The sequence below is a fragment of the Diabrotica undecimpunctata genome, chromosome 2, assembly GCF_040954645.1.
Source record: "Diabrotica undecimpunctata isolate CICGRU chromosome 2, icDiaUnde3, whole genome shotgun sequence".
NCBI classification, from domain to species: Eukaryota; Metazoa; Arthropoda; class Insecta; order Coleoptera; family Chrysomelidae; genus Diabrotica; species Diabrotica undecimpunctata.
In genome coordinates this window covers 22,396,465-22,540,643 of record NC_092804.1, presented here as the reverse complement: position 1 = coordinate 22,540,643, position 144,179 = coordinate 22,396,465, and the positions used below count along the sequence as shown (strand labels likewise).

Sequence of the window (144,179 nt, the reverse complement as noted above, 5' to 3'; positions counted from 1 at the left end):
TACTTTTGTGACTTTAAGTACCTGAATTTAGATCAGATCTTTCAAAACCTAGACTTCTCTATTCACCTTGACTAATCAGGTCTTTTCCACATATACAAAGGTAAATTGTATATTTAAATACAGCAAATACTGCAGAATAAGGATGTACCTATAAATTTTGAATACATTTTCCTTGTATAACTGTATAACTGTATAACTTAATCATTATTTTTAACAACTTTTTTTTTATAAATAATTTATCATTATTTTTAACTTTTACATTCTCATCAAAGGAAAATACCTCAATATCGGTTAGGAATTCACCTGTCAGTCGTTAATAAAAATAACAAATAATAAAGGTAAACACCAAATTAAATAGCATGTGTATCTGATATAATTGTTATACATAATCTTCATTTGAAATATTTCACACATATTTTGCAGTAATTTAAAATGCCTTCTCAACAAACGGTTTTCTATTCTACACAGAGTCCATAATAATATACCAAGTGCCTTTAAAAGATTTACCCCTTCAGATCTGCCATTTTCCAAGGGTATTAATGTATTTGTAACCTATAAATAAGGTTTTGTTGTGAAGTCAGTCTCCTGTAGTTTCTTATTATAATTTGATATACTTGCTCTTTCCTCCTACAAGCTGGCTTTACTTTCACAGCACCATATGACATACCTTCCACTCTGTCATATTTTTAAAGCTAGAGTAAAAATAAAATGGAGTTTTCAAGAATTGGAAGGTAAAGGACATAAAAAATGAGTAAGACACATACATTTATGTTGATTTCAGCAAACTGAATGATGAATATTGAAATAATTAATTGCAAAAATTAGCAAATTGTGACCAGCAGAAGATTTACCAAAAATGACACAAGAAAATTACGAAAATCACAAAAGAAACACTGGTATGATATAATAATAAATGAAACAACATATAAGTTAGGTCAGGGCGGAGAGCATTTAGGTATTTAACAGTTAATAACATTGTTTTCTGCCAGTAAAGAGGACTGAAACTTTTCTTCAGTAGTTAGAACTACCATTTGATCTATCATATAAAAAATATGCAGTTTGCAATATATACATTAAAAAATACTTACTAATATACTATAAAAATTTTTCACACCAGCTTTCAGAACAAACAACAAGAGCCAACATATAAAGCACTTACACAGTGGTGTATACAAACTTAAATGTGGCGACTGCCCAAAAACTTACATCAGTCAAACTGGTAGAAATTTTAATAAACGAATAGCAGAACATAAAAGGGTTTTCAATAATAGAAAAACAGATTCTACATACGCACTTCACCTTCTAGATCATAATCATTCTTTTAATGACGAATTTCAAATTCTTCACGTTCAAAATAAAGGCCTTAAGCTATCTTTGTTAGAATCTATGGAAATCAACAAATTAAAAAACACAGATATAATTCTGAATTACCAACTTGAGACAAACAGTTCTCCCCTACTCAACTTATTTCATTAAAGACTATAAAGTATAAACGCATGCCAAAAATAGAGCACTTGAGAAAGGCACTCTGCCGAAACAGCTGTAGTGATAAGATTTTACAATAAATTTTGTGAAAGTTTTGAAAACAAAGTTTTCAGTGTTTTATTGTTACATAAAATGAATTTCCATCATGTAACGGTCAAATCCATCAATTACGATAAAAATTACTTTACAAGTACAATTATATGTAATTGTTATGTGATCATATAAAAATTAGCAGTAAAAAATTAATTTTTAATGATATTAACTTAGTGAAAAGTTCTTTGAACAATAATATCTAGCTGGTTATATAAATATATCTTAAGCACATTGATATATCAATAACATTTTTCTTTATAAATCGTCTGATGATCTCTATTTGATCATTTTTCAATCAGTGCTTCAGGTTTTCACCCTTTAATATGCTCAAATCAACATTATTTCTGTTTTGTGTGTGTTAGTCATTTCTTTATATCTCTTATCTTCCAATTCTTTAAAATTCTATTGGTCCTTATTTCAGCATTAAAAATATGAACTAGTGAAATGTAAGTTGTTGTATAGTAACAAATAAGAGAGTGTAAAAGGAAGGAGCAACTATATCTTTTAATAAAAAACTATGAGAATAAAACTACAATAAAACCCTGACTTACAATAGATATATCAATAGAATATATCAATACTGTTGGAAAATATATGATACCATTGAAAATTTTGTGCTTTTTTAGAAAAGATAATAAAGAATTAAGACTCTTTAAAATACTTGACAGAATAAATGGCTTTATAGTTATCTAACACATGCTTTTTTTATTCTTTATATAGGTCTATTTCAGTTGGCAGTTTTAGTTATTCTGGGAAAGAGGAAGAAATGATGAATTAAAAGGATTTTCAGAAATTTTGGAGGGATAATGTCAAAATAACGAGACTGTCTGTCAGAAAAAGTCTCAAATAGTAATGAAAGTGATTAAAATTGAAGTTTCTTAGTACTAACTTTAGTACAAAAAGAGTTAATTGATTTCATGTGACTGGTTGAAAATAAAAGTCAAATATTTGGTCTACAGTTAAACATATTGAAGTCAAGAATCCTGATATTGGACAGGCAACACAATAATCCTTTACATACAACAAAGTAAAAACTCACATGTGTATCCGGGATCATTACAACCACAGGGACACTGCAGGAGGAGATAAAATGTAGATGTAATCTAATATAGGGAAATAATTTCAATAACTGTAAAAATGAGATTGGTTAACTGTTAATGTCTGTTTGCTCAGCTCAGGTATATTTTAACAAATTCATTGTTGGAAACAACCCTCATTAGCAAACTGAGTATAAATAATCTCAATGCTGACAGATATATTTGAATCTTGAAGTTTGAAATAATTGTAAAGTATACAATACTAAAATGTTCTGTTGGAGAAGAATGTTACTAATTCCTTAAACCAATAATACAATAATTAGTTTTTAAGAGAACTAAAGATCAGTAAAAGGCTCTCAAAGTCCAAGCCAAAGTCCAACAACAATTAAAATTCTTTTGACATGTTTGACACAGAAAATATGAATAAGAAATGCATGAATTAAGACAAATAACCAGACAGATATCTACAAAAATACATGACATCACAACGACCACTACACGAGTTATGTTGGCATTTGTCAACATTTGATGTTATTTTTTTAGAATTTATATTACCATAGAAAAGAATATTCATTACACCAAAATCAAACCATTTAACCTTATCAAGGATATATCAACCCAGCTAATTTTGAAATTCTCTCGATCTTCTTCATTTCAAAAGGTATTATCACTTGTGCTTTCTAAATTTTGTAGTTAAATGAAAAAAAACTTAAAGTTACTGTCAATGACACTGTGCTACACTTTTACTTCAATATTTCTGATGTTGTTCCTATAAATGTATCACCACAGACAAATCTTCACTAGACATTGCATACATAATTCTTAATAAAATACTTTTAAATTCCTTACCATTCGCCCATAAATTAAGATAGGTTTCAAACATTTATCACAGCAATGAATTAGTGGATTGAGCACTTTTTCTCCAATCAAATTCACTTTATGTGACCAGTCCAGGCGCAGCATAGGTTCTGGTGGACCTCTGTTGATGGTTGTAAATGTCGGAGCTTCCAACTGTGAAATATCAGCCTCAAGATCAACTGAAACACAATTTACGTTAACTTAAACCAAGACAACTGTTTAGGAAACATACTAGGTGGAGGAATATTTTCAGGAGCATCTTCTTGGGCTTGTATATCTTCGGCTACTTCTACTGGTGGGGCCTCGACTTCTTCATCACTTTCGATTACTTTAATGGCTTTCTTGCCTCGACCTCGGCCCCTTCCTCGTCCTCTGCCACGACCACGACCGCCCCGACCTCGTCCACGGCCCCTTTTGGGAGGTTCATCCATTTTCGATTTCATAAAATATTACTAGCCTAACACGTGAGCACAATAAAGAAAATGGCCGCGGCCAAGTTAAATTACAATTACTGTTTTAAATTATCCAAAATTATTATTACAATATTTTGAATAATAAAATAGTTTGATAGGTTAGGGATTTTCACCTATAACCTTTGACGTTGACAGTTTACGTTTACTTCAAATTTATGTTTTCAAACATAGGAGCTTTTTCGCGGTCTTCCAAAAGCTCAACGAATGATCGTTGATGTTTCATATCCGGTTTCTAGGGGAATTCTAGGGAATTACATTTCATTAACGGTTTTTGACGTTTATTGACAGTTAAAATTTCGCGCAAAAGTTACGAAACGGTCAGATTTGTTTTGAATTTGTGGTGGGATAGTCCGTCAAATGATCAACGGTTGGTTTAGTTCGTTGAGAAATTGAGAATATATGTCTCATTTTTTTTATAATAAAAAACATTTGTTTTTAATATTGTGATAAAATAATGTGTTATTAGATTTAGATAATCTATTAAATTTCTTATACTAAAAGATTTAAAACTAGGGTTGAATATATTTATTTACATATACCTAATTAGGTTGATATGGAATTTAAGTACATTAATGATAGAAATAAAACTCCTAACTCAAAATCTCGCGTGTTTTCAAGTACTAATAATAGCAACGATACTAGCTTTAAATTTTTGCCTAGTTATTCGACTCCACCCTCTAGGTATACGAAAATTGTAAATCCGTTTGAAAAACGGCTGATAGACAGGCTGCACCTTCCAACGTTTAGGTAAGTCATATATCTTCTGTTTAACATATAAATGTATCTACAATACATCTAAATTTATTTTTCCTATTTTGACCTAATCGCAACGTTTTAAAAAACTATTAAAATAATAAATAAAATATGCAGATACATAAAATTTAACTGTAAATATGTGAAATACTGTGGGTAACTGTGAAAGCTATCATAATGTAATAAAATTAAATATTTAATAATTGAGGATACTTAATTGACTTGCGGTACATTTTAAAATACTTTTTGCAGCAATACTGAGACATTTTAAAATAAATTTGAAAATATTATCTATAATTTGAGTCTTTATTCTGGTATTGCTATTACATATATCTGTAGAAGAAAGCAATGTTGAGGAATATAACAATTTAGGTAAAATCACAGTAGATATGACTAAAGTTAGCCACATGGACATTGCCTAAATATTGCACATTATCCCTTCTCTTTGATGCTATTTGTAGGGAGGTAGGATATCGTCACTTAAAAGGTGGCAAAAGTATAGTTATATTATATTTATAATATATATAATTATAAATATTCCACAATGTTACATAATATAAACTATGATACAAATTTACTAGAAGTCTAAAATTATGTAAGTACACTTATTTTTTGAGAAGTTCCCTTGTATAGAATAATGCAAAGTCAGTACCTATTCCCAGGAAAATCCCAAATACTCGGAACTGATGATAATTGAAAAATCAGCCTAAGAAAGACTGAACTGCAAAGACTTGGTAGAGAAATTATGTAAAATGTTACATTATACTTTGTCTTAGATCCCTTTTGTTATATTTCTCCAAGAAGCATTTAAGCCTGTTTTATGATTTTTTAATTAGAGTTCCAATTATTTCTTTCAGTGTCATATGAAACTAATTCAGTAATATATTTTTTAATTAATTGTGACTTGTATAGATCTGGCATCAACCTTTAAAAGTAGTAAATTCTAATACTATTTTGAGAAACTAAGTTAGAAATTTAAATTGACTACTCAAGTAAAAAGTATATTTCGTGTGACCTTCTGGTAAAGTCTGGTGTTTCAGTCATGCAGGCGCCTCTAACATGACTTAATGAGCACTTACATAGCTGGGACTGGCAGCTTTATATGACCTCTGAAGTGTGGTTGTGATAATTTTTAGAAATTAAAATTTCTTGTTGGTGCTGTGAATTGAACTCATGCGTTCTGGCTAAATATGCCAGTATCTTAGCTGCTGAGCTATGGCCACCATACATACTTCTCAAGGAAAGGGTAATTATATAGATATATGGGTTGAGTTTACCGAAAGTACAAGCTGAATATAGCCACAAATGTCAAAAATATTTAGGTTTGGCAGTGTTGGCATGTTTTTATAAGGCATATGTTGTATGCTTCAAATATAAAGAGATAAAGCTTTTAAAAGTACATTTTGATTATACTGTTTTATGAATTCTGCAATTTTTAATTTATATGAAGCAATAAAGAGTCAATACTTGTCTCTTTGGAGATTAATTGCAAACATCTGTTGTAATCTGGCAACTGCTGATTTGACGATTGCTAAATCTATCCCCTAATCTATCAAAGGATAATTGCTAAAAAAATTTCTAATAACTAACTGCAATTAATCTCCAAAGAAACAAATAGTTACTCATTGTTGTTTTATATAAATCAAAAATTGCAGAATTCATAACATAATATAAACAAAATGTAAGCTTCTAAAGCTTTATCTTTTTATATTTGAAGCATACAGCATCTACATTATAAAAACATGAGAACACTGCTGTGCCGAAATTTTTTGTTCCATGTTTGACATTTGACGCTATAATCAGCTTGTACTTTCGGTAAACTCAACTGATATATGCAGTAAAATTTTATATATGCAAGGAAAAGTCACAAAAGTGGCTAATAAGATCTATTTTTTTTTTTTTCATGTTTAGAATGTTTTATGGTCTGTTCTTTAATTGAGAAGTTCCTGTTTAATAATTTTATGTAAGATTCCTTAAAATATTTCTGTTCTATAAGTTTGTGGTGCTTTTGTCTGCGCTATTGCTAGTGGTCTCAATTCATTATGATCCTTGCTTATCAGTGCCTTTTTTGGGATTCTATTGTTAACCACACTTTCTATAATTTTCCAAGGGATATGAAGGATAGTATATAGAGTGATTTTTATGTATCAATCACCTTAATTTTTTCGAAAATTCTTGCACAATTTATATAAATGTTTGAAGTTGAAATTGTTTTATTGAAGGTTTTGTATTGCTTTAAATATTTAAAAATATTTCTTTCGGCAAACCACTTCAACAGTGTATCTTTCTTTCAGGAAAAATTTGGAATGGGTTGTATGAGTCCATTATAGACATATTTCACCATTAAAACTTTTCTATCATTTAAAAACATTTTTATTATTAAAGTAAACAAAATACCATAAATCAAATTTTAATTTACTAAAAATGCAATAAAATAAATACATACCTTACTTTCCAATAAATTATTTTACTGCATAAAATGTTTTCAAAAATTATTGTATATAAAAGTCACTAAACTAACAATTAAAACTAAAATCTACAATAATTAATTAAAAAAGAAACACATTTTACTGCATCATTAAAAGATTTGGGGAAGAAACAACCTGAACGAAGAACTGCCAAAGAATGAAATTGGACAGCTGAAACTTTTAGGATGATTAGTAAAACTAGAAAATCCATTACCTATAAGTAGGCTACCAGCGATGAAACTATTTTGATTTTTCCTAAACCTATAATCTTTTTGATAATAGATTTAAATAAAACTGCTAATAAAATTCTTTCAAATTATAGCCCATCTGTATTTGCCACTGTATCAACCCCCAAGACTGAAGAAAAGTTTGTGTGGACTATAGAGGACATCTCAAGTTTAAAACCCGCTGATATAGATGAAGCAACTATTAGCCAACATGTGTTCGAAGAAGACCCCCAAATAGAATCTATGGCACAGCAAAAAATCGATGAATTCTTTAATGATAAGGTGATAGTTCCTAGCCCAATGGTCGAAGTTGTTAGAGTGCCACTAGTGACTGATAGTGCAGAAAACTTATTTAAGTTGACTGAATCTAAGGAATATTGTGATGGTTTGTTTTTTTATTCTTTTTATTATTACTATGTTTAAATTGTTGTTAATTACAAATGTGCCGAGTCTTTAATAACTTTCACCAATTCTAAATGATACTGTTGCGGTATATGATGAGCAGTTAATTTATTTTCGTAGGTTCAACACAGACTGTTCTCTCCCTACCTCCAGTGTTGCCACCACATGTAGAAGAAATACTTAAGCCATACTTTCTGCCCGCAGAAGCCCAACAAAAGACTGACGAAAACGATGTTCTTATTAAGAATCTTTTTAATTTCGACACAAAACCTGGATGTTGTACTGATCAAGAGGATAGCCACTCCATGTTATCCGGAAAGGGATTCTCTCCAGTAAATTCTCCCGTCCGCATGGATAGAAAACATTCGCTGCCTTTTGAGATGCCATATTTAGCAGACTGTAGCCTGTCGCCTATAGGTATTATAATCTTGCTTATCTAATGAACACACTTTGATATTTAATCCCTTACTAACAAACGCAACAAGCACAATCAATCTCAAGGCAAGATAAAAACAGCCGAAAAATCATTAAAAATTGTTAATGATTGTCAAAAATCTTTATAAAAGTGATAAAATGTGCTAAAACGTCGAAGAAGCATTGGAAAAGCGCCAAAATTACAAAAAATACTTTTAGAGAGGTCTTCAACACTGTCTAAAAAAACGCCCAAAACGTTATACGTGTTAAAATGTGTTAAAGTGTTGAAAAAGCATCAAAACCTACGAAAATCTATGATGAGCTTTGAATACTCTTATGAAAATTGTTTAAAAAAACGTCAATAGAGTTAGGAAGATGAGAAATGTGCTCGAATAAGTATTTGAAAAGCTTCAAAATGGTGAAAAAACGTAAAAAACTTCTAGAAATATCATAAAAATAAAAAATTATAATTTGTTAAAACATCGAATAAACGTCGTAAAAGCGTACAAAACGATCAAAGTGAAAAGCTTTGATAAGTCCCAAAAAGCGTTGAAATTATTTAAAAAAAAATAGTGTTAAAGCGTCGAAGAACCATATACTGTTGAAAGCCCAGAAAAAAACGTTGGGAAAAGCATCACAATTATCAAAGGAAACGTGGGGAAAAACATCAAAACTGTCTTAAAAGTTTTATAAGAGCCTTAAAAAGTGCTCAATCATCAAAACAAAATCGTCAAAAATGTTTTAAAAGCGTTAAGTGTAAAACTGTCGAATAAGCATTTTCCAAGCATTAAAAGTAAAACACACCTCGCTTCTTCGTCAATGTTGACGCTTTTGCAATGTTTTTCCAAAACTTTTACAACGCGTTTTCGATGATGTAACACTTTTAATGCGTTTTTAATATAACACTTTTTAATGTGTATTGTTAAACAGTATTGAAAAAAAGCGTTAAATACTTTTGAGCGTCAAAAAGAATGTATCGAGATTATCGAACAGGCAGAGATTATCGAAAAGAGTTAGAAATCTGTTAAAGAGTCAAATAGGCGTTATAAAGGCGATGAAAAATCCACAAAATCAACGAAAAATCATCTGGAGTTTTGAATCATCAAATAAAAATCAACGGCGCCGAACATTCGTTGCAAATCATCGAAAGTGGCGAAAAACGTCAAAATCATTATTAAAAACGTCATGTGTTTCGAGCCTTCTGACACTTAAATGATTTTGCGTCACCTTTACAACACATTTTCAATGCTTTAAAGCTTTCTGTTGGTGGAGAGTAAGATTCTCTAAGATTATTATGTTTCTTGTTAATGGTCAAAGTGTGCTGAAGTTGCTACCTATTTACTTGTAATTCACCATTTTCTGTTATTGTTTTATAGACACCAAGTCATCCCCTCGAGTACTAAGATCAGCGTGCCGACTGGACTTCTCCAGCAAGATGAGCCTGGACGCGAGCCTGATAGTACCAGACGTAAACAATATGACTAACAACAGTGTTGTGCTCGGTATGTATTTTTGTTATGTAGTATGCAAAGTTGTTGATATAAACATGTTCGTTTTGTCTGCAGAAGAATCAATATTAATAATTGTAAAAAATTATTGATCTTGTTCTCTTTTGGATGCGGCAATCAAGTGTACATCTAAAATTGTCTGCTTGATAGACAATAGAAAAAACGTGAGTTTTTGAATACTGTACTAAGTATTAGCTAGATGGTAGAAATGTTTGTGTGCCAAATTTGATAATTATCTATTTTATTGGTTTACTTTGTACATGTGGTACTTTCCACTTTGTTGGAAGTTCCAAGTTGAAATATATTTACCAGTATTTTTAACCGGTACTTTTAATAATACATATATACACTTTTGATGTTTAGAGGGATAAGAATTCTACTGATCTTTTCAGTGACACCTTTAATGAAAGGTAGGAAGATTTTGAGTTGTTCCGGCGGCAAGGTTTCTTTTTTGGATGGAATGGGGTTTAGATGTTTTTGAATGCTCCTATTGATTTGGGTTTTGTGGTAGCCGTTTTGTAAAAGTGTTTGCCTTATTGAATTGATTTCGGATGATCTGTGATTGTTGTCGCTAAGTCTTATGGAACGGGAAATAAGAGTGTTGATAACTGAATTGAGTTGGGCGGGGTGATGATGTGACTGGGCATTGGGATAACGGTTTGTATGAGTGGGTTTCCGGTACACGGAGTAGGAAAAACTGCGAGGTGGGTTTTTCTGAATAAGAACATCAAGGAATGGTAAAGACGCTTCAGACTCAACTTCCATCGTGAATTGAATACTGGGATATATTCCATTCAGGTGGGAGAGGAAGAGATCTAATGTGTCTTTACCATGGGGCCAAATGACAAAGGTGTCATCAAAGTACCATAACCAGCAGTGGGTTTGAGATTTAATGAGAACAGGGCTGCTGTTTCGAAATGTTCCATGTAGATATCAGCTATTATGGGAGAGAGGGGGATCCCATTGGGGCACCTTTGATTTGATGATAGAAATTATTTTGGAATGAAAAGTATGTATTAGACATGCAGTGTTTTATAAGAGATAATATGTCTTGGGGGATTTGATAGTCCAAGATGAAAATGGTTTCATCGATGGGAATGTTCGTGAATAAAGAAACAATCTCAAAACTAACTAGTATATCTGAGGATGAAATACAAATGTTTTTCAGAAGATCAATGAAATGAAAATAGTTTTTAACAAAGGACGAAGGGTTTTCGCCTAATGGTTGTAAGGATAAAGCGAGATGTTTTGCTAATTTCTGAGTGGGGCATTTGTCTGCACTGACGATGGGTCTTAGGGGAACATTGGGCTTATAGATTTTTGGAAGGCCGTATATCTTTGGAATTCGGGATAATATTTCTCTGGGTATGAAATTTTTTGAGTTCCGGAAGTAGAGTAGACTTATTTATGATGGATTTGGTCGTTTTTTCTAGATAGGTGGTGGGATCGTTTGGGACGCGTTTGTATTCTGTGAAATTGAGAAGTTTAAACATTTTGTCGAAATAATTAGAAAAGTTGAGAATAGCGGTGGCATTACCTTTGTCGGCCGGAAGGATGACAATGTCAGGGTTGTTATAAAGTTCTTTGAGTTGATAAACTTGTTTACCAGATGACAAAAAGAAATAGAGCAATCCCTACATCTCTTTCTAATGGACCGGGTTTGTCGACCACGTGACCTTCCCATTGATGATTTAAGTCAAGTGGTCGATAAACCTGGCCCATTAGAAAAAGATGGAGGGACTGCTTTGCGTCAGTTTTCTCTGTTGCACTGGGGGAACGAGTCTGTATTGCAGCGCTCAATCTATTAGTATTATATCTCTATATGGTAGGATGTATGGTTAACCTAACCTAACCTAACGTATCTCCCATCATGAAGGTTTCACTACGTTGAAAAAGCACAGATTTATATCCAACTGCAACATCTAACTTCTTCAGAACTTATAAGGAACGTTGCAGCAGCAAATTCATTTAAAATGAAACAAACGTTGGTAGGATTATGAATAAAATGATAGGATTGATATGGGTATGAAAATTGTGTATCATACGTGCCGGAAGTGGTTAAGAGTCGTAGTTGAAAGGAACGATGAAACACGGAGAGACACAGACTTTAACAGAAAATATTCCTATACATTACAAATCAGGTCATTTCACTTTTATTTTGTCATTATGTTGTTACAAAAAAATGGCGAAAGACTCAATTTATCGTTTTTCTCATTTTTAATGAGCCGATCAAGATAATTTCTATCCGAACCCCAAAACACAGTTGCCATAACCTGTTTTACGATTTCGAATTTTGAACGAGAGTATTTGGACAAAGTACGTGAGTTTCTGATTATAAATAATATTTAAATAGTAGATCCCTTAATGTAAAAAAATTATTAATAAAAAATTTATTCTTTTTAGAATCTTCGCAAAATGCCTACCAGATTCCCGAACAGTTAACCGAATCACCCGTGAACTGGGAAATGGAATACCGCCACATATCGTTCGTCTCACCCAGTAGCAGTCCGGATTCCGAAAAAATGGATCTGTCTAATTCCAACACGCCAAACACAGGGTTATTCACTAGTCAAAGAAAAAGACTCAGCGACAGCTTTAAGGAAGACGACGACGACTTTGAAAAAGAAATCGAAGTGGTCGCTACCAAGGAAAACAGCACCAGACTCGGCAGGAAGTTGTTCAAGAACGACTTGACCGATAATGGTTATCATACGGAAAGTATCAATTTTTACGACGAGTCTCGAACGAGTTCGCATATGTTCGCGTCCACGCCTACGAAAACACAAAAGATGTAGTTAAAAACGCTTTATGTAATTTCAATTTTGAGTTGCTATAGACAAATATATAGACTGTCAAATTCTTCGCCCTTCTGAACCGTAGTTTCGTATATGGTTGTGCTTTCGTCTGTTGTAGGCTTCCTCGCTTCCATACTATTCTCGTACTACTAGTTTCCGTTCTGCGTACTATGATCTTTAGCATTTCTCTATTCTGTAAGCCATGCCACACATTTTGGTGAACTAAATTTTTTTGTTTCTTATTTTTGACAATTTAAAATGTTCGTTTGAGTTATCTCAAACAAAAATGCTTGTTTAGTTCTCTTTTTGAAGTTATCTTCATTATGTTCTTGTGCCTTAGTTTTCCGTCTCTCCGATCCACATCATAAACACTACTTACTGTGTAGATTCTGTCGAAGCCACTGACTCGTTGAAGTTCATTGGTGATTAGTGTGGGAAGAGTTCGCAATGGCTGATTTGATGAAAGTAAATCAAACAGGTTGTGGTAATTGAAGAAGGGCCTTAATGTTGAAGGTAATCCGGTGCTGTCACTTTTCTCTCCAAGCCAGACGGCATTATCAACGTTGAAAGCTCTGATAACATAGCTAAATAGCATATATTTATTAAATAATTGAGGAAAACAGTGGTTTAGAGGTATAATGAATAAGGTTTATTAAAATAAAATTAGCAAAACTACGATTCTATATTTTCTAACTTATTCTATTACAACGTTCATAACGTCATTGATAGCGATAACCTGTCAGTGTACCAAAATAAAAGTTACTGATAATACCAAGTTTGCCAACTTGATTTTTGATTTACGCTACCAATATTTAACAGTCCATATGTAAAATAAATTGTTTAGTCATGGAGACTTCGTCAGTTTGGCTATGTTTACATTGTTTGCAGTTTTTTATTCGTCATTTATTTTATATTAGTTAACTGTGTTTTTTTTTTTGCAAAATTAGTAAGACTTTTATGTATCTACTTGATTTTCGTTGTTCCTTATTTACTATTTTTGGTGTGATATTTTTGCCCATGTATCTGAAGAATAAAAAGAAACTATTTTTTATTTTCATGTTTTCTTTCTCAGTTCTTTGTGAAAATTACTTTGCTATTTATCTGTAACATAAAGGACAAAAATATTCTAAAAACCGTATTTTGAGTTGATATACTGATTCATATTGGACATATTGAGGAGTTGACATATTGGTTCTGTTTCTAATTATCTTTTATTTGCAAATACATTGCGCATTTTTGTTTATTGCATTTGTTAATGTTTTCTACATATACATTTATTTAGATATCAACTTTTGGTAAAGATCAAAAACGTGGTGGGCATCTTCTTCACTCTTCCATTCTCATCAATCTTAACATAAATTCGTCCATTTGGGACCAGCTTGCTTCTATATGTCTCTATAATCAAAAAGGAGTTGTTCATTTTTGATCGTTCATCTCATGTCAACTTTCGAACACTGAGAACGGATTCATTTCTTCTGTTTCATGAAATTATTTATTTCTTTCGATTTTTCCTTTACCAAATTCTCTAAAGTTGCCACATTTGATGTTACATAATATCTCTTTTTCTCCTTTCAGTGATCATATCTGATAGTGATCTTGGTAATGTGTGATGAGAACTACGTTCCAAGTCAAGCCTTGAGCAAATAGGTTCATAAGAATGGTTATAATTATACGGCAAGGTTTCTAGTTGTCACCATGGTTATAAAAAGTTCTTTTACTCTACATAGTTTGAAATCTATACAAAAGGATTGTTGTTTCAAGAAAAATTTGGTTTATAGCAGTTAGTGCTGGTCACGTTGCCTTCTACGATATTTTTTTGTGTGTAAATTTATTTTCATTATATTTTTCAGTAAAATTTCCCTAAATTTGAGAAATCTAGCCATTTCTGTTTACCTCTATCCTTATCTAACACATGTGTTTTTAGGGACCCTCCAACCGACTGTAGACGTATTTTTCCTAGATCTGGGGAAACTGTTAACCGCTAACACCACTCCTCGCACCTTTACTGATATTAAGGCGACTCTTTAAAGAGCTGTTGATTTGTTATGAAGTACTTTGGGGTATGGTACTTTTAAGCCAAAATGATAAAAACTGAGCTCAAGATTTTGTTTTATTTGTGAGTCGCATTTGAGAAGTTTGTCGCGAAACTGTTGCAAATTTCAAAATATTTTGTTAGTAATTACGCTACTATAAATTTATGTGTGCAATCTTTATTTAATAATGACTTTTGATCTCTAGACCACGTCAACACGATTTTTCGATGCTTTCCCATCGCTTGTCTTCGCTTTTTGCTCACTTTTCGAACGCTTCTTGGAAATTCTCTCGACGCTTGACAGTTGACACATGTCAAATGTAGATAAGAAAAGCGGCGAAAAATCTTGTGGATGTAATTTAAGGATCAAAATTCTCTAAAACGGGTTGCTATATTGATTTTAAAAGTACGCCAAAATGTTCATAAATAATTATACCTTAGGTGCGGTATTTTGATATCTTTTTTTTTTCTATACACCTGGTCTTTTCTTACAAATTTTTATATTTAACATTTTCAAGAACTCACAATAATAATCCGAGTTTATTGTTGGAGGTAATTGACGAGAAAAATCAGTTTTGTATGCCAAAAAACTTACACTAACACGTTTCCGCCCTATTTTGGTACCCTAACTCGCATCAAGAAGGAAATATCGGTTTTGCACCACTCCTTATAATCTCGTTTTAATTTATGATCATCGCAAATCCCCAAATATCATCCATAGTGATGAGAAAATGCGTAAAATCCTTTGTATTTTATCCAAAAGGCTCTAAATATTATTTAGAAAGTCACATTCGAATGTTTTTTGAATTATTAGCGAATGTGTTACATATTCTGCTATGATTGCTAATGTGAATGCACTTTCATGTGTATTGACTTCAACATTTTCACGACTACCTTTAAATTCAGCATAAATTTGTTTTGATCTACACATTCCAAACCAATTATCACTGCACAATATACAATTTTTTTCATCGTAAAAACAAAGAAATGGTATGACAGATCTACATGAAATTTCAAACGAGTTCATCAAACAAGGTACCAAGCGCCATCTATTATCGAAGGGCAAAACTTATTGAATAACCCTCTTTTCATATATTTTGTCTAAATCTTTTAAAAAGCAATCAGAAACAGCTAAATGATTGTAATGAGTAGTATTAGTTCTCCTCGTAGCTTTTCGGTGATTGACTAGCGCGAGGGTTTCTTCTGTTCTAGATGTATGTAACGTTTTAGGCTTAAAATATCCTTCTGTACATATCAATGGACGCATCATACTAAACCTACTTTATTCAATTCCTTGTTATTTATTCAAATATTTAGTTCCATGTATTCATATATTTCCACTGGGGTGGTTTACGTTTTTTTTTTTTTGTTAGGTTGTCTACTGACTGAGGGTATGTAGGAGATTTTTCTTATTCATTTTACTCTGGCTTAATTCTGTAAAAGAAGGAAGTGTATACTATACTGCCTTTCTGTGATTTCTTGTAGTTAATTTTGTCTTTTATAAGCTCATAAATAAATTTAGTAGGTCCAATTGTATTTATGTAGCTTTTTCTGAAGAATAATGTCATATTTGTGGTTTTTCATCCTTCGTCCCCAGTTTATTATAAATGCGACTCAGTCTCTTTAAATTTTTTCTATTCTGACCAACTTTTAATAAGTTTTACTCCATTATTTTTATATCAAATTATTATCTTCGGTTATCTTTGGTTTTTTTTGTGGAATATGTATATAGATCTTCTAGTCTAAACCGGATATAAAAATTTAGAAATAAATTTGCTTAATAGACTTATTTTCTTGACTAATTTTTCTTTCGAATAGTTTTGGTCCAAAAATAACAGTTTGCTTAAAATCCCCAGACAACTAACAATCTCAAAACTTTAAACATGTATTTTCCTCTAACCTATATTTTTTAATTTGCATATTAAAAGTCAAATTTTACTCAGATATCGCTTCAATAAACTTAAAAAAGTTTTTATACATCCTGCAACTTCGACAGATTTGATGTTATTCTTATAAGTTGTCCAGGTACCTAGGTTTCGGTTTTCGTCTCGCCTGATTACATGCCATATCCATCTGAGGTATGTTTCCTTAATAAATTTCACCACATCAACCTCCCCTAGACTTATATGCAACTGAAGCTGTAATGTCTGCTTTACAATCAGTGCTCTTTTACTTTATATAGTATATTGGGTCATATGTGGCTTTAAAATCGACGAATATTTGGTGGGTATGGACGAAGAATTCGGAGGGTTTTAGCTTCAAAGCATTTTAACAGTTTGTTTAATAAGTCCGCTAAATCACTTTTTCCTCTATGAGAAGAGTAAAAAATCGAACGGCAATAAACCTGGAGAGTAGCGTTGTGGGAAAGTATTTTGTAGAGATAAATAGTCATATAAAAAAAATAATTAAACAAAGCACAACATGTTGGGTTGTGATTTATTAAATAATTCCAAACTTAACAGTAAAAATAGTTCATACAATCCTTCCTAGCATACTAACTGCGACAAAAAACTCAGTATTCTTATATGTATATATAAAAACTTCCATAAAAACCACCCTTACTTTAATTTTTACAGTCTGAAAAAATTGTTACGAAGTACTTTAAAATATCGCAAAATATTAAAAAAATGTATACAAAAAAAATGTGTGAAAACTATCCTAATATTGCTCACTTAGGAATTGCAGAAATGAATCGATGACGGGAAGATTAGTACCTTAAGTAGCTTTTGTCATCCAATTCATCTTAATAATGAGGTAAAAATTTGTTTCTTAACACGTTCACTGTCGGTATATTTTTAAACAATAAACATTTACGGTAACATATTTTTTTAGTGTAACGAGGCCGCTGAATACGCAGTCGGCACTGTAAACTACAAGTTAAAGTCACCATATTGGCGTACTATACCAAAATAAGAATCAGAAGGGCCATAGAGAGTATAGTTCAATTATACATTGGTAGTGAACGTGTTAGGTACGCAAACAAAAATAGAAGGCGGAATTACGAGCGACAGCCATGGGCTGTACTAACAATATTTGTTCTAAAGAGCATTCATCAGATCACTTGACACTACTCACTTTGCCATCGTACGTCTGAAGGTTACTGTAGTTGTTTTTTTTTTAGCTTGTATATATGCTTTACGAATTTATTTATCCAGACATGTGCATTCTCAAATTTTCGCTTTGCTATTTGGAATATTTTTATTGCCCTCAGAGAATAGTTATAACTTATATTCGGTTAAAGTTTCATGACAAATAATTCCAAAAACGTGCAATATCAACGTTCAAACTTAGTACAAACAATGGAAGTCATGAATAATCATTGAAATTACTTTGACTAAGCCTTCTTTGTTTTAATATTTAAAACTCATGATGCTCTTATAAACGAACATTTTTGTTTTATATCCAAAAAATGTGACGATCGCTTGATTTTTATTATTTGTTAATTGAATTTTGTGGTTGAGTTTACCGAAAGTACAAGCTGATTATAGCCGCAAATGTCAAACATGGAACAAAAAATTTCGGTTTAGCAATGTTGGCATGTTTTTATAATGTATATGCTGTATGCTTCAAATATAAAGAGATAGAAGGTTTAGAAAAGTACATTTTGATTATATTATGTTATGAATTCTGCAATTTTTTATTTATATAAAACAAGAATTAGTAAATATTTGTTTCTTTGGACATTAAATGCAGTTAATTATAAGAAATTTTTTTGACAATTGCCCTTTGATAGATTAGTGGATATATTTGGCAATCGCCAAATCAGCGTTGCCAGATTACAACAGATTTTTGCAATTAATCTCGAAAGAGACAAATATTTACTCTTTATTGTTTCGTATAAATTAAAAATTTCAGAATTCATAAAATAGTATAATCAAAATGTACTTTTTAACAGTTTTCTCTCTTCATATTTGAAGCATATAACATGCATTATCAAAACATCCCAACACTGCCAAACCGAAATATTTTATTTCATGGTTGACATTTGCGGCTATATTCAGCTTGTACTTTCGGTAAACTCAACCAATTTTTTATTGTGAACGCTTATAATTAATGTACATAGATAGTTAAAAATTAATATTTTGACCAGTGTCGAATCGAAATGGACGTTTCTTTGCGGTTTGTGACAGATGTCATATTGTTTGGCATATAAGTGTGAAATTTATAGTGAATATATTTTCGTTTTTTTTTCTTTGATGAGTATTCAGACAGGTGTCAAAATATTTGACACATAGACGTCAAATTTGAATTCCAGACATTTTCGTTTGTTTTTCTTTGATTACTATTGCGACAGGTCATAATATTTGTCATAAAATGTCAAATTTATATTATAGACATTTTAGTTTGATGTCTGTTGTGACAGGTGTCAAAATATATAACATAAACGCTAATTTCATATTAAAGATATTTCCTTTGATGATTACCGTGACAAGTGTCAAAATGTTTGACACATAAACGTCAAATTTGAATAAATTTAATATTTACGTTTGTTTTTTGATTATTTTTGACAGATGTCAAAATATTTGACATATAAATGTCAATTTTAAATTAAAGTGACATAATCGTTTTTGCAAATATTTTAAGACTGTTTTAAAGGCATGACATGTTTAGATAGTTTTTTTTTGTTTAAAATCATCTTAAAATTTAGTGTTAAATAGTAAAGGAGTCGTTTATAGCAAATTTTCACCATTTTATTTGTAGTTTGTAGTGAGATTTCTTTGATTAAAAATTTATTTTTGTTTACGAATGTTTGTCAACTTATATATTTCTTTTATTCGTTCTTTTCAGTTACTTTCATAAACATTTTCTCCAATTTTTTTACGACGCTGGTTATATCCATGCAAGTAATAATATTTCTTCCGATATATTATTTTTAGAACTTTTAGTATTTTAAAAAGTAATTTTGCTTTTTTTCTTCGTCCATTTTTATTCGAATCTTACGAACTTATATGTAGATAGTCAGAGGTAATTGTGACAAAAAAAAAGAGAAATAATATAAAAATGTAATTGCCTTAGATTTCCTTTTATATTTTACACTGAATTGTTAAAGAATTTTCATTCATTTATAACCATACATATTGTTTGTGTATAATCATGTACTATTTATGTATTATTTTTTTCCACTTCTTGTGGACATTTAATGTATCGTCGATTCCACACAAAAAGTACTTTTTTCTCAGAAAGTCTGATTTTGGCTTCTCTGGATACATTTTTTGCATTCATTTATGTGTTATAGCGATTCCACTGCCTCCCACCCTTCATTAGGCTTTTATCTGTTCCTCTCTCTTTGTCTCTCCTGCAACTGTCACTCCTATATTCTCCGATTACTGTAAATTTTCAAATTTGTGTTGTCTGCATGATTTCTCAGTGTTAATCATTTATTTTCTTCTATTGTTTACTTTCCCCTCTTCTTTATTTCTACTTTCCAGTGCTTAGGTCTGTCGCTTCGATCATGTTTGTTTGAAGATGCCTGCATCCCTCTTCTGAATCCGTTTAGGTATCCAATAACTGCATGAAAACTCATTAAAACGTTTTATTCTCACCATTTATGATTTTTCGTGTGAATTCGACGATGTGGTACTGATAAATTTCACTGCCGTAGATATTTCTAGTAATATCAAAATTGATATTTTTTTAAATTATATTTTTGTTATGCTCGTAATACAATATTTCGTTGATATAACATTTGTTTGTAACTTGACATCTATTGATGAACAACTTGAACTGATTTTTGTAAGGTTTTAGATATATTTATTATATATTGAATAATGTGCAATTTATAATAAAGTAATATAAGTTTTCTTTTTCTTTCTTTTTTTTTAAATTAATATACAGTGCGTAAATCTTTCAACTGGACATAGGTAATATATATTGAGGTAAGTGTGGCAACTGCGCTTTCTCGAATCTATGCTAATATCCCACGACACTAAGCGAAAGCCGACAATTACTCTGACAATAAGTTAAAAAATGTGACTAATAAATGTAATACGATATCGAATTGTGCGAGATGTAAATCAAATACGCCGTTTACTAATAAGAAAATCAAAATAATATCGATTCAGAACATTTTGATAGCTCTCTGTACATTTTAGTTCGTAATATGCGGCCTTTTCCAAAGCCAGCTGTAACAACAGATGAATTCGCCATACGTTTTAGTAAATTACAATTTGGTCAGAACAATTTGTGCGAATTATTATTTACTCTTTATCAGTGGCGTGTCAAAGGCATCTTAAAAGTCTTTCTGAGAAATTTTTATTTATTTTATCAAATGAAAATAGGTAGAACGTTTTTTTTTTAATAATTTTTTTAGATAATAATTGCCAAATAACAAATATAACGATTGTTAGTAAAAACGTTTTTATTTATAACGAATTATATTCATATTACTAGGAATTCAGTTCCTGTTCGCCTGTACAAGTCCACTGCTTTGGTTGTTCCTTTGTTTTGAGGGTATAGTAATATATCTATGTTTTATCAGCAGTAATAGTACAGTAAACGATTGCATTTATTCTCTACCTATGTCCATATTGTCGAGATTTTTACACCTATATTTTCTTGTAAAATTAAATAGACTGCATCTTGTAAAATCCCTATGACTTCAATTATCTCAGGAACCTTGATTCGTCGATTACTCAGTGGCGCACCCAGAATATGTCTTAGGGGGGGGGGTTTTGAAATTTTTTTATGCTACCTCCATGTTGAGTCCCTACAATTTGGGTTTTAGTTTAATTTAAAGTACTAAAGATAGCAGTTCCAAAGATTCAGGTATCTATTATCCTGCCTACCAACTAAAACCACCCTCTCTTACTTATGCGCAGTTGACTGTCGCACGTACCGTACTCCGAAAGTGGGATGGCCACTGTAAGGCTGACGACATTTTTGGAACACTCCCTTCTCTTATCTAGATCTTATCTATTGTTCTGAAGCTATTTTCTTGTGGCATTTTAAAGTAATTACTATTTTAATGGGAACAAGCCAAAATTGAAGGTTAAAATAAGGTTATTGACGTTTGACATTAATCGAACTTGTAAATACAATACATTTTGAAGACGACTATCGCCGTATTCCCGTTCTCCTCCGGGAATCCTCCCGGTGCAAGGCATGCTCCTCCTCCAAACCTGTCGATTCCATCGCTCTTCTAATTCCTTCATTTCAAGAGCTTCGAGGTCTACCTCTTTTTTTTCTTCCAGGGGGCTTCGATTTGTGAAGTTTTTGGGGCCAACGTTTGTCAGACATTCTCAATTGATGTCCAAACCATTTTGAACCTCTTCTTTCTATTCTGTCAATGACCGTTTCTGTAGCATTCATGTTATTTCTTATAGATTCGTTAGTCTTCCTTTCCTGCCTTGATATTCTAGCACTTCTTCTCAAATAATCCATTTCAACTGTCAACAATCTTCTCTTTAGGTCTGCATTAATTGTCCATACTTCAGAGCCATAGAACAAAGAACTGATTCAACCATGGTTTGCCCTATTCTTTTTTGTTCCTTTTGGAAATGTGATCCCACCATAAGGAGTTCAGACATCCTACAATTTTACGTCCCTGATTACTTCGTGTTTAATTTCGGTTTCTCCCAAGCCGTTCTTAGCAATGAGTGGATCTAAATATTTAAATTTGGTTACTTGTTTGATTTCCACGTCCTCGTCTATCAACATTTCAAACCTTGCATCTGAACTGATAATTAAGTCAATATTCTGTTTTCTTCATGCTGACTTGTAACCCCCATTTTACATATTCTCTGTATAGACGCTTTATCATAAATTCTAGATCATAAGAATCGTGAGCTAGGACGACTTGGTCATCCGCAAAGTTCAGGGAGACCAGTACGTCATTTCCTATGGGGATTCCCATTTCCTGGCAGTGTTTTTTCAATTTTTAAGGGCTGCCTCAATATATAAATTAAACAGTAAGGGTGACATACTGCATCCTTGTTTTAGTCCTTTAGTTTCTTTTATTGGCTCTGATAGTCTTTATCCGATTTTTAGGTACGTAATGTTATCCCTGTATACTTCTGTGATTATTCCTAAAAGGTATGGACTAATGTCGAGTTGTTGTTAAGCTTGCCACAATTTAAGTCTTGGAACTGTATTGTACGCCTTTTCTAGGTCGATGAAGGCTAGATGTACTTCTGTACCAACCGCTATTCTTTTTTATATTAATTGTTGGAATATAAACAAGTTATCAGTGCAAGATCAAAAATTCAAACGTCAATAAACTTATTTTAACCTTTAATTGCGACTTATTCCCATTAAAATAGTAATTAGATCTTATCTCTGTCATTAGCCCGGTTGGTATTTCTCTTCTTCTTCTTTCTTTTTAATGACTGCTTGGATGTAATTGTGAACACTATTCCATCCTTCCGTATTTCCCGTCATCTTTACGATCATTTCTTACAGTCACAGGGTTCATACCTATTTCTTTATACATTCTGTTTCTCTCCACTGTACATCTATTACACTCCAGCATTGTGTGAGTAACAGTGTCGGAATATTCGCAGTATAGGCATTTATCTGTATCTGTCTTTCTGAACCTATGAAGATACGCCCTAAAACAGACAATCTACCCAGTCCCTTAGGCTCGGGATCAGCATCTTTGTCCACTGAGCAACATCTTCCTTGTTATTCCACTCTTCTTGCCATTTTTCCATTGATCTTTCCCTTTCTTTTTTTTATAGCTGTTGTCAAATGCTTTCTTCTCCCATAGAGATGTCTCTTTTCTTTTCTACTGCTCTAACACATGCAGAGGAACACAACCCGTGATAGTCCACAAGGCCGCCGCAGATACAGTCCTGTAGGCGCATGCTACTCGCAACAGACTCGTTCTGTTAAATTTTTTATAAGCCTAATATTAGGTATCTATATCTAAATATAATGAAAAGTATTATTAATTATTGCGTATTTATACAATAATTATTGTGTTCTACATATTTAAAGTGGTAATTTAATTATTCAATCAGCGTTTTGGATTTTTTGTATTGTGTGTGAAAGACAAGTTACACTTTTCTACTATTCTTTATATATTGTTTACTTTATATGCCCTGGGGGGGGGGTTTAACCCCCAAACCCCCCCCTGGGTGCGCCACAGCGATTACTCAATATTATAACGTGGATTTTATCAGTAATTTCGGACTGGATACTTTCAGTGGACGTACAGAACAATGTTTATCCTTTGTGGATGACCGGCCAAGCTTATACTCATTTATCCAATAATTGTAAGTATTATGACCAAGAAAAAAAGAGTAAAATTGAGACCAGATTTCACAGAAGCTTCAAAAAAAGATATTAACAGTGCCTGGAACGAAATGAAGGCGGCAATACTTTACACTGGTGAAACGTTTGTGGGTAGAAAAGAAACAAGTACCAAAAAAAGACTGGATAACACCAGATATGATAAAGCTCATAGAAGAAAAACTAAAATACAAATAAAGAAAAATACAAGAAAATGAAGAAACGCAATCAAGGAAGCTAAAGAACACTGGATGGATGAGAATTTCAAAGAAATAGAAGAATTTAATATGAAACACGACACAGATAACCTACACAGGAAACTGAAAGAAATTATGAGTAATACACGGAAGAAAATACCACAAGTTATAATAAACTCCAATGAAGATCTCCAATTATCAGAAGAAAAACAACAAACTTAGAGAAAGACATCAAGCACTTGTTTACAGATAATCGAGAAGAAATAAATGAAACATTGCCAACTAATGAAAATATACATATTCTAATAATCATAGGTTAAACATTTAATCAAAAATTCAAAAAGTGGTAAAGCGCCAGGTCCTGATGAAATTCCAGTAGAAATATTAGAAATCCTGAATGACGAAAATGTAGAGTGTCTAACTAAATTATTTAATAAAATATATGGGAGACCGGGGTTAGTTGTTACACGGGGCAGATTGTTACATTTAATTTTCATCATTGTTTTCACAGCATGTTTTATTGACTGTTAGCTTTATTATTGTCTATACGTACAAGATTAAATATTTGGGATTGATGAGTAATTACAATTTATTTTTAATATGGCGTCCTGAGACAGGTATTTTCAACGGACAAGTAGTTACTATAGTTACTATACACAGCAGATCTGGAATGTAAAATTAAATCTGAGAACATTTCTATACTACAATTTGCCGATGATATTTGTATATATTCACCATGTCAATATATTGAAGAAGAGTGCAAAAAATTAAATATAGCTTATAAGAACCTCAATAAATGGTGTAATGAAAATGGTCTAAAAATTTCCAGGAAAAAAACAGAAGTTTGCATTTTCACGAGAAAAAGAAAAAACATTCCAACCGAATTAACATTGGATACAACAAAGTATAGCGTACGTGCATCAGTAAAATACCTAGGAATGCATCTAGATAAAAAAATGACATGGAAAAATCACATAGATTATCTAATCAAGAAAACAGAAAAAGGAATTAACATCTTACGGTCAGTATGTGGAACAAAATGGGGATCAGATCCAAATGTAGCAATCCTTCTGTACAAATCCTACATTAGGTCAATACTGGATTATGGTTGTTTCTTCTACGACCAAGCTTCAAAAAGTCAACTAGAAAAAATAGACCACGTAGTAAATAAGTGTCTAAGACTATGCCTAGGGGCTTTAAAAAGTACACCAATTGATTGTTTATTTGCAGAAGTAGCGGAAACTCCACTAAAATATCGCCGAAAGATTTTAGCTTCCAATTTTATAGCTAAATTAAGCTCCAAAAAAAGCGACTTAGTCGAAAAAATTAATATACTGTTGACATCGGATCTTACCCACAGTTATTGGAAGTCGAAAAAAAGTTTAACTATTACAGAGTCATATTATGTAATACATAACGTAATAGAAGAAATACACTCTTTAGATATAGATCCATTATATAGTATAAATATTTACAACATCCATCCAATTAACTGTGTTTTTCTCCAAGATTATTCAAAATTTCACCCAAGAATTAGACAATACATATTTAAGCAAGATTTAGAAAAGTATATCTTCCCAGATGTCGCTATATATTCACCGATGCATCAAAGAGTAACAATAAAGTAGGTTGCGCTATATTTGATTCACATAATAACATTAAAAAATCTTATAAATTAAATGAAAAACTAACAATATATACGGCAGAATTAATCGCCATATTAGAAGCTCTTCTATATATAAGTAATATGAAAGTTACAGAAGAATCATTTGCAATTTGTTCAGATAGTAAAAGTGCTGTTATCAAAATAAAAAATATCCACCAGGTCAATAGTAATTATATTTTTACCAAAATAATTACTAAACTTCATGAACTACAATCTCAAAAGATTAATGTATCACTTGTTTGGATTAAAGGGCATTGTGGAATAAAAGAAAATGAAGAAGCTAAAATAGGAAGTAGAACAGGAGAATATTTAAAGTATAAATGTCCTCACAATGAAATTGCTTGCCACGTAAAGCCCATATTACTAACAGAATGGAGAGAAATGTATAGAAGCAGTCCAAAAGGAAAATTTTATAAAAACATAGTTACCGAGCCTCCTAGCCAATCTTGGTTCTCAAGACTGTCGGGAAGTAAGCGGTTTTTCTCTGTATTGTGCAGATTAAGGTTCAACCATGTTTTAACTCCGCAGTATAAATATAAAATAAAATTAAGTGATTCTCCTAATTGTACATGCGGAGAAGAAGGTACAACAGAGCACATGATATTATGCTGTTCTAAAATAAGTAATGAAGTAAAAGTATTAAGTGAAGAAATAACCAAAATACCCAAAATCGCCAAACCATATAACCTAACCCAATTATTAAGTTCAGAAGATTGTACTATTTATCAAATTTTGTATAAACATATTTTATGTATTAGATTAAGTTTATAGCCTATGTTTTTTTCCCTTCGTGCAAAGCCCTAAGTCCATCCGAGGTCCACCTGTCTCGTCTAAATGCTCTGATCGACCCCTGAGCGTCAAATTGTATCCTAGTCTAATATCCCAAATTATATAAGATAAAAAGATAAGAAAAAAAAACAAATAAATAAATATATGTATATATATATATATATATATATATATATATATATATATATATATATATATGTATATATAAAAAAAAGGAACACAACAAAAGGAAATAATTCAAAACAAGCTGAATATGTTATAAGAGAAATAAAAATCTAAGGTATAATTGTAAAATTAGATATATAGGAAATATTTCTTTGTAAAATTAGAGCAGGACTATGATTGTATAGCAAACGAGAAGAAAGCAAGGGTCACTCCTTTAGAGCTTCCGAATAAAAAATACAAAATAATCCCATAAAGGTAAAATGGCGAATGGACAGAGACTCCGAAGCCAATAATGCACAAACACACACACAAGTAGTTACTGTAACAACCTGTCCAATTTCAAGAAATTTGTCTGAAGGTTTATTAGTAACCTAGATTTTGTTGTAAATAAAATTGTACATTTTTAATAGATCAAAATGAGAACCTACAAGAAAAAAACTAAGCGTGGTGAAACGCCACAGGAAATCATTATTGCTGCAGCAAAGGTTATAGAAAATGAAAGACCTCTTAGACCAGTAGCGGATGAATACGGGATTAAATTTATGACGCTTCAGAGATACGTCAAAAAGATCCAGAAAAGTGGGCTTGATAGTGGGTGTAGTAAAATCGTAATTTTTTTTTCTATGAAAACATGTATAGCACATGCCTCGTTAATTTTTTTTTCAGGTGTAATACCATGCCTACAGGATATTTAAAAAATCGGAAAATCTCTGATCTACAAGAAAATGAATTAGCTTCCTATCTTACTGAATATTCAAAGATGTGTCATGGTTTTCCTCAAAAGATCTTAAACAGCTTGCTTTTCAGTTTGCTTTAAAAAATAACGTAACTGTTCCTGATAACTGGACCAAATTTGAGACTGCATCTGCTGACTGGCTAACAAATTTTTTAAAACGCCACAATGAGTTATCCATCCGTACCCTTCAGGCGAGCCACAAGCTTTAATAGGCACAATGTAAATATATTCTTTGACAAGTATTAAATAGGCACAATCTTGGAGCAAACGATATTTACAACTTACATGAAACCGGGGTAACTACATTTCAAATACCTGCAAAAATAATAGTATCAAAAGGTGTGAAGGAAGTAGGGGCGGTCACTTCTGAGGAACGAGGAACATTGGTTACAGTGTGTCTAGCAGTGAATGCCAGTGGAAACTCAGTGCCGCCAATGTTTATTTTCCGCGAAAACATTTTGTTTCTAGTGGACCACCAAGATGTATAGGAACGAGTAATCCTTTTGGATGGATGACGAAAGTGAAATTCTTAGTTTATGTGAAACATTTTCATATGAACATTAAATGTTCTAAGGAAAGTCCAGTATTATTAACACTGGACAATCACGATTCCCATTTGTCGGTTGAGGTAATAGATTATTGCAAGGAAAATGGCATTGTTCTCTTGACCTTGCCTCCGCATTGCTCTTGTCGATTGCAGCCTTTGGACAGATCGGTGTTTGCACCATTAAAAAAAATATATATTAACAGTCAGATGGATGGCTGGATGAAAACTCATCCAGGAGTTACAATGACAATTTATAACATTCCATCAATTGTTATAAATGCTTTGCCGTTAGCTGTAACTCCATGTTATTGTTTTGATATTTTATTGCCATTACTGAATTATGTAATCAATGACAATTTTTAGAAAAGAACGTTTTTCATGTAAAAATAATGTTTAAAGACGGGATTCTTTTATTTTCTTCTCCAATGTATGTATGGTTGCATAAACTGACAGAACGGATGAACTTACCTCTTCTAGCCATACAAAAATCTGTTGATGTGTGTAAGAAATTAAAACAAACAACTTACGAACAATAAATACTTTATTTTCTTAATAAGACTTCACATATATTACAAAATAATGTAACAATTCTATACATACTTTAGGTTAAGACTTAAATGTTACTCATCTGATTTTTGGGTTATGTTCATCGGAGGACTGATGTCAGATTGTGCTTTGGGTACAATTTGGGGACTCTGGTGGATTTGTTTCGATGTTGACGGTGCGTGAAGTGGTAGTAACGTTTTTGGACTTTGTTTTGGTGGTAACAACGGTTGTTTATCGCTGTATGATTTCGATAATCTTTCGCTTAGAGCTTTTAGCGCGATTTGTCTAAAAAATACAACATAATAATATAAAAAAATAATGAAAATGTCAGAAGCCTTAATTTTTTTATGCATATAGAACGATGAAGTAATAAAAAAATTAGACATCTCATATTCATAGTGACATCTATTTTGTTTCAAATATCTTTACTTGGAATTATATTTTATCCCAACTCTATATGTATATAGATTTAAATTGAAATTTGAGTGATATTAAATTCTCTATCTTCTTCCTTCGACTCAGTATTCGCACTGTTCCAGTAGTATACAGTAGCAAATATTTTAGTATTATATTAAATAAATCTAAACATTTCATTCTCCTATACACCTGATTTTTGTGAAATATTAAAGTTTACATACGTTTTTACTTTAAATGTAATTATTTTAAATTCAATAGATAAGCAAATATTTGTTTTATCTAAAAATAGGGATATCTGAGAAGGAAAATATATGCAATGGCCTTCTTATTAAAATTTAGAACCATTTTTAAAACAAAATGACTTGATTTCAATTTATTTATGTCTCATTTGAATATTTTATGAGGTACAGGTATTAAACTTGACAATGTGTTTAAAAAACTGAAGAAGTTAACAAAGCAATTTGGGCTCTTAAGTAATATAGACAAAACAAACTGTTTTGGAAATTGGTACGCAGGAAATAGGAGAAAAAATCATAAAATTAAGGAATATATGCGATAATTAATATAGATTTGAAGTGAGTAATTTTCAGTTACCAATTAAACAAGGCAGAAAAAGATATGGAGATTTAAAAGATTAGGGCAAGAAGAAGTAACGTTATCGGAGCATTAAACCAAATGCTCAAATCCAAACTGATCTATAGAAAAACTAAACCAAGAATATATAAGACGGTTATACAACATCCTGTAATTTTTGGGCGTGAAACCTGCGTTTTTTTAAGCCATAGGGATATACTTAATTTAAAATGTTGGGAGAGGAAGGTGCTGCGTAAGATCTACTGAGGTTGAACACAGTAGAAAACAAACAATGAAGTATTGAAATGTACAACCAACCAAGTTTAGTCCAGAAAATACGAGCACGAAGAGCAAGATGGCTGAGGCAGGTTTACCATACTTGGACATATGCATGTGAAGCAAATGCTGTTAAGATGTAAGTGCGGAAAACGGAAAAGAACAAGCACGAAAAAGAAATGGTTGGAAGATATAAAAAATGGCATTTCAGAGCATCATTGGAGAAAGGACATCATGGAATAAGAGATCATACTGTTTGTCATGACAACATATGTTTCAGATCAATATTAAAGAGTTTCATTTATAAACTCATTATATTATAACAGTTATAAAGTAAATAAATAAAAAAGAGTACATGTTTAATATACCACTTACCTTCGTCTTTCCATATCATGCTGATCTGCAATAGGTACTGTAACTGTAACACCAGTTGGATTGGACATATCAAACTTTCTAACTACCTTTCTACATAATCCTATTTTAACCAAACCCGTGTGAATTACGTTACTTAAAACTGCAATTGGTGGTTGAATGACATTGGGGAAAAAGCTGAAACAAATCATATTCAAATACAAAGAAAAGGCAAGAGGAAGTAATTTTCTTAAGATTAGATACAAGGTCTGGCAAGTTTTGACACTGTTGGTATAACATTTTTATTTAGCAATTATACTCTTTTGCATTCCTACAATGCTACATAAGAACCTTCCCATAGGCTGTTCATTAGATGCGTCCATTTTTGTTTTGCATTCTCTCTAATGACTCATAGCTGATTCCTCTCAAGAACAATTAAATTTTAGGGAACAGCACGTTAACCTGGTGAGAATAAAGGAGTTCTCTTTCACATTTTGTGCTTCTTTTTGCAATTTTTTTTTTTTCGAGCAGTCATCATAAATCCTCTAAATAGTAATATTGATTACCTGTCTGAATTTGTGGTATCCACTCCATGTAAACTACACCCTGTATATCTAGCAGAAAGCTCTTAGGTGGAAATAATTACACATGACCCTGAAAGGACTTGAATTTGGAACCCTCAAATTTAAATATGAGAACAGGTTTATCAGCAAAGAACATATCTAAGCCTAAAAAATTGAAAGTCTACAAAACAAGACATTCGTGTAAACCTTGCATTTTGAAGAAGAGTTGAAAGAGGATTCTAATTTAAAAAAAAAATAAACTTTAAAATCGATCTCAAATTATAAATGATATGATCGCATCAATTGATTTTTTAAACTTTTCTGGCCATTGGAATTGGTTTAACTAATTTGCGAAGAGTCCTAAAAATATGTGAAGTATAAAACTGCTCCTGTAGAGTTCTATAAATTTTTGGATATTTTGTTGCTTTCTGGATCCGTGAAACTTTCAAATCGAAGAATGTATTGGGAAAAATCGACTGAAACCTACAACACAGCTGTGTCAAATGCTATTCCTCATGATTGGTTTCTGGTTATTTTTAAATACCTTAAATAAATGCAGAAAAGTAATACTCCCTTTAAAGCATATGTCATCAAAGTTTAAATTGTATGAAACTCAACTTTGAAAAATTGAAAGTTAAAAAAACAAGACATTTGTGTAAACCTTGACATTTTGAAGAAGGGTTAGAAGAGGCTTCTAATTTAAAAACAAAAAATAAACTTTAAAATCGAACTCAAATCATAAATAATATGATCAAATCAGGAGGTCGCCCAATTGATTTTTTGAAGCTTTTCTGGTCACTGGAATTTGTTCAACAAATTTGTGAAGAGTGAATACCAAATCCCAAAAATATGTGAAGTAGAAAAATGGAAATAGGTAGAAAAATGAAAAAAAAGGCAGTCTGGGTGATCTTGAGATTAAAAGCAGGAGAATCCTGTAGAGGCCTATTAAAATCACACAATATACTCACTTTCTCAGCTATCTATATATTTGAATGTTTTATGTTCCTCTTTAAAAATTTTACTTTGTTGTATCACCTGCTTCCAAATCATATATATGAACATAATATAATACAAGAAGCCTTAATTTGAATTTTCCACTTCACAGATTGTCCTAACAGAAAGAAGTCCTTTGTATGCATGTGTTAAATTTAACAATAGTTTACCATCTGACATTCAACAGGAAACACACTATAGAGCTTTTAAAAGAAAGGTTTTTCAACACCTAGTTAACATTGAGCCCTATACTGTGGCAGTGTGCCTGGCCTATCTTTCTCTCTGACTAGCATATTTAATTTGTAATGTTAATATATTTTAATCTGTGATCTTAATATATATATATATATATATATATATATATATATATATTTTTAATCTGTGATTAACAATGTGACATTATTTGCTCAATTATGTTAAAAAAATTATGCAAAAATAAAAATCTACTCTACTCTATGAGGGAAAAGGCCAAAGAGATCCTAATATGCCTTTAGGCAGTTCTGTTACTAAAAGGATGGCTTTAAGATGTGTTCCTAAAAGAAGTTAAATTTTTTTTAGATAATTATTTTAATTCTTTGCTATTACTCAAAGAAATGAAACAGTACAATATTTATAACTGTGACTGGAACAGTTCGCTCTGATCATATCAAACATGCGCCATTAAAAGATTTAAAACAAAGAACCCATGGATCTACTAATGGTCTTAGAGATGAGTCAAAAAATATATATTTGTTACGTTGGCATGATAATAACCAAGTTACATTGGCTATCAGTGGAAGCAATGATCATGTCACCGAAACAACAACTTGTAAATGTTACAGTCATATTCATAAACAAAGGGTAGCTGTTCTCCAGCCATCTTTAATTCAGGAATAAAATACTGGCATGGGAGGTGTGAATTTGTTTGGCCAGTGGCTTGCACATTATCAACATTAGAAGTCCAAAATGGTATTAGCCAATATTCTCCTCAATTTATCGATAGTGAACTCCTGGATATCATTTAGAAATATTGAGCCAAAAATTCAACAAATAGTAATTCCTATATTATCAACACCCATATTATATAGAATACCTGAGCACTACAACTGATCATTAAAGGCAAAATAGAAGGCAGTAGAGATGTAGAAAGAAAACAAGTTTCTTGGTTAAAAAAACATTGGTGAATGGACTCAGATATCAAATGCAGGACAATTATTCCATGTGGCAGAAGATCTAGAGGCCTTTGGAATGGTAATCACCAAAGTTGGATAATTCAGATATGGCACATGAAGAAAAAGATCAGCACCTAAACATCATACTCTTACACATGCCCTTGATGAAGTTCGATATGATAGATTTGATCATTGGCTGATTAAAAATCAAACACAGAGACATTGTGCAAGATGCCATTAATGAGTATCTGTTATTTGCAGCAAATATAATGTTGGTCTTCACACTAACTGCTTTAGATTTTACCACCTGACATAAATTTATTTTGTTTATAATTTTAAGTTTTCTTTGTAAACATTTGTTAGTTCATTAGTTTTGTTGCTATTATTGTATAATTTCTAATAATAAAAACATGGTTTGTGAAAGCCTAATGTACGAATATTTAGACAGCCATTTATGGCAAATTAGCTGCATTTGAAACAAAATTGCTTAAAGTATATTGTATCTTCACCCATTTTATATCTAAATTGAAAAGAAAAACATTTTTGAATAAGTTTTAAGTGAATTAGGTTTTGGGGAGTTAAATAGTTATATTGCACTAGAATGTACTAGAACTATTGACTTGTTTTTATATTAATTATTATATCTCTTTCAGTTCTATTCTTTTCTAAAAGTTTATGATGTGGTCAAACATCAACTCAGGAAACTCTTTTCTTCTATTATGTGTGTCACTAATTTAAACCCTAGATTTTTTATGAAAAAGTATAAACATTTGAAAGCAGGTGTAAATACTTCCTCAAAACTCTGTTAGTTTATAAAGAAATTTTAATGTTCACACAAACTTTCTGTTATTATCTATGTGAAGTCTTCTATAAGCTGTTTTTTATTTAGGTATTTATCATTTATGAAAACAAAAATATTTTCTCACATTACCTTGCAAATGTAAAATAATCTGCCATATCTCCTCTGGTGCCATTAGAATGTTTCTGATAAAACCTCAGATACACCCAACTAACAATCATCCCACTGAAAAACATTGTTGGATAAGTACCATCAACAAGTCCTATAAGCTTAACTATGACAGATAAGAAAAATACTGTTAATGGTACATTTCTATTGCTTATTTTTCCAAATGGTGTCTTCAATATAACTAGATCAGGCATGATCTGTTTCACTGTTACACAAACTCCAGCAATGTATCCAGCTAATCCATGTATGTGTACACTAAACAGAAACTCTGTGTTAAAGGTGCAACAATATAAAATAAAGTAAAACGCAGTGGTTAATACAGCTACACCCAAATTAACTATAGCAAAAAAAGTCATGATCTCCATTTGTCCCCATAAAGGTTCTATCAGCTTCCCACAAAGTCCCACAGTTACAATGTCCACTAACACTTCATAAAAATGTATTTCCATGAAACAGAACGTAAAAGTCGTCCATATCCAAAAGGATGGTGGCATTAAATAGCCAGGGGTAACAGATATCACTCTGACAGCTTCATCTGAGAAGGATAACCCATAACTTAAAAGTACTACTCCACATATAAATTTTACGGAAGTACTAGTATTGCCTAAGAGTGCTCCAAATTGTTCTTTTAAAAAAGGAATATTTCTTCCTAAAGCCCTAAACATAGCCATCGTCAAATCATTTAGGTTATGTTTTATGTTTTTACTGTCTAGACAACTTGTCAAGTGGAATAATAAGCTTGACAATTTTTTGACGTTTATTGTAAAAATGTTATGTACACATGTCAAATGTCATACCTTAATACTACCAACACACAAATTTAGTGTATTAATGCTACCTGGATTTCAAACTTTTACTATGGAATCTACTACTATGGAAGTTTACTATGGAATCACAAATTAAAACGACTAGAATTAAGACATATTTTTTCTCCTAATTGAAACCTATAACAAACTTTTTCAATACAGAATAATAAACATATTTAATCTCGGTTTAACTTTTTTGAAATAGCACGAATAATTGCCTAAGCAAGAAATAAAAATACCACATAAATAAGGTATCAAGGGTATTTTCGTGATTGTGAATCACGAATGAATGTAGGTTATGGTTTTTTATAAAACGTGAAATTTCAAAGAATTTTGCGCAAAACATATAAATAAACATTACACAAAAGATGTGTAGCGTTGGTGACGATGTTTATGACAATGAAGCAGATAAACTTATGCCGATCACAAAAACATCTAAAATGTAAGATGACAACTTGTAAATTTTAAAATATACAGGAACTTAAAAACGCGCAAATAGTATATTACTTAAATTTGTTTCAGTGCTGAGGTGTGTAATAAATGCAGAACTGAAAAGCCATGCATAGTTCTAAGAAGTAAAGATGCCTATTGTCAGAATTGTTTTTTAGTTGGAACAGTTCACAAATTCAAAGCTTCACTGGGAAAATCTCGTCTAATCCACCCAAAAGATAAGGTGTTGGTGTGGCATCAAATAGGGCACCCAAGTACTGCTTTGTTGCATTTTTTAAGAACTGGTTTAGATTTAAACACTCCAAAGAAGTTGAGATTTGAACCAATTATTTTATTTGTTGATGGTATGTATGTATGTGGTATTTGCCAATATGTCATTTAGGCTTTAAAATAATTCAGTGCATCTATAATTTCATAAAAAATACTTAAGAAAAATACATAGATTTTTTTGTACTTCATTATATTAATTATTTATCTTCTAGATCAGTATCATATTAGCCTTGATGAAAGAAGACATTTGTTGGAGAATGCTAAGAAAGAAGCCCAATCTTTTGGATTTACTTTAAATCTCATATCTTTTGCTGATTATGTTACACAGCCATATAGATTAAATGAACTTATGTGTACCGAAAATGTACAAATATCAGAAGATGATAAGAATAAATTGGAACAGATTATAGATGGAAAACCTTCAAAAAGCAATAAAAGTGATATTAAAGTTTTGTTGAGGTAAAGTCTAAGATGATAAAGAATCATCTGTGATTTTTTTGTTTTAAGTACCTACCCACAAATGTTTTTATCACATGTTCTGTTTTATACAGTTCTAAGAAAATGCAGATTTTTGTTCACAAGTGCTAACAATTTCTTATGAAACCTTTACACTTTTTGACCCAAAACTAACAAATAATAATATACATTTATTAATGTGTGTAAAAGTATGATAAACTTTTGTATAAAAGCTTCAAAATCATCTTTATTGTACAAAATTTATCATTAACATTTATAATTATAACAAAAAATTTAAAATAATGTTAGTTATTTATGTGTTAGATATTAGTTTGTTTAAAATACTTATAATATTCATCTAGAACTTTAGTAATATAATATAGTGACAGAGATAGAAAAAAGTGTTTCTTGGGTTTTTTTATTAAAACTTTTGTTTTTCAGGAGACAAATGTTGATAGATAGTGCAAAGCATTTTAAATGCAAATTTATATTTACTCCAGAAATATCTGTGGACATAGCTTCTAATTTACTTTCTAATATATCCCTCGGAAGGGGTCCTCACATATCCATTGATACGGTAATACCATCAATTTTGTCTGTAGTCTTTTATATCTACATAATGTGATATTATGTTGTAGGGTTTTTGTGATGATAGAGATGATGACGTTAAAATTCTCAGACCACTGAGGCTTTTTGACATGAAGGAACTAGCATTTTACAATAAAATAAATAACTTGGAACCACTGATTGTAAGACAATTAGATGTAAATCCATATTCTTCTATACAAGATTTAATGAAGAAGTTTGTCCAAGATCTGCAAGTCAGTTATCCAGCCACTGTAACAACTGTTTTAAAAACTGGTGATAAACTGAGTATTGACAAACATTGGATGAAAAATTGTAATGTGTGTAAGGTATATATGTCTTTTCATCAAAACATGTATTAAGTCCATTTATTAGGTATTCATATTGTTAAATAGCTTGAAAGGTTAAAAAAAGCAAGTTTGTAGTAATAGTTTAATTTCAAAAGAAATTCATTGTTCATATATCCCACAGGGCTCTCATTGTGTTCCTCTTTTTTTAAAATCTATTTATAAATGATATTGGTAAACAAAAATTCACTTAAATCCAAGTAAAGATTCAGCTTTCCAAAATTTCACTTTTGCTTATAACAGTGCAGGCTCATTTAAGCAGTACCCAAGTCAGCTTTTATTTGCCATTGCTTTTCCGTTTCAAGTGAAAATATTTAGCAACTGGAGGATATTTGCATTTTTCCATTAATTATTACAAAAAAATATTTATTTAAACATATTTTTTCAGGGACCACTGCCTGTAATTGAAAAACAAATTACCTCGCAGCAATCAACGAATTTTTCCCATTTAGTATCAACAGAAATATCAAATTATTCTTTGTCGCGACAAGAGAGCTATCAAAATATGGTTGATAAATTTGATCAGATGGCTGCAGAGAATGAAGATTTATGTTATGCATGTTCAAATATAACACAATATTTAAATAAAAAAGAATATTCATGATGATTTTGTTATCTTTTTGTTTAAAATAACTGTAAAGAATAAGAAGTTACACAACATGTCAAATTTAATGTTTTAAAATCCAAGTTGTGGTATGACCAGGGGCGTTAAGCAGAATCATACTACTGGAAGAAACAGTGGGAGGAATCCTATGAACATCTCTAAGGATATTTTAAAGAAACGCACATCGTTCTACCCATCAGGATGTTGTTCTGCCTGACTACTCAGCGCTGAGTTGGTTCCCTGCTTATTTTCCTCCCACAAAGGTCCATGAAATAAAAATGTGTAAAGTCTACACATGTTTATTTAATACATTCATTTAAAAATTATATTTTTAAAGGAAAAAAATTAATATCAAAGCAATGATCCAAAACTTGTGGTTAACTGGTATGAAATATATAAAGAGAATATTCAGCTTAGTACTCTTCGAGTGAATCACACAGTTTTCGAGGATTCTTGTTTCTCTGGAAAATAAGATGAGGCAGTAGTTTATTTATTTATTATATGAGAAAACCCCATTAATAGACTAATTCACAATAAATGCTTAGGTTTCGTACACAAATAAATATTATCCTAGTAATACTCTCATGTAAATAAAATATAACTGCTTCTTTTAAGTTTTGTTGAAATTATGTTAAAAATATCAATATTTAAATTATTTACCAAGACTGAATATCTATCATAAGGATTGTTAATACCATAAAAGGTTCTATGGAATGTAACATAAAATGTTAACTGGCGATGAAGCTCCGGGTAGGATAGTGCATTAATGTAGATATGACCCAACAGGGCAGCACAGTCAATGCCAATACTAAGTAACTTTTTCTATCGTATCTTTATATGTTTGATAGTATGGCGACCATGAGCATATACAAATGAGCCATGTTCCAACACCGATCTAATCAATCTCATAGCCTCAACAGAAAATAAATTGCAATTTCTGAATACAAAACTCAACATTATAAAACCTTTCAGAGAAGGTAACCTGAACAACTCTGTGGAAGATTGAGGGAAGCAGAGTCAGGGCAAACGAAAGCGGAAGGAATAACGATTTACGGATCTGCACATGGAACCTTTATGCCCCAGGTGCTCTTAAATTGCTAACACAAGAACTGGATAAACTGAAAGCCGATGTAATAGCGATTCAAGAGGTGAGATGGACTGGTTCAGGAATTATAGAGAGAAAAGGCTACAATATATACTATAGCACCCGACACGAGTTTGGCAGCGGTTTTCTGGTGACTAGAAAAGCAAAGCAATTAGTGCTTAACTTTCATTGATGTCCACGTCATGACGAGAAAACAATTGCCGGGGACCGTAATGCAAAAATTGGCAAGGAGCAATTTTTTCAGCCAACTATAGAATGTGAGAGCTTATTTATAGCAAAAATCAGATGAAGAATATCAAACCTAAAGAAGGATAAACATATGAAACAAGACATAATTAATGTTGATAATCTGCGCATTGAAACCGTTGCGAGATATAGAAGACAAATGGATGAGGAAATAAAGAGCTTGGAAGCGGGGGAAAATGTGGAGGAGTTGTGGACAAAATGTAGAAACATAATAACTGAGAAGGCATCGGAAATAGTGGTAGTAGTCAAATCAGTTAGGCAAAACTAATGGTTTAACGAGGAGTGCCAAAAAGCAACAGATAACAAAAATAAAGCATACCTACCTAAAGACAAATCAAGCTAGATGCACAAGAAGAGCAAAGGAGGAATACCGGACCCTAAGAAGGGAAGAAAAAGATTGTAGATATAGACGAAAAAAAGGCAATTTGAAGAAAAGCAGTTAGAAAATATAGAATGGCTAAGAAATCAAAACGAAACTCTCGAAGGAAAGATCCTAAGTCATACGGCCTTAATCTTAAACCGATGGGTTGAATTTTTCGTCGCAAAATTTAACGGCCATTATATCGAAGAAGCAGATAACACCGTAGCAGATCGAAATGATTGGAATCTATTCAACCCAAACTAAAGAACACCTACCAATGAAGAGGTTGCCCAAGTCATTAAAAAGCTTAAAAATAATAAACCACCAGGAACTGATCAGATTTGTAGTGAGCTCTACAAGAATGATGGTAACGCCCTGCTACAAGCACTGCATAAACTTTTACTTCTTGTCTGGCAAAATGAGACCATGCCCTGTGAATGGTCTGAAGGCGTGATATACCCGTTACATCAAAAAAGAGATCAGCTCCAGTGTGACAACTACAAAGGTATAACCCTGTGAACAACTGCTTACACAATATTAGCAAATATTCTCTACGAGAGGCTACAAGTTTACACAGTTGGTATAGTTGGAAAATACCAGGCCGAATTTACTCCAGAAAAATCAACAATTGACCAGATTCATTCAATAAGACAGATTCTTGAGAAAACATTAGAATTTAACATTGAAAGCCATCACCTATTTGTCGACTTTAAGGCCGCATACGACAGTGTCAAGAGAACAGTACTATGCCAATCAATGAGTGAGTTTGATATACCAGAAAAACTTATCCGATTAACGAGAATGACAATGTCTAACTTAAAAGCCAGCGCAGCGTTAGGATACAGGGAGAAAATTCTCGATCCTTTGAGATAAAGGATGGACTCAGACAAGGCTTGCCTCCTATTGAACGTTGCCTTAGAAAAGGCAGTCCTAGACACAAGAATTAGAGATAGCGGTACTATTTACAATTCTTCTTCTTCTCGTAGCACTACAACCCGGGGTGGGTTTTGGCTGACTGCACAAATTGCTTCCATCTTGAACGGTCGTCCATAATAGTTGGGTCAGTGGGTAGCCCCATTGTTCTTAGATCTGACCATATATTGTCTCTCCATCGTATTTGTGGACGTCCTTCTTCCTGTGGGGGCTTCCTCAAATATTAACTTGGCGAGGCCTATGTTTCATCAATTTTGGGGTCCTCTACCGGTAAGTCCACCCCAAAATATATATTTTGTTCCATGTTCTTCCTCTTGGTGTATGTTTAGTAAAGTCTTGAAATATTCTTGCCATGTTTGGAGCAGTTCTTTTTCATTTATTATTAATTCATCTTTTTTTCTGAGTACAGACACGCATCTAGGTCTGAAGCCTTTCTTTTCGTTTGACACTGATTTGTAAAATGCTCGACTATTTGACTGTTGCCTATTCCTTTCCATTTCTTCATATTTCTGTTGTTCGTACTTCCTTTTTTTCTCTCTAATTAATTTTCTTGTTTCTCGGCGTGAAGTTGCATATTTTTCTTTACTTTCTGCTGTTCCTTGTTGAAGCATAATGTTTTGCTTTATCTGTATGTCGTGTAGTTTTTCTTGACATTCTCTATCAAACCATTTCCTTGTTCTCTTCCTGCCTTTTCCTGTTATTAGTTCTGCTGACTCCGTAATTGATTTTTCCATTTGTTGCCACAGCCTTTCGACATCATTGGTCCACTGTATTTAGATGCTGTTTAATTTCTTGTTTGTAATTTTCTCGGATTTCCTCATTTTGCATTTTCTCGATGTTCCACTGTCTCAATTCTTCGTTGGCCTTAGGTTTCTCTAAAGATATTCTCAACCTGATTTTTGCGCTTACTAGGTGATGGTCTGTATCTCCATCTGCTCCCCTGAGGCTTCTTACATCCAGCACATTACTTCCACGTCTAGCATCGATAATTACATGGTCAATTTGGTTCCGCGTGGAGTGGTCATCAGAGACCCAAGTCTGTTTATGAATGTTTTTATGTTGGAACATAGTAGACTTTACAAGCATATTGTTAGCCTATGCTAGCTCTACGAGCCTTTGTCCATTGTCGTTTGAGATATCGTGGAGGCTGTTTTGTCCTATTGTCGGTCTTAGGTTATATTCTTTGCCAATTTTTGCGTTGAAGTCTCCACAGATTATCTGCATGTCTTGTTTGGGGATTTTCTCAAGCGTTCTTTCGAGTTGTTCATAGAAGTAATCTTTAATATGTTCGTCTTTATCTTCTGTCGGAGCATGTGCAGATATAATTGAGAAATTGTACTATTTTCCTAATATAACAAAGTCTTTCACTAATGGGCGTGAAACTTATAATACCGTTCAGGTATTCTTCTCGTACTACGAAACCTGTGCCAAATTCCTGTAGAAAATGACCGCCTTGTCTATTTTTATGTTTCCCGTGTCTAGCTACCTTAGTTCTTGTATTGCCGTAATGTCCATTCCTACTTTTTCTAACTGTGTTATTGCATGTATAGATGCTCCCGTCCGGTACCAACTTAGAACATGCCATGTTCCAACATTCAAAATCCTTTTCCATTGCGATTGTCGTTTGTTATTATGTATCTGTTCGATTCCGAGGCAAACTTGCAGTTTTCATAACAGACTGTTTTTTCTAAGGGCAGGTTGTTGGCCTTCCGCTTAACCCTCCTCCTTTATCCGGGCTTTGAACCGGCAAGAAAGACTGTTAAGCTACTCGATCCACCCAACAGTCGTTCCAGGCGGAGTTACTATTTACAATAGTTATATATTTACAATAGATCGATACAAATCTTAGCATACGCTGATGACATTGACATAATAGGGCCTAGCAAGCTAAATGTTGAGCAGTATGTCCTAGAATTGGAAACGGCGGCGAAACAGATCGGTCTAGTCATCAACGAAGACAAAATCAAGTAAATGTTGGTTACTAAGGATACAAATACGGAACGGGAAACAGCATTTGGAAGTCATATCTTTGAACGTGTTGACAGCTTCATATATCTTGGCTCGCTAGTGACTACTACCAATAAAACAAGCGAAAAAATTAAAAGACGAATAAAGCTTACAAATAGAGCATTCTATGGATTCCAAAAACAATTCCATTCAAGAAATATACAAAGAAAAACTAAAATTATTATATAAAAAACACTGCTGAGACCGGTGCTCACATACAGGGCGGAAACATGAACTCTAGAAGGATGCAGGACGCAGAAGGATGAAAGACTTCTTGGAATATTCTAGCTTAAGATACTCCGCAAAATATTTGAAGCTATAAAAGATCAAGGGCAGTGGCTCAAAAGATTTAATTTCGAATTATACCAACTCTTTAATGAACCAGATGTCGTAACGTTCACTAAAACACAGCGATATAGATGGTCCGGACACATAATACACGAATGCCTGACAACATGATTGCTAAAAAGCTAACGACAGGAACAACTATAGGAAGACGAAGCAGAGGCCAACCGCGAATTAGGTGGTTAGATGGAGTTGAGACCGACTTAGGGATACTAGAGATCAGAAGATGGCACCGAAACCGAACAGAATGACGACTAATCTTAGAGCATGCCAGAATCCACAGAGGATTGCCGAGCCAAATATGATGATGGTGAAAAAAAATATATAACGTCCTTACTGCTTCTTTTAAAGTACTTTAAAACACATTAATAAATTTTATAAGTAAAGTATGGTATAAAATGCTTTATATCAATATTTTTTCTGTATATTATAAATAGCGTAATAATTTATTAGAGCGAATTATTACCATGTGTCATTTTTGTTATCACTTTTCGATCATATAACAAATTAAGATAGGTTAAAATGATTAATACACCTAACATTATTTGCACGAAGATTAAAAATTCACAACATTCAAGAACAATTAATGAGAAACATTTTAAATAACATACAAATTATTTTTTCAATATTGCGAAGTTTGTTCAAGGTGTACATATTTTGTATTAAAAAAAAAGACATTAAAATTCTATTGTTAAATTAATCTATATAAATAACTGGCGATAAATGTTTTGGAATGTTTGCAGAACTATGTGGCTACGTCCTTCACCATATTTTAAGCAGCCAATGAGAAGTACATGGAACAAATCAGTTTTGAAAAGTGTATTAAAATATTACTGTTTGTGTATGAGCAGATTTTTAATTTATAGGATACGAAAAAACGAACAACTCCCCGTTCTTCTTTTGCTACTTAATTTTCAGCATATTTCTTAAATTTTTGTGAATAAGTATAATTTAGATAATTTGCGAAGCTCTTTTTTCAGAATTCCTTCCTACTTTTATTTTTTTGCCTATTAACCGATTTAAGAGTTAATATATATATATATATATATATATATATATATATATATATATATATATATATATATACTTATATTATACATTGGATCTGCATGTTACAGTTAAATTAACATCGTGACTCAGAATATGAAACTGGCTGTATCCCGAGAACCCAGTACCTCCCCTACTTATATTATATCACTGATGCGGCTCGGGCGACTGAATGCCGGAATTACCGGTATAAGAAATTCAGGTTTACTAGTTTACTAGTCAACAGCAACGGGTAAAAACTCTTACTGAAAATTTACATATCTGCATGAAAATTTAAGGATAGATCAAAATATGCCATGCCAGCCAAATTCGACTTCGAAACACCCTTTGAAGTGGTCATAGAAAACAACCAAATGGGTGAAGAAGTTGAACCGAAACTGGGGGAAGGTTCACTCGTATGGTATACGGATGGATCTACGATAGATGAAGGAGTAGAAGGGGGAGTTACTGGGCCCAATTTCATGTTATCCAAATCTCTTGGAAACGCACCAACTATTTTTTAGGCAGAAAAACATGCTGTAGACATTAGTGCCCAAGAATATCGCAACCGAATCACTCGTAGGGCAAAAGTCTTTATTTTATCCGACAGCCAAACCGCCTTAAAGGCTCTAAAGTCATTTACTTGTGAGTCAAAGTTGGTTTGGGGCCGTAAAAAATCTTTAAAGAATCTAGTGGAACGCAATAAATTAACTTTGGTGTGGATGCCAGGTCACAAGGGAATTGCAGGAAGTGAGGACGCTGACATCCTCGCAAAAGAAGGGGCTAATACCCCATTCCAAGGTCCAGAATCCTTCTATGCCACAGAGTCTATCGAAAAGCCACATCAGAGAGGACCTGGGAACTCAATCAACTAAGATTATATTGGTCTAATACACCAAGACAATGACACGTAAAAAAACTCATAAAAGTGTCATAATTTCACCGGGGGAAAATTAGATGTTTGTGTGCTATCTTTATCGCACGAGTTCACTAATTATTATTTTTTGTCGCATTAGTACAAATTTAACAATTCTGTCGTTCTGTCGTGTAATTTTTCAACTCTGTCGTTTTAAGTGTAACAAATAGCTATCGATAGCAAATTTTTAATTCTCGCTACTGATGTCGGTAATATGAGACATGCTACTATTGTAGCATTGTTACTATGCGTCACAGACCCCGGGAGGCATGGGTCATTGCCAATCGTTTCAACTTGTTGGTGCTTGTCGCTGTATATATTCAGTTTCAGTTTATTGTAGTTCATTGAAGTGTGAACAGTACTTGTTAAAATGTCGAAAAGGGCAAGATATATGGTTAATATAGTGAAACAAAAGGTGATAGAAGTTGCAAATGAGCAAACCAGTGGTCATAAAAACTTTGGAGAGACTTCTGAAACAAATCCTATTTTAAAGGAATTATATGATAATACAGGGTTGATTGAAAGTCATGAAAATTTTAATAATGAAAACGAACAACAATTTATACGAACAGAAATAGAACACGAAATGGATAACGAACAGGCTGATGATCTCGATATGGAGAATGAGAAAACAGCAACTCAATCTTCATCTGATGCCGACAGTATCGAAGATCCCTTTGACAGTGACGATTCATTGCTAGATAAAAGTTATTTTCCTAAACCTTCTTCATCCTCCGATTTCAATTCTTCTATTGATAGTCATGACGAAATTATTACTACACCATATGAGCAAGTTACATCAGATAATAATGATCAGAGTGCTGAGAATAGTGATAGTGATGAATGGTGTGATTTAGAAGAGAGAAGAAAGAATACATTAGTTGGTATTGAACCACATGCGGTACAGAAACCAATAGACGTTTTTAGTCATTTCGTAACTGATGAAATATTGGATATTATTGTTAATGAAACCAACATTTATGTTGTTCAACAATTAAGTATGCGACACTCAAGAAAATCCAGGTTAAATTTATGGACAGCCACAAACAAAACTGAAATAAGAGCCTTCCTAGGGTCTCACTCAGGTACCACATTTAAATTTATATTGGTCTAAAGATGATATGTTTTATAATATCTTTATCGCAAAAGTTTTAACTCGAGACTGCTTTTTGCTTTTATTGAAACTTCTTCATTTTGAAAATAAAGAGACATCTGATACCACTAATAAATTATGCAAAATAGAAAATTTATGGATAGAAAATAATGGAGCCTGGCAACATTCTCGTTATAGATGAATCTATGGTACCTTTCAGAGAAAGACTCCATTTTCGTCAGTACATCCCCAACAAAACTCATAATTATGGAGTAAGACTATACAAATTCTGTTCTCCTGAAGGCTATACTTTCAATGGAAGTATTTACACAGGAAAAAATGAACAACAACCAGTTAATGCAGCACACTTTGAAGCAGTTATTCTAAAATTACTTCAGTGTATCACAGATAAAGCTGGCAAAATATTATTTGCTGATAACTTTTATTCAGGAATACCCTTGTTAGCAGAAAACATGATGTACTGTGGGACTCTAAGAGGAAACAGAAAAGGAATACCACCTATTTTTAACCAGTCCAAGATGAAGCGAACAGAGGTCAATGGAAAAAAGAAAGATGGACTAAGAATTATTAAGTGGATGGATAAGAGACCTGTGTTAATGATTTCAAGTGTCCCAGCCCATACTAAACAGTTGATTCCAACAGGAAAGCAGAATAAACAAAAAGAGGATATTGTAAAACCGAAATGTATAATTGATAACAACTCTGCAAATAAAGGCGTAGACTATTCTGACCAGATGTCATCTTACCATACAGTGCTACGTCGAAGCTTGAAATGATACCGGTAAGAAAAAAAAATAAGTTATAGTTTTAATCTCTTTCTTATTAATTTTTTTAGGAAAGTAGTATTTGAGATGATACTCGGAACAACTATTGTTAATAGTTTAATTATATTCAATATGTGCTCTGAAACAAAAATGAGCATTACAGAATTTGGACGTCAGTTAGCTTATAACTTAACCCTTTCAGTCACTGTGTCGTCAATTGACGACACAAGAATTTTAACTTCGTTTAAGTAAATATTACAGTTAGTCACAATTTTGTCAATTAACAACATCAAAAACGGGCCCTATTTTATTAAAAAAAATATTACCAAAACATATTTCAACAAAATATATTTCATTACACTAAAAAAAAAGCGTGACCGAAAGGGTTAATACAATCACCTGAAGAAAAACCACTTCCAAAAAAATAGAGTGAATACTTTTACCAAACCTGAAGGACCCGGAAGGAAACGACGAAAGCCATGTAGAGGCTGTAGTCAAGTAATAAAATCTCCAGGTTTAAGTTACCGTGAAGTAGATAAAAAAGTTAGTAGGATTATAACTTTCTGTTCCAAATGCCCTGGTTAACCTGGATACTCTTTGCCTTGTTGCCCATAATTAATAAGAAGAAGTAGAAATTACCAATCAATGTTAAAATGCGTTTGTTCTGTTTATTTTAATATAAAGTATTTTTTTATAAACACCTTTAATTTTATCCAATTACTTCCAAGAGAAAATTTGTTTAGCTGTCTGTGCTACACCGTATGTTGCCGTTGGCGGCATGTCCTGTTTGAGAGGAAAGTAGATTAATACTTCTATAATAGTTTTCTGTATGTAATATATGCAAAAGTTATACTTCTGTGTACTAGAGGGCAAGAAGTATTTACATATACATGTACACACATGTCATAGGGGGCATGTGACGCACAGACAGAATAGACCATAACGTATCTCCAGGGGCATGTGACGCAAGAACTAGTATATTAGTATTTAACCTCCGCGTTCAAGGTGTTAAAAGGTCCAAACAGACAAATGTAAATCTTTACTCAAATATTTGACTATGACATTACGTTAGAGATTGTCAACTGTGTCATTAAAACTTTGCTAATTGTGCTATCAATAATTTTCAAACGGAGTATAGACAGTATGGTAACCAATTAATATGATTGCTATTAACTGATATGATAAGTAACTAGAAACTGAAAGTCTTAGAATGGTTTAACCCAACATAATCGTTTATATTTATCTTGTAGATAAAATGACCTATTTGACATCACATAAAAAATACTCAAATTTTTCTTAAAAGGAAACAGAAATTTTATTGTATCTCTTATATTTAATTAGAAATAGAAATTATTTACTTAATATAGCATATGTTTAACGTTTCATTGTATTGAAAACTATTTTTCATAAAATATTTACATTTGCAGTCCAAAGACAATTATAAAAACGCATATCAGAAGTTTTATTTTCTGCAATAAAGATATGTTCGATTATATCTCGATGATTCATTGATTGAGACGCGAATTCTGTGATAACTTCATGCGATCCAACTACTGATTATTAATAGAAACTTTTACTACCGAAAAAATGTATATTTCACAGTCAGCAAATATTTATTTACACAACAAGCATGGTGACAAGTTGCACATGCGTGCGGGAGACGAATCAAAACAACTAAAACTTGAGTATAGAGCAGCTTACGTGCCACCGCGCCCAGTCTGAACGTTTTCTCTGCGTTTAAGGGTTTAATTTTGAGTGCAATTTTAATTAGTTGACGTGTCCGTACTTAGTGATTTTACTCCGTCAATAAAATGGCACTAAATAAAAACGAAGTAGTGACAGTAGACCCAGAGAAGGACTTACAAGCTCTTTTTGACAGTGTTTTAAATCCAGATGCCAGAAGAAACGTACAAGTACCATGGCATAAACGAAAACTTCCTGATTCATTTTTTAATCCACCAACAACGGGATCAAAATCAATAAACCATTCTCGTGATAGTTCAGTGGATTCTTCTTTTGGAAGTAATACATCTTCGACATCTGTAAGTTCCGCATGTATACAACCTGTTCACCAAAGAGCTCACAGCTCTCCAGCATCTTTTCAAGAAACATACGTAGACCAACAGCCATTACAGCATATGAAACAGAAGTCATACGATGTAAGTAAGAAATCAAAAGTTAAGAATCGTTTACCTTTAGGATGGGAACAGGGCCGAACTCGAGATGGGAAGATTTATTATATCAATCATAATACACGGACAACAACATGGGACCATCCTACAAATTTCCTAGCTGCTCAAGCAGCTGCCAAAAAACATCATAGTGCCGAACAGCTTCTGTCCACGCACCAACAACTATCTTCTAATCCACTTTATTTTAATACAGTTGTCCAAAATAAGAACTTGGAGCCGTTACCTGACGGGTGGGAACAGGCACAAACGCCTGAAGGTGAATTCTATTTTATCAATCACAAAACACGTACAACATCTTGGCTAGATCCTAGAATTATTTCTTTGCATCAACCTACGTCGGACTCGAATGCAACTGATTGTAACTACCAGCTAACGTCTCCTCAACAAAGACGGTTGCAAGAGCTTCAAAGAGAACGAGAAAGGCTCAAGCAAAGACATCAAGAGGTTATAAGACAACATGAAGATTCAATTTCTTCGCTAGATCTCAGAATCACCACACCTACACATTTACAACAACCAAGCTCAGATGAGAATGGAAATGAATTTAGTTCCCAGCTACCTTCTGCTCAGCAAATACGATTGCAGGAGCTTCATTTAGAACGAGAAAGACTTAGACAAAGACACGTACATATAAAGGAGCAGGAAAACATGATGACTGCTTTAGTCAACTCGTTTTTGCCTGATATAACAGATCACCCAGAACAGAAGGAGAGTGATACTAGAAGAGCTGTGCGTTCAATGCCTCCAGTTCCCGAAGACCTGCAACCAACTATGGACGTTAGTAGCGAATGTCAGAATATGGATCCTTTCGATATACCCATGTTAGTCGATGACGTAAACACTACAGATGATTTGGAGCCTACATTTCGCCCAACTGAAGAGTTCCCCATAATAAATGCGTTGGATGAAAAATCATACTTTTGGTTGTAAGTTGTAATGTTTAAGAGCAGCTTGAAATGATTTATTGTTCTTTAAAAAATTTTCATTTACTTAAATAATAGCTTACTTTTATGTTAGGGCTAATGTCAAACACGTAATTTTTCAATTAGAACAGTATAGTCCTATTTTTTGTTATTAGTGTTCCCAGGTGCATGTACTTAATTACTTTGTTCTCGATCTGTTGGCCTGCTACTCAAACTAGGTAGGATTCTTTACGACAATCTCTACTGTCGTTGCAAACACCGAGTCCGGATGGTCCTACTCTGGACCCACAGTTACCTTCTCTGATATATGTCAGTTTTCTTTCTCTTCTTATTGTTATCAGCAGTTAAAGTCTGTATTAAATTTATGGGTTGTCACCAATCTATCCTTTCGGATATCGAAATGAAGCTCGTTACTGATTTTGTTAGTTTCTTGCTAATTATAATGGCGACTCCAGATTTTTGTATCTAGAATCACCATTATACTTAGCTTTGGAGACCAGAGTCAGTGAATAATATATTTTTCCTTTCATGATATTGAATTATCCAGAGTTTACCTATGTTATTATTATTATTGCTTATTCCCAGTATAACTATCTTTAATCTGCATGTATCTTGTTTCTCAATTTTCCAGATTTATACATCCTTCTTACATTCTATGTCGCAATTTGGAGTTTTTTGTATACGTTTAATAGATTATTTAAGAGCTGATTCGTAGATAATTGTCTGATTTTTTAGATCTAATGACTACTTTTTTCTAATTGTAAAAAAGCGTCTGTGATAGTTTATGAGGGCAGTCTTCTAGATAGTTTATCAGCATTATTAGTAGGTAGAGTCTAAGACTTAATAGTCTTTTCAGTAGAAGAAATATTAAACCCCAATAGGGTTTAAAAGTTATTCTACTGAAAACTGACGTTATTATGAATAAACTTTACGAAGGTTCGAAGGTTGAAATGTTTTGCTTTAAAAACACTTTTATCCTTTACTTTTATTAAAAACCTAGAGGACCTCTCAGAAATCTTTCTTTGATGTTCCAAGCCGCTTAGATCATCTTGTGTAATCTATCCTCCATACGTAAATATAAATATTCTCCATATAAGCTCCTTGTATAGTAAGATCGTAATTTAATATTCTTTACTCTTCATATTATTTCGGACTGCATGGACTTTCACCATTTTCAAAATTCCATGTTTTAATTTGTTTTTCGGTTGAAACAAAACAAACTAATCTGATCTCAGGATTATATCCATTTAATCCTAAATGCATCTCTTAACATAGTTTTAGTAATAAAATGGGTACTGTGAATACAACTGTCAACGAAGAATCTCATTTCACCAGTATTACTGTTGTTTAGTAATTTATAATTTTAGATAAGGAATAAAATAATAATTCGATAGCTTTATGTACCTGTTTTCTGCTTGGAAACAAATGTTTCTAATCAGATTTGAGATTATATATATATATATATATATATATATATATATATATATATATATATATATATATATATATATATACCATTACTAATAAAATAATAATCTTTTTAGTTCCTATTAATTTCTGATAAATTGTAGGGTAGTATTTTGCGCTGAATTTACATTTAATCAATCGTAGCATTAACCAAAAAATATTTGTTATCATTTGTGCAGAGTTGCGAACAACAAGGTGCTATTTTTGATATGATTAAACTTATAATTATGAAATTGTGGGATACCAAATGATACTGTGTTCTGCATTTTTTAGTGTGTCCTTCAAGTTTGTTTAACGTTACCTTTCCTGTATCGCATTCATCCTGGATTTTTTTAATAGGAATAATATTATGTTGAGTTATATATCATAAAAACGCTTATGTCTTTACATCTATTCAAAATATAATTTTAAATAAATAGTATTTTCATCAACATCATTCAGTTCCAAAGTTGAACATTTATACTTATGATCTAATGCTATTTCGTTGCAGTCGACTTTTGGATTTTCGCTTGTTGTCAGATTCGGCATGTAATGTGTCTTTTCAAAATTTACGTTCAAACCAATGTCCTTACAGGCGGTATCCAACTCAGTAAGTATAGTTTCAATCTCTTTTAAATTATCTATTATCAGAACTGTGTCGTCCGCAAATCGCAGGTCGGGGAGCATTTCTCCGTCGACATTGATTCCAATTGATTGGAATTGGACATTTATTTGATTTTTATACATTTTTGTATCTTTTTATGGTTGTATTAGGTACTGTATACGTTTCCGTTTAGTTTGGAGTACCGATAATCTATGCGACTTTCCTCCAACACTTTCATTATGCTGTTAATTTCTATCGTATCGAATGGTTTGTGAAAATCTACGAAAGCCAGGACCAATAGTCGGCTGTATTCGATGAATTTTTCTATAATCACTTTTACAAGTTTATCCTAAAACAAATCTAATTTTTTTCTAGCCTATTTGTTATCATTCTTGTGAATAGCTTGTAGAGGTGGCTTAACAGGCTTATGGGTCGGTAATTTTCGAGGTCTGTTGTGTAATAAAATGGTAAGTGCACTGTTCCATCTTGTAGGTGTTTCACTTTGGTGCAAACATAAGTTAAACAGTTCCTTTATACTCTCTAAAAGTTTTCTCCTCCAATATTTGCGGCTTCTTCTTGTTGTAGTGCCTATCCATTTCGGATGTTGACGACCATCATGGCAATCTGTATTTTGGAAACTGCTGCTCTGAAAAGATTTGTGGTTGTTGTGTTGAACCACGTACGTAGATTTTTTAGCCAGGAAATCCTTCGCCTTCCTGGTCCTCGTTTTCCTATTACTTTTTCTTGAAGAATTAATTGCAGCAACCCATATCTTTCGCTGTTCCTCATGATGTGACCGAAGTATTCGATTTTGGCTGTTTTTATTGTGGTGAACACGTCTTTTCCTTTTTGCATTCTTAATAAATTTGCGGCTTATATAACGATATTGTCTTCTACCGGAGCTTTATTTCTTTTCATTTTCTTCGGTGCGTTCCTTAGTTCGTCTTTTGATATATCAAACATCTCTTCCGATCTTTGGTTGACTAATCTTTTTCCTGAATTTTCTTTTTTTTTGTTCGGTGCTCATCATGATTTTGTCGACTTATATAATAATTCTGTATAGAACTCTTCTACTTTTTTTTTATTTTTTTTATAGCCCTTTTTCTATCCAAATTGTCGAATAAAGGCCTCTCCCATTTCTCGCCATTCATCCCTGTTGTGTGCTAGGCGTTTCCACATTGGTCCTGCGACTCTTTTGATATCGTCGCTCCAGCGCATTTTTTGAGGTCTTCCTCTTGGTCTCTTCGCATCGTACGGTCGCCAGTTTCCGACTTCTTTGTTCCATCTACCATCTTCGAGACGTTCGTTGTGTCCAGTGTTTCGCGGCGTCCTTTATTTTTGTTTTGTTCCGGATTGCTTCGTTCGTTTGCCGATCTATTAGTGAGATACCAAGCATCTGTCGTTCCATGGCTCGCTGAGTTTTTCGAATCTTGTCCATGTTCTTTTTTGTGAATGTCCAGGTTTGAGCTCCGTAAGTGAGAACGGGAAGGATACAAGAATCGAACACTTTGGTTCGAAGGTTTTGGGGTATCTTTTTGTCTTTCAGTATGTATGAGAGTTTTCCAAATGCGGCCCATCCCATTCTTACTCGTCTGCTTATTTCGGTAGTTTGGTTTTCTTTGTTTACCTTGATATTCTGACCCAGATATATGTATTCTTCTACATGTTCCACTTTTGTTCCTTGGATGGTTATCGTCGGTTGATCATCTTTATTCGACATTAGCTTAGTTTTACTCAGATTCATTTTCAGTCCTTTTTTTATGGATTCCGTATGAAGCTCATCGATCATCGTCTTCAGTTCTTTCCAGCTGTCGGCTATTAGTACTACGTCATCTGCATATCTTAGATGGTAAATACTTTCCGTTTATCGATAGTCCCTTCGTTTCCCAATTTAGTGATTTAAAGAGGTCTTCAAGTGCGGCAGTAAATAGTTTTGGAGATATGGTGTCTACCTGTCTTACTCCTCGGCTGATTTTTATTGGCCTCGTTTTCATTCCGTTATCCATCGTGACTACCATTTCAGTTTGTTGATATATATTATGTATTAATATCCTATATCTAGAATCTATTCTGCTGTTGACCAGTGCTTCCTCAATAGCCCATAATTCTATGCTGTCAAAAGCTTTCTCGTAGTCTATAAATGCTAAACAGATTGGTAAATTGTATTCGTTAACTTTTTCTATTAGGACCTTTAGTGTGTGAAGATGGTCACATGTACTGAACCCTTTTCTAAATCCGGCTTGCTCTACTGGTTGATATACATCGAACTTTGTTGTCAATCTATTTGTAATTATTTTTGTGAATGTTTTATAAAGTTGTGATAGTAGTGATATTGGACGATAATTTTTCAGATCTGTATTGTCCCCTTTTTTGTGTATTAATATTGTGTTAGCAGTATTCCATTCCTTTGGTATGTTTCCTTCAAATAGCCTCTTCAAATAGCTTCTTCTCCGCCTTCTTTCAACATTTCTGCCAGAATTCCATCACTACCCGGTGCTTTATTTCTTTTCAATTCTTTAATTGCATGTACTCTTCTACTACACTTAGCAATTATTCTGTGTTGGTGATCATAGTTCCATCCTTTAATTTCTTTATTTTTTTGCCATTTGTTAATTTCCTTCCTAGAACTTTGAGACTCTTATATCTATAAGTTCGTGGTCCTATCTTCCATTAATACTTGGTTTTGGGGACTTATTCTTGTGTTATATGGTTTCTTTTGGCAGTGTATCTTCTGGCCTTCCTCTATTGATTCTGTTATAATGTCATTGAGGGTGTTAACATTTCGGTCTGTATTCTTATTGCTTTCGAGAATGTTGTTGATGTGTTCTTCAAATGTATTTATATTATCATGCTCTGTTTTAGTAGGTCTGGACTTCTTTTTGATCATACGATATCTCTCTTTACCAAGTACTATTTCTAGGGGAGCCATTACCATTTGTGGTTGAAAATTGGTATAGGACTGTAACAATCAAAAGATTTGCGTCTTGTCATTGATCATAATATCGATCTTTTTATTAGTTTTTTCATCCTGCCTCTGGCAAGTCTATCTTCGACGGTCTTTTTTGTAGATGAAGCTGTTCATTTGAAATAGATTTTTTCCATCAGGAGACTAAGCTTGCAAAAAAAGAACCTGGATCCAAACGACATTAATACAATACGTGAACTCTACTGGACGTGAACCAAAACGCCTCTGTCAGAACTGAAATGGGTGATACTGAAACCATAAACATCCAAAGAGGAGTTAGACAAGGTTTTATACTATCGCCATTATTATTCAACTTGTACTCAGAGGACATCTTTGCACATGCTCTAGATGAAGCACAAGAAGGGATAAAAGCCAATGGAAAAATCGTGAACAATATCAGGTATGCCGATGATACAGTACTGATTGCTGGCAGTGAAGAAGAACTACAAATTCTGTTAACCAAAGTGGTGCGAGAAGGAGAACTATACGGCCTTAAGGTGAATGTAAAAAAAACCAAAACAATGGTAATTTCAAAAAACACACACCAGTTATAAACATACTAGTCAACAAGAATCTAGTTGAACAAGTGAAAAAGTTTAAGTATCTAGGCTGTTGGATACATGAAACCTTAGACCAAGAACAAGAGGTTAAATGTAGAATAGAACAGGCAAGAAACACCTTCTTAAAGATGCGACAGTTACTCACTACCCGTAATCTTGATTTGTCCCTACGATACCGCATGATAAAGTGTTATGTATGAAGGACGTGGAAGCTTGGACGTTAACAGTCAGCTCGTTACGACGTTTAGAGAGCTTTGTGATTTGGGTATTTCGTCGTACGCTGAAAATTCCATGGACCGACCGCGTTAGAAATGAAGAAGTTTTAAGGCGTATGAATAGAGAACGTGAACTTACAGAAATTGTCAAGAAGCGTAAAACGTCTTATCTTGGACACATATTTAGACACGACAGGTATAACTTCCTTTAGCTTATTATAGAAAGGAAAATAGAAGGCAGACGCGGCCCGGGTAGACGACAAATTACCTGGCTGCGCAACATCAAAGATTGGACAAGATTAAATTTTCAGTTTAATAAAGAAAGCCCAAAAAAGGGAAGACTTTGCAGAGGTCATCGCCAACCTTCGCTAAGAAGACGGCACCTAAATAAGAAGAAGAAGGAGACTAAGTAAAGTTTTAACACGCTCGTTCTTGTTTCCCAAACCAAATTTTCTCAGTGATATTGTTTTACAATACATAAAACTAAATTGAATTAAATCACAATTTTTTCATTAAAAGCACTAGGTAACAATCTATCGTAGAAGCTCCCAATAGAAGATCATTTCTACATAGTACATGATCTTTTAGAGCATTTAGGTTAGTTGGTTTGTTAGCATAAACGCGGTTTTTTTAGGTAACCCCAGAGAAAAAAAATCAAGTTATGTCAAGTCAGGTGATCTTGTCAACCACTCAATCACACCTCTTCAACCAATCTATCTTGAAGTGAAAATTGTATCTAAACATTGCCTCAGATAATGTAGGGATGCACCATTTTGTTGAAAATATACGTCCATGTTTAGAACAAAACGGTTTACTTCAGGTATAATTTGATTTCGGAGAAGATAAAGATATTTGGCACCGGTCATCCTATCTTCCATAAAAAAAAACAACAATAGTTTTTTATCAAACCTGCCTAGACATTAACTTTTTCTGAATGTTTTTTATCAATATCCTTCATCAGTATGGATTATTCATCAATGATTACAACAAAATCTAAGAAATTGTTTTTTGTCCTAATTTTCTGTTATATGTCACCAAACTCCGATAAGGAAAGATATTTTTATATAAAATGGATTGTAGACATTCTGTAAATCTCATTTCTTGCCAGTTCACTTAAATTTCTTTATTATTCGCGATAGTATTACCTATAGGAGGAGTCGATGGGATTTAAGTCGTTGAAAACATGTCTTGCTTTGTCGTAGGTACGTTTTCAATCACCATATCCAACTAATATTAATACCTACTTGAATTCGTTCTTTTTCTCATACATTTGCCATTATAGCTAACTTATTTTTTTAGTTCTGTCTGTTTCATGTTCCGTGAACAAAACGTCAATTACCACCATAATTTTACTTATATTAAAAAATAGAAGTACATATATAAGAACCAAGTTACATTTTTTATACTCCAATACAATAACACAAAAGCTAACACTGGTCTCTTAGACCAAAAGCACTGATAACTCAAAACGTGTAAATGTCGATGTCTATGCGATTCTGAAAATATGTGTTTTAGCCTTGTACCAAGAAAGATAAACGTGTCGGTGCGCAAGTTCTTAAAATATAGCCGACAATTATTATCAACGGTCTCACAGACCGGCTGTTAGCTACGGAAGGTTAATTAGAAATAACACCTTGTTGTCAAACTTTTTAGCAACTCTATATACGTTTATTCTATACTCATAGATATTTAATATAAAAATACAAATTCTAACATTACTACCAAAGTATTAATTATGTAATTTAAACAATTATATTTTTATATGATTATTTTAATAAAATTAAACAAATCCATTTTTTCAGTTAGTCTATTTATACCTTTGTGTTATGTCACATTCCATCGAGTTCATTTCACTTTACAGGTTAGTAGGGCAGATCCTAACCTGGCTGGTTACAAGCACTTAAACTAAGAATTCTGAGAAATATCGGTGAAATCATAACTCCGATTTACAAGGGTCGTTTCTAAGAAAAAATGCGTACCTTATCATAAAATAGTCTGTTCAGTTTTTGTTTTTGTTAATTAACTTTGACTGCTTACCTTTGTTTTTTTTTACTAAACGTTTTATTTCAATTAAATTTTGCAACCTTTACGTAGTGGTAATATTAGGTACTTTAAATAAAATTGGTCGATCATCCATATATAAAAATTTATTGTATTTTAGTCACATTTATTTAATATTGTGTTAGATCTATGTAACATACCAACACTTTCGCTCACCAAGGCTTCTCAATAATGGATACATACAATTTATTTGGATCCCTTTTAGACTTCGTATTGTATCAGAGGTCACATCACCAATGTAATATATTTGAGCTGTTATATTTCGGAATATCTATGTATTCGTAAATTTTAGTATCTAATTATGTTAATTTCTTTCATCATTATTTATAAATTCATGAATATGTTACACACGATTTGGAAATGTGCGATAGTAGGGGAAGGTGTCCTAAAATGTCATACTTTTTATTTGAAACTTGTTTTGCAAATACTATTCAAAATATTGACTGAAAAAAATGTAACACATTCTTTTAAATACGTTTTATTCATATACTTCGAAAACATCTCATCTCTATAAAAAACTTATCTATCTATCTATACAAGGATTTTTACGGCTGTCGCCGCCTTCCTTCTTTCTGCCAACGTCTCCAGTCCTTTCGTCCTTTCTGTTCTGCCATTCTCCATCTCTAAGGTCTCGTCTTTCCATGGCCTCGTCCACTTCATCCCTCCATGATCTTCGGGGTCTACCTCTTTTCCTCCTTCCTATTGTGCTTTAATCCGAAATCTTTGCTATCCACCTTCTATGATCTGTTCTTCTCACATGCCCATACCAAATTAAACGTTTTTCTTCGATGTAGCTGAGTATATCTTGTTCTACTGCCATTCTTCGTTTTATCTCCTCATTTCTGATGCAATCCATTTTTGTCACTCTGCAGCTTCTTCTCATGAACTCGATTTCAGTTGCTGTGATTTTGGACCTGTTTCGTTTATTTATTACCCAATTCTCTGCTCCATAGGTCATTATACTACGTACCAAGGTGTTATAAATTATCTTCTTTGTATTTCTGGTAATCTGTCTATCCCACAGTACCCCGTTCATTTGTTTAATACATGTTCTTGTCTGTGTTAATCTGCTGGTTATCTCTTGCTCGGTGGTTCCATTTTTTGAGAGTATGAATCCTAAATATTTGAATTTGTCAGTGCCGTTAATTTCCCTATTATCGTCCATTTCCAAGTTTCTCACTGGTTCTTGCTCTGTTGTTAAATATTCGGTCTTTTCTAGATTTATTTCCAGTCCATTTTTTGCGTATTCCTTTTCTAATTTTCGGAGCATATAGCACAGATCTTCATCTTGAGCCGTTAACACTTGGTCATCTGCAAAGCTTGATGTGTACAAGAAGTTGTCCCGGATTGGTATTCCCATCCCTTCACATTTCCTTTTCCATGGTTTTAATATTTGTTCGAGGAATATCTTGAACAGTGTCGGAGATGTAGAGCATCCCTGCATTAAGCCTTTTGTGGTCTTAAATTCGTTTGAGTATTTATTGCCGGTTTTAACTCTTACCTTGTTGTTATTGTAAAGGTTTTTTACGGCTTCTATTAACCTCTGAGTTATGAAAAAAACTCTAAAAAACTTATGAAAAAGTGTTTTTTAAAAAACCTTACATTCTGTCATTTTACAAACTTCTATCATGTAAAACGACACAGTCATGGGGGTGTAAAATGGCATATATGCTCACAACAAATGGTAAAACTGGTAACAACATAGAAACATAAAAATATAGGTAGGTAAATTAACAAAACCAAAAATCAGTCTCGCCAAAGCTCACAAATAAACTTTTTTACTTTTGCAGACACCCCGGCACATTCACAATGTACCCAATTATTGCATTTTAGGCAACTAATCCAACACTCCTTGCACTGCGAATTTCTAAATAAATCTTTGCAGTAAAGATAATCCACATCATCCTCATCATCTTCGGCTGCAAGCAAATCTTCTTCACTTTCTGTTTGTGCAGTGGAACTTGACTTACTTACAATGTTCTTTTTAAATCGATGAACATTCCCATGTTTTTTCTTTTCTTCCTTCTGCTTGAGTTCTTCCAAATTAGGATTAGTTGTCAAAACTCCGAAGATTGTTTGTCCGACTTTTTTTCTAGTTGCACTTGCTACAGGCACTGGAGATATCTCGTGCAGTGTAATTCTTCTTTTATGGTATATTTTCTTTCGCATTGGTATCTTTCTGATCACCTCTGGTCTCATTTTCTTTATTGTGAGTGATCTTGCTCTTGTTGCGCCGTTTTTTTCCATAACACTGCTTTCTTCTATTTCTTTTCTGTCCGACTTTTCTGGTAGATTAGCTGGTTTAAAAACTCGTCTGGGAAAATCCTTGCGTAGCCTTCGTCTTGCGTCCTCATGTGCCTGTTAAATTCATGCCTATAAGCAGCTTTCAGCGGTCCATAAAAGGACACATCCAGAGGTTGTATTCTGTGATAACTGTGAGGTGGAATGGAAAGCACTGTGATGTGGTTTTCCTTACAAAAATTAAATGCTTGTAGAGAAATATGACTGCTGTGATTGTCCAGAATTAACAACACAGGGTATTCCCGGGGGGTTTAGCAAATGATGCGAAATGTTTGGACCAAGTGTCCAATAAGTCTTCATTTATCCAGTCATTTTTAGAGTTGGTGTATAATGCACCATTATATTTTTCTAATAAAGGCGTCATTCCCTGTCTGACAAAACTAAACATAGGTGTTATGAAGTTTCCGGCTGCACTCATTGCACACATTACTGTTGTGTTGCTTCCTCATTCACCGCTTGTTTGTCCTTTTTCGGCGAGCACTTTCCCTGGGTCTGTCACTCTGGTGATACCAGTTTCGTTAGGATTGTAAATGTTTTTTAAAATAAACTTATGCTTTTCTATTAAGTCGCAAAGTTTATCATAGAAATGGGTTATTTCTTCTTTGTTGAAAGCAGAAATTCCATTTTAGCTTGTCGCTGCAGCTTAGCGTATAGAAACTGAAGGATTGCGTTTCATAAAGGTGTGTACCTAATACAATCCAGCTGTTTTGCTGCTTTAATCAAAATTGTGTTTGATATTGTTGAGCTCAACATATTTACGCACAGGTTTACGCAAATCTGCAACATTAAGTCCATAATATAAAGAACCCAGCGACCTAACTTGTTCAGCAAGTTCAGTTTCTTGCTATTGGGTGAAAATGGGCTTGCGACCTAGTAATAAGTTGCTCATGTTTTCATTTTTTAGTCGATCTCTTAATGTGGTAAATGGTGTTACATTGTTTTGACGCTTTTCTTTTGGACAAACCTCCTTCAATAACAGCTTTAGCAAATTTAAGATCTGCGGTTCAACCCACTTTAGCGGTGGTCCTTTGACGATTTATTGGTATATCTACAACAATAATAAAATAGGTCACCAAGGAGTAATGGCGCTCAGATGAACTTTATAACCCCAAACGGTCGTTTCGTAATTAATATAAATTTATAAAAAAAACATACACAATTGTTAAAGCTTGATTGCATTATAAACAAATAAAATAGTTTTATTGTCAGAAAAGAAAAGTAAAATAAAAAGAAAAGTTTTGGACTTACCAGCAAAAAACATCTAATCAAAAATTAGATTAGCTCGGCCACGTACGAACAAATGCACTTCACGGTCGCATACAACGAGCTGACTATCCGTTTCTATCACTGTCTGTTAGAGGTCCCCTATCCTCGTGCTTCACGCGACGTGGCGTGCTGCTATTTCACATTTTAAAATAGTTACAGAGGTGAGCGTTATTATCCAGTGAGCGATATTACCCCTCCTTACCCTAACACAATTATATTATCTAGAAAACAAAAAGTTCCAAACATTAATGGAGACTTAATATGGTTCACTGATGGATCTAAAACTAGTTATGGTACTAGATCAGTAGTCTTTGGGCAAGCATGTAATGTAATGTAAACTTTTTGCTTTGGTAGCCTGCATTGATGGAATCATGGATGGAGACCTCAAAGCAAAGCGAACCAACATTTATATAGATAGACAAGCGGCTATTCTGCTCGTAACGAACCCGTTCACCAAGTCAAAACTGGTAGCCCAGTCTGGTTAAAAAAAAAGGTGGAAAAATGTTTCGCAGATATCTGAAGCTTTTAAGACATAGGTGGGGGATACTAGATGATGAATAGATGAAAAGATACTCCTAGTTTTACCTTGCGTTTTTTTAAGCAATAATTTATGGTCACAATTTGATTTTTTGTCTATAAATTTTTTCCCTTATATTTTAAATAAACAGTATTTATGTCATTTTTTTATGTCAAGAATATCTTTATTTTCTCGTTTTTTTAATTAAAATTGATAAATAATTTACAGAGATATTTGCAAAAAAGCAGTTTTTTTGCACTAATTTATAAATTTTATTAATTTTTTTATTAACAAAATAAAATGGTATTAATACATTTAAACATCAAGGAATTACCATCTTTTAGATTTGTGCGAAATTTCCCCCCGATCAGTCAAATATTTTATAAGTTATTTAATTTGTTTATCCCTGAGGCTAATTATTTAAACTATTGAGCTTGCCCTATGCATGATGCTAGACACATTCAGCAAATTTCATAGGTTTTTTTAAGACTTGGACTATCTCAGAAGTTAAATGCATATTGAGTTTTCATCGAAATTATTTACAAAATAAACGTTTGAAAAAGGGGTATGTTTTTACTTATAAACAATTGTAATAACTTCTATATTTTTCAAGCTACAGATTTGTACGTACAACCATTGGATAGCTGGTAAAAAAGCTCACATTAAAAAATAAAAAACCTTCTATGACCAATAGGAACGAAGTTAGTGACTATTTTTAAAAAAATCATATCTCCATTGTTTATAAACATTAAGAAGTAAAATTTGCACAAATTTTGAATGAAAATCTAAACTTTATATTGAAACTTATAGCTATAAAATTTATCTAATTTTTCGAAAGGACGGTACTTTCGAAAGATCGACATAGGAAAGTGGAGAGGATATCTGTTTCAGCTCCGTTTTTTTTTCGGCATCGGAACTTCAAATTGCAACACGTAGGAAAAATTTACATTATCTCGGCTTCCTTTGCAGCTGCAAGCCTCTTTTTTTTATTCTGGGGTAGCTTGTCGAAATATGAATAACTACATAGTTTGGACACACTACACTGGCCGGAAAATATGGGAAAACTCGGAAACATTGAGTCCATTTGAAATTCACCCTAAATACTTACTTTTTTTTAATTTGCTCGAATAGTCTGTCGCAGTATTAATACTGATGACATAATTTTCACCCCCCATAAATCTCGGAAAATCCCGGAAAATCAACATATGTTTTTTCATTTTATATCAATGATGTAATAATACTTATATATTTTATAAATTAAATTTCAGGTAATTTTTTACACATTATATTATTATATTCCTTATATTAATTATAATTGTTAGTATTTTTATAATTAACAATATTGATTTTTATTCTATTTTTCTTACAAATATGATATACAATATTAATCAAATCTGCCTTACTTCTTTGATAAAATAAGTCGATTTTTTCATCACTTGCCTTATTAAATTTTGCTATGTTTATTGAACTTTACTTTTTTTATTTTCTTTACATACATTGGTTTAAAAGTTAAAATTTGGTTCATTTATTCGACTTTACTGTCAGGTCTAAACCTTTTTGTTGCAGGTTGTTTGTCTTCACTTATTAAGTCAGTCTTTCCATACATTAACATATTAATGGGCGATCTTAATGCCAAGGTGGGTCAAGGTAAGGTAGGAGAACAAGTAGGAAAATATGGGCTTGGAAACAGAACTGACAGAGGAGATAGATTGATTCAATTTTGCCAAAGTGAAGACTTCGTAATAACAAATACCTTTTTCAAATTACCTCCTCGACGGCTATATACATGGACATCTCCACAACATACCAAAGAAAAAATAGTGAGAAATCAAATAGACTACATTATGATAGCAAGGAGGTATCATAATGCTGTTAAATGTACTAAGACGTACCCAGGAGCTGATATAGGCTCAGATCATAACCCGGTAGTTACTGTGATAGAGGCGAGACCAAAAAAGATTAGAAGACCACACAGAAAGTCACTAGATTTAAATAAACTTAGAAACTTAGAAACAAAAATATACGACAAGAAACAGGAGAAGAAATAAATGAAAACCTCCGTTCAGTGCAGCAAAAAATTAACGATACAAACAACGTTAACCAAAAATTAAAGTACCTACATAAATACAGCTATACAAACAGCAGGAAAGAAACATCTTACAAAAACAACAACAAAGAATAAGGGGTGGATGACACAAGATATACTAGACTTGATGGAACAAAGAAGAAAGATGAAGAATTACCCAGACAAATACAAAGAAATAAATAAACACATAAAAAAGAGAATAAAAGAAGCCAAAGAGGAGTGGATTAAAGAACAATGTGAAGAAATGGAAACCTATGAGAAAAAGTACGATGCGTTCAATATGCACAAAAAAGTAAAAGAGATAACAGAAAGCATAAAGAAATGCCAAATAGGTAAACTTAAAGACAAAGATGGAAATCTTATTGTAGATCTAGACAATAAAATAAAAAGATGGACAGAATACCTAAATGAATTATTTGAAGACGATATAAACAACTTAACTCAGATAATCAATGCAACTGGGCCAGACATATTGAAAGAAGAAGTGGAATACGCAATAAGAAACGCTAAAAATGGAAAAGCAAATGGACCTGATGAAATTCCTACAGAACTGTTGAAGCTTTTGAATGATAAATCCGTAACCATAATATTAAATTTTGCAGCGAGGAGCTAAAACAGTTTCCCCTCCACTTTCCTATGTCGATCTTTCGAAAGTAACTTCGTTTCGAAAGGTTTTAAGTTTCGAAAAATTGGATGAATTTTATAGCTATAAAATTCAATATAAAGTTTAGATTTTCATTCAAAATTTGTGCTAATTTTACTTCTTAATGTTTATAAACAATGGAGATATAATTAACAAAAAAATTGTCGCTAACTTCGTTCCTATTGTTCATAGGTTTATTTTTTTTGTTAAATATGAGTTTTTTACCAGCTATCTAATGGTTGTACGCACAAGTCTGTAGCTTGAAAAATATAGAAGTTATTACAATTGTTTATAAGTAAAAAACATACCCCTTTTTCAAACGTTTATTTTGTAAATAATTTCGATGAAAACTCGATATTCATTTAACTTCTGAGATAGTATAAGTCTTAAAGAATCCTATGAAATTTGTTAAATGTGTCTAGCATCATTCATAGGGCAAGACCAATGGTTTAAATAATTAGTTTCAGGGATAAACAAATTGAATAACTTTTAAACTATTTGACCGATCGGGGTGAAATTTCGCACAAATTTAAAGGACGGTAATTCCTCAACGTTGAAATGTATTAATAACATTTTATTTTGTTAATAAAAAAATTAATTAAATTTATAAATTAGTGCAAAAAAACTGCTTTTTTGCAAATATCTCCGTAAATTATTTATCAATTTTAATTGAAAAAACGGGAAAATAAAGATATTCTTGATATAAAAAAATGGTATAAATATTGTTTATTTAAATTATAAGGGAAAAAACTTATAGATAAAAAATCAAATTCTGACCATAAATTATTGTTTAAAAAAAACGCAAGGTAAAAATAGGAGTATCTTTTTATCTATTCGTCATCTAGTAACCCCCACCTATGTCTTAAAAGCTTCAGATATCTGCGAAACATTTTGCCGTGAAATCGATGATTTTTGTATAACCAGACTGGGCTATGGTGAGGAACTGCAAAGCTGCTGCCTAGCAAAAGACAATAAAGTGTCTTTAATATGGTACCAGGTCATGAGGGGGTGCATAGGTATGAACGAGCAGATTTACTGGCAAAACAAGGCAGGAGAGAAACTTTTGTACGTCCAGAATCATTATGTGGCATCACCAAAGATGTTACAAGAAACGATGTAATAAGGAATAAGGAATCATAAAAAATGGAGAGCCACTCAAGCGCAAATCCAGACTATAAAAACAAATAATATAATCAAGAATATTGATAAAAACTCTCGGACAATTTGATGAAACGAAAGATTATATCAAGTCACCGAAATGGTGACTTGATATATGCCAATACAATGTGCTAACTGATTTGAAATATGAATTAACTAGGTAATCACCTGAGAATTCACGTTTCGTTGAGGCCACAGGACTTACTGGAGTTTATTGGAAAGAAACAGGGTGAGGTACAAAGGTCTTATGACTAAGTACCAGACATAAACCTGTATCGACTGAAGTAAAAAAGAAGAAATGGTTCGAAGAGTACAGACAACCACCAACATGTGCAGCTAAACGACACGCATAAGAAATTCCTTAGACATTCGACAATATTGCTGTGTCAATATAAATAAATACATTTATATTCCGTGTATGTAAGATACAGAAAACAATAAATGGTTGTTAAACTGTTATGAATGTTGTAATTTTGAAGATAATAATCATGTATATAAGCTTTACAAAATTTCCCTATCATTAATTATTTACATAGATAAAACTGTAAAAAGTTAAAAAAAAGGCAAAAACAAATATTGCTCGATAGACTAAGTAATAAATACTTAAAAAATGTATCAATTCTACCAAGACCGAATGATGTTAGTCAACTTTCAACTACACAAAGCTGATTCGATCTCGAAAATGAATCTTTATACAATTGAAGTTGTAGATAGTAACAACTTTAACCTACAGGTCCAAGACTTTATTGCTAGTTGCTAAGTTATCTGGTTCAGTTTTTATTATTCAAAAAATTTGAGACAAAAATTGATAGCATCATAGAAAGAACAGGAAAAATAGAAGATGTGGAGTTATAATAGTACATTTTCACTTTTTTTCATATCTCTAACACTATCGGTCCACTTTTTTACTTTAAGGCATTTCAGACAATCTGCTGCTGGATATTCTGTTTTCGTTTTTCAATTATGGCCTATCCATCTTATCCTTTGCTCTCTAATATAACTTGTAATTTTGGGTTTTAGGATGTTATATAATTCACCATTAATCCTTCTATTCCAAACATTCAACTAGATACAAATTATACATCTAAAGACTTTCCCTCTATTTCTACCGCCATAAATTCTTGTAGGTAACATTTTACACTATCATATATCAAATCTTTAGACTCCCTTGAAATTATATTTGACCTTAGTGTCTTCATGACTATACTTGTTTTATTTCGTCTTTAGTTTATCAGTCATTTATAGCTTTAATACTTAGAATTTTTTCTATTTTAAGTTTCGCCCATCATTGCCCTCTTTCTTACTCAAAATATTTATCTCGTTTTAACAATCCCTACTTTTATAAATGATGTTTCTGCTTCATCTTCTTTTACCATTTATTTTGCTTTATTGCATTTGTTTTACATTCTCTTTAATATCTTCTAATACGATAACCCCACATAAAAATTGCTTCTCCAATCTTTTCTCACCTTTAATCTACTACAATAATTGCTCTCCCAAGTTTTTCCTCATCCGTCATTTGTCACATATTACATATTTGATTCATTTTAAAATACTTTTATTTCATACATCATACAAGAAACAGTGAGAGAAATAAAAGAACAACACCTGAAGAAAGATACAGAGAAACGGAAATCGTGGATGACCGATGAAATAATTGAACTTATGGATCAGAGAAAGAAAAACAGAGAAAATCTCCACGAATATAAGAAAATACATACCAACAAAAAACAGAACAATGTCAAGAAATAGAGGAGTATCAGAGTCGATATGATAACTTCAATGGTCGTCGAAAGGTGAAGGAAATAGCTGGAAAGTTCCGAAAACGCAACAGCGGAAAAATAACAGATGATGAAGGCAATCTTGCCATAACCAAAGAAGATAAAAAGAAAGTATGGTAAGAATACTTGGAGAAACTTTTCCATGACCTTAGAACAATACAAGAGCTCACCATTGAAAAAAATTCAGGTCCCGAAATCCTACCAGAAGAAATAACGGCAGCCGTCAGACAAATGAAGGATGGAACGGCACCGGGACTTGATGAAATTCCTGAAGCTATTAGATGCAGAACAAATAAAAATAATAACTGAAATATTTAATGAAATATACAAGGCAGGAAAAATACCAGTAGAGTGGCTCAAATCGGAGTTCGTATCATTGCCCAAAAAATCAGGAGCAAAAGTTTGTGAAGACTATACGACCATAAGCCTAATGAGCCATCTGCTGAAGCTGTTTTTAGAAGTCCTCCACAAAAGAATCTACCGGAAATGCGAGGAACAAATTGCGCCCAATCAGTTTGAATTTGTGAACGCCGTTGGTACGAGGGAAGCTTTATTTAGCGTGCAGGTATTGTTTCAGAAATGTAGAGATGTCAGCTGTAATGTTTTTGCATGCCTGATTGACTACAAGAAGGCTTTCGATAAAATCAGGCATGAACAAATGATGGAAGTGCTGAAGAGGACAGGGATTGATGCATGAGACTTAAAAATAATAGCTAACCTGTATTGGAATCATCGAGCAAAAAGACAAAAGAGGGAATCTAATCGTTATGAAAAGGCGACCAAAAAAGTGGCCTCTGATGGCGGACATATCCGGAAATGCGAATGCGCCAAATTTAAATTTTCCGACACTTATTAACAGTAGCTATAAAATAGTTTTCAGAATGTGTCTTAGACGAGAAAATTTTAATTAAATATTAACGATATCAGTCTAAAATGTGAAACAATTGTTAAAAAACTTCAATATAAATAAGATTTCATGTGACAGTTGGGACAAATAATAACATAACCCAACTAAATTTGATTTCTTAAACAAGGAAAGACTCTCTTTCCTTGTTTAATTTGGCCTCTCAAGATGGCACTTCCTGTCTAACAATATTTTTGCCCCCACTACCTTTACATTCCCTCTTTTGTCTTTTTGCTCGATGATTGGAATCAATCAGCGGTACTCCGAATAGATGGAGAATATACAGATCAGGTCAAAATCTTAAGGTGGGTGAGACAGGGGTGCATAATTTCACCACTGATATTCAATATGTACTCGGAGCACATTTTTGAAGAGGCTCTAAAAGATATTGATGAAGGCATCTCAATAAATGGAGTCAAGCTCAATAACCTGCGGTATGCAGATGACACAATAGTGTTTTCCAATACCATAGAAGGGCTACAAAACTTAATGAACAAAATATCGGAAACAAGTAGAACATATGGACTGAATATAAACACCAGCAAAACCAAGCTAATGATCATCAGCAAGGAGAAAATATCCGGAGCAAATCTGTATGTGAACCAAATGAGAATTGAACGTGTCTCACAGTACAACTACTTGGGAACTATAATCAGTGAGTCATGGGACAATACCCAAGAGATTAAATGTCGCATCAGAAAGGCAAAAAGTGCATTCTTGACTATGAGCTCTGTGTTCAAGAGCCATGACGTCACCCTAGAAACAAAAATAAGGCTCCTTAAATGTTTACGTGTACTCAGTGCTTCTGTACGGAGTAGAAACTTAGACATTGAAGGCGGAAACTGTATTGGTCGCATTGCTCCTGTAGTGATCCTTTCCCAAGTTACATGTTCCTTTTCTAACTTGGCTGCACCGTACTAAAGACGACCAATAGTCAGAAATACATATATACAGTTGCCTTCCATCAATATACCTTTTTTAGTTTTCTGTTTTGCGAGACATGCATTGCATTAGATATTTAATATTGTAGCTAACAGTATTTAATATATATCATGGCTGAATGGATAACACAATCCAAAGTCAATAAAAAAGAAAAAAAAACAATTTAAAAAACTATGTGACTTGCAGTAAACATCCAGAAAACAAAATATATAAGAGGACAAGAAATTCCTCAAAGACAGATGCAAAATTTAATTACAGATGGACAATACATCAAATTTGTTCAATAATTTGTATATCTTGGGTCCTCTCTTTGATGCAATAAAATGATATGAGCAACAAGATGTTACATTATGCTATTAAAAAACTAAAATCACGAAATCTCTTGAGATATAAAAAAGTTAAAAAAGATAAAACTCTGACGAGATAGATGTTAACATATTATGCTTTGGATACTTACTTTATGAATAAAAAGTCCCAAGAACAATATATGAAGCCATCAATAATAATAGATGAAGGAGGATACATTTTAATTTTGAGTTATACCAAATATACAGAGACCCAAATTCATAAAAACAGTCAAAATCAATAGATTGAGATGGGTGGTGCATGGCTTAAGGATAAAATATGAAGGTTTAGTCCAAAAATAGATGTTTGAAAAACCTGTGAGACAGGGACAATGCAGAATACGAAAAAAATGGTTGGTGGATGATGTGGAAACAGATTTACAGGTACTGTTAGTTTTCATGGAAGTATTTCCAAATATATTTTCCAATGTTGTATACAATTTCTTATTCCTCCTTATTTTTATATTTTAAATATTGTATTTTGTATATTAAAATTATATTCCTCTTATTCATAAACACCACACATTACTAGAAATCGCTTTCAAAATCAACGTTAACTTTGTCTATTTTTCCTTTACCATAAAACCAACAAATTCTAAAATATCAATTTTATATCTCTATAATTCTTCAAACAAATGCCAAATGTAAAAGCTAATACGATGTAAATGGCTTATATAACTCAAGGATGAGGAAAAAACTACTTTTTTAGGATGAGGAACACAAAAACAAATGAGGATAGAAGAATATAAGCACTAAAAATAATACAACAGATAAAATTTTATAGCTGACCAACTTGTGAAATAGTGAAAGGAATCTATCAAACCTTCTGATCTGCTAAACTTATATGATAATAAAAGTATGTGAAAAAGAAAGACAGAACCTGAAGTCAAATATTCATTTCTATATATTTACTTAATGTCATGTGATAAAAAGAGAAATAAAATACTACTTACTTTTTAACGTGTATATTTGAAAACAAACGTAAAGTTATCAACAACTGTATATAAAATTTTTAAGGAGAATATATACTTCTACCATTTCCATGATTAAAAATCAGTCATCCAGTAATTGCGAAAAAGTCTGATGTTGCACCAACTCTCTAAAAGGCCCATTATTTTGTAGTAACTGCTCATACTTTCCTTGTTCTACAATTTGTCCATTTTGTAGAACGGCAATAATATCGGCATTCTGAATAGTAGATAATCTATGGGCTATGGTTAAAACTGTTCTGCCTTTCATAACTCTATCTAAAGCTTCCTGTACATAATGCTCAGACTGTGCATCCAGTGCACTAGTGGCTTCATCCAACAGTAGTATCTTTGGATTTTTGATAAGAGCTCTAGCTATAGCTACTCTTTGTTTTTGGCCTCCACTAAGCATAACCCCCCTCTCTCCTACAACTGTTTCAAAACCTTCAGGTAGTTGTTGAACAAATTCATAAACATTAGCTTCTTTACAAATTCTTATAAATTCATCCTCATTGATTTTCTGAGGATCATCTGCTCCATACAGTATATTTTCTTTTATTGAACAAGAAAATAATATGGGTTCTTGGCTAACAGTACCAATGTGTTTCTTAATCCATGCAGGATCTAACACCTTAACATCCTGGTTATCTATGTACACTGCACCATCTATAGGATCATACAGTCTCAATAAAAGAGCAGCTAAAGTACTCTTGCCCGAACCACTAGGACCAACAACAGCTACAGTTTTGCCTGGTTGGACATCCAAAACTAAACTTTTAAAAATTTCAATGTCACTTCTTGAAGGATAACAGAATTTAATGTTTTTGAACTCAATATGACCCTGAACATCTTCAATTGGAATTAAACCACCTTGGGTAGGAATAGTGGGTTTTCTGTCAATTATTTCCCAAATTCTGGTGGCTGCTCCTAAAGATTTGTTTAGTTCTGAATAAAAACTGGATAATCCACCAACAGAAATACCAATGTATGCGGCATATAGTAGAAATGATGAGAGATTACCTACTGTTATGGTATTTGAAGATACCATCACTCCCCCATAATACAAAACTGATATTATTATAATATGACCACTAAATCCTGTCATGCCATAGAATAAAGCTCTTGCTTTTGCTTCTTTGTAACAATACTTAAGAACATTTTCAATTGAAATATTGTAACTAGTTAGTTCTCTAGGTTCTTGTGCAAATGATTTCACTGTTCTTATATTTGCAATTCTTTCCTCTGCCACCTTCGTAGAATCTGCTAAAGAATCTTGAACTTTCCTTGAAATAGTTCTCACAAATCTACCATAAACCACAGCAACAACTGCTACTGGAGGTACTATTGCTAAACCAACCAATGCCAACTGTGGAGACATGTACAACATCATGCCTGTACCAGCAAATACCATGACTAAAGATCTTAATCCATCAGATATATTCTGGGATAGAGCAGATCCTACTATTTGTGTGTCTGCTGACAGTCTGTTCACTAGTTCACCTGTAGGTCTTTTATCAAACCAACCTTGTTCTTGTTTTAATATTGCACCAAAAACTTGCCTTCTTAAAGCATTTGTCATTCTATAACCTGCTGTGGACATTAAGTAAACTCTGGCATAATTACAAACAGCTCCCAACACAAATACACCTAGCAATATACCACAAACTTGATTTAACCTTGCTTTTGCTGCATCTGTGTCTCCATTACCCACATAAATAATGTCTAATATTTTTCCTAAACTATATGGGATTGACATTGTTACTGTACTAGAAACTACAAGGAAACCTATCCCTGTAGTTAACTTCCATTTTTCAGGTTTGGCAAGGGAAAACAATCTCTTTAGTTCAGATTTATTTAATCTAGGTTCTTGTTTTTCTTTTACTTCTTTGTTTCTTTTAAAAATTCTACTGAAAAATCCTCTTGAGGCACCTTTGGTTGTTTCCGGAATTTCTACTGAAATATATGTTTTATTTTGACTTATTTTCTGAGACATGTTACTAAAGTATCTCCTACTATTAATCAATTTAAACAGCCTGAGCGTATTTGTTAAATTGTGACTACTGACTATCACTGAATAGGCATTCATTCTTCTCTGGTTTTTGGCAGTAATCCTATTAATAAATTATCTCATATATATATATATATTTACACATTGGTTTTCAGTGACTATCACATATTTTATCATTGTTAACTAAACAATAGGATGTGATACATTGACCGCCAGAAATGAGGTTACCAAAATTAGGGAAACATTAAATATTATCATGTCAATTATTTGTTACATTCAACATTAGCGTAGAGTAGCGATTATGCGATTACATCCGATCTGGCCACCTGGTGAGGAACGAACTCTGAACGTCTGAACGAGTTAATATGCATATCATAATTATTAACATTACGTCACATGATTTATTACTATTTATGAGTTATGACCTTAGACACCCACCTGGAACCTGGACAATGCAAACATTTTTAACATTCGGTTCCGATGAAGATAGCTTCAACTTCAAATGAGTTTGACATGACATGGTATTCATTGTACCATGGACAGAACGAACTATTGGTGTTTGGCAGTGTTGAAATTTACATTACAGATGTAAATAATTTTGCAATCAAAAGCAATAAGATATATAAAAATTATTAATTTAGAATTACCAAAAAAAAGTAAATACATAGTTTTAAAATATTTTTAAAAAGTAAATAGTAAAATGTCAGTATAAATAATAAAGTTAAAAAGACATGTTGCAATCTGGCAACTGGTGGTTTGAGAGTTCTGACATTATTGCCAAATCTATCCGCTAACCTATCAAAGGACAATTATTGCCAAAAAAAAAATTAATTCATTCGTGTTTTATATAAATCATAAAATTGCAGAATCCACAAAATAATATAATGAAAATGTACTTTTTAAAAGCTTTCCCTCTTTGTATTTGAAGCACATAACATATACAAAAGGGTGAGTTTACCGAAAGTACAAGCTGAATATAGCCGCAAAAGTCAAAAATATTTCGGTTTGGCTTGGCTCTTGGCTTGGCACTACTTGGCAGTGTTGGCATCTGTGGTGTTGGCCTGCCTTTGTAATGCATAAGTTGTATGCTTCAAATACAAAGAGATAAAGCTTTTAAAGGTACATTTTGATTATACTATTTCATGAATTCTGCAATTTTTAATTTATATCAAGCAATAACGAGTAGATATTTGTCTCTTTCGAGATTAATTGCAAACATCTTTTGTAATCTAGCAACTGCTGATTTGACGATTGCCAAATCTATCCCCTAATCTATCAAAGGGTAATAATTACTAAAAAAATTTCTAGTAATTAACTGCAATTAATCTCCAAAGAAATAAATATTTACTCATTGTTGTTTTATATAAACCAAAAATTGCAGAATTCATAACATAATATAAACAATATGTACTTTTCTAACGCTTTATATTTTTATATTTGAAGTATACAGCATCTACATTATAAAAACATGCCAACACTGCTATACCGAAATTTTTTGTTCCATGTTTGACATTTACGGCTATCAGCTTGTACTTTCGGTAAACTCAACCTACAAAAGACATGGCAACACTGCTAACGCAATATTTCGTTTTGTGAAACTTAATTGACAGCTAATTTGATGCTATCTTCATCGGGACCAAATGTGAAAAATGTCCAACAATCGTATTTTATTGACAACGTTTGATGTTGAAAAGAATTTCTATAATAAGATATTTATATTATATTGATAAGATTATTTATCCTCTAATTTTTATCGAAAAATTTTAAATTTTCTTATGCTTTCTTCCACAAGCATTTTTTTAAATAGTTTCAGATATAAAAAATTGCCTTGAATTTCAGTATAGCTAACTATGAAAAGTTGAATTCCCTTGTTTTTCCTTTTAATTTTTATTTCCTATATTAAATTTTTCAAACCAATCCCTCAAGTTCATGATATTCTTTATCTTCCCACATTTCACTTTAATTGAATTTTGTCTTGCATAATAAGTAGCAATAATGAGTATTTTTGCCCTCGCATCACATGTCCTAAGTACTCAAGGTTTCTTCTCTTGAACACAGAATACACCAACTCTTAACAGTCATTATTTCCGCTCTATTTCCTATTCTTCTAGTTACTTCTTCGTTTGACATTCTTTGAGTCCATGATATTCTTAGGATTCTTCTATAACACCAAAATTCAAAGGTAGCCCACCACTGACGTACACGTTTGTTATTTTTTAATAATACTACTCCTATCCTGCTGACCGTTTATCAGTAATTCCAATTATTTCACTAATGTCTTTATCTAGTAGGTATATAAACATATTTATAAGTTCTTTGGTTCTAAATTTGATATCTTCTTTACCTTTGCTTGGAAAATTGTATAACCTCTTTACCTAAGATCACTTACTATGCTTTCAGGATTGCATATATTTTTTGGTTTTTGCTTGATTGGACGGTCCTGTTTGTTTTTTTAACTATAAAATAAATAGTGTTGCTCTTGGCACATCTGAACTACAAGCCTGCAGTTTTCTTCATCTTTCACTTATAGGTATCTTCATATTTCCCTTGTTATTGATTTGATTTATTTATTTGTTTCACTTTATCATTTTATTTCGTTAGATGCTCTTGCCTAATTTTCCTTAATTTTTGCTGTACCAGGAGTACTTCACCGAGCGTTGATGGGTGATGCACTGTTTGAATCATAATTTGCTGCTACTGCATTTGCAAACCCATGTTATTTATATACATCCATATCTGCACTTAAGTTTAATTTTTATTGAAGTCATATGTTAAAAAAATCACCTAATTTAGGCGAAAATAGGTGCACTATTGACTGGCCTATAACACCTTAATGTAATGACATAGTTCAGAGGCCAGGGCTGTTTCGTTGCCGATCAATGTCCATGGAGTTTTAGAGTGTAATCTTATGTATTTTGATCCGCTGAATTCGAATTTCAAGCTTGCTTTTGCGTCGGAAATGACGGGAATTTGTTACAAACAATTTAATTGTTTAAATGATTATAATTCGTAAACTAACAAATATATATCATTAAAAAAACTACAAAATGATGTTTGATAAGACCTTGATCCAATAATTAGAACCCGAGAGATTGCAAAATTACAGCATTTAGGCGATTTTTCACTTGTAACTCAGCTGCATTTTGGGTAAAATAACTTTATCCTTTATATCCTTCGTAAGGATGTGGTGACGTTATGGTATATGGTATTTGACGAATTTTTGCTATCCATTCTTCTCTCTCCTGGGCACGGTGTGCTGCATCAGACAGAAAGTAACCGGTAGCGCACTTTATTTGGTCTGACCATCGGAGTGGCGATCTTCCTCGAGTTCTTTTAGCATCTACCTTGCCTTCAACCACCAACCTCTCCATGCTTCCATTCGTCTGGTAATGTGTCCAAAGTACCTCAATATATTTTGGTTGATGATTGTGGTAAGCCTAGTATTGATGTCGAGTTCTGTCAATATTGAGACATTTGTGCAATGTGATGTCCAGGGTATGCGCATCATTCTACGATATACGCACATTTCAAAGGCCATTATACGTCGTGAGTCGGACTTTTTAATGGTCCAAGTTTCTGACGCATAGGTAGCGATAGGAAAGATAAGCGCCCGTACTAGGCGCAGATTCGTGTTCCTGGTTATGTCCGCATCTTTCCAGATATGAGTAAGTTTGACCGTTGCCGATCTGGCCATTGTAAGGCGTCGACGTATCTCTTCTTCGCATCCACCATTGTTTGTGATAACAGAACCTAAGTAATTGAATCGGCTTACCACTTCAAACCCCGCTACGTTTCGTATTTCCGGCTGGTTATTTCTAATTCGATCGATTATCATTACCTTGGTCTTCTGTACATTAATTTTAAGTCAATATTCACGACTAATAGTATCTAGTCTGTTCATGATGTATTCAAGGTCATTTGTTGATGATGCTAGTACTAAAGTGTCGTCAGCATAGCGGAGATTGCTGATTTTTCGGCCTCCGACTGATATTCCTCCTTGCCATCCCTCGAATACAATGCGCATGATGTGTTCGCTGTAGATATATTGAATAACGTGGGAGAGAGTATATATGTTGTTGACTCTTACGTTTGCTGTGTTGTTGATATACAGTTGTTTCAGTAGGTATATTAGATGTTCAGGGGTACCGATTTCTCTCAGTATTTCCCACATTTTATGCCATTTTACATTATCGAACGCTTTCGAGTAGTCGACGAAGCACAAATATGTTTCTAGATTAAATTCTCTAGATTTTTCTATAATTTGTCTGAGATTGAGAATTTGTTCTCGTGTGCCTCTTCCAGGGACAAATCCACATTGTTCTTGTGGGATCTGTGGTAGAAGTATTGATTTTATTCTCTCGTTAATTATAGTTAGCAGAACTTTACTTGCGTGGGAGATCAGGGCTATAGTGCGGTAGTTATTACAGTCAGTTGGTGAGCCTTTCTTATAAATGGGTATGAAAGTGAGCTTACAGCAATCATCTGGCAATTGTCCTGTGTTCCGGATTTCATTACACAGTTTGAACATTACTTCAATTCCTATATCTCCCATTTCTTTAAGTGCTTCCGCCGTGATTCCGTCTTCTCCTTGAGACTTTCCAGTTTTTAATTTTTTTACTGCGGTTTCTATTTCCGATTTTAAAATATGTGGTTCCTTTTCGTCATTTATTTCTCCTGGATTCACGTCTTCATGGTCACTATGAAACAACATTTCACAATATTGTTTCCATGTCGCTGCTATGCTCTCTGGATTGGTGATGATCGTTTCCAAGTTATCTTTAATTATCTGCGTTTGTGGTTTGAACTCTTTAGTTAAGTATTTTACTTTGGCAAACAGTTCTCTAGATTCTTGATGGTAGGCGTGTTCTTGTAGTTGTTTGCATATTTCTTTAATATGATTATTTTTGTCTCTTCTACTTGATGATTTTAGGCGTCTGTTTACATTTGCTATCTTGTTTTCAGTTTCTGTTGGATTTGAAGCATTGTTTCTAATTTTTCTTCGTTCTTCTACTAGGTTCAGTATCTCATCAGTCATCCAGTGTTTGTCTTTCTTTGGGGTTTGTAATATTTATTGCGTCTATAATCCACGTCTTTGCATGTTCCCATGTTTGATTGGGATCGCCAGTAATGTTTGGTGTGTTACTATATCTTAGTGTTTCTTTGTATTTTCCAGGCTCTTTAGGTATATATTTAATTGTTTTATTTTTTTCGGTTTTTTACGAAATTTTATACGGAATTCGGATTGTAGCAGTTTATGGTCTGTTCCGCAATCAGCTGCTGGTTTTGTCTTTACGTCGACTACTGAACTTTTCCATCGTTTGCTGACAAGAATATAATCTATTTAATTTTTATATCTTCCCCCGGTGAAGTCCAAGTTGATAGTCTTCGCGGATGATGCTTAAACATGGTGTTCATGATACTAAGTTCAGTGTCGATGACAAATTGTAATAGCCTTTCTCCTCTCTCATTTCGTTCACCTATTCCAAACCCACCAACTGTTCCTTTCAGCAGATCTTCTGTTGTTGTTTTGCCTATTTTTGCGTTCCAGTCACCCAATATTATTATGACTGGTTCTTTTTTGGGTATATTAGCGATGTTACTGTTTAATAACTGGTATATCTCCTCCACTTCTTCAACTGTTCCATCACATGTTGGCATATACACTTGCAGTACATGGATCTTTGTTGGCTGTCCATCGAGAGTAATTTTAATTAGGCGGTCATTTATTAGAAGGTATTCATATACACATTTTGCCAGGTTCTTCTGTACCAGTATTGCTACGCTTTTTGGCCGGTTTTATTGGCTCCCGACATGAATATTTTATAGTAGTTGGATTCCCAATGACCCTGACCTTCCCAGTGGGTTTCTGAAACTCCACATATGTCTACTTTTTCTCTCATAAGCTTTCGTTCGAAGATATGTAGTTTTCCTGGTTCTAACAAACATCTAACGTTCCATGTGGCTATACGGTGTTTTGTACGTAGTTTTATTTTTGGGTTTCCAGTCACCAATTTCGCAGATGTAGCTTGGTTGCCCACATCCATCTGCCCGGTCGTCTATTTCAAACCCGTCGACCCGGACTCGACGTGGGGTCGGTTGCTTGCCGGATCGCATAGCACTCTGTTACTTTCATTTGTCATTTCATAACGTGCTCCGGAATATGTAATCAAGTGTTTTTCCGTTTGCCTGCTTGATCCTTATGCCGTTGACACATTGTTGGTTCATCCGCATTCGGAGCCGATTTCTCAACTACAGGGCAAAAGAGTGCCCTAAACACTTACTAACTTATCCGCCCGAAGCCGTTGGTCAGTAAGTGGGGGACTGCTTATACCGACAATCACTCGGTGAAATTTTCGCCATATCTGGCTACCCTCTTAGTTTAGCCTGCACACCAATGCAGTTGTCCGGGGTGTGGCACGTGCACGTACATATTTGTATTGTAAGATCCAAGACGAAGAATTCAAGGGCCTGTTCCATCTCTTCTTCTTCGTGGTCTGTAATTAATCAGTTTTTGACTAATCAGTCTTCGTTAATTCTTTCAATGTGTTCTTTATAGTTTTTAGGAAGTAAGCAAAAACCTGTAGTTTCTGAAACCTGATAATTTACACGAGTTCTGAGGAATAGAACCGTAAGTCGACTTTACATTATGCAATTTTCATGCTATGCAACTGCGCATGCTCACCCGATATTTCCAATTGATTTCTGAGCTAGTTGAAAGATTAGAAAGTGTTTTATTTTTCATGTTACTTTAATGCAATTTATTGTCAAAATGCATGTTGTCAATATAAGAAAATTTATAGTTTAGAATAACACTTAACCTTATTATGTAAGTGTAAATGTTATTTATTGGATGTAATTATTTGTGATTTATATTTGAATATATTTAATTCTGGACTGAAATATCTAAAGTTAATGTTTTGATATATTTCTTCTGTTGGCAACAGTGAAAGTGGTATCTGAAAATTGCACAAAAATAGCTCTGGTGTAAACAGATCAGGCTATAGGCAAGATATATGCTATGCAGGACAAGACGGACTTGCATGGCCTATGATACAGATGTAAAGCTATTTTTACTCATCAAAATTTACACAAGATTCTTTGTAAGTTTGTTATTCATAACTATGCAACCAATAATACATGGCATTAACCTCACCGTTTAATGATTTCAAATGCTATGCATGATATATTGGCAATGCCCGTTAATATATTAATAAGCAAATAAAATACTCAATATATTTTTTAATAGTTTTATTTTAGCTCTAAATTTCAATATGGCACTTTCATGCATCCTCATATTAAATACTATTGTTACAATTCATATTCATCTCTCAAACACAACAGAAATAATTAAACACATCTGACATTACAACAATATAAAATTACAAACATTAACAAAGTATTTAATATAAGTCTATGAATTTCTTATCAAAAATATGTCATTAACAAAATTACAAACAGCAATACAAAAAGATTTGTCACGATTGATGACAGCCAGGGAAATTCTTGACTGATATACAGGAAACTGGTTTTTTGGATCTCCTCCGCCTATTTGCGCCTCGGCTCGAGTGGGCGTTTCCGTTTGAGTATTCACCTTCTGCTTTTGTTTTTTCCATTTCTAAAACAACAGTAATCATCATAAATATTAAACAATTCTTCAGCAAAACATCGAGTCGTAGTCAAACATGAAAAACTGGTCTACAAAAACAGGCTAACTTATAGCCTAGTCAAATAAAATTGTAATATACGACAAGCATTTTAGGCGAAGCAATAATCAAGCAGTAAAAAGCCCGAAGGCCTACCAAATTTTTGCAGTAGGATGGATCTCAATGAAACTTTTGCATTCGATTCGTATGTGTCAGGAAATTTTGTGAACAGAAATGATGATTGTGGAAATGAAAATTGCAATTCCAAATTGTATTTCGAAGTGATGAAAAATGATAAATTTGTAATTCGGAAATAATTGAGGGAAATGAGTTCAATGAGTTCGAATATCATGACGGCAATGGTCTCCGAGGTACCGGTACACATGGACCCCGTCTCCTAGAGTTTTGTGAAAATTCGATACAAAATCAGTGCACACTCGTTACTTGCTGGTTTTTGGGATCGCTGAATACGAATATTATGACGGTGATGAAGTGCGATGCACCAGGTGCCAGGACGGGCTTCGTTTCCTAGAGTTTTGTGGAAATTCGATACAAAATCAGTGCAAACTCGTAACTCGGGGGATTTTGGGGTCGCTGATCACGAATATTATAACGATGATGGTCTTCAGATGCACAAACTCCAATGCACTCACTCCTGAGCACAAGGTGCTTCGGGCACTATAGTTTCCAGCGACCTCAAAAACCACTGAATAACGAGTTTGCACTGATTTTGTATGCCTTTCTGGCATTATCTACACTAGATTGTCAGAATACTCCGAAAATATAATTGGTGATTATCAAAATGGATTCAGATCAAATAGAGCCACTACAGACAACATATTTATACTTAGAACAATACAAGAGAAAGCTTATGAATACGACAGAGAACTATATAATCGTTTATATAGACTTTAAACAAGATTTTAATAGTGTGAAAAGAGACAAAATGCTGGAAGACCTCCGCTATCTAGGTATACCAAAAAAATATATCAGCCTCATAAAAATGACGTTGCAGGGTTCAAAAGCCGCAGTTAGAGTAGATAGAGAACTGTCTCCCCTGTTTGACATCAACATGGGGGTGAGACAGGGGGACGCACTTTCAACCATGCTGTTCAACCTAGTTCTTAAAGCAGTCATCAAAAAAACCAATGTAACCGGTCATATAAACACCAAAACAGTACAAATTACTGTATATCCAGACGATGTCGCGATTATCAATAGAAGCAAGACACGACTAATGGAAACGTTCAAGGAAATTGATCCTGAAGCACATAAAAGAGGGCTTAAAGTAAACGAAACAAAAACTAAGTACATGACCATCAAAAGAAAACCTGAGAATGAAAATAATATAGAAATAGACGACTATACTATTGAACGTGTGGATGCCTTTACATTATCTGGGCACAGAAATCAATCAGAAGAATTCCGTAAGTAGCGAAATTAATGCACGTATTTCCAGTGGAAATCGTACATACTATGCTAATAAAAGATTGATGAAATTATTAGTCAAAAGCCCAACTCAGGACATTCAAGAGAAAGATACTGAGAAAAGTATATGGCCCGATACAAGAGGAAGACGGCACATGGAGAATCAGGAGAAACGACGAGGTTAATGAACTGAATGAAGGGTATGACATTGTAAGATTTGTGAAAAGTCAAAGACTGTCATGGCTGGGACATGTTCAGCAACAAGAAGACATGAAAATGACAAAGAAGATATTAAAGTGGAAGCCGGTAGGAAGGCGGAAAAAAGGAAGGCCCAGGACGAAATGGTTGGATGACGTGGAAGACAACCTGAAAACCATAAATATAAGACAATGGAGAAGGGCCCAAGAGAGATCTGAATGGAAGGACACAGCCAAACAGGCAAAGATCCATCCAGGGTTATGATGCCAAAAGAAGAAGTCTGATTTTGTATCGAATTTCCATAAAACTCTAAAAGCAGAGGCCGTCCTGGGTATCAGGTACTTCGTACATGATATTAGTGTTCAGCGGCCCCAAAAATTCATGAGAAATGAGTTTGCATTGATTTTGTATTGAATTTCCAAAAAACTACAGAAGATGAGGCCCAGGTGCACTAGGTACCTCGGAAAACATCGCCGTCATGATATTCGTGTTCACTGTCCCCAAAAACCACTGGGTAGTAATACTGAACTCATTTCCGTCAACTATTTCCGATTTACAAATTTATCATTTTTCATCACTTTGAAATGCACTTTGGAAAATGCATTTTTCTTTTTCAATAATGCAATTTTCATTTCCATTTTTACAACACAAAATTTTCTGATACTCATATGAATCGAATGCAAAAAGTTTCATTGAGATTCATCTTACTGCAAAAATTTGGTAGGTGTATTACTTCATTGCCTTGCCTATTTTGTAATAGGTTTCAAATTGAGCTCTTTCCTAGGTGATCCATTTAATTTAACGGGATTTAAAAACTAATTTTTTGCTAATTTTGATATTTTAATCAAACATTAAACATATTGTTTAATGTTTGATTAAAATATCAAAATTAGCAAAAAATTAGTTTTAAAATAAACAAAAACGGATAAATAATTTCGGAATGTGTCTCACAAATTGGCTTTGTAGTAAAATTAAACCGGTGCAAAAATCCCAATTTAAAATCTAATACATTTTTTTTTATTTTGACTAAGATGTTAACTCGAAAGTCCTGTAACTTAATAATCAGACGTACATCCTCATGCAAAACAGAATATTTAGAGGGAGAAAAATTATTACAAAAATTAAACGTTCCTTATGGTTATTAACACATTGGCTGCCGCAAGTATTGAACAAGCCACAAAACAGAAACAGTCTCACACATGTATTAACTTACATATATTAGACTAGTGACAACACTGGATACTAACAATTTAACAACATATTAATTGGTTATTACCATTTAGTTCGTGTTCGGTATAATATTGTTCATCGTTGGCACTCTCATCCGGGTCGTCGTAGTAATGGTTTACCAAATAAGGCAATACTGTCATCTTATGCCAATAGTCGTCCTTGAAAGGAGGTATCGGTACATGAGGACTACAATCTGGTGGACGTCTATTAAACCACCTACAACAAAATTATTGTCAATATTACTTATATAAAATAAATATAGACGGTTGGGTTTCGATTCAATTCGAGTCTCACCATTCTTCTACACGTGTTTCAAGGTTTACCTATCATTAGGAATACTTGTCACTTTATGAGAAGACTGAACCGTGAACTGGATCGAAACGCATCGGCTAGTTGGTAATTATAGTAAAACAATAGACTAAAGTATTTAATTAGCGACCTCTAACGAAACTCAGTGTCGATAGCGATTAAAATAGCTATAGATAAAAAACTTATAGATAGATGATAGGAATACTTATATTCCACTAGTAGATCAACAATTTACCCATTCCAAATGATTGTTGGAATTGTGGTAGCCATGATCATTCGCGATTAAACTGTAGATGTCAACACAAGATTTTTTCTGTTCCAGATATGGTAAATTGAAAAAAAATATTAACGAAAAACTGTAAATGGTGCCCCAAAATTGACGCAAGATTCACCCTAAACAGAAAACACCGTTTCTGTTTTCTTTAAACTGTAAATTTTTTATTGAATCATACAGTACATAGGATAGGATAGGGTTATGTATGGAATAGCATATCAAGAGTCTCCACTGCTTTGCTGGCACATTGGCACTCTTTTGTTAAAATTTTCTATGACCATTTTGCATAAATGTGAATCCCATTACTTTCCCTTTTGCTGCCAATCCGTCTAACACGATTTCCATTGTTTTTCTACTCTTTGTTATTAGCACAATATCGTCAGCATATGCTCACTTGTCCTCTCGTTATAAGTCTACCTTTGTTGATTTTCGTGACTATATATTAGAGAGATTATATTCCATAAGATTAAACAGAGTTGTTGATAACGAGTCTCTTTGGTTAATCCCTTTATTTATAACAAATTCCTCTTTATTTATAACAAGTTTGCTTAACTGTATGTGTATCATCTGTTGTTGACTTGCCCTAAGTGAATCGGCATTGATACTGTCCTAAGATATTCGTCGCCGCTTCGGCCAGCCTTCGTTGTATTACGATCGACATGATTTTATATGGTGTGTTTAATAGTGTCAGTCATCTGTAATTAGTATACATTTGTGGGTCCTCTTTTTAATGAATCGTGATATTTGTTCCCCCTGCATTTTTTCTTCGTTCCATATGACTTTTATTAAATTGTTTAGTTCTTCTGTAAGTTCATCTCCACCATATTTTAGAGCTCCATATTTGTACGTAATATACCTGGGGCTTTACCGTCGAGGCTACTATTTATAATTTCCTCAACTTCGTCTTTTGTTGATTTCCTATCGTCATGATCTCTTCTTCCACGTTTTTATTTAGGTCTTGATCCTCTTGTTAATAATTCTTTAAAATAACACTGGTCTGCAACCAAATCCTCCTTAAGTACATAAATCCATCGAGATAATTCAGATAAACAGTCGAAATCGCTGAAGTAGGTGAATCATTCCACATTGTCTAGAAGCCCTTACAGATCCGGATTCAAAAAATATACTAATAATAAACATTACTTACCCATGTTTCCTTATTTCTTGGAGACTAAATCTAATTTCTGGATCCTTCTGTAACATTCCCGTTAATAAACTTCTAAGAGGCTCATCGATATCGTCAGGTATCGTATAGTCACCTTTTCCTATAGTTTCAAATAGCCTAAAAATTGTATCACCTTCGAATGGATAAATTCCGGTAGTAATATTGTACCTAGAAAGTTGAAAATTATATAGCAACAGTTGAAAGGTGATGGTTGTTAAGTTTTTACAAATTAACTATTTTAGCACCCACATTGGCGCCCAACGTGGGGCGCCAATATGGCGTCTCTTCGTCAGCTTGTGGTAAACGAGGAAAAAACCAAATATATGTTGGTTTCTAAAAACCCCCGAAATATCCAACACAGAATTCAAATTAACAACCATACCTTTGACCAAGTCAAAGAATGCAACAAACACGACAAGCGACGAAATAAAAAGACGCATAGCAATAGCATACAGAACTGTTCACGGTCTCCAGAAACATTTAAAAAATAAAAATATAAAACGTGCAGTAAAGCTCAATGTATATAAGACCTTAATAATACCGGTTTTGATATATGGGGCTGAAACGTGGACCTTATCTCAAAATGATAAAAGACTTCTTGGTATTTTTGAGAGAAAAATGGCGTCGAAGATACAACTTTGAACTATATCAGTTATACACCGATCCAGATATTGTGAAATTCGTTAAAGTGCAGAGACTTAGATGAGTTTGACACATTGCTAGGTTGTCAGATCACGAATACACGAAGAGATTAACATTTTCAAAACCAGAGGGCACAAGAAGCAGAGAACGATCACGAAAGAGATGGATTGATGAAGACCTACATATTCCAAGGGTCAGAAGATGGAGGGAAGTGCCAGGAATCGACAGGAGTGGCGACTTCTTTGTGAGCAGGTCAAGATCCACAACGGATTGTTAAGCCACTTATGATGATGACTAGAAACAAAATTCTTCCACGTAAGATAATACAGCACTATTTATTTGGATTATTAGGCGTTTATTTTGTAAAGAGTCCGAAAAGAGTATTGAGAGAGTTCGTCTTGACGGCGCAGTGAACTGATAAGATTACATACCGTGCTGCGATTTTTATTCTTTAACCACGCTGTTTAAGACATACATAAGAAATAAGCTTTTCGTTGTTTTCCGACTAATCTTTTATATTTTATATTTGAAACTGTTTTTTTTTTTAATTTTTGTTAACATTAGATTTTTATTTTCAATCAAACCGTGTAGTTGGTGTATAACGGGTATTACATCAATGCATCTGAAAAAGCTTGGACAATGAAAATATATTACATACAGATAGGAAGCCTTCAATTACCAGAATATTGAGAATAAACTGAAAAAAGAAGTTTTAAACACCATACAAATAGAAAATTACAACATATAGGGACGTTACAGCTTGGTTCAAATAAGGAGGAATCCGTGTGAAACAGTTCCGCTGAACTGTTTAGAGCAGCGGAATTAAAAATACGATTTGCTGCGTTTATTTCCAACCTTTTTAGATAATAATAGAGGAGCTTGCACTTCAAGAAGAAGATAACCCGAATGATTACATTTATAGAAAACAAACCAATTAAAATTTATATTCACGAAAAAACAACATTTAAATACAAAGCGTATCCCAAAAAACCTGTTAATAACAATCTAGGGAAGACCTATGTCCAGTAGAGAACGTACTCCTATATAACCCAAAATAAAATACAATTAGTAATTTTCTCAACCATACCTATGTCTAAATGTTTATTGTTACTTACAACGTGACACCACTGCTCCAAATATCGACTTTAAATCCAGGAAACGAGTCTAAGCCATTGGCAATCTCTGGCGGTTGAAACGCCGGCGACCCTTGACCTATGTAACACGTGTCGTCTTTAGCAAACAGGTCTATAGTCTAAAATAAGTAAAACGTTAGTTTTGTTAAACAATTTTTATTATTTATAAACATATTAAATTCTCGCATTAGTATAGATCATTGCACGGATTTTGTCCGATCACGTGAGTTTTTATAAAAGTCTTTATAACACGCAGAATTGTTAGTTTTATAATAAAAACGATATTATTAAGTAAAGTTGTGCAGTAAAAACGTCACAAACGTCTAATTTTACTCCTGTGAAATTAAACTGTCATTTAGCCGTGTAAATGAAAACTTTAGTGTTGAATGTACATGATGCTCTTGTACATGCACATTTTACAAGTACTGTTCGGAGTATAGTTTATAAGTGTTTAGATATGACCGGAGTTGGAGAAGCAAAACTATTTATAGACTTTTAAAGCAACGAAAGAGCAGAAGTTTTACAGGAGCACCTAAAACGTGAACAGGGAAAAAACCCATTCATATAGACGATACTGTGAAACAATCGATTCGAAGAAAAATTCATTCATTTTATTTACAAAAAAGATTTCAACTTTGGATCAAATTTTAGTGGACATTAACGAAGACAAATCTTTGCCAAACATTAAAAGAGATAAGTTGTGGAAAACTTTACGTGATTAGGATTTGTTTGTGAGAATAATAATAAGAAATCTGCGCTCATAGAGAAAGAAGAAATTATTTGTTGGAAGAGGAAATATTTAAGAGAAATTCGGAAATTTAGGTGAGAAGGCAAAAATATTTTTTATTTAGATGAAACATGGACAAATGAAGGGCATTTTGTAAAAAAATGGCAAGACAAACTGGATATAAATGATCGTCAGGCATTTATAGAAGGTTTGTCTACAGGCTTAAAATTTACAAATGGTAAAGGTCGCCCTATAATTATCACTCATACTGGAGGAGATAAGGTATTTGCTGATGGAGGCTTGCTAGATTTTATTTCAAATTCTACGAACGACTACCATGAAAAAATGACTGCGGATGTTTTTGAAGAATATTTCAGTCAAATGATAGATTTATTACCGACCAATTCTGTAATAGTTATGAACAATGCCAGTTACCATTCAAGATTAAGAGAACGACACCTTTATTGTCCATAAAAAGTGAAAGAAATGACAGGTAGAGACATAAAGAGACAGGAAACAATATTAAGAAATAATAATAACGAGATAATTATAGGTACAGAAGACAAACTGGAGAGATGGAAAGAATACATTCAGACACTTTTTGACGATAGCCCTTGTTCCCCATTATCCACGGATGATCGAATTAATGAAAAAGGTCCAAAATGTAACAAAAGAAGAAGTTATTTATGCAGTAAAATCTCAGAAGAACAGAAAAGCCATCGGTCCAGATAATATCAATGTCGAAATAAATAAATTAATTGCAGACAACGAAAGTAAAAGCCTCGACTTAATAACAGCACTATTCAATAAGATACATGAATGTAGATGTATATGCATGTTTTATTGATTATCGAAATGCATTTGACTGAGTTAACTATCAAAAGATGATCGAAATTATGAGAACAACTGGAATTGACGAACAGGACTTGCGAATTATCTCAGAACTATATTGGCACCAAACGGCAACAATTGAAATACAGCACACAACATCCGAAGATATACGAATCCGACGAGAAGTGCGACAAGGTTGCGGCTTATCACCGCTATTATTTAGACAGATAGATTTAGAGAGGTGGCCTTTTGGCCTATTCCACTGCGACCTTTTCAGATTTATTGTGGTCCTCTAGTCCTAGATAAAATTGACCTCTACAGAATTGAGTGCCTTAAGTGCTTCCTGACTATCTGTGAAGATGGCAACTAAACGGAACGTTCTTTCCTGCCTTTCTATTTCTTCCACGCAGTGATGGATTGCCGTTGTTTCCGCCTGGAAAACTGTCACATCCTTAGATAGACTTATCGGGAAATGCATCCCTTGATTTGTCCCCGCTATTATTTTATCTGTATTCGGAATCTATATTCAGAAAAGCATTAGACGAGGTTCAAGGTGGAATCAAGATTAACGCAACCAGCATAGACATCAGGTACGCTGATGATACCGTCCTAATAGCAAAAAAAGCACAAGGAGTACAAAACACACTCCGCAATTAATGCATAATTTTAAAAACCCTGGTAAATCAAATAATTTTAATGTTTCGAGTTTTGTGCTAATATATTATTGTTACCCCCGGTATAATAAAAAATTTATCGAAAGAACGGTAAAAAACGCTGAGGTTTTTACCATTTTTTGCAAAAAATTAAAAACATGCTAATTGTGCTTCATTTTATTTCGAATTTAGTTGGGTTGGATTACGTTGTGCTGAACGTTTAAAGGGGTTTTTCAAGTTTATTAAGTGTTTTTTCTTTGAAATGAACCACCAGCAGCAAGAAAATCGAAATTTGTCAGAAAGTGACTGTTTTAGAATCGTTACTCTTCGCGAAGAAGGAGACACTCAAGTAGAACTCGCTGAACGTTTTAACGTCACCCAGTCAACATTTTCAAGAGTGGTAACACATTTTTCTGTTACTGGAAGTAACTCGAGAAGACTCGGTCAAGGCCATAGAAGGGTTACAACTCCTAATCAAGACCGGTTTTTGACACTTCGTACACTGAGACAAAGGTTTGTTACCAGTACTTCTCTACAAAATGAATGTTTGGATCGTTATAACTTTAGAATCAGCCAAAATACGATTAGAAGAAGACTTGCCAAAAACGACCTACACCCTGGAAGGGCACAAATTGGCCCATTATTGACCAGAGACCATAGAAGGCAAAGATTGCATTTTGCTCGTGAACATGTTGATTGGAATAATGACGATTGGGAAAGAATGTTGTTCACCGATGAATCGAGGTACTGTCTTTTTTCTGATGACAGGAGAAACCGAGTGTACAGAAGGCCTGGGGAACGCTACGCACAGTGTAACACCATAGGGACTGTACAGTATGGCGGCGGCTCGGTAATGGTGTGGGGTGGGATTCATTTAGAGGCTCGTACGGAATTAGGTAGAATAGATCGCGGTCGGTGTACATCGCAGAGGTATATAACAAACATTTTAGAAGAGCCATTCGCACCATTTATTGGGGATAATTGCATGCTTATGCAAAATAATGCCAGGCCACACAAGGCAAGAATTGTGCGCAGTATCGTCTGGAGGTTGGAATTCCTGCCGTGGATTGGCCTGCGAGAAGTCCTGACCTCAACCCAATAGAACACGTTTGGGACATCATAGGCAGACGACTACGACGACTACCTAATACATCAAACACATTAGTTGAACTGTTTTTGCGGTTGGTTGAAATTTGGGATCAAATTGATCAAGAAGAAATCAGAACGATTATTCTCAGTATGAGAGATCGTTGTCAAGCAGTAATAAACGCCAGAGGAGGCAATACTCTATACTAATACATGGTACTAGTATTTTCTTCAACTTTAAAAATTTAAATTTCGTCATTAATTTATAATGTTAGTTTATTTAGATCAGTTGTTTGTTTAGATGTTTAGATTTATGATTTTATATTGTTAATTTCAATACATTTTTTTGTAAAAAAGAAAAGTTTTTCATTTAAGATGTTGTAAAACAACCATAAAGCAGAAAAGAACAAACAAAAATTTTTCATTACAACTCAAAATAAGAATTTTAAAATTATGCGTTAATTTTGAAGCGCAGTGTATAATAAATGCGGTAGTTCGTCATAGCGAAATGTTCGGTTTACATCTAAATGTTTCCAAAATTAAAATTCTAGTATTTTCAAAGATACCAACAAACGTACATTTGTATGCCAAGGGACAAATAATAGAACAGGTAACTTCCATAAAATACACTCGCGATCATAAAATCCGGGTCACCTTGAAAATTTCAAGTTTCTTGAATATTTTTGCATCTGGTGCAGTAATAACCTTTTTTTAGGCTAATGTATTTTTTATTTGTCATCAATGTTTGTTTTGAAAGAAAGAAAAAACGGTTTTTTTATTGTTTTTATTGAAAAAGCAGAAAAAAAAAAATTGTTGAAACGACATACGAAAGAAAAAATGAAAAATACAGAACGTGGTAAAACATCGGTGGAATTTCAATGACTAATATAGTGTATTGTCTCCCCTTGCTCTAATAACCTCTTGCAGACGACGGGGCATATTCTCAATTGTTCTCCGGATTACATGTTGTGGTATGTTATTCCACTCTCTCACTAACAGATCCTTAAGCTCCTGTGCGTTGTTAGGAGGAGGTGTATGGGTTTGAATACGTTTTTTCAAATCGTCCCAGAGATGTTTGATGGGATTCAGATCCTGAGATTTAGCTAGCCAGGGTAACCTCGTAATTCCAACCTTGTCCAAGTATTGCATACTGATCCTGGCAACCTGCGGTCGCACGTTGTCCTGCATAAAAACTGCGTCTTCTCCAAGCCCTGTCATGGTGGGCATAACATGTTCTTCCAGAATCTCCGTAATGTACCTTCGTGCAGTTAAGGACCCATTTTCGATTAAGGGTAATTCTGTGCGGAAGTCGGAAGATACACCTCCCCAAGCCATGACTGAGCCTCCACCAAATGGCATTCTTGGAGCAATGCAAGCTTGTGAAAATCGTTCACCGGTTCTCCTCCAAACTCTTACACGTCCATTGGACCCAGTTAGGCTGAAACGGGATTCATCTGAGAATAACACTTTGCTCCAATCATTAATTCCCCAATGCGCGTATTGTCGAGCAAAAGCTAGTCGTGCAACTCGATGCGCCCGCCCAAGTGGCTGTCCTGTAGCCATTACCCGAGAAGATAGTCCAGAAGAACGAAGTCTTCTCCTGACTGTTGCAACGCTAACATTGCAATTTCGTACTTCCTGTAGGCAATTTCGATGCATAACCGCAGTTGAGGTCCGGTTTCGTAAAGCCTGAAACACAAGGAAACGGTCATCTCGTGCCGTGGTCGTTCTTCTTCGTCCAGAGCCAGGTCGTCTGGTTAGCAAACTCGTCTTCTGAAAGCGTTGAAGCACTCGTTGAACCGTAGAAAGGCTTACGCCAACAGTTCTTGCGACTTGCCGTTGAGTGTGACCGTCTTCCACAAACGCAACAATGCGTGCTGTTTTAACAACAGTCAAGGCATTTTTGGCAAAAAATAAACAATAATAAACACTAATAATGACACTAATAAACACTAATGGTGGCAATAATAAACGTTTGTTTGTTGCATTTGAACAGAAAGTCGAAGCACAAATGAGACATTTAAAACAAGCGGCAGTTACAGGTACCGTTCATTTTGGGAGGTGTATAGTTTTCCGCGAAATCGGCATTATTGGAATTCTTTATTACAAAGGAAACTGCTAAGCTGACAACAATTCTCAGAAACATGCATTAGTTTGTATTTGTGTTATTATTATTTACGATAAAGCTCGTTAAAAATGAAATAACGGCGATTTACAAGGTGACCCGGATTTTATGATCGCGAGTGTATTTGGGAGCAAATATCAACAGTCAGTGTAATCCAAAAAAAGATATCCTATCAAGAATCGAACAAGCGAGGAAAACACTCATGAACATGAAAACATATTTTACAATATCAGACCTTAGTCTAGAGCTCAGAATTCGAATGATCAGATGTTACGTTTTCTCTGTTTTACTGTATGGCTGTAAAAGTTGGACAATGGACTCTGAAACAGAAAAAAGAATAGATGCCTTTGAAATGTATATATACAGACGGATTCTGAGAATTCCATGGAAACAAAAAGTAAGCAATGGTGAGTACCTCTTCGGCACATGAGTAAACAAAAAGAATTACTCAGCATAATCAAAGAGAGAAAAATACAATACTTGGGTCATGTGTTGAGAGGTGAAAGATATTAATTACTACAAATCATATTGGAAGGTAAAGTTCAGGGCAAAAGATCAGTTGGAAGAGCCAGAACTCGTGGCTGAAAAACAATAGAATCAATTATTATTTCTGTGGGAAATAAAGAAAACTTATGTATTTAGGTACGTAATTATATTTATATTACTAATTATAAGTTTATATGACGCTAGTACCCGAAATATATTTATTATTAAATTGTAACGAAATGTCCTAAATCAATATTCAGTATTTTTGTAAAAATTAATTTGGGCACCTAATATTGACATTTTAGTTTTTTTATATTAAAGTAATTTTATGTTCTCCGTCACTGAGGCGTTCAGTTATTGCTTAATCCCTTAGGGTATGCTCATTTGCATTTTATGATGTATTGTATTTGAGGTTTGTCGAGGTGGTCACATTAAAGTCGAGTGAAAATTCAGATAAGAAGGTATAAATTATTACGTTTTTTCTGCATCGACCAACCCTGTATTTAAACCTTTGCTATAAAATTTGTGCTATCAATCATTTTCAAATGTACAGGTTACCTCGAATAGAAGAAGACCTATGTCTAAAAATGCCTGTCCTTAGCTGCTTAGATAGGTATAGAATAAGAAGAATTACTTTCGAATTGAAAGTGAGATTATTATTTACGTTAAATTCCATAGATTTTCGTTATCTAACGACAAAAAAATTAAATGCATCCGTCTACTTAAGTCCATGTATGATCACCAAGTTTGTAGATGATTTACTGCTGATGATAACAAATAAGTCTAAAATTAGTACAAAAAATTTCACTTTGATTATTTGATCGGTAAAATATAAACATCCTTATCACAATTTCGGAGACCGATGCTATTAACTTAACACAATAAAGAGATTAACTTTGAAAATAACAAATTCATCCAGTAGCCATGCAGGATTCACGTTTTTAATGAATGAATGGACTACTTGTCTTGTTATCTAAACAAGGAAGATCGACGATCTAAAGAATAAAGAGAATCTAAAAAATTGTATCAAAGAAAAAAACTAAAAATAACAAAAATATATTAGACCTACTGTGAGGTAGGTTTTGCGAAATGCACAAGCCAAAATTATTGTAACCTCTAGCGATTACTCTCAATTTCTCATTATCATTGATAAAAAAGGTCAATAGATGTTTACAAAAATTATATCGAAAAAGTACCGAAGGTACAACGTGTAGAGAATAGTCAGTCTATGACAAAAACTGTCCTTTACAACGTTAAAGATCGGTTTTAGTAATAAAATTAATTGTAGACTTTGCAATTTCCTGAAAATAGTGACCCCTGATAAAGTTCACAACAGTTCAATAATTGGTAGTGGCGCATATCAGTGTCTTTGACGAAGCCATGATTAATATAGCTGGTGGTGCAGTGATTTCTTCGTTTGCGTTGTATTTATTGTTAAGGTACATATTATTTATTTATTCTAGTTATTAAGACACATTTGACCATAATATTATACAATCTGCTACAGGCAAAGCAATTAACAAATAATCTGACAAGAAGTTACGTATTTTTAGAATATTTCCGAAAACTTAGATAAAGTATATAGATTTTTTTAAAAGTTCAATCTTAGCACTTTATCGAAGCTTTTTTTCTTCTTTGGGGTTATAACCTTGGCCTGACATATATCTCCCTTGTACCCGTCTCCTACATTCTGTTAAATGTTTCACGTTTTTCTGTCTTCTAGTCTCTGAACATGCACCTGCCATGACTTTTTATAAATCGTACGTTTATAAATATTCTGCTCGCCGTTCAATTCATTGATTTATCGTTACTTCGAATTCCTCAAATGCAATCATGATATTGTAATTTTTTCAGTCCTATTAATTCTTTATCTTTGTTTATTATTATCCAGGAGTCACATCCATATGTTACCATAGACCTATCCTGTTTTAAGCCATACTGCTAACAATCCCTCTAAGGACGAAATTTATTCATCCCAGATACTTTCGGTATCAAAAGGATTGAGCTCTTTGAGAGAGACTTGTGTCATCGAGTCCTAGATATCCTGATAAGCAGTATCGCTTTTTTGCTTGGTCTTAAAAAGATTTTAACTAAAACTCAGCTGTTTGATATCTAGAAGACTGTCACGAGTAGTAGAAAGGATAATAGATGTTGTCTGGGAACTTTCCATTATCCATTGTGTTTTTATTTGTGTGTCAAGGTCTCGGTACTTGGTTTCTCGTTGTATTTAACACAAAGACAGTTGTTGTTAGGTTTTAAACAGATTTTCACTAAAACACAGCTGTTTGATAATATCCAGAATATTGTCAGTGGTAGACGCAATAATAGATATTGTTTGCGAGTTTTTTGCTTGGTTTTAAAGAGATTTTATTTGGTTTCTCATTGTATTTAACACAAAGACCGTTGTTGTTAGGTTTAAAGAGATTTTCACTAAAACCCAGCTATTTGATATTATCTAGAATATTATCACCAGTATTAGAGGGAATAATAGATATTGTTTGGGAATTTTCCAATCTTCATTGGCTCGTTATTTGTGTCTCAAGGTCTCTGTACTTGGCTTATCGTTGTATTTAACACGCAGACCATGTTATTAGGTATCGCCACATAAATAAGTGTTTATCTAGTTCAGACACGGGCACTCTTTTTAAGAGGGCCACAAGAGTGTGAAGTCGTAAATGATATACAGAATGTGGCAGCTTCTAAAAATTGTTCACAGCCTAGTAGAAACTGAGATACATCACCAGATTTTGTCCCTAGTCCCTATCAAATTCGGTGCTCCATCAATTAGTAGTAAAGTTACAAATATTAATCAAGTTACTTTCAAAAACGTGAGCATCCATACCTTTTACAAATATATCATGTGGTGAGAGTAATTAATTGGGTTTCATATATATATGAGAAAGATAATTTACAGGGGATATAAATATGCGACGAATATAGATTTGTCAGTCTGATGAGCAACACCCTATGCCCACCATTGCCTCTCGTCAACGTTTCTGAATTTTTAAAGATTTAAAACAACACTTTAACCCAGTTGCACAAAAGAAAAAAAAAGGTGAAAACTTATTTCTACTAAGTACATGGCACAACAAAGGTATTTGTTTAAAAAGCAGACCTCAAACCTTCGTACTATTGTTGTAAATGCCGGTCAACTTTGATCAATTAGTACGATCAACAACCGAATGTTTTTTTAAAACGCGTCTTTCGCTGAACTTTCGATATGAGTTTAGAAAAAAAAATGTTAATTAAAAATTTATAAAGTTATTCTATTTGTTTTTAGCTTAAAAATTGTACAAATGTTTAAAAAATTCCCTAGGCTCTCCTATTCAACGGATCTTAATAATTCGAGTTTTACTTGAAAGCATGAATGCTTATTTATATGTAAAAAAAAATTTAAGCACCTATTTACAACTTTTTCTGTTGGCTCTGCATAATTTTGAAAATTATTTTTTTGTAATTCAGATTGCAAAATTATTTTGCCAACACTACTTAATCGATTGTGCAGTGTTTTTTTATTTTAAGAAGATTTTCTGCGTAAATTCTGAAGTTTCTATATGGGTTTTAAATATATGAAAGAGATTATTGAAAAACATTGATTTTCAACAACAAGAAAAATGAAATTCCTGTAGTTGGTTGTATACCATGAATCACAAAAGTTTCATTTAAAATCTTTTATAAAAGGTATATAATTAAATGCCACTGGGCGGTGGAAGAAGCTCTGGTCAATAGTAGAATAGATTCAAGATACCGACAATTGATACATGATATCTACCAAAACGCAACCATGACCGTAATCCTGGACGACAAATTAATAACGGATAATATAAAAGTTAAACGAGGAGTCCGACAAGGCGATATAATTTCACCTAAACTGTTTACCTTGACCCTCGAAGATATAATAAAATCAACCGATTGGGAAAACAGAGGAATATGTATTAACTGAAAGTACCTAAATCACCTTAGATAGGCGGATGATATACTCCTGATCTCATCGGAACGACAAGAACTAGAATTAATGCTGAATAAACTTCATGAAAAATCACTGCAAAAAGGCCTAAAAATTAACTTCAACAAAACAAAAGTAATGACAAACACGGAAGACCAAGAGGCAATAAAAATACAAACAGAAAAAATAGAACAGGTAAATGAGTATATCTATCTAGGACAAGCAATCAGAGCTAACAGAGAAAATCAAACAGCCGAAATATCGAGACGAGTAAGAATGGGATGGGCAGCGTTCGGCAAACTTTCTTACGTTCTATGAAATCAAACAATCCCTCTATACTTACGAAGCAAGGTATATAACTCCTGTATAATACCGGTGCTCACCTACGGAGCACAGACATGGACATTTACACAGGCCAATTTGGATAGGATAAGGAAGGCACAAAGAGCGATGGAGAGACAAATGTTGGGTATATCACTTAAAGATAGAAAAGGTAAAAAGTGGATCAGAACCAGAACAAAGACAGTAGACGCGATAGAACAAGCAGCAAAACTGAAATGGAAATGGGCTGGACACAATGAACGTCTCCAAGACGGACGATGGAACAATGCCATCGAAAAGTGGCGTCCATACAATGCAAAGAGATCAAGAGGCAGACCACAGATGAGGTGGAAAGATGACATCAGGAAACAAGGAGGTCCCACATGGCACAGAACAGCTCAAGATAGGGAAAGATGGAGAGAACTGGGGGAGACCTATATCCAACAATGGAAGGATAGAGAATAGGTTAAAAAAATATATAATTAAAAATGCCCTTTCGGGCTACATCACAGAACGTTTTTGGACTAAAAAGTCCATCATCAGTGTATTATTACCTGGAATAAGTATTACAACTTAAAGCAAACATAAAGGTTAAATTTTGACTAAGGTTGAAAAAGCAATGTGGTTAAATACTTACCAGGTATACATGAGTCAAGCCACTAAATATCTGGGTAAAAACCCTTAAAAAGTTACAAAATTTGTTGTTTGTTACATTATTGTTTAAAATATGTTATGATGTAAAGATATTTAACAGATATCCTGCTTGGCAACGTAACACTCCGAATAGGGGTTGTTACTGACCCTCAGACCTTGTCTGAATGGGCTCTACATTGCAGCTAATTAAAATGACTGTTTTTAAAAGGATGCATGAACAAAGCAGTCAATGTAAATTGCAGTATGTGTCTTAATGTAACACCAGCCAACAATGTGTTAAATGAATATGTTGAAATTTTTTTAAATTGTTAATTTATTGTTCCTTATAACAGTAGCAAACATTAATATGTTGAGGTTGAAGTATACAAACTATTGTATGTGTGGAAAGACTTTAAAAATGTTCCTCAATCAATACATGTATCTAGAGGGACAAGGATAAAAGAGATATTGATAGGGCTCTTTGTGTTGTAAATTAACATTTGGTACCTGAAAAGTAAATGGAAGATGCATGTATGATGTTAAGTTTTTAATTGACAAAGACAGGCAGTTGAACTGTTTTATGTATATAATAGAGTTTGATGTAGAAATCTACAAAATAAAAGTATAGAAGAGTTATATTGTAATTTATAATTTATCTTGAAATGTTGTGTTTGAAAATTGTATAATAATTATTGAGATGGAATCACAAAAGTCCTAACCCAAAAAAATCAATAAAATAACAACTTTATCAGATGAACAACAAGGATTCAGATCCGGAAGATTATGCGTAGACGCCGTATTTGTACTAAGACAAATCACAGAAAAGGCTTTCGATCGCATCCAAGTCAAAGACTTCTTACACCTACTGTATAAAAGAAAGATACCAATCAATATTATACAAACCATCGAAAACATCTACTTCCATAATCGAATACAGGCAAAGATAAATGGAAAACTAACACAGTGTATACCAGTACAAAGCGGAGTCAGACAGAGTGACTCGTTAAGCCCACTTCTCTTTAATATAATAATGGACGAAATAATACAAGCAGTACGTAAAGGTCATGGTTAGAGAATGGGGAACAAAGAAATCCAAATATTATGTTATGCAAACGACGCCGCATTAATCGGCGAGACAGAAGACGAGCTCCAAAGATTAACACACATCTTCAATACAACAGCCAAGAAATACAATGTGATAATATCAACAGAAAAAACCAAATGTATAACAATATCTAAATATGCACTACGATGTAAAATCGAAATTGATGGAAAAATAATAAAGCAGGAAGCAAAGTTTAGATATCTGGGAATAGACATAACTAGTTACAGAGATGTTGAAGAAGCAAGTAAAGCAGCGGGATCTCTTAATGACACAATCTGGAAGAACAAACACCTAAGACAAGACACAAAAACAAGAATATATAAAGCAGCAATTAGACCTATTATACTAACATACACGGAGGAGACAAGACCTGGAACATCTAAAACGAAACGACTACTAGAAACAACAGAGATGAAAATACTTCAACGAATATCAGGGAAAAGTCTGTTGGATAGGGAGAGAAGCGAAAATATAAGAAGAGCATGAAATATAGAAGACATAAATAGATGGGCGACAAAACGGAAAGAGGAGTGGAACGAACACATTAGTAGAATTGCGGAGGACAGGATAGTACAAATAGAATGAGATAAGTCACCAAATGGATGAAGAAGTATTGGCTGATCAAGAAAAGATGGTGCGATAATTTAAACAATTTAGGAGACTAATATTGAAGAAGAAACAGGCATACTACATACAAGAAGGAAGAAAAAGAAGAAGAATCACAAAAAAAATATTTGGGTAGTAAGTAGGAAACCATTAATACAAGTACTTTATGTACTGGGGATAAATAAAGGTTAATAGGAAATGAGGCCCTATATGTTTGTAATTAACATTTGGTACCTGAAAATTATATAGTAGGTATGTGTATGATGTGAAGATATTAATTGTTGATGATACATTTAACCGTTTAATGTGTGGATTACTATTAAATGTTGATTAAGCTACTTAATGTGTGGAAAATTAATAAAGAGACAATTATAATTCAATAGGAGTATGAGGAGTCAATAAATGGTATATATAATTGGAGTGTTTATTTTGAATAGCAAATGAATTGTAATGTAAAATGTTTATTGGATTTTGAAAAATTGGTTATATTGGAAACAAAGGTTAATTAAAGTTCAGGGTATGAAAGTATGTTTATACTTAACACTATTTAGTCATGTTTATTTAAACTGGTTAATTGTGAATGTAGATGGTAATAAGGTCCTTTATGTTGAAAGATAACATTTGGTACCTGGAAAGAATTTTTGTGTTCATTGGGTATACAGTTGTTTTGTAGTTGAATGTTATGGAATTAATTGTTAACTGATTTATGTAATGCTAATTGCATTATGAAGGAACCAACATTAATTGATGTCTGAAAGAGAACATAATAAAGCTAAAGAACAATTTGTAAATAAATATTAGTAAAGTAAGTGATGAAATAATTGAAAAACCGAAAAGAAAACTAAGATCTCCAGAGCTCCAACAACAGACCACTGAAGAATGTGTGACAAGTTATAATTTATAATTAAAACTGTTGAAAGATCAGAGTATGTTAGAGTAAGTATATACCACTATGTGGTGGGTTAGAGTTTGTAAGAATTGATTGATAGTATAATTATTGGTTAATAATAAGGCCCTTTATGTTAAACGACAACCTACAAAATACCTACTGAAAAATTGTTTAATTTATTTATCAGGTTTTTCATTATAAAACTTTGTGAAGAATAAAACTATTTTATAATTTGAACTTCGTTTTACTCATATTTTTTCACAAAAAAAAGTTATTCTAGGACACTTTTTTAACTGAATGGAAATTTTATATTAATGTAATTTCTCTTATTGTAAACTATAAACAAATAAGAAAATAAAACTTACCTCTGCGACACCCAAATCACTTATCTTCAAATCCCCTTCAAGTGTGAGAAGTAAATTACCAGGTTTAATATCTTTGTGTACTACCCGCATACTATGAAGATATTCCAGTCCATCGATGAGTTGTAAAAAATAACCGTGAGCCTGGCTCTGCGGAAATTTTTTGTCTGGTGTGGATTCTAGCATATTTTGCAAGGATCCTACGCAGAATTCCATTATCAAATACATTTTCTGCTTTTCTGGATTAAACATTTCGTCTACTAAATTAATTAAGTTTTTGTGTTTGAGCTTTCTTAGTAATGTTATTTCCCTGAAAAGAAATTTTAATGCACCAGGTGATATTTTTCATAATACTTAACAATAAATATATATTTTTTCAGATACAGGACTAAAATGACTTCCCTTTTGACATGGATTATTGGAAATATTAGATCTCAACAAGTAAGTGCACATGAATTTTTAAGTACCACTTATTTTATATTGTACTGTTGGATAAAAAATACTGTAAATACTTTTTATAATGCATTATTACTATATGTGGGTTAATGAAATTTTATGTCTGCTTATTACTGAATTGTTAATATTTTTTATAAGAAAACGACACATTTAAGTTCTTTTAAAATTAAAAAAAATCTATTTTTTTTTTTTTACATTTTGTTTAATGATTTCAGTATTTTCAAAATTTGTTAAATACAATATAGAATTTATTCATCATTTACATTTTCATTATGATCTTGTATTTATGTTTAATTACTATATATTTTATTATAATGGATTTGAAAAATAATTGTCCTCAGAGGGAAATCAAAAAAGTAAATAGATGTGAAGATAGCAACAGCTTGAATGATGCCACTCCAAAGGAGTATATATTAATTTTTTTATGTGAAAATAAAATTGTTTTTACTATTCTCCTTAAAATGTCATCATATTTTCTCATCTTTTAAGCCTTTCTTGAACTTCTACAAATATTTCAAAATTAAAATTAGCTAAATTGATCCAGTTGTTCTTGAGTTAGGGTTCATAATTCTAGCTGCTATTGTGTCTGCCAATATAGATCATACACTTAAAGGGTAAAAATGCAACTCCCTGTGATACCCCAGGGCTACATTGTTTCAGCTTCAGGAAGGACTTGTCCTATCTGATCCCGGAACTTTCTGTTAGCCAAATACGAAGAGAGAATACATGTCATTGTCTTACTCTATCTAAATAGACTAATTTTGTGAATAAGCTCTTTATGCTACACCCTGCCAAATGTTTTGCTGCGTATTTGTTGCAGTATATTCATTCTGTTTGAATCCCTGCGATGTACTGTGTCAACCGTAGCACTTGTAATGAGTGTTACTCTCATGTGTTAACACTCATGTCACTTCACGTGAGTGTTCTGATGTACATCAAAATTGTGCTTTCTGGTGTAATTCCTATTTTTTTCAGTCTCTTCTTTCATCCTAGCTAATATAACCCTCTCAGTAATCTTGCTTATTGATGATAATAAACTGATAGGCCTATAATTTTGATGAAAGGTGTAGTTTTCTGCAGCTTTTAAAAACATGATGAACATGAACCATGTAAGCCTGAGGATCACATTTATGAATTGTGTTATATAAACAATTGCTTTTCTTCTTCTGGGTTCGTGAACTATTTTTGAATTACCTGTGTTTCTAGATGGTCTATGAACTGTGGCTATATTCTACTTATATGAAGTCAATCATTGTCTTGATAGTTGTTCAATCTGAAGTTTCCTTCTAGGGAGTCCTTCATAGCTTTTGTGTCGATCTAATGTACTATCCCATTTTCTCTGTGTAATGGTGGGACAGTTTTGCTTTTTTCTATAATTATTCTTACGATGGTGTCAGCTAAATAAGTATATTATATTTGTTGTTATTGTAGGAGGTTTCTTTCAATTTTTTATGGAGATTGAATATATAATGTTTACTATATAGATCTTGATTTTTACAAATACAATATATATTTATTTCTATATTTTGTTTAAAAATACACTGTTTTGTACACTGCAAATGAAAATATTACACTCCTTGTTCCCAGTTACATATTTAAGAAAAATCTTGAATAGACAATCTATATAATGGAGCTTTGAGGTCAAGCTAGGATTTTCACATTGCTTTGCTTTTGTCCACTATTGTCCTTTTCTGAGGGCCAACAAAGTGTGGCCCAGTCATTTCCATTTCCTTCAGCGTATTTACTTTATGACATTTTCTAAAGTTCTTAAGTAAATTTATAATTATGGACAAGACAGGCTCATTATCAAGAGTAGACTGAAAGATGAATCTACTCTATAAGAGGTGTGAATAGTTCTAAGCTATGGCAAGGTCATGATAGTAACTTTTGGGAATAGCTATGCAATAAAATGCAGTGCTTTGAAATGCTGAGGCAGTATTTTGAAATGATAATTTAAAAATCAAAAACAAAGAGGTTTCATTACAACAATGCTGTAGTACACACATCTATTGTAAAGGCTGGATAGTATGATTCAAACTCTAGTATGTGATTTGAGCCAACTGCACCCAAAAAGGTGAATAGTGGCATGACTATGCTTTTTATATAATTAAATGATTTATCAGAATAAAGAATTTTCCACTTTATTATTGAAGGAAGAGAAACAAGATCTTCCTTCCTAATGCTTACAATATTGTAATAATGAGCAGAGTTTATTATAATTGCTATCTCATGCACTCTATTAACCAGATACTTATGCCTTCTCCTATGATATTCCTAAACTTTTTTTTAATACAGCCTATGTAACAACAATGAATATAGGAAGACAAGGCTTTTTTGAAACTTCAACAGCTATCATTCATAAATAAGTACAATATAAATTTAACATGTATTATACAAAAAGTTTATCTAGCTGTGTTGAAAAATATAAACATTGTTAATAATTTTTTTCTTGTTTTCTTTGCTAGAACAATTTGTTCTAGGACCTTCCTTGTACATTAAATTAGCAACAACAGTTAACAATAGCATGAGTTTTAAATAATGAATGAATACTTAAGTGTTCACATAATTGGTAAACATAAATAACAACAATTAAAATAACTCTAGTTATAATCTTTTCATAAAAATAATTTTATTAGTACTTGATAATTATGAAAAAACATAATGTGGATTTCAGGTAGTATATGATTATTAATGTATAAATTTAAAGGTCAACTTAAATTTATTTGTACATTAATAGTTGTATTGTATTAGGTACAAAATTATTTATTTTTTGATTTAGCCTTTAAAATTGATTTTTTCTAAGGAGCACTAAGTAACAGTTGCAATAATAAAATAAGCTTATCTTACACAAAGCCTACCTTGATTTTTTGTTACTTTTATTTACTAAATTATTGTTTACTGTACATACATTAGCCACTAAAATAGTCTACACTAGCCATTCAGCCTTATAGCCTTGACTTTTCTCTCCAGTCTTATTTTGTATTTCAATTTTAACCATTTTTTATTCAAGATCATTTATTTTTTGTAGTTTTCTTCAAATTTTCCCTTGGTTATTATCATTTTCATATACCTTTATCTACCTTATAGCTACTTTCTTTATATCTCAATTGATTCTGAAAGTACCCAAACTATTTTGGTCTTCTCTATTAAAAAATCTTAGTACTTTTCTCTACATGATTATTCACTAGCAATCAAAATATTACCAAACATAAGGATCTCAGACAAGGAAGTAACCTCTCTCCTATTCTCTGGAACTAAAATAGTATAACGAGTGGAACTGAAGATAAGGATAGAGGCTTATTAAAACAAAAATAAGTTAACAAACAGATATCTATCTTATAATTCACGAGCATTCCAAATATTACCAATTAAATCAGCAATTATTAACAGAAAGTCAAAATTTCAACTGTTATTGTACACAATAAAATCTTCTCCAGTGAAAACACTTCATCAATTAGTGTTTGTATGAGAAAAACACTTAAAAATAACAACACAAAGAATTTATGAAAAGATATGACAACAAAAGGTCTTATTAAGGAATTCTGCCTATCCCAATCTCTTGAACTAAAATAGTAAAACCAATGCAACTAAAGATAAGGATAGGAGCCATAGTATTCATTAGAAGCCTCATATTTACCCATTTTACTGTCAAATTGGCAAATTTTAGCACATCGATAAGTTAACAAATCGATATTTTGTATTAAAATTCACTAGCAATCCGAATATTACCAATTTAACCAGCAATTTCTAACAGAAAGTCAAAATTCCAACTGTTATTGTATGTAATGAAATCATCTAAAGTGAAAATATTTCATAAATTAGTGCTTGTATGAGAGCAGAAATCCAAAATAATAACACAAAGAACTAAAATAGTAAAATTAATGGAACTTAATATAAGAATAGGAGGCTTGGTATTCACTAGAAGCCTTATATTTACATAGATTACTGCTAAATTAGAAATTTTTTGTATAAAAATAAATAAACAAACATATATTTCATCTTAACAAGTGATTAATTCTTTAGATGGTTTTTATTAAAATTCATCTAAAAAACCCTTTCATTAAATTATTATTATTTAATTATTGTTATTAAAAACAAAGAAAACTTCTTATGAGATGGTGGATTACCATCCAAAACCACACTAATCAGTATCCTTTGAAAAAGTGTTGGCATTTGAAGAGAAATAAACAATATAAACAATTTTAAAAATATATTATTTGCAACAAACTTGTTTTATAAATAATATTGTTGTTTGTTTGCTTAAATTATGGCAATAGTGCTATATTAGATTCCTAGTAATGCCTTAAAATTTTATAACCCATAAAACCATTGATTACAATTTACTAATGCCTGTTTTACTATTAAACTGACATATATAATTTATTTGTTTGGGATAAATAGCAAGGTATTAAAAGTGTTAATATGATTGTTTTGATATTTTACCTTTGTACATTTTGTTCACCATTTGGTATCCTACGTAATTTTTTCTGTTTTAAAATTTTTACAGCCCTTCTACATAACGTTTCAGAGTCCAACATCTCCTTCACTTTTCCGTAGGCCCCTTCCCCGAGCAAGTCCCCCATCACATACTTCCCCACAAGCTTAAGTTTTCGTTTTTTCTTCTGATATATAATTTGATCACTGTCAACTCTATGAAAAAAAATTGCAATATTAACGTTCTCAAGATCATCGTCAAAATCGGCACCATCCGTTTCATTTATACAAATATCTTGGGTTTCTTCACTTTCAACAGGATCCGAATCATTTTCTGCACTATATATAAAATTACCTAACTCTTTTTCTTGTTCTGCAATATCTATACTTGCACTATCTACACTTTTACTATTACTCGTATTTCGCATTTCACTGCTCATCATATATTTGGTATATTTTTTTAAAAATAACTATTTAATAATTTTTTAAAACCTCTTAAAGCATTTTTGACATTTGTTGCCATATTTTCATCAACAGCTGTTTTTAATATTCACGTTGGCACCATTGTCTATTACGTAATTTTTAAAATAAATCATTTCTAAACTATTTGGAAATGAAATATATTTAGCTTTATCAAACTTCGATAAACACAATGTATATAAAATAAAACAACAAATATTATATTATTACTTTAAGTTTATCAAGGATATTCAATTTTTAAATCATATAATGAGGCATTTTTTTACGAACAATCATATAGTGAAATATTTAACAAAATATGAAGATAAGTTGTTTGCTTTGCCGTTGATTTTTAAATAAGTCAGAATAAGTACAGATAGATAATCATTTTCATTATTTGCATTAAAGATGTAAATTATTAACTTTTTAATATTTTTTTAAATATACTTCAAACTCAGAAGCGTAATTTTATTTCTTGTATTGTATTGAAAATTAAAACTGTCAGTTGTCATATCAATGTCACCTTGAATTAAGTAATGTCACACACACAGTGGTAATGTTTTGAATTTAAAAGGTTTGTTTTATTATGATTACTTTAATACTTTTTATAATTCATTTCCAAATATAGGTATTTATAAGATAAATTGTTTATAAATAAAAATCACTGCTATTTATATTGACTGTTATGAATGCTATTAACCTATTATATATTATCTCATTTGACCTATGCCATTTAATTAAAATTTAAAAAAATAACAAATTTACTGGAAAAGAAGCCGGAGAGAGTATCAATAGACTGCACTTCAATAAATATGCTTTGGTTAATTGTTAGGTTTATGTTTTATGGTATTATATTTCTGATACAATTGAGTTGTTCCATAACTTGTGAGCTTTTCCGCTTGACATCATTATGGGTGGTTCTAATGTTATTAAGTATATCAGACGGCATAAATACTGTAAGCTGTTATTTGATTTCTTTTCTTTTCTAACCGGTTTTAGTTATGAATGTGTTATAAAATAGTATTTGTTGTAGGCTGTCAGCAGTACATCACAAGAGGAGGATAAATCTGACAAATCCAGCAGCAATAAACCCAAGCAACAATTTAAAGGGGGCAAGGTTCGCCAGAGGCCTAAAAAACTTAACGAAGATCCCACATTTAGTACAAGTTTATCAACTCCCATTGAAGATATAATAGAGGAAACAATCAATGAAGAAGGTAACACTATATAGAAAGAATCAAAACAAGTTTAAATAAAAATAGAGTGTAGTTGCTTGAGTAGTACTTATGCGAAGAAAAAAAAATAAACAGTTTTTAATATATCTTAACCAATTTTTAAAATATTTGCTACTTAGTGCTTCTTTTGTTGATTTTTTAAAAATCTTGTATTTAAGTGCCTATTGTTTACTCACATTGTTATTTACAAGATTAAAACCTATATTTTTAATATTGTGTCACTAGGGAAAAAGGCATATTTTAGATTTTGATACAATTTTATTAAATTTAAAGGCACATTGTGAAAAGTAATTAAGGGTCAATAAAGTAATGGTTTTATTTTAAATTTTACACAAATTATTGTATATTATATTATGATCTCTATTTGAAGCAATAAATAGTTTCTATATTTTGTTTCAGCTGTAGTAGTTAATAAGAAAAAAGGAAAATCCTCCAAAAAGCACACAACTGAAGAATTGCCAGCAAAAAAGGAAAAACCCAGAAAAGATCTAGATGATGATATAGGTTATTCGTTTTTCAAAGTTAAAGCTGTTCCCAAAGGAAATTTAGAAACCAAACCTAAAAAACACATTTCTGTTGACCTAAATGAAGATAACAGAGCAGATGATATAGGTTTCTCATTTTTACCTGTCAAAGAAAAAGGCAAAAAATATAAATCTAAGAGTAATCCAGAAAATAAAGACCAAGAACTGACTTTAAGTGCAGTGGTAGATCAGACACTGAGGAAAACTAAATATGATACATCAAAACCATCAATAATAGAACATTACAAAAAGAGAACAACTGACAAAGCTTTTTCCAAGAAGGCTGCAACAAAATTTGAGAGTCCTTCAGTATCTACAATTGTAGAAAAGAGATTGTTGTATGAAAGCAAACTTAAAAGTGAAGCTAAAGAGAGCAAAAAGGTTACATCTTCTATTTCTTATGCTAGAATAGTTAGTGCTACTGATGCCCCTTCAGATTCTGATATTGAACAAAATTCCCAGTTACTAAATGGACTTAAGCCTAATATTCAACAGCATAGTGTTGAGTCTTTAGACTCAGTAAAATCTAGCTCTGAGTCCATAGAAGTAATTGATGATAGCAATTCTGAATATCAAAACAGTCAATCTACCAATTTTGAGACAATCAAAGAGAAATTAAACACTTTACTAGATGAAGATTCTGATTTTAATCAAACTCTAACAGGGCAATCAAATATATATGAAATAGATCAATCTTCAAAGCATTCTTCTGTATATATTGTAGAGACTAAAGAGGTATTGGAAGATTCAATCTCCACACAAGAATTTTATATTGCTGATACAGGTTTTGAACAAGAACCTGAACAAAAATTCAGTCAGGAAGCACTAGAAGCTTCGATAGACAACAGTTTTATAACAGAGGATAATATAATTGAAAAAAGTACTTCCAGTGAAGTTTTTCTTAGTTTTGAAAGACACAGTGAACCTCGAGATCTAACACACAGTCTTGGACACAGTGATTATTATCAAAATAATTATTCACCGTTGAATTTTGGCAATCAACTTCAAAACTCTTCAGGAAGCCATATTTCTGATTACAGCTATTCCCAAAATCAACAGTTTCTAAGTTCAAGTGATTTTTCTAGAGACTACAATTCCACAGATCATTCCTTTACAGAACTAGTTGACAATTGTGCTATTGCAGAAACGTATCAAACAGATAGTAATTATTTTCAATCCAATAGTGAACTATCAGAGCAATTTGAAAGAGTTGTTAGTAAGCAGTTTATCTCTACAGAAAGTTTTCATTCAACTTCACAATCATCATTTCAAGAGTTAGTGTATGGAAATGAGACTTTGGTGACTGAAAATAATTTGGAAAGCAGTGAATATATTGAAACTTCAACCAAAGGTGAGTTTTTACATACTTTTTATTGTAGTGAATACAATATTTTCTTTCTTGACTAGGAAGTTTATACTTTATTACTATACTAGCTCTGAAACTTGTTTCAATATGGGATGAATATAGGTGGGTGAAATTAAGGATTAACAAAAATATTCCATATAATAAATCTATAATTTATATATTGGCAAAAGTGGAGATAGATCCTCATATTCAAAATTTATTTTTATTTTTGGTAACCATTTGGTAACCCTTACTCGAAGAAGAATCTGTGTACCAGATTTTAAGACTCAAGAACTTTTCTCTCAAGATAGAATTTTGATTGAATCCAGATTCAATAGAGTTCTTCCTTGCACCAAGAGGTGTTTTATGACAGTTTCTTGTGATTTTTTTTATACAGTGGGTGTTGGTGATAATTTTATTCAAGGATGCGCTGATTCAAGAATAAAAAAAAAAATAAATAGGTACTTACCAAAAGCCTACTTCGTAAAATGAAACTCAATCCTGTTTTTATCGGAGATTAACATTTCTATTACCTTTTCATTGAAGTCTGAAATTTCTTCAACAAAAGTTTTTTTGATGCACAACACAGCAGTCTCCCTTCTAAAATTATATTTCTTAGAAACGTCTTGATCAATTTCAAAGTAGAAAATCATCTGTCAGTTTCTGCAGTTATTGGCGTTGTTATTAAAACAATCAAAACTTTACTTATTTTACATGTTGGTTCCAAATCATATGACATTATTAAATATAAAGTAGGTAAGCTATCGAGTACATTTTAGTTTTCTTGTGATATTTCTAGCCATGAGTAAAATATTGTCAATTTCAATTTCAGGTCATATGTTTCAACCACTGGAAATGCATTGTAAAAGATATCAATGTCTTATAAAGGTAGTTCCTTTCTATAATGTTCATAATTTTCCCTTTGAAACAACCTTCCACCAGATAAATGATTTTTAAAAGCAAGACGATTCTTAACCCTCAACTGGCATCGTGGTTTATTCTGCCGTTAACTGCGTCCTGGGTCTACCATTCATTATTTCGTTATAATTTGTAATCATTTAAACTGGGATAAAATCATGTAGGCCCATTTTCTATTTATTTTTCACTAATAATGGCAAATGCTAAAAAAATGTAACATAACTTATTTTTCTTGACAGCAGAACATAATTTCCTACAAAAGAAATATAAAAAATAAAATCACTAGTTCTTTCTTGATTTTTTCGTTTCATATAAAGAACAAGGAATTGAAATATACAAACTCCCTAATTAAAATATATTATTATCAACAAAACTGCGTACTATTTACAAGTAACATTTTTCTAAATGCAATTCTTGCAAACATTTGCCCTGCGGTCGCCACACATGGGTTGGGAACTTTTGCTGCACGACATTTTTGTTTTTTTTTTCTTTCGGTCACATCTGTTTCGTTTCTGGTTCTGATTATTTAATTCTCCCCTCTCTGCTTCAGAGCTTTCTTTAGTATTCTACTGATACCCAATCGAAGCTCCCTAGGTAATTGAAAATTGTACAGTCTCTTATATACAGTCTCTCTATGGCTTATTTGTTTTTATAACATCCATTTTAATGTGTACATTGACATCTGCAATAATCAATATTGTAAAAAAATAGTCATTGGCCATCGCCTAGTTCGCCGGTTAGTAGAATATGTGGTACATTTTTGATCTAGTGCATCCACATCGTTTTTTGTGTGATAATAGAAGCAAATTTTGTTTGATAATAGATTTCGGTTTTACCAGATTCTATGTTCTCACATTCGGTATGGTGTATTGATGATATTAACACAATTGCCTTCCCTTTTTTTTGAACGTAGGAAATTATAGTCTAGCCATTTGTAAAATCATACAGGAAGATCCTTTAGCTCTGCTCCGACTTGGAAGGAACTTCCTTGGAAAGTATTTCTTGGAAGGTATTTCCTTTTTGTTTCGCTTGAGCGTACCAATATAGGTCAATCCTCGTTTTTTAATGCATTCATGACTTCTATGGATGAAAACCAATTGTCTGCTGTGACATTTCGGTGTGAATTAGCAATCGGATGACACAGTCTCAACACCGCTTGTGTTGGTTTCATGAAACATCTCTCCTCATTTGTTAGAGAAAAACCATCTCACTATCCTTACCACAGTAAATATAGCCATTATAGAAATAGTGGGTACTTGCGTCTGTTAGGGCCATAATTTTCAGTCCATATATCCGAGGTTTATTAGGTATGTACATGTGGAACCTACATCTACCGCGAAATCCTATCAGCATTTCGTCGAGACAACACAATTCTCTCATAGAATAACCAAGACATTGCTGCAGTTCGATCATTAGTTTTACATTCTTCTCGATCATCTGCATTATGAAACCTAAAACAAAAGCAATAAAATATTTACACTAACTATTCAGTCAACAAATGTTAGACATGCGAGCAACACATATACTCTTTTCAAAGACATAATGGATCTGAATATGTCTCGTCTCGTTCCATCTGTTGCAAATATTTCTCGCAAGTCTTTATCATTTAACTTGAAAACTACAGAGAAATACAAGATAGCGAGAAGCGCTCTAAATTCTTCATTTGTTAGTTCTCTCAGTTCTGTTTTATCAGAATTGCTAAATTTATCTTGAAATAACAATATCTTTTCATTTGTCCGTAGAATTATTTCGTTTTCCATATCCTCTGTGAAAAGAAGGCTCCATATTTTTAAGTTATCATAGACATCACCACATTTTACAGGTCCTTTCAATCCCGGAAGAACTTTTACCAGATTGTGTTTTTTTGTTCTAATATTCAAATCTGGATTAGCGGGAAGAGCAGACCACTTTTATTGATTTTTACAAAAAATAAAACTTTTTATTTGTTGTTTCTGGTCCCTCTTAATCTTCACCTATAGCCTAACTTTTTTGCGTTTCAGCATTGTCCCCTGATCTTCCATCTCAAAATCAGAGTTGTAATCACTATCTGGAGAAAAATCTTTGTCGTTGTAGTCCTCATAATCACTAAACTCGCTTTCTAAATCATCATACCACCGCCTTACACTTTCATCCTGGCAGGAAGAACCTGCCAAAAAAAGAAATAAGCTTTTAAGATCATCGTGCTTCTTTCCAATTTGACATCTAATCGTGTCTTTGCTCAGATTAATTTGTGGTCCTATAAAATGTATCTCATTTTTGACACCGCCATCTGGGCTTATCCATCTTCATTCATATTGAGACTTTTTAGCGACAAAAGAGTTCATCATGAATAAATTTTCATGATATTCTCGTCTTAAATGTTTATTGCCATTCGGACACAATAACCCCCAGAGGCTGTTAAAAATAGCTAAAATATTTGACTAACTAAAATATTTTGGTATTTTGGTATCAATCTAACCCTTCTACACGGTTATCTAACACTCTATTATGATTTTTTATTTGATCAAATTTAAAAATAGTTTACATAATATTTTTTTATTTCTTAAATTATTTAGATAATGTCCTATCCTTATCATTGTTTATGTTTACATGTCGTGAATAGTTTGGCGTCAGACATGATATTAACATTTTAAACACCTTCAATAAATATAGCATCATGCAGTACAGTATTTAGATCAGTTTGCAAATTATATTCTCGTAATTATATTGAGAGAAAGATTTTGTATTGTCCTTATTCTGATATTACAGCATTAGTGGTCTCTACATTCTGCTATATTTTGCATTTCCTACACCCTACATTACACTAGTTGTCTTTTCAAAATTCTAACTATCGCAATTCTGATTTTTCTACAAATTGGGTAGAAGTTATTATATTCTATTAGTTGATTCTGGAACTACAGCTCTTCCAATACCCTCCAAGTGTATAAAGAGTTTCAAGGACGACCAAGAACGAGTTATATTACTATTTATTTCAATGCTTAGTGCTTACTTATTTATTACTAAATCATGGACATTTTTTTAAAGGTTAGTGAACAACTATAAAATATCGTCTTTTTTGCTTTAGTATCTTTAGTTATTTCATTATTACAATATTTTCGTTTATTCACCTTTCTTGGTCTGTCGTTTACAGTAAAAATCCATCCTGTTTCCCTTTAATACTCTTCTTTTATAAGAGCTTGTGACCTAAATAGTGTCACAGAACTATTCTATGTTTTCAACAAAATTTCATGAGTTAAATTAATAAGCCAGTATATCATAGAAGAATTGGTAGAGAGACAAACAAGTTGGACGAAGAAACAGAAATCAGGCACTGGGAGAGCAGTAGATAAATCACCAAAGTGATGCGATGGTACGAGAGTAAGAGCTCATCGTCACAGTGAAAACTCAGAAGGTTAAACATAATGGAGTAACCAGGTCCTAGTCCTGTCAAAAGAAAAGGGGGAAGACGATTATACGGTGTCAATAACCCAATCGCTAGGGCGTTTGCGAGCTCCGGTTCGTTTCTTGGCTCTAGAATGTATAGCCACTGTTTTTTCATATCTTTTATTCATAGCGGAGCGAATAGGCGAGCTGTTTACTGTCGCTTATTTTCCACGAACCCAAATACTAAATAGGTAGTTCGCTTATAACACCAATACGTGGTCCTTCGAAAGCTAGTAAGTAGGGAGAAAAATTCGTTACAAAAGCGAATGGCTGGACTCTCAACCGTGGCCAGTATCATTGTCTCAAATACTACTACTAAGGATTTCCACAGTTTTCACTGTCTTCCTTCACTCAACCGTTTTCTCCAATTTTCCCTGTCATTCCAGTCTCCATCTCGCAGGGTTCTTTTCTCCATAGCCTCGTTGATTTCATCTCTGAATGACCTTCGGGGTCTTCCTCTCTTTCTTCTTCCAATCGGGCTCCATTCTGTGATTTTGTTTATCCAGCGTCCTCTGTCCGCTCTTCTGACGTGGCCGTACCAGGATAGTCTCTTCTCCTCTATATAGTCAATTATGTCTGATTGCACTCCCATTCTCCGCTTAATCTCTGCGTTTTCAATTCTGTCTCTTTTTGTAAGTCTACAGCTTCTCCTCAGGAACTCCATTTCTACTGCTCTTATTCTACCTCTATTTCTCTTGTTTATTGTCCAGTTTTCGGACCCATATGTCAGGATACTTCTTGTCAGGGTGTTATATATTCTCTTTTTTGTCTTTATCGTAATGTTCTTATCCCACAACACTGAGTTTAGTTGTCTTATACAGTTTCTTGTTTGTCTCAGTCTGTTGTTTATATCTTCTTCTGTTGTTCCCTGGTTCGATATTATGGTTCCTAAATACTTGAATTTATCTGTTCCATTTATTTGTCTTCCCTCGTCTATCTCTAGGTTTCTCATATCCTTGTTTTCTGTTGTTAGGTATTCGGTTTTCTCTAAGTTTATTTCCATTCCATTGTTTTTATATTCTTCTTCTAGTTTTCTGAGCATAAAGCTGAGATCTTCTTCATCTTGTGCGATGACTACTTGATCGTCGGCAAAACTTAAGGTGTATAGGTATTCGTCTCTTACTGGTATGCCCATTCCTTCGCACTTTCTCCTCCATGGTTTGAGTGTCTTTTTCAAGAATATTTTAAACAGAGTAGGGGACGTAGCACAGCCTTGTAGAAGTCCTTTTGTCGTCTTAAATGGATTGTAGGCTTTATTTCCACATTTAATAGCTACTTTGTTTTCTTTGTATAGTGCTTTAACTGCTTTTATTAGTGTTTGTCGGATTCCGAGATCATTCATTGCTTCCCATAATTTGACTCTAGGTATTGAGTCATATGCTTTCTTTAGATCAACAAAGGCCAGATGGACCGGTCTACCTTTTGCCATTTTCTTCTCTATCAGTTGTTCTAATGTGTACGTATGATCTAGGCATGATTTTCCTACTGTGAACCCTGCTTGGTCTTCTCCAATTTTTCCTATTATTTCAGTTTCTAGTTTTTCTTTAATAATTTTCCCGTAAAGTCTACCTACCGACGATATTATACTAATTCCTCTATAGTTTTCACATTTTTTCCTGTTTCCTTTCTTATTTATGGATGTGGATCCATACATCCATACATTGTCTCAAATATTAGTATAAAGTCCGTGTGTTGTACCGGTCGTGTAAGTTGTACGGTAGTTTTAAACGAGCAGTAATTGGTAAATGAGGTCGTTTAATAACGTAGAATCCTAACCAGAAAAGCTCGTGTACTAAATGAGACACATGTTAGATACGGGCAAAGGTTAACACGAACAGGATCATAACCAGTGAATCAATAGGATCATAACAGATTTGTGAGAGATCTGTTATGTCACTGTTGTATCCAAGCACAGTTTGGAAGGTTAATATCTATAAAATAAAATAAAATGCTGTTGTAAAGTTAAAGGAGCTCCAACTTAGAGCCTTGTTGAAAAGGTAGAGCTTCGACGTTTAGAGCTGAGCTTCTTTGGCTTGGGGCATGCTCTTTGATCCCGAGTAGGGGATCATACTCAGAACGGAGAGGTGTCAACTAAAATCCAAACGACTAATTCGAATGCAGGATTTGGACAGAGATACGTCGCTCGGTTCGTGACTTACGACACGCTTGTGGTTACGGGAATAAGGAAAAGAATATAACCGTTAAATTGTTTTCTCTCTGCGTGTTACAGTCGCTTTATTATAATGTACTTCGACTAGTTGCAATTCTGGGATATAAAGTGGGATTAGCAAGTAGGAATAAAGTGTTAGATTGGAGAATGGGTGATACGGGAATTCTACAGGCACAGGTTTGCGGAGGAAGCTTGCTAGTGCGCCAAAAGACACGCTAAGAGCTTCTATGGAGACGAATTTTGATTCTTAAGGCGATTAGCAAGTAAGAAGAGTGCAGAAAATGTAATTGTGGACACGTTTAGTTCCTTAGTTCCACTTTTAAAAAGTAAGAAGAACTATCTGTGAATAACTGCCGTGTTAGGACCCACGGTAACAGATTCGGATGTTCATTTTAAGGAAAAGGTAAATAGTAATATAGTAAACGCAAGTTGTAAGTTGAAGGAAATCTACAACTAGTCTCAGAGTCTTAGGAGTCGGGGAAAACCGGAGCTGGCTGGGCTCGTAGAACTGTTAGGGACTCTCTTCAGCTGAGTCCTTCTATCAGACCCTCCTTGACTTGAAAAACCATTATTCTTTATACACTACGTTACTGGCCCGTTTGTCGGGATAGTGGAATTTTCAAGTTAAGTGGTTAATAAAATTTAAGTTTTATTCGGGTGATGCGGTCATTGGTCAGCGTGCTAGTGAGTGGTCGACGATGGTCCCATTTACCTAGGTAATATGTCTGTAGACTAAATAGTTTGTGCATTCCACCAATTTGAACTCATCAGTAGTATGAAAGTACTGTACGATGGCTAACCAACAGACTAAACTATTTACGCCTTAGCCAATTAGAAACATCTGAAAAATCCAACGCTTTGTTATCACCATCAACATCTCAGAAACATTGAGAAATACTAAGGATGCGCAGCGCTGGTTCTTCATAGCTGGAGATTAGCGTAGCAGTTGTCTTAATTCAAATCCACATTTATCCACAGATATAATTTGGTCCAACTGCTTAGCCTTTCTGTATCTTTTGTTGGATACTGTTTACACCATTCCTGCTACTGTATTTGTTGATTCTACTGGTTTTCTTTCAAAATTTTCCTTCGATAAGCATCAAAGTACTTTTTCCATCACTAGGAAATATTTTACTTTCTTTCACTATAAACTTTTTATACTTTTTTACCATAGACATTCCCTTATTTATTTATGCAGACCATTTAACCAACATCCGGTATCCATATGTTGTGTTATAATTTTGTGCCTTAAAAATCCTAGTAGTACGACACTGTTTAAATACCGCAGTGTTTGTTATGTGAGTAAAGATTATTAAATACAAAAAGTGACCACATCGAGGTCAAAAAAATCAAAAATATTTTCTAACACACTTTATAGCTGGAAAACAAGTCTGAAAATAAAATAATAGTAATTATACTCTATCAACATCATTTCTGGTAAGTACTTCTGTATTTCTAGCATTTACCGTTTTAAAAATTTCAAAAATTGTACAAATCTTCTTAATGAATTTCTTGTATCAATTAAATATTCTTATCTTTAAAAAAAATCCCATGATAATTTTTTTGCTTATGTTGAAATGAGCATTCGAACATTAGGTGTTAAGACAAGCAAAACAAATGGTTGAGTGTAGTGTCGTAATTATATATGTTTTTAATATAATAGTGACAAGTATGTGTAAATTGTTTGGTTATGTCTTGTCTTGTCTTGTCTTGTTGTATTGATGGCTTTGCTGCAAGGCAATTGCCAGCCCGATTTGTGTGAGACCCCACTTTGTCTGGCTCTGGGCCATGCAGGAATCTCTGAAAACTTCACTGAACTACAGCTTTTCTCGTGGTAGCGCTTTTCTTGTTTCTATATAGCTTATAACTTCGCTATTATTGTATCGGCTTTCTGATCTACGACAATAATATTGGAGGACAAATTAATATTACAACAAATGGAATAAGAGGCCAACACCAAAGCACTAAAACAGGCAGGATTATAGGATATATCGGGGAAATTGGATAGTTGAGCTTCAGAGTTTGATTTTATTAATGTTAATGAAACGCATGATTATCTCTATAGTTTCATCTTCCGGAGAGGATAGAAGGTCAGTCATGGATAATGGTGATACCTTCTTTTTTGATACAAAGTACTTATATAAGTCCAAATTAGGAATATAGTTAATAGGGCACTCGAAAAATATGTGATTCAGGTTTTCTATCATGCCGCATTCACAGGCAGGGTCATCTTTTATATTAATTTTGAAAAGATGGGCATTAGTCAGGCAATGACCTGTACGCATTCTAATTATAGTTGTGATGTGTCTCCTATCTTTATAATTTAAATTGCCATACCATGTCTTATCGGTGAATGTTGATTGAACTCTAGCATACCCACGATGTCTGGATGAGACTAAGATTCTCCATTTATCTTTAAAAATGTTTAAAATATCCTGTTTTAAGAAATTTAAAATGTCTTTTATGTCATATACCATTTTTCTGGGAATATTAAGATCTGTTCCAATTTTGGCCAAAGTATCTGCCTCTGAATTCCCAGGTATACCTGAGTGACCCGGTATCCAGGATAATTGGATATTATAACCATTCATGTTAGATGCAGCAATTAGCCTTTTTGTCGTAAGAACCCAATATTCAGAATTTGTTGCAAAAGAAGGATTACAGAGTTTTGTTATAGCCCCCTGTGAATCTGAGAAAATTATCACATTTTTAATTTTTTTATTAATGGCAGTTTTTACTGCATCATGTATGGCAATTATTTCTGCTTTGTAAATACTTAAATGGTTGGGAAGACGTGACGAAAATTTATAATTTAGGGATGGAATGAATATACCAAAACCAACTCTGTTGTCCCTCTTTGACGCATCAGAAAAAATGAAAGTATACTGAGATTTTAGACTATTAGTTTTGGCCTCAAAATTAATTCTTGACATAATGTCTCCTTTTTTACAATTACAGTTAAAAGACTTTAAAGGTTTATTGAGTATATGAAAATCAATTTCGTAACATGGAAAATTTGAACCTCTATATATTAACTTTAAATAGGGCCTATACTGTTGAAGTGCTTCCACTAGGTATGGTATTTTGTCTTTATTCCAATACTCCGGTCTATGGATTATTTTTAATAGAAAGTTGTTGATAAATTGAATAGTTGGATGATTTGTTACAACTAAGAATTTTGAAATTAATTTAAGGGCCAGTAGTTTTCTTCTATGTTCCAGATCTAATATAGATGCTTCGGCTAAAAGAGCAGCCCTGGGTGTGGAACGCATACATCCCATACATATACGCAATCCCTCATAAAACACCACATCCAATTTACTGAGAGCGGCCTTAGAACATGGTCTAAGAAACATTGATCCAAAATCAAGATGTGATTGAACTAGAGCAGAGAAGGCGATCAAAAGTGTGTTTGGATCTGCACCCCACCATACCCTACACAGTGCTCTTAATACATTTAGTGATTTTTTTGCTTTAATTGAAATGTTAGTAATGTGTGGTGACCATTTCATGTTTTCTTGCAGTATAATACCCAAATATTTAACCTCTTTTTTAAAGGCAATGATTGCATTATTAATATGTACAGGGGGTGGGATGGTATGTTTCCTCCCTCTAGTGAACCATACTGCCTCACATTTATCCATGGAAAGTGACAAATTGTGTTCACTAAGGTGTGCATTTATGTGCTTTAAAGCATTATTGATATTATTTACCATGGCTGCTACACTTTTTCCTCTGATCATAACTGCCAAATCATCAGCATACCCTATGATAGATGCTTCTCCCAAATTTAAATCAAAAATATCCCTTAAGTAAATATTGAATAAAATAGTACTCAGAGGGGAGCCCTGTGGTATACCCGAGGTTGTTGGTACAGGACCCAGGAAGGAGCCGTCATTACCCCTACAATATAGTGATCGTTCTGTCAGAAGATTGAGAATTACGTTACACATTCGGATAGGCACTTCTAAGTTTTTGAGTTTACTATAGAGTTTATATATGTCAACATTATCGTATGCAGCTTTTATGTCTAAAAAAATTACGATGACTGACTCAGAGGATTGAAATGCAAGGTTAATGTAAGATGTGATGAATGTTATGTTGTCATATATACCTCTTCCTTTACGAAATCCAGTCTGATTATTTGAAAATTTTAAATTATGTTCCAATTGCCAGTCTAATCGATTCTTGATCATTATTTCTAGAATTTTGGCTCCACATGAAGACAGGACAATTGGTCTATAATTTTCTGGATTTGTCGGATCCCTATTTGGTTTTAAAAAACTAATAATATTAAATGTTTTCCATACGGCTGGTATTTCTCCACCCATTAAAATTTTATTATAACTATTAATAAGAATTTGTTTAGCTTTGAAAGGTAAAAATTGAAACATTTCATAAGATATATCATCCATACCAGGGGCAGATGATTTCTTTTTATTTAGGGCCAGGTTTAATTCATTTATGGAAAAGGGCTTTAAATTTTCATCTACATTGTCAAGAACAAAATTTGGATCTATATTTATGATTGACATTTTATTTAAAATAGATATTTTAAGATTATCTGGAATAGTAAGATTAAATCTTCCTGTTTTGAAGTTATTATTATTGAATTTCTTAATCTTGTTCCAAACATAAGTCATGCTAGAGTTCCTATTTAAAGTTTCACAAAAAAGCCTAAACTTTTCTTTTTTTTTATTATTTAATTTTTTTCTAGTTAATGCAATGGTTTTTTTTGCTAATATATAATTTTCCATAGATGGAACATTATTAAAATTTGCTATGGCTTTTTTCCTTTCCTTAACCCAGGATGTACAATCATTATCCCACCAGGCATTACCCCTTTTAATATGTATACCGGCCTGTTTAAACGGAATTACTTGATCAGCTACTGTGTTAATAATATACATTAGTTGATCATAACTTAAGTTATAATCTAAATCTTGAAGGTACATCAAAACTTTATTATGGTACGCTTCCCAGTCAGCTTTTTTAAAGTTTCTAATTTTATAAGGACTAGTCATGTTGTTGAATACCTCACAATTGCCATTATCATTAAGTAAAAGACGTATAGGAAAGTGGTCACTGTTACCACAATCTTTAATAGTATCCCAATTAGCCTGTATAGCTAGATTCCCACTTACCATAGTCAAATCTACTGCACTTGGTATTGCCGTTGATAATTGAAATAGTGTTGGTGAACCATCGTTCATAATCACAAGATCATTGTCAAATAGGAAATCATGAATTATTCTACCTCCTTTGTTGGGTGTAGCTTTATCCCATAAGGGATGATGAGAGTTAAAATCTCCCATAATTATAATGTTTTTAGGATTAAAGGAAATAAGATCATTTAAAATATTGTTATTTATATGCATATGTGAGTTGCAATAAAAATTAATTACTTGTAGATTACCTATTTCTATTATTATATATTGAATATGTTCTGAAGAAAAAGATTTAATTTTCTTAAATATTATATTATTTCTAATGCATGTTACTATCCCACCATACCCATCATCTCTATCCTGCCTAACTATGTTATATGAATTGAGCCTAAAATTGTCATTGGCCTTTAGCCAAGACTCATTTATTAATAAAATATCAGGGTTTTCGTTGTAAATTAAGCTATTTAAATTACCCCTGTTTGAATTTATGCTTCTTAGATTCCAAAAAATTATCTTTAACTTAATTGTATCTGACCTAGTTGAAAAGAAAAGAAGGTTGTTTAGGACTCTGAGTCCGATTGGGAACCGGGGTCTATATTCATATTAAAATTTTGACTGAAGAGTATGTTTTTAATTACTCTTTTATTATTTTCTGAAGTATTCCAGATTGCATTAATAATACATCTAACTTCATCTGGATATGAGGAAGGAGATTCTTGTGAATTATACATATGAACTGCACTAGTAGTAGGCAACTGTGTATTTATATTATTTTCAAGTTTTTTTGAGAAATTTGGTGAGTTGTTTTCATTTTGAGATCTTGAGTTGGGAAATAGTAAATTTTCATTATGAGCCTTTTTATCATAGCCTTTGTGAATTATTCTTTTTTTTTTATTGTTTTCAGCCACAACTTGTTGAAAAGATCTTTTGATAGGGTCGGTTCTTACATGATGTGTACGTCTTTGTGAAGGTTGAATCAGGTTATCTTTATTATCATGAGTTTTTTCAGTTCTATTAAAGTTTTTAATGATAGGGAATTCGGAGGGGCGATATACAAATTCATCACGTGTCAAATAATTTTTTTTAACTATTTCGCTAGCATCATAGAAGGTTATATTTTCAAAAGACATGAGCTCTTTGATATTTTTTTGTCTTGTATACTCGGGACAGGTTTTATCGGTTGATTTATGGGGGTTTTTACAATAAAAACATTTAATTTCACAAGAAGAGTGAGCCTCCCCGTCCGATTTTTTTTCTTCAGCACAGGTAAAGCACCTCTCCTTGCCTTTACAATTTGTACGTGTATGGCCATACCTTAAACATCTAAAACACTGAGTTACTGGTGAAATATATACAGAAACAGGTCTTTCCAATCTATATACATTTATGGATTTAGGGAGACAAACTCCTTTAAATGTAAAGAGAACCGATCCAGTAGGTTCATATGTAGTTTCATTATTTTTAACTATTTTACGATTAAGTCTCTTAACTTGAAGAATTTCTGCTGAGCTGTCTGTTTTACAGCACTCTAACAGTTCTTTCTCTCCTAATTCGACATCAATTTGCCTAACTAATCCCTTACAAGTTACAAAATTGAATGGTATAAATATTTTATAGCCTTTATCAAGAAGAGTTTTATTTTTTACAAAATTATTTGCAGCTTGAAAGTTAACAAATTCTACTGAGATTCTATTTAAGCCTTTGTTATTAATTTTTTTAATATCAGTTAGGTTTTGAATGCAAATATCTCTAGCAATTTTAATATTGTTAAATTTACCAATATTGAAACCCACTTTTTCAGTGGATTCCACATATACCAAAAAAGGCCCATTATCGTTTTGTGAATAAAAAACTGGCTCTTTTTTAAGGTTATTGGTATTACTGGTCGCATTATTAATATAATTATCACCACTATCCATCTGATCTTGGCATTCTAGCCCTGTGTTGGGGGGGCCGCCCCCCCCTGTGACGCTCATACTACTTTAAACAATCAACCAGAAGAGATAAGCATGCAATCAGGGAAAAACAAAAAAATTAAGCCAATAAACAAACTATGCAAACTAACAAAATAAAGCTTATTTAGCTGTTATCAAGCTCAACTCACCTTTTAGAAACACACACCAAAGGAATATAGACGCTTACACACACTAACACAAAATTAGATGGAAAGGAATGAAAACACAGCCTCCCAAACTAAAGCTTATGTCTTATGATTGTTTGGTTATCTTCAAAATATAATTTCACGGCGAAATGAAAGAAAGAGTAAGTTTTTATCATGTCTTTTTGTGTTTTATTTGTGCTACTGCTACTGATATAGAGTGAGATAGATGTTTTCACATGTCCGTTCTGTGTTTGAGTTATTTCTTCGTCTATCGTACATATCCAATTTCTTCTGGGTCGTACTCGTTTTCTTCTTCTTTCTGGCTTCCACTCATTAACTTGTTTTGATTTATTTTGTATTCATTGTTGTTATTCTGAGTATATAGGATGAAATACTTAGTATTTCACCCATAATTATCATAATTCATTTTGTTGGAATCTGAGTAAGTTTCACGCTATCGATAAACGCTATAGCGGGATAAGATGGTGAAATCTGCACTCGGCTGGATTTTTATTTGGGATTGGGCGTTTGAAAGTACATATTTAGAAACCCCTTTAGTCAAATTTTTAGCTCCCTAGGTGGCCCCTGGGGTCCCCATCGCAAAAAATGTGTTTTTTCGAAAAAAATGTTTCCTGAGCGATCCTTTGCTCTCAAAAAAAAATCTGAAAAAATTCACGAACATGTATTTGAATGCACACTCTGATTTTTTTCAGAATTTTTGGATCAAAATGCTTAGGAAAATATTTGAAACTAAAAAAAAATTTAGGTTGTATAGATAATTTTTGGCAAACTTCTAAAGTATTATTTTTCGTGTCTTTTTTTGTATCTAGAATGACAGTTTTAGTTTTAAAGTTCTCAAAATTAAAAAAAAATCCATTTTTTGATATTTCTTCCCATGTTTTAAGCTCATAACGTCATTTAAATGTGACAAATAACGATTTTTGTTTCTTTCTCCCCTTTATTCAAGTGGTGATTATCATTTAAATATTTTCATGCCCAAAACACTCCTTAATATTTTTCAGATTTTTTGGATCAAAATTGAGCTCAGGAAAAATATTTAAATTGTTCAAAGAATTTTTAGGTTATGTATGTTTCGTTCTTTTGAATGGCGAGGTTAGATTTCCATTTTCGCTCCGGAAAATTCTTAAAATTTGAAAAAACCTTTTTTATGGTGTTTTCCCTCATGGTTTTAGCACATAATCTCAACTGTGTGTCAATAAATAACGATTTTTGATAAATATTTTTTTGTTATTTCTAATATATTGTTTGCCATTTTCAGACCAGAACATACTCAAAATATGAAAACCTTATTTTTTGATCTTTTTCCATGTTTTTAGCACATAACCTCAACTGCTTGTGAATGGATTTTTCATCTATTTTGTTTCGTTTTTTTTTTTTTCTAATAGCAAGGTTATATTGGCCATTTCCACACCGAAATATAGGCACTAATATTCAAAAAACTGCATTTTTCGATGATTTTTTACATATTTTAAGCACATAACCTTATTTAAATGTGACAAATAACGATTTTTGTCCCCTCCCCCTCATTATTCGTGTTGTGATTATCATTTAAGGATGAAATTAATAAAATAATAATTATATTTAATTTCATATTTGACCTGTTTTGAATTTCTATTAATAATAATAAAATTACAAAATAGTTAAAACTATTCAAAATCACATTAAAATAATAGTTTTAGTCGTCGTCACTATCTTCGTTTATTACGGGGTCAGTATCTGTTGTGATAAGTAGGTCTGAAAATATTTTTTCTAGCCGAATAATTTTTAACTTATACCTTGCATTGCTAAGATAATTAGCGCAAAGTTAGAACAGAACCGTACAGTTATAATCCATTGGCACATTCAAAATTATCGCGCGAAATACCGCCGTACACGAATTAGATTTCTATTCGATATATGTTGTGCCACTTACACATAAAATTAAAGGTTTATACTGTAAAAACGCTTTTAATATAATTATTTAAATATTTTTAATATTAATATATTTTGAAGCTAATCTTCTATACTGGCGTTGTACTTAGCGACACAAAATAGTTATACCGGGTCCATTTACTCTTATACAACATGTCAACATTTCATTTTGTGAATAACATATACAATGAAGTGCAAAATTAACCGGACACCAGATTGTTTTCTAAAAACTGCCGTTTAAAAAAGTTTTGATATTTCTTTTTGAATATTTAATAGTTAAACAAAATTTAATAGTAAAATTTATTACAAATCAAGAATTTAACAAAGAAAAAAGAAAAAAAAATTCAAAAAACTTAAAAATCTGCAAAGAAACAAAATTAACTTTTTTAATTTTGAACATTTTTTAATAAAAAACAATATCTAGTAGGGTGAATTAGGTCCACATCCCCTAATTCTTTTTTGTGCATTAAAGTGTATGTTAGTGAATTTTTTCAGATTTTTTTAAGCAAAGGATCGCTCAGGAACATTTTTTTTTTTCGAAAAAACATTTTTTGCAATAAGTGGTCCCAGAGGCCACCTAGGGAACTAAAAATTTGGCTAAAGGGGATTTTAAATATGTACTTTCAAGTGTCCAACCCCGAAATAAAAAATCCAACCGAGTGCATATTTTGCCTTCTTATCCCGCATAGCATTTATTATCCTTTTTGAGTATATCCTGTTTCGAGGCATAATACTATTTCTGAGAGCTTTATGGGCTTATAGTGTATCATTAGGATACTAAACTGTATGCTCCCTCCTCCTTTATCTAAGCTTGAGCCCTGCAACAGTTCTCATCAATCATTTCGTAGATTTAAGTTATCTATAATTGAAAAAAACGTGATAAGCAAGATTCATTTTTAGATTTAAAAAATTTCCTCTCAGTACTTCATATTTTTTTTTAACTTGTATTCACGTCAGTATAATATTAGATACAGAAAACACTTTGGGTGTATGTTTTCATGCCAAAGAACTTAATTGAGCATAAAACATATCGATTTTATAAAATTAAGGTCATTTAACATTTTCCTGTCTTTTTAAATTCCAGTATATTGATTTTTTGTAAAATTAGCGCAACTTGAGAATGGTATAATGTAACACTAAAGACTATAAAGTTTTATTTAAATCAGTAGTCATAAGAATCGAGGTTGAATTTGACGTTTTAATTGGTTGTATTCGTGTGTTGATTATATATGAATGAAAGGTAAAAACTTCTCGTGATAGTGATAAAATAATTATATACAGTGTGGACCAAAAGTCTGGAAACGCCTAATCATCTCTTAAATGGATGATCCGAATTGTATAAAAACCGGGATACGCCTATCTTATAACATCCTCTATATTGTACCTTTATTGAAATCTTCACTTCAATACCAGTTTCTTCTTCTTAGGGTGCCTGTCCGTTCCGAACGCTGGCGATCATTCTGGCTATGATGACTTTGTTGGTTGCTATACGGAATAGCTATGTTGAGGTCTTTCTATACCATGTTCTCAGATTAGTAAGCCAGGATATTCTTCTTCGTCCTGGGGCCCTTTTTCCTTCAATTTTACCTTGCAAAATGCATTGGAGTAGCTCGTATCTTCCTTGACTTCTCATTATGTGTCCCAAGTACTGCAGCTTACGGCCCTTCACAATGTTGACCAAATCCGCGGTTTTGTTCATCCTCCACAGTACTTCTTCATTAGTGACTTTGTCTGTCCATGGTATCTTAAGGATCTTTCTGTATAACCATAGCTCAAAAGCCTGAAGTTTTGATACAGTTTCCGCCTTCAATATCCACGTTTCTACTACGTACAGAAGCACTGAGTACACGTAACATTTAAGGAGCCCTTTTTTTATTTCTAGGGTGAGACCATGGCTCTTGAACACAGAGCTCATAGTTTAGAATGCAGTTTTTGCCTTTCCGATGCGACATTTAATATCTTGGGTATTGTCTCACGACTCATTGATTATAGTTCCCAAGTAGTTGTACTGTGAGACACGTTCAATTCTCATTTGGGTCACATACAGATTTGCTCCAGTTATGTTTTCGTTGCTGATGATCATTAGCTTGGTTTTGTTGGTATTTATATCCAGTCTATATGTTCTACTTGTTTCCGTTATTTTGTTCATTAGGTTTTGTAGCCCTTCTATGGTATTGGAAAACACTATTATATCATCTCTTCAAAAATACCAGTTTAACTGTATACAATACTTTCATTGCTAATCCATCACCTGGGAAGTGTCTGATCTAAATAAAGCCGAAACATTTACACCAAAATGAGCTGGAGCTCTTGCTGAATAATCTTGCATAATTATCGCTTGTTAAATTTCTCTCCATAAAAAACGGCCAAATTAACCTGATAGCACTCTGATGCGCGATAGGGGCACAACTATCAGCCAAATGCTCTTCATGTTATCCTCTGAAACTTACTCTCCTGGTCGATGCGGTTACTTATATAGCCGCTCGAGGCGCGCTTATCTCGAACGGTCCTCGGTAAAGCTTCTTGTGATTGGTCGTGTCCATGTGTAGGTAGGAGGGGATCCTACTATATAGTCGGTGTTGTGGTCTGATGCATTTTTGACTTTTTCTTTAATATCGTTTTCCATGTTGTTTGAGACATGTCGTGCAAAGAACGAAGTTTTTCTCTTCTTTCGATGGCATTACGATGTTCTTCTCGTCTTACATTGATTTTTCAGTTGGTCTGTCCCATGTACGATTTGTCACAGTCTTCACATGGAATCCCGTATACTCCTTGATTTTCTAAAGATATTTTTGTTTTGGCGGATGGTAAAATAGTTGATATTTTTCTGTCGGTATTAAATATCGTTTCTATTTTCCGTCTTTAAATTTGTAGAGGGCAATGAGACACTCTCTGACAATATACTGCTTTGTTATTTGGTTTCCAATATCACGATTTGTTTACTTGTATTGACTCGATAACTACGAAATCAAGACTCGATTTTTGCAGTCTTCGTAACTTGCTTGTCTTCACTTCTCACATGTTATTTTGTATTTTCATATTTTCAGAATCCATACCAGAACCAGAGGAACAAACTTCTCCACAGTTTATCGAGGCTCCATGCAGGGAAGAACCCGGTGTTGAACAGAAAATTTCTTGCACGGAAAGTCCGACTTATTCCAGTACTGGTGATCCCGAGGCTAAAGCTGCCAGTGAAAATACGTCACCAAACAAAGTTCATCTGACAGAATCTTTTTCTGTAGAATTCAAAAAAGTTGTTTCAGAAGAAAAACAAGAATCTAAATATTCACGCAGCAGCCAAGAAGATTCTCAAGAAAATCAATTTGTAGATGAATATTCGTTAAAATCTGAGGAACAAGATCGAGAAGAGACTCAAATAGAAGATTATTCACTAACATCCGAAGATCAATATAAACAAGAAATTAAGGAACAAAACCAAGTTGTAGAAGAACATTCTTTAACGTCGGAAGAAGAAGATTATCAAGAGAGCAAAGAATACGAATTTATTAATGTTCCAACAAAATCTGAAGATCAGATAGAATTAGCAGGAGAAAATAGACATATTCTTTCTTCAAGTCATCTTGAAACTAAAGTTGAAGAAGAGTTTGTTTATGCATCTGCCAAGGAAGATAATCAATTTATAGAAGCAGAAGTTGTTGAAAACGGAAGTGACTTTATTGCGTCTGAAGAATTTGCGCAAATATCTACAACTAAAGTTGAAGAAGAGGTTGTTAGTGCGTCTGATAAGGACCAAAAACAAATTATAGAAGAAGAAAGTGCTTCACTAATTGAGCAGCAGAATTACTTCTTAGGGGAAGAACGAAAGTTACCGCCTTTGCAAACACAACTTGAAGAACATAGTGAATACCAAGAGGATACAGGAATCGAATACAACAATATTATGTCTGAAAAAGCTCAACAGGTCCGAGTTTTAACTCTAAACGATCACGAACACCAAGAATGTACTCTATACAGAATAGAGAAGAACTGGGTGATACAGTTCCGTGTCGGACCATCCCTATTCGGCAGAAAGGTGTTCTTATATTGTAATTATCCTTCTAAAACCAATAATCAACTTAATGAATTTAGACGAAACAAATACGAACTGTTGCAATGGTGTGCTGATGAAGGTTGCGAGAATGCCGACGATACTGGTTTTTTCTCCCAGATAAAGGCAGAGCTGGCTGGTAGTTTTCATTATTTCTTCACATATGAAAAAGGGTAAGTGAATCAGTGTAGTATTACATTTATCTTAAGAAATCTATTATTACTTTATACAGAATAAAAAGCGCTTTTAAAAATACGTTATTTCGTTTCTTACCATTGATTTTTTGGTTTTAGTGAAAACTTAGAAAGACAAGGATCCGGCTACTTCCTTGTAGATCCTGTCCTCAAATACGGCAACAACGAAGAATTACCCCTGGATTGCATCCAATGCCAAACCGTTTTAGCGAAGTGTTTGGGATCTTTGTCCACTTGGGAGAACAAACTGCAAGTGGCTAAGGAATCTGGCTACAATATGATTCATTTTACTCCTATCCAGGTAAAGTATTTGACGAATAATGACGAATATATTTTGAACAATTAATTATTTGTATTTCAGGAACTGGGCGAGTCTAACTCGTCATATAGTTTGAGTGAACAGTTGAAATTAAATCCCGTCTTCAAGAAGAGTGATGGAAAGATGCCGACGTTCGAAGAAATGGAACAGTTTACCTCGAAGCTTAGAAAAGATTGGAAGGTGAGAAAGTTAGTAGCTCTCCGTCACTCGATTTGAATTTACCGTTATTTTTATTTGATTTTAGGTAACTTCTATTTGCGACATTGTTCTAAACCACACAGCAAACGAGAGCAAATGGATTCAAGAACATCCCGAAGTAACGTACAACTGTGTCAACTGCCCCTATATGCGTCCCGCGTACTTACTAGATGCTGCTTTTGATTTCTTTTCTTCCGAAGTTAAAAGAGGAGTGTACGAGGACAGAGGTATGTGCTGTATTTGATCATTTTAACTGAATAAACTTAAATATTTGATTAACTGAAAAAAGAATCGGTAAGTTTATTGAAAAAACTTAAAAAAAAGGGGGCTTTTGTAGTCGACAATAGCGCATACTCATGCTTTTTATGTTACAGGTATACCAGCAGATGTTACCACCGAAGACCATCTCAATGCCATTCGCTATCACTTCCGCGCCAGCATTTTGGATCCTCTAAAAATTGAAGAGCTATTTACGTGTGATACCAAAAAATTGATAGCCAATTTCTTATCTTTAGCCCGTTCAGGGCAACCGAATGCTCCAAAATCGCCAAATTCCAAGCCCGAAAGTGAGGAACTGAAGCTCATCCAAGATCCCCAATACAGACGTTTAGAAACTTCCGTGGACATGAAACTAGCTCTTAAATTATATAATGTTTACTGGAGCGACACATTCGACGAAGATTCCAGGCTTAAAAAGTGCGCTGAGCAGTTTAAGAGCAAGCTAGACGAGCTGAACAACCGCGTCATCGATGAAGTCAACGGTCATTTAAGTGCCGCGATCGAGAACGTTATCGCCGGGATTAGATACTACAGAGTTCAACACGACGGGCCTAAATTCAAAGATATTACGATTAAAACTCCTTTGGTGTATCGCTACTTCACCGATTATGGAAGTCCGAAGACGTTGAAAGAGTTCGAAGACATCATGTACAGCGATAAGGGCAGGTTTTTGATGGCGCATAACGGATGGGTGATGGAATCTGATCCTTTAAGAAACTTTGCTGCTCCTGACACAAAGGTATTGATTAATATTATTATTTTATTAAGTTCATTTTGTGCGACATACGGGGATTGATCAAAATGGCCCAGTACGAATGCTTGAACATTTTACTCCAAACAGTTATAAATGATTCAACAATATTCAAAATACTTCCTTTGACAATGTATGCACTGCTTCTAAAGATCTCTTGAGTCTAAGAAAGAAGGAAAAGTCTACATGTGCTAGGTCTGGTGAGTAGGGGGACTGAAAGATAAGTCCCTTTTTATGCAGAAATCACGGATGAGTAATAATAAACTGTTGTGATGTCAGTTTACAACGACCACGTCAACGCAGTTCCAGTCTCTTCCTTCGCGCAATCTCACGCAAATATTTCAGCGCCACGCAAATATTTCAGCGTTTGAAGGTAAAGAAACTGTTAATTATTTCATTCGTGGAAGCAATTCGTAGCACACCCTTTCAATAAAAAAAAACAGAGACTTTCACGTTGTTTCAGCTTCCGCTGAATCGATTCGCAAGTGATTCTGTTTTTCGAGAAGTTTTTATCGTCGTTTACCAATTCATGACGTTCTTGACAAATCGATACTCATTTTGTTTTTTGCAGTCACATTTTGAAAAGTTTCGGCAAAAGTTTTACCCAGTTTAACATAAACTAAACACAAACACTCTTAGTTTAAATTTATCTTGCAAAATATCGAAAAATCGCCCAACGCACAAAAGCCGAAACCGAAAGCAATTAACTTCATGAAAAAGAACTCGCACTGCTCTCTTTTGCGACGTTACCACGCAATTCAATAAGTTTTCTAAATAATGATCTCCGGAGTCCTCTTACTATATTTTCGTATTTTTTTTACTTTTTTTTTTCAGAGTAATATGTAATGTAATGATTAATGTGGCTTTTTTGTAGTATGCATGTCATCATTTGATTAACGTCAAAAAAGAATGTAGCGCGGTTTGAGTCACGCTGAACAAAGCTGCCAATTGCACTGTGCTCTGTTGCGACGTTGCCACGCAATTCAATAAGTCCTGTAAATGAATGATCAGTCCTCATAATATATTTTCGTATTTTCTTTTTTATTTTTTTCAGTGCAATCTGCATAATTTAACTTTCAGGTATATATTAGGCGTGAATTGATTGCTTGGGGTGACAGCGTTAAATTAAGGTTCGGCGACAAGCCCGAAGACTGTCCTTTCTTGTGGGATCATATGAAGAAGTACGTGGAACAAACTGCCAGGATATTTGATGGTGTCCGCTTGGATAATTGTCACTCAACTCCAATCCCCGTTGCCGAATATTTGTTGGACTGTGCCAGAAGAGTTAGACCAGATCTTTACGTAGTCGCTGAACTATTTACCAATTCCGATATGACTGACAATATCTTCGTGAATAGGTAAACTAATTTATATGTATGGATATTAATAGATAAATTACACGAAAATATTTTTCAGGTTGGGTATAACGTCTCTCATCCGTGAAGCAATGTCAGCGTGGGATTCCCACGAAGAGGGTCGTTTAGTTTACCGCTACGGTGGCTCCCCCGTGGGATCGTTTTATCAACCCAACGTGCGTCCTCTTGTACCGTCAGTAGCACATGCTTTGTTCCTCGACCAAACTCATGACAATCCTAGTCCAGTTGAGAAACGATCAGTATTCGATTTGCTACCCAGTACTGCATTGGTTAACATGGCTTGCTGTGCTAGTGGATCAAACAGAGGCTACGACGAGTTGGTTCCTCACCATATTCACGTTGTTGATGAAGATAGGGAGTATACGGAATGGACTGTCGCTGATAATTTGTCCCTGGGCAACTTGCGTTATGTTACTCATAAGTGTGGCATCCTCAAAGCCAAGAAAGCAATAAACGATTTACATTTTCTTCTTGGAAAACAAGGATTTAACCAGGTAAATTAGCAATAACTGATAAACTCGGTAAGATTTCGCTAAATTCGTAATGAATTATAGGTGTATGTGGACCAGATGGATTCTGATATAGTAGCTGTGACTAGACACTGTCCCGTTACCCATCAGAGCTATATTTTGGTAGCTTTTACAGCATTTGGACATCCAAATGAGGATGCAGGAGATCACCAGAGAGGAATTAAACCGTTACGATTCGAGGGAAATCTGGATGAAATCGTCTTAGAGGCTACTTTGAGTCACATAAAGCACAAGTAAGTGATTGCCTAGATATTTTTTAATAAAAAAGTTAAATACATTTTTTAACTGTCTATAGGAGCAAATTATCTTTCTGAGCATTTCTTACTAAAATGTATCAATTGAAATTGAGAGCTTTGTTTTTGGTGATTTAAATGCACTAAGAAATGATTTTTCTCTTACCTTCATTAGTTATTGCCATCATCACTAGAATACTTCACTAAAACAGTAATTAACAACTTTTTAACAATAAAACCAAAATTGTAAGATATCGGTTGTGATCGATATGGTTGTTTGGGGGGTCGGTTGTTTTCGAATCGAATGCCATTTGTAGAAAACGCGTAGTGGAAAAGTAAACCGTAGATATTTGGTGTCTGTATGAGTTATATCCAGCATGAAAACCAACAACTTCATATTTTTTTGATAAAAATACTTAGCTAGTTCTTGTAAGCAAGATGTTTCTTTTTGTAGATCCGGTGGTTCCAAATATACCAAATGGCATCCATTTATCAAGGATTCAAAATGGATCAACGGACTTCCTGACTACCAAGTATCTGTAAAAGAACACATTCAAGTTCCAGATTCCGATATATTTGAAAAAGTCGACTCAGGAACGAAGAACGTCACTCAATTGAACTTCAAAAACTTCAAACCAGGATCTGTAGTTGTTATTAAGTAAGTAAAAGTGATATTTTTAGTTTTTGTGTGGGTGTGTACACACTTTAAAACCAACCATCAAATTCCAACTACTTACTACTACTTTAACTTTTCAATTTTTCAGAGCTTCATTGCCAGAACCAATGCGTGCTGCCATAAAAACCGTGAGGACCCTAATCAGTTCTATTTCACTGGCTAAGCCCACCGAACTGGCCACCATAGTCAACAAAATGACGTTAGCTGATATGAATAGAGCATTGTACAGATGCGGCCAAGAGGAACGCGACGAAGGGTTTGGTTTTGATACATACAACATTCCCAGCTTTGGTTCGATGGTTTATGCCGGATTACAAGGTATGGTTTTTAAAAATTTAAAGCTGGTGGTGTTATATACTTTTCGTATTGTTTCAGGTTTCATGTCTTTACTTGCAAATATAAGACCGAATAATGATCTTGGTCATCCGATGTGTGCTAATCTGAGAGATGGTAACTGGATGCTAGGTAAGAATAAAAATATTAAATATCGAAGCATTTTAATGACACACCACACACCATCCTAATGTTACATCTTACTCCTTAACTTCAACAATAAATTACGCAATGTTTTTCATTAGGCCGTTCCTCCATTTCGATAAAAGATTGGCAACCTGCTTAATTTAGCAATTATTATTCTAACGAACATTTATATTAGAATTAACACCGAACATTGATATAATTATATACATATTATATTTTGCAAATTTTGTACCAATATTTTACAAAAAATATGTCAGTTTTGTTAATTGACTTCAAAAAAAGAATACCAAAATAAACTATATTAACGTTTGGTTTCCAGAATTTATTTGGAAAAGGCTCAAACTGGACCCTGGCACCAAAGAACTTGGCGATTGGATCGAACGCAATACCCAGAGTTTTGAAAACATTCCAAGATACTTGGTACCTTGCTATTTCGACATCGTTGTCACAGGCCTTTATCTGGTCCTTCTTGAAAAAACCCATAAATTGATGTCCAAGTAAGTCAATGTTTTGAATGATGTTATAATTATTTTATAGGTTTAAAATACATCTGCTGTTAATAGTATTATTAGTCCAGTCACTATGGAGGAAAACAGGTCAATACTTCTAAATTTTTTATTCCCGTGGTAATAGAGACAATATCACATGTATTCAGCCATAAGAATTTCAAGAAGTTTTACTTACAGTTATTGCAAAATTGAAATTGTTTATCCCAGAAGAAAGCTTTTATCTACAACGTTATTATGGGCAAACTATTAAGTCTACATGAATTCTGTTAGTACCAAATTGAAGAGAAAGGCTTATTTTATCAAATAAATCATTTAATGATTATAAAGTTTATATAAAATATTGTAAAATAGGTTGGCATTTTTACAAGAATGAAAATAAAATACACCGTTAGAACCCGAGTTAGCCCTTTTTTGTTTCTCGACTTTACTATTTCAACAACTGAATCCATAACTTTAAATTTATAAAAGTCAGAATATCTCCGGTTCTAATCAACGAATAATTGTTCTGAAGCTATTGTCTTGTGGTATCTTAATGCAATTACGATTCTTCTTGGGAATATCCACAATTTAAGTTTAAAATAAGTTTATTGACGTTTCAATTTCCACTTCGGAAATCGTTTTCAAAATACAAAACATTAATAAATTAAACAAATTTTATTTTTTGTTACTTGGTGAAAATAAGTTTAGCGTGATCGGTATCTTTATGAGAATCTGTGCAGCTTATTCCGAATCATCAAAAAAAAAATCATTAAGAAGCCTTTCAACCGTTTTTTTATTGTTTTTTAATATAAAATTGCCCAATTATACAAGCCATTAAATATACTGATGCTAGTTATGTAGGTAATGGTCAGCTAAGATTTATCAGGACCTTTTTTGTGTTTAATCTTATTCTACTTAACACAAACTTATGACAATACATATATTGCATTCCTCCAGTTAGTTCTGCGTACTGTTTGAGAAAATATGTATACTGATGGTACTTATTTTTTAGTTTCGTCAAAAATGGCTCAACTTTCGTGAGAGGCCTTGCTCTAGGATCGGTACAATTCGGTGCTTATATTAAGTCTGCCGATTTGCCGACGTTATCACCGAATTTGGCACCTCCGAAACCGCCATCTAGAAAAATTAATAACGAGACTGTCCAAGCTTGTGTAACTTTATCAGCAGGTAAGTAGAACTGTCTCAAAAGTCGACTGAATTTCAATATTATTTATCTCAATTACAGTCTTGTATTGATTCTAACTTATTACTATACTACAACACTGAGTCGTTTGACAAAAAAGTTGTATGATTCGTATTCAAGAGTTACCCTATTCAGAAATCAATATAATTGTATTTCAGTTTGACTCTTATTTTATGTTATTATTGTCGTATTTTAGGTTTGCCACATTTCTCAGTCGGTTACATGAGAAATTGGGGAAGAGACACATTTATCGCCTTGAGAGGACTCTTTATATTAACCGGACGTTATCAAGAAGCTAGAGAACACATTTTAGGTTACGCCGCTTGTATGAGACACGGCCTAATTCCCAATTTGTTAGATGGTGGACGAAACTCAAGGTATAAACTTAAAATTCCCACACATAACCGAGACTGACCTATCCAAATTCTCTTCTAGATTCAATTGTAGAGACGCCATCTGGTGGTGGTTATTCTGTATTAAAGAATACGTTAACGAAGCTCCCGAAGGAATCAAAATTCTTTCAGACAAAGTTTCCAGGATATTCCCCACGGATGACGCCACCAATCAACCTCCAGGAGCCGTAGATCAACCTTTACATGACGTTATTCAAGAGGGACTTAAAGTACATTTCCAAGGACTCGCTTTCAGAGAAAGAAATGCGGGAAAACAAATCGACGAGCACATGACAGATGCAGGATTTAATAATCAGATTGGAGTTCATCCAGAAACAGGTATAAACCTTCATTAATTTCTATTTCTAGCCAACTATTTAAGATATTGATTATTACTCATTGTTGATAATTAATGGTGTAATTATCCATTCTTTAATGTAAAGTAGTAACAACACGTATACACATAGCAGAGTGATCCTATAATAAAGGAGGATATTATAGTCTCCCAAGCTATTTTGAACATAAAATACAAAATAATTACATAATGTAATTCTGAAATCTTGAATTGGGACGTCGAATTCGTTCAGATTTTCTTAATTGCGGATGTTCAGATATAGGCGGCTGCAGTGGTGAATTAATTGGTCATCATCATCATGCAACCTCTTCTGTCCACTGCTGGACATAGGTCTCTCCCATTTTTCAATGTCGTCCATCCAGCGTGTTGGTGGTCGTCCTCTGCTGCGTTTGTCTTCTCTTGGGCGCCAGTCAATTAGAATTAATTGGTACCATTTGATTATCAGGATGATCAGATTCTATCATCGGATCTACATTTTAATTTATGTAGTGAATTTTGAAGGTGATTTTCGAATTTCAGCGCAAGGTTGACATGACAATCATAATTTCAATATTTTTATCTATGTTTTTCCAATAGCAACATTTTCTTGCTAGTTGCTTCATCTTTTGTAATGCCTATGTGAGTGCTATGGAGTTCTGATAGGACCAGTTGTTGGAATGACAATTCTCTGGCCCTTAAAATGATCTGGTCTTCTAAAGTGAAATCATGTTCATATTGAATTTGTGATTTTAAATCAAATTTATTTCTTGATAAAATAGAATCTTTATCTGTGGTATCTTTAATACTCTGGTAGGTTAGATCTTATGTTGAAATTTCTTTTATTGATTCATGGCAGATATTTTTAATTTTGTTCAAATTTGTTAAGAGAACTTGAAGCAAATGCGATAGGCCTTTCTATACCATCAATAACATGAGATAGTACCCCTGCAACACCGGTTGGACTTTATCACAACCAAATATTACGGGCAAACCTTGATCATGTAGAGTCAAAACTTGATCGATCACTTGCAATTTCCTGTTTTAGTTTGTTGAATGTTGTTTCACATGAATTATTTCAAATAAATTTTACTTTTTTCTGTAAAAGCTTCCGTAGAGGATACGTTAGGAAGCATTAGGAATGAATCGGTTATAATACATTACCATACCAAGAAACCTTCGAACGCCAACACATCTGTTGGTCGTGGCATGTCGAGAATAGCTTGAACCTTTTTTGGAGCAAACTGGAATCACGTGACCATATTTTTTACAACCAGTGCACTGAAGTCGTTCAGGATCAATTTTTCAGTTTGTTACATCGATTGTCTATCCCCAATTCTTGAAAATTGATTCTTAACCGATATTTAGAACGCTTTCTATTATGAAATGTTTAATTTAAATTTGATCTGCCTAGATTGATTGATTTTGTTGATATTTAAAGAAGTGTTACTTGACGAAAATTGAAGATTCTAAGATTAAAGCCTTTCTTTAACAGAGCCAACCTCAACAGAGATGGTAGATAAAAGGAAAAAACTCTTTATTTAACCTTAAATTGTTAGTCAGATTATAGACGCAGATCTAACACAATTTGTTTCAGGTTTCGTCTTTGGTGGCAATAAATGGAACTGCGGCACCTGGATGGACAAAATGGGATCATCCGACAAAGCCGGAAACCGCGGCAAGCCAGCCACTCCAAGAGATGGCTCCGCAATTGAACTGATCGGACTGTCAAAATCAGTCATCTCCTGGTTAGCTAAACTGAGCGAAGACAACAAATACCCTTACAAGGGAGTAGAAAGGGTGTCCAAGAGCGGCTCAAAGACCAACTGGACGTTTAAGGAATGGGCCCAAAAAATACAGAACAATTTCGAAAAACACTTCTGGGTCAATTCCAAGCCGACCGATGGAGAGATTCGACCTGATTTAGTAAACAAGAGAGGCATTTATAAGGACTCCTATGGGTCAAGCTTAGAGTATACCGATTTCCAATTGAGGTGTAACTTCCCCATCGCCATGGTTGCGGTAAGTACTCAAATAAAAATTATAGGCTTCGCTTTAACATTCAAAAAATTATAGCGTAGCCAACTGTTGTTAAATAGTAATCAAATAAAATTTCGTAAACTTTTTTTGCTCATATATGATTATATTGATAAATTTAATTATTTAATTTAATTTGAACATACTGTATGCATATTTTGCCTTTTTGTTAGTCCATATAATTCGATGTATAAATTATTCAGTTATATTATGACCGATCCCACATTTTTGGCTAGAAATTTCTTAGCGTTAGGCAGAGAATAGTAGTACACATAATTTGTAAAAATTCTTCATTACGAGTAGGGCTACCTTTCACTCTTACAAAAAAATTTGTACGCCACTGGAAGAAAAAGAATAGCTCAGAATTGTCGTCACCATTTCCTGGAATTTAGTGTCTACAATTTCTAAACTATACTATACTTAATAACCCATCAAGAGGTCTTGTAAACAGTAAACCGGACTATTAGGAAGTAGGCTCAGGAAACTTTGTGTCTCTGTTACTCAGTCGTTGTAGATGATGGGCGGGATCGTTTAGCAAGGTAGGGTACACGCGATAGATATACACAAAAAAAGGAAAGGAATATTTGTTCATACAAAAAATGGACTTTTGAAACGATAACGTGGCGATCCTATTGAATAGACATGGACTCGCCTGATAGAAATTATTACCTGTAACTCACTTATACATTTTTATATTCTCAAAACTATATTTTTAATTTGAAACTCTTTTTTTCTGTAGGCACCAGAACTGTTCACTCCAAGCCGTGCTTGGGAAGCTCTGATACAAGCAGAGAAATATTTACTAGGTCCTTTAGGAATGAAAACACTCGATCCTGAAGATTGGGCGTACAAAGGTGACTATGACAATTCCAATCAGTCGGAAGATCCCACAGTTTCGCATGGATTTAACTACCACCAAGGCCCCGTAAGTCTTAATTGATTTATTTAAAATATTTTTTATTAAATAGTGTGTAAGATAACAAGAATAGATAATCAACATTTAGGGTTATAAAATGGAGAGGCACTAATGTATGCGGTAATAAATTTACACCAGCGAATTAAAATGGGACACCTCTCAATTATTTTCCCAGAATCACTTAAAATGACAGAGTGCTAAGACTATTTAGCTTAATCAGCTAATCATGAAAAAATTGGAAATTGTGACTTAAAATTGTTATTTGAAATCACTGGATGACTGACTTTTTGATTAATTTCACACGTAACTCCTTCTAGTTACCCTTTTGCTTATTAAAGATAATTACAAAGGTCCTTACGTATTATTTTAAAATATCAAATGCAAACTAATATCTAATCTGAAATGTTTAAAATGAATTACTTTGGAAAAACCTTCATAGTTACATTGTTTAAAATCAATATAACCTCAAAAATAGGTTGAATGACGTTACATCAATATGGAATATTCCGTTGATATCGTTTGTTGATACCAGTTTATGAAAATTTGAATCTAAATACTTTTAATATGATTATGCAGTCTCTTAGCTGTTGTTTTTATTATAATTAGTTTTATGGCACAATTTTTCATATAACATATTTCTTTTCAGGAATGGGTATGGCCTGTTGGATTCTTCCTTCGAGCCAAACTCATTTTTGCTGCACAAAACGGAGCGTTGAGAGAAACAGTCGCTAGTACGAAATTGATCCTTTCAAAACACTTCGTCGAATTACAGACTTCTGACTGGCGAGGTCTTCCGGAATTGACCAATAAAAATGGTTCCTATTGCAATGATAGTTCAAGGACTCAAGCGTGGAGCATGTCCTGCGTACTTGAGGTATAGTATTAAATAATTTAGTTTACCATAACGTTTTTCACCCTTACGAATAGTAAAAACAATTAGGAAGAACATAGAACATTCATAAGAAGTCATTCGTTTATAGGAATATTCTACTGTGAAAGTCCATTTTGCTAAATCATGTCCTAGGTTTTGAATTGCTTAGAAATTAAATGTGTACCTTTTCAATCACGCTCCTGAAAAGGTTACTATATAATTGTAGCAAAACTTTTTCCGTCCAATTGGAGGTTTCACTTGTAATAGCCAGTAGTGTCCCTCAGGGGTCAATATTAGGTCCCATTGTATTCTTGCCGTATGTTTCAGACTTAACTTGTGGATAGCAATCCAAATCAGTTTCATATGCCGATGGTTTGAAATTGTATCACTGTCCAGATATTGTTAATACTCTTCAAAAAGATCTTAACCAGCTATCAGTATGGACCAAAAAGTAGACCATCCCAACAAATACCAATAAGTGTTGTGTCGTGCAACGTGCATATAATTCATTTGTAACATATTTTCTGAATGGGAATCCAATAAAATCGGTCAGGAAGTTAACAGTATTGGTGTTTTGGTTAACCGAACATTAGGATGATCTTCTCAAACAGCAAAGACCGATATTAAAGCAACTTCTGTTTTATATCTGCCAAAGTTTTTCATAGAATGTCTCCAGACTTGTTTTTGAAACTTTACAAAAGTTATTTCAGACTTCACCTAACAATTACTGTGTCATTATGGTTACTCCAACTCCAAAGGGTTTCAACAAAACTAACAGGCGTATGTAACTTACGTAACGTGTGCATAACTTTTGTATAATTTTTATTTTGTTTAATTTGATATTGATATAGGCATGTCATCATTTCATTTTTTTTTTAGAGTTTGTAAATGTTTTTTTGTTATTTTGATATATTTGGGAAATTTCACTTGTATTTGTAAGTATAGGTGTTCAATTATTTATATTATTACAGTGGGGATTTATTTGTTAGTCTGAGCCACATACGTTTTGTTTTGGCAAGATGTCTTTGTATCGATAAACTATTTTAATTCTTATACGTAGTATCATAATCACTAGAGTTTAGGAAGTGAGTTATTCTTGAATTGTGCAACGAATAGTATCTTTATCTGGTTTTCTTTGTTTCACTTCTTAAAAAGCTGTTACTTCCAACGTTATTATCATTTAATGAAACCATAGAGTTGATATCGAGTAACTCACACTCTCTTGTACAACTTCTCTTCCATTCTATGTCGACAACGATTCTAGTCTTTCACAAGTGGTGTATTTTAATGATACATTAGTTGAAAATATCTTTATCGTGTAGAAACAAATTTCTATAATTGGTTTTATAGAGAGCGACACATTATACACCCGAAGACATGGTTGTCTACCTTTCCTCTCTAAAAGTCTCTCGTTAATACGTATTACGACAGGTTTCGTCTTGATATGGCACTGCATGAAGAAAAGTCAAGCATTCATGCCTTCTGGTGTCTAATATGCTACCGTTGGATAGTTTCCGGGTTTATTGGATTCTTCTTCTTCTTCTTCTTAAAGTGCCCTCTCCTCAATGGAGGTTGGCTACTACAATTTTAAACTCTTCTCTATCTTCAGCTGTTCTTATTAGCTGTTCAAACTTTAGCCCTGTCCATTGTCGGATGTTTCTGAGCCTTATTGGATTAGATTTGTGAAAGTAACGCTCTCGGAAGGTTTGTTTTTAACTAAACCTGCTTTTCGAGAATCTGCAACTTGCATACCATTATTTTTCTATTGTTTTTAAGCACATACTCATTCATGAATTGTTTCTGTTCCAGGTCCTTCATGATTTAAAGAAAATTGAGTCTAGTATAGACCTGCTAGGCAACTGACTTACCAGTACCTTAGACACTAAGACAAATAATAACGTTACACAAAAACATACATACAACAAAACCATACGAAGCGAAGTAGTTGAAAACAAAAAACTTTTGTCTCCGAAATTTTGTAGAATATTAAGACGGCAAAAGATTTACACTGAAATAGAAGAAATCAAAATAATGAACCACTCAGACGATCAAAATTCTTCCAGTGAAATATTAAGTTCTTCCATTTTTAGTGATACGTTTCTGCCATACAGCGACCTCTATTTTAAGCATAATCAAACATTGCCTAATGCGGTTGTAAGTTTAAGTAAGTTTATACAGAGTGATAATTTATTATTAAGCAACGATTCTCTAATTTGTTTGTCTAATTTTGTGCCTTTTTACCAAGAGGTTCCCAAATATTGCATAGGAATATTAGACAGCAAACACGGACATTTGTCATATAAAGAATTAAAATGTTCTTATGATCCTAGTAGTTACGATTCATACGTTCCTATATTTTTATCTTTACCTAACAATAATCTCTTCAAAACTTTTACAAATAATTACATATCTCGCCGTACAATGGGTCTGTCGAAGAAACGAAGACCGACAGTGCAGAACTTGGATGAAATCATCCCGATGATGGACGAAATGTACCGTAACATCGAGCACAGTCCACGTCAGCACGAACCGGAGCCGTATTTGGAACGAAACGTGCTGTTGCTGGATCCGCTATTGCTCGATTTGAACGAGCGAAGAACCAAGCTGCAGATCAGTCGTTCGGAACACAAGAAGATTGTACGGATCACTATAATGTACGTTTTAGCTTTCTTTGCACTTGCACTGGTGACGTTCTTTAGTTTATATTTACTCTAAAATTTGATAATAAGAGACTGCTTACGTGCCATTAGTTGTTAAAGATATTTATTTTTATGTTAAATTTGTTTTTAAGTGCTGTTAAATTTTATGTATACTGTTTACTTTTATGGATGTATTGTTAAATTCTATTTAAATTATACATTATTGAAGTCGAAGTCTTATTCTTTAATCTGTTGTGTACAAAATAACCAACACTATGAGGTTTTGTAAATTCAATTTTCCTGTGAGCTGTTCCCAAGATAAACAAAAAAATTAATTAGGTCACTAACCTAAAAAAATTACCTTGATTTGAACTGTCATACTTTACTGTGCATCTCCAGCAAGACGGAGAGAGAGAGAGAGAGAGCTGCAACGAACGAGAGAAATAACAAAACAAAAGCATAAGTATCCTGTGTGCATACCGTATTCAAAATTTAGCTATTCAAGCACGTATGCTCAATAAAAAAAAGATCAATGTGTAGGGTCTTAATTTAGCACTTCCTATCTTTAAATTTAAATAATACAAAGTGTGTGTGAGATATCATCGAAATTTTTGCTTCGTTTAAAATGCTTCTAGATTCAATTATATTCGCTCCGTGCGTGACTGACGCGACACCTACCGCCTTCATCTGACAGTTTTGGACCTACCAATTTTCAGGTTAAACATATGACATATGTTTGACATTGTTAAATACAGGCGAAATTGACAATTATTAATAATTAACTTTTTAATTATATTTTTTTCAGTTTATGTACAAAATAAATGTAGTATTAAAAACTGGGTTTCTCAAAATTCATCATAATATATCTTTTTAACCCCAAACGGAAAAGAAAGGGAAAAATCTAATACTGACAAATCAAGTGTTTCACGTGAAAGAGCATATAATTAAAAACAGTAATAGTAAAAGTTATCATATAAAAGCTAAAGTCATTAGGCACTCTGCAGTTAGCTTGAAGCCTTATAAAATATCATTTAAGGTAAATAATTTAAATATTTTTTATTTCAATTGCATAAAAATGAGGTTATGTGATATTTACTTTTTCAAATTAATAGCACGGATCCATCTTTTTCTTTTCTCTAATTTATATGTAAGCTTTGTTAACCTATAAAAACTACACTTATTATTATTTTTGCTATTATTAGCACAATTAAATACGCAACATGTATTTGCACACATTTTTGATAAAATTTATGCATAAAAGATTCCAATTTTGTCATATTTCGCCGCTACGCACGCTAGCATCGTTTCAAGGTACCCCTACCATGGTCACGCACGGAGCGAATATGGAATGTAAAATAGTTCAAATGTCCACCGCGGGTTCGTTGGGAGGCGCGCATCCGAATTGTCCAATTTTCCATGACTCTAGCGCATAAATCATGCAGAATTTGACCGATAGCATGGATTATGTCCGCTTTGAGGGACGCTATGATTTAGACGCATAGACCTACGACTTAAGAAAATACCACAAACAAGTGTCTAACGGGGTCAAATCGCAGAATTTTGGTGGCTAGTTCACATTACGACTACGTAAGATATCCATAACCTTAAATCGCTTGTCCAGAACGTCCAATGTGGCACGTAACGCCGTTTTCTTGAATGTTGATGGTATTCATATCATCCAATTTTGGGCCAAAATAAGTTGGTAATCATCGACCTATAGCGCTCGACGTTGCAGTGATGACCTAAACGTTATTCTCAAATAAATATAGACCGATGACGCCGCAAGTCCAAAATCAACACCAAACAATGACTTTTTAGGGTTGGATCTCATTTTTATCGTGCCAAATTCGACAATACTGTTTGTTGACGTACTCATTCATCCAAAAAGGTCCTCATCGCTGAAGATGATTTTTCGATGAAAATTCGAGCTCATTCAGTGAACGCACGTCATTGTATACGGTCGTGTATCTTCAGCTCCTGGGTCAGTTGACCTTTGAACAAATGCAGACCCAAGTCACAACCCAAAATTCGCCAAGTTGTGGTCTGTGAAAGGCCGAGTTCTTATGAGCGACGTGAAATCAACTGCCTCGGATTCTCCTGCACATTCTCACGGATAACGTCAATGTTTTCGACAGATCTCGCGTTTCGTTAACGTACGGGCGTTGGTTGATTGTTCACTGAACCAATAGACTCAAATTTATCCCCTACACTGGGAATAGTCTTCTCGATAGAAGGATTACGGCGACCGTAAAATGGGCGAAGCGCGCAGAACGTTGCCCGAACACAACACCCATTTTGATAAAAGAATCTTATGATTTTCACATGTCATAT

The 144,179-nt window shown here is 33.2% G+C and overlaps 8 protein-coding genes across 9 annotated transcripts in view; 4 read left to right on the top strand and 4 right to left on the bottom strand.

The window, feature by feature from the left end:
- Positions 1-4,101, bottom strand: part of Hakai (E3 ubiquitin-protein ligase Hakai) — a 9,801-nt gene extending 5,700 nt beyond the window's left edge. Inside the window, exons 1-2 of the mRNA XM_072522503.1 lie at positions 3,706-4,101; positions 3,465-3,652 (exon numbers count right to left, since the gene is read on the bottom strand). Coding sequence (XP_072378604.1) covers positions 3,465-3,652; positions 3,706-3,916 — 399 coding nt within the window. The 5' untranslated portion in view covers positions 3,917-4,101. The remainder of the gene's footprint in view (positions 1-3,464; positions 3,653-3,705) is intronic.
- Positions 4,102-4,225: 124 nt separating this feature from the next.
- Positions 4,226-17,192, top strand: bora (aurora kinase A activator-like protein bora). Its single transcript, XM_072522502.1, has 5 exons — positions 4,226-4,693; positions 7,490-7,779; positions 7,917-8,213; positions 9,587-9,712; positions 12,122-17,192. Exons 1-5 carry the CDS (start codon positions 4,500-4,502, stop codon positions 12,511-12,513), a joined length of 1,299 nt encoding a protein of 432 aa, XP_072378603.1. The 5' UTR covers positions 4,226-4,499; the 3' UTR covers positions 12,514-17,192.
- An 11,209-nt stretch (positions 17,193-28,401) lies between these two features.
- Positions 28,402-34,453, bottom strand: LOC140434332 (transmembrane protein 115). The gene is made up of 3 exons (XM_072522501.1): positions 33,675-34,453; positions 30,061-30,234; positions 28,402-28,704 (listed from the first exon to the last, which is right to left on the bottom strand). The coding sequence occupies exons 1-3, from the start codon at positions 34,379-34,381 to the stop codon at positions 28,494-28,496; spliced, it is 1,092 nt and encodes a 363-aa protein (XP_072378602.1). The 5' UTR covers positions 34,382-34,453; the 3' UTR covers positions 28,402-28,493.
- Positions 34,454-34,775: 322 nt separating this feature from the next.
- Ctu2 (Cytosolic thiouridylase subunit 2) lies at positions 34,776-37,231 on the top strand. Its single transcript, XM_072522500.1, has 6 exons — positions 34,776-34,958; positions 35,039-35,310; positions 35,449-35,695; positions 36,134-36,269; positions 36,331-36,606; positions 37,013-37,231. The coding sequence occupies exons 1-6, from the start codon at positions 34,885-34,887 to the stop codon at positions 37,226-37,228; spliced, it is 1,221 nt and encodes a 406-aa protein (XP_072378601.1). The 5' UTR covers positions 34,776-34,884; the 3' UTR covers positions 37,229-37,231.
- Positions 37,232-37,296: 65 nt separating this feature from the next.
- On the bottom strand, positions 37,297-72,384 carry LOC140434330 (ATP-binding cassette sub-family B member 10, mitochondrial). Of its 2 annotated transcripts, none has more exons than XM_072522499.1 (2): positions 69,907-72,384; positions 37,297-37,689 (listed from the first exon to the last, which is right to left on the bottom strand). In XM_072522499.1, the coding sequence occupies exon 1, from the start codon at positions 72,005-72,007 to the stop codon at positions 70,007-70,009; it is 2,001 nt and encodes a 666-aa protein (XP_072378600.1). In that variant the 5' UTR covers positions 72,008-72,384; the 3' UTR covers positions 37,297-37,689; positions 69,907-70,006. The 2 variants fall into 2 exon arrangements, with proteins under 2 accessions (XP_072378600.1, XP_072378599.1); XM_072522498.1 differs by lacking the exon at positions 37,297-37,689 and adding an exon at positions 57,080-57,396.
- LOC140433237 (transcriptional coactivator YAP1-A-like) lies at positions 47,795-50,600 on the top strand. The gene has a single exon (XM_072521282.1). It carries the CDS (start codon positions 47,857-47,859, stop codon positions 49,165-49,167), a length of 1,311 nt encoding a protein of 436 aa, XP_072377383.1. The 5' UTR covers positions 47,795-47,856; the 3' UTR covers positions 49,168-50,600.
- A 6,784-nt stretch (positions 72,385-79,168) lies between the features above and the next one.
- On the bottom strand, positions 79,169-105,173 carry Lkb1 (Lkb1/serine/threonine kinase 11). Its single transcript, XM_072522497.1, has 6 exons — positions 104,621-105,173; positions 99,725-100,031; positions 85,934-86,070; positions 84,159-84,344; positions 82,475-82,644; positions 79,169-79,544 (listed from the first exon to the last, which is right to left on the bottom strand). Exons 1-6 carry the CDS (start codon positions 105,052-105,054, stop codon positions 79,405-79,407), a joined length of 1,374 nt encoding a protein of 457 aa, XP_072378598.1. The 5' UTR covers positions 105,055-105,173; the 3' UTR covers positions 79,169-79,404.
- Positions 105,174-105,876: 703 nt separating this feature from the next.
- Positions 105,877-142,082, top strand: LOC140434328 (glycogen debranching enzyme). Its single transcript, XM_072522496.1, has 22 exons — positions 105,877-106,026; positions 106,104-106,287; positions 106,705-108,180; positions 126,934-128,107; positions 128,228-128,429; positions 128,490-128,627; positions 128,692-128,872; positions 129,020-129,663; positions 130,756-131,033; positions 131,092-131,545; positions 131,606-131,814; positions 132,269-132,472; positions 132,579-132,808; positions 132,866-132,955; positions 133,290-133,467; positions 134,471-134,646; positions 134,859-135,039; positions 135,098-135,393; positions 136,983-137,407; positions 138,162-138,347; positions 138,985-139,212; positions 141,019-142,082. Exons 1-22 carry the CDS (start codon positions 105,883-105,885, stop codon positions 141,070-141,072), a joined length of 7,332 nt encoding a protein of 2,443 aa, XP_072378597.1. The 5' UTR covers positions 105,877-105,882; the 3' UTR covers positions 141,073-142,082.
- Positions 142,083-144,179: the final 2,097 nt, after the last annotated feature.

Excerpts from the sequence above, each read along its gene's own strand:
- Ctu2 (XM_072522500.1), top strand. The coding sequence starts at position 34,885 with ATGTGTAGCGTTGGTGACGATGTTTATGACAATGAAGCAGATAAACTT. Across the intron at positions 35,696-36,133 it reads GATATTAAAGTTTTGTTGAG|GAGACAAATGTTGATAGATA; the intron begins GTAAAGTCTAAG and ends TTTGTTTTTCAG. Across the intron at positions 36,607-37,012 it reads AAAATTGTAATGTGTGTAAG|GGACCACTGCCTGTAATTGA; the intron begins GTATATATGTCT and ends ATATTTTTTCAG.
- LOC140434330 (XM_072522499.1), bottom strand. The coding sequence starts at position 72,007 with ATGAATGCCTATTCAGTGATAGTCAGTAGTCACAATTTAACAAATACG.
- LOC140433237 (XM_072521282.1), top strand. The coding sequence starts at position 47,857 with ATGGCACTAAATAAAAACGAAGTAGTGACAGTAGACCCAGAGAAGGAC.
- Lkb1 (XM_072522497.1), bottom strand. The coding sequence starts at position 105,054 with ATGATGAGCAGTGAAATGCGAAATACGAGTAATAGTAAAAGTGTAGAT. Across the intron at positions 100,032-104,620 it reads GGTGAACAAAATGTACAAAG|GGAAATAACATTACTAAGAA; the intron begins GTAAAATATCAA and ends ATTTCTTTTCAG. Across the intron at positions 84,345-85,933 it reads TGGAGCAGTGGTGTCACGTT|GTACAATATTACTACCGGAA; the intron begins GTAAGTAACAAT and ends TCAACTTTCTAG.
- bora (XM_072522502.1), top strand. The coding sequence starts at position 4,500 with ATGGAATTTAAGTACATTAATGATAGAAATAAAACTCCTAACTCAAAA. Across the intron at positions 8,214-9,586 it reads CTGTAGCCTGTCGCCTATAG|ACACCAAGTCATCCCCTCGA; the intron begins GTATTATAATCT and ends ATTGTTTTATAG. Across the intron at positions 9,713-12,121 it reads TAACAACAGTGTTGTGCTCG|AATCTTCGCAAAATGCCTAC; the intron begins GTATGTATTTTT and ends TATTCTTTTTAG.
- LOC140434328 (XM_072522496.1), top strand. The coding sequence starts at position 105,883 with ATGCTTTGGTTAATTGTTAGGTTTATGTTTTATGGTATTATATTTCTG. Across the intron at positions 106,288-106,704 it reads GGAAACAATCAATGAAGAAG|CTGTAGTAGTTAATAAGAAA; the intron begins GTAACACTATAT and ends ATTTTGTTTCAG. Across the intron at positions 137,408-138,161 it reads TCCCCATCGCCATGGTTGCG|GCACCAGAACTGTTCACTCC; the intron begins GTAAGTACTCAA and ends TTTTTTCTGTAG.
- LOC140434332 (XM_072522501.1), bottom strand. The coding sequence starts at position 34,381 with ATGGCTATGTTTAGGGCTTTAGGAAGAAATATTCCTTTTTTAAAAGAA. Across the intron at positions 30,235-33,674 it reads GATTATTTTACATTTGCAAG|CTTTTTCCCCAATGTCATTC; the intron begins GTAATGTGAGAA and ends GATTTGTTTCAG. Across the intron at positions 28,705-30,060 it reads CATGATATGGAAAGACGAAG|ACAAATCGCGCTAAAAGCTC; the intron begins GTAAGTGGTATA and ends TGTATTTTTTAG.